Source organism: Chionomys nivalis, chromosome 13, assembly GCF_950005125.1.
Source record: "Chionomys nivalis chromosome 13, mChiNiv1.1, whole genome shotgun sequence".
Classification (NCBI taxonomy): Eukaryota; Metazoa; Chordata; class Mammalia; order Rodentia; family Cricetidae; genus Chionomys; species Chionomys nivalis.
In genome coordinates, this window is record NC_080098.1 from 67,257,663 (window position 1) to 67,401,539 (window position 143,877).

Sequence of the window (143,877 nt, forward strand, 5' to 3'; positions counted from 1 at the left end):
TCATGGTTGTTCTGGAGAGAACCGCGGGACACTCTTTTGGAAACAATGGTTCTCTTCTTCAGCCTGCTGCTCAGATTTTCATCATGGTTGTGCTTCTCAGGACCACAGGACATGCTCTGGGAAATCCTATTTCTCTTCTGCAGACTGATGCTCAGGAGCTGCTCGTAGTTTGACTGCACAGGACTACAGGACACGCTTTTGCAGCCGTGCTTCTATTCTGTAAGCTGCTGCTCACTTGCTCATCATGGTTGTTCTGTACAGGACCATGGGACACGCTCTTGGAAACAATGGTTCTCTTCTGCAGGCTGCTGCTCAGGATCTGCTCATGACCATGCCGGACAGGACCACAGGACATGTTCTTGAAAGCACTGCTTCTCTTCTGCAAGCTGATGTTTAGATTTTCATCATGATTGTGCTGCACGGGACCACAGGAAACACTCTTGGAAGCCACATTTCTCTTCTGCAAGCTCCTTTTCAATAGCTGCTCATCGTGGTCATGTTTCACAACACCTCAGGATACATTCTGGGAAGGCCTGCATGTTTCTAGCAGGATGCTACTTAGGAGCTACTCACAGTCATGCTGCAAAGGATCACAGGACATGCTTTTGGAAATCCTGTCTCTCTTATGCAGGCTGCTGTTCAGGATCTGTTCATGGCCTTGATGCACAGGACAACAGGACATGCCCTTGGAAGCCATCTTTCTCTTCTGTAAGCTTCTACTCAAGAGCTGCTGATTATGGTCATGCTGCAAAGGACCACAGGATACATTCTGGGAAGCCCAGCTTCTTTTCTGCAGCCGGCTACTCAGGAGTTGCTCATCATGGTCATTTTGCACAGGACCACAGTAAACCTTCTATGAAGCCATGCATCTCTTCTATAAGCTGCTGCTCAGGAGCCACTCATGGTTAGGCTGCACGGGACCACAGGAACACTCTTGGAAGCCCTGCTTCTCTTCTGTAGGCTGCTGATCACTTGCTCATCAGGGTTGTTCTGCACAGAACCACAGGACACTCTCTTGGAAGCCATGCTTCTCTTCTGCAAGTTGATGCTCGAGAGATTCTCATCAAGGTTGGGCTCCACAGGACCACAGGACATGCTCTTCTAAGTAATGTTTCTCTTTTGTAAGCTCCTACTCAGAACCTGTTCACCATGGTCATGCTGCACAGGACCACACTGGTGTCTGAGCGGTGAGGTAGGCTTTTCTATTGGCAAGAGAGGATTGTGGCATGCTGTGATTCTTCCTGTCTTTCATCTTTACAAGTTTGTGATCACCATGAGATTAATATTTTGCTGGCAGGATAGAGGTGGAATTCTCAGGCTCACTCCCTATACTCTTCAGGAAGTAATGGCAGGTGGGAGGATCTGCGGTTGCCACGGCAATATTGGTCTGCATGAGCTTAGCATTATGGTTAGTGTTGTCCACCCAAGGTGACTGATGTTTTAAAATTAGGTAAGTTGCCATGAGGCTGTTAATTTTTTTTCATGTAAGGAGTCTCTAATGGCCTTGGGGCTATAGGCCATGCCCCACATGGCTGCGATAATTCTGGGGTTGGGCCTGTTTAGAGAGTGTTTTTAGGGACAGGGTGGGTTTTGAAAACTCTTCACTGCCCTTGAGCCTCTGATGTTCCATAACGTCATGTATCTTGTGCCTCTGCCCACGATGAGTAGAGAACAACTGCACGAGGAGACTGGCAGTGTGTACTGGAACCTTTGCCGGAATGTAGCCACGTGGCTCTTGCATTTCCTCCGTCAATTTTCATAAGTTGTTGCTTTGAAAGTGTATTTCAAAACATTTCAGGCATGAAGGGACCACTAGCCATGGGAGCCGTAGCCAAAACTGAGGATACATGAAAAACGCATGTGAAAACATGATCACATATGCGTATTAAAAACTACAATCTAAAAAGGAAATTTGTATGACAGTGTCCTCAATGAACGGATATAGCTCCTTCTAATAGCCATTGACTAAGTAAATATCCCAGTGTCAGATATTGTCAGCCAAGGAAACCCCAAAGACCCTCAAAACAACAGACCATTGCCACTGTTCTTAACTGTTCACCAGACTTGGTGGTAAGATCCTATTCCTGGACACCACTCACATGATTGCAGAACGTACAGAAATCAAATTGAAGATGAGCTGCAAGTTTTCTCCCTATGGGCTACTCTTCATGGTGCCAAAGGTGCTGCCTTCACAGTGCCAGAAGATGCTCTGCAGACTGCTCGGGGAGAAGAGTCACCAACAGTCTGACCCAGCTGTGAACCCAGGAGCTACAATAATGACTTCCCAAGCAAGACATGCTCTCTAGGGAAACTGTGGTTTAACTGGTATGGGTTAACAACCACTTTCTGATTGGAGGGAACTCATGTCTGAATCTGAAAACAGGTTAAGAACCCTTAGTAGGGAAGGTCATATGCCCAGGGGGAACCTGCTGCTCTTATTTTGATTTCATGTTGTCAGATGGCCTTCTAAATACACACGTTGATATTCATATATTCATAGATTGATGCTGCAACCAACCATCAGTGAAGCTTCCTACTGCTGCAGCTAAAGTGACGAGATTAAGAGATAGATGTGAAGTGCTCAGCCCTAACTGAGACAGTTCTATCACCCCCTCCAAGACTCCGGGAATGCGGACAAAGAGAGGCAAAGACATGCCTCTGGATATGACATGACTTTAACACTCGTGAACTCACTTCATGCAGTCATCCACACAAGCCTGGGCTCCTCAACTCTTTATCATTGGTAGGGGAGGGGTCCAGCAGGCTTGTGTCTTAGGACATCAATTGGGACCTTCTCTTGCACCTGTAGCATACCTGTCAAAGAAGATGGACCTCACCATTCGGGGCTGGGCACCCTGCATACGTGCTTTGGCAGCTGCTGAGCTTCTTATTTGTGAGTCAAAGAAACTAACCTTTGGGGCACCCACCACAGTCTTCTCTCACCATAATCTGTCCAACCTCTTAACTTACAAAGGCTTACAAACCCTACCCCCTTCCCGAGTCCTTTCCCTCCAGGTGGCACTGGTAGAAGATGCCAGCCTTACCTTTCGATGCTGTCCACCTCTTAACATCTCAAATCTTCTACCTCAACCTAATGTTAATGATTCCCCATCCCACTCCTGCATAGAGACCTTAGATGATCTACTGCCCCACCCCTCACATATACAGGAGGACAAACTGTCCCAGGCCACTTATACCTGGTACACAGATGGCAGCTCCTTTTTATGTGATAGGACCCATAGAGCAGGCTATGCCATAGTATCAGATACAGAGGTAGTCGAGGCAGGGGCACTCCCAGCCCATACTACTAACCAGCAGGCTGAGCTGATAGCTCTCACCCGTGCCTTTCAGTTAGCTGAGGGACAATTTTTAAATGTTTACACAGACTCTAAGTATGCGTTTCATATCCTCCTGTCCCATGCAGCTATCTGGAAGGAGCGTGGGCTTCTTACTACAAAAGGAGGATCCATAACTAACTCAGGTTATATTATGAACCTGTTAAAAGCCTCCCTTCTCCCTAAAGCTATAGGAATTATTCACTGTCGGTCTCACCAGTCCGACAGTTCCATTGTTTCCAAGGGAAATAATTGGGCTGATAGAGCAGCTAAGACAGCAGCATTCCAGAGCCCAGATCTATCTCAGTCACCTCAGGGAGTTCTTACAGTACAGCCCACACTCTCACAGACACCTCCTGACACCCAACAGATCCTGTCCTACCTACAGCAGCTCTTTCATCCTAATAACAAAGCTTTACTTCATTTTGTTAGGGCTCACCTCCAACCCACCCCTGAGGATATCAGGTTCCTAAAGGCTATCACTGCCTCATGTCAGATCTGCCAGAAGTCAGATCCCAAGACCAAATACCGTAACTTCCCTTTTCCTACTCACCAGGCCAGGGGCTCCCTTCCGGGAACTGACTGGCAGCTGGATTTTACTCATATGCCCACAGTCAAAAGAATTAAATATCTCCTGGTTTTGGTGGATACAATGTCTGGGTGGGTTGAAGCCTTCCCCACCACCACCAAGAGAGCCCCAGACAGTTTCCGACGTTCTTCTCCGAGAAATCATTCCCCGGTTTGGAATTCCAACCTCTCTTCAATCAGATAACGGCCCTGAGTTCACTTCCCAGATCTCTCAAAACCTGTCCAAGGCCCTTAACATTCCCTGGCATTTCCATATCCCATACCACCCTCAGTCTTCAGGTAAGGTAGAACGGACTAACCGTTCTTTAAAAGATGCCCTTGTAAAAATGTCCCAGGAACTTCACCTCGACTGGGTAAGACTCCTACCTCTGGCCCTCCTCAGGCTTAGAGCCCTTCCAAAAAGTCCCCTTTTTATCTCACCTTTCGAACTCATGTATGGGTGGCCCATTCTAACCCCTGGCCTCCCACCTAAAACCTCCCCCCTTCCTGATCACCTGCTCATGCCACTACTAACCCATCTATGCTCACTACTGTGGGATTTTACCGACTACTCATTACCTCAACCATGTGCTAATCCATGTCCACTGCCAATTAAATAGGAGATCAGGTATTATTTTTCCCCCCAGGTCAACGTCCCTCACCCTTTTCCCCTAAATGGCAGGGTCCCCTCAGAGTAATTCTTTTGACTCCTACAGCTGCTAAGCTCAAGGGAATTCCTTACTGGATTCACCTGTCACATCTTAAACCGTTTACTCCTCCAGCTCAAGACAATCCCTCATACACGGTAACTCAGACAGGACCTTGTTCTCTTAAGTTCCAGAGGACTCCAGTCCAAGGAAAGTAGAGGTCCTATCTTTCACTCAACCCTCTTGTGCCAACATATTTTCCTTTCTCCGCTTTTTCTAAATTTCTGAATAACCACTCAGCTGTCGTTACAGGAATCATCATCAGACATGGAGCCAAAGGTTCAGGTGGTAAGCAAATTCTTAACAAAGTTCCTTGACACAACAGGTTCGTCACTGACTGCAGCAGTGTCTCCCAGATGTTAAGGTAATGCCCAAAACATCATACATGGTTAAGAATTTATTACTTTTAAGACATTTCCTTTAAGCTCCAAGAAGCCATCCCGACCCACCTGAACGAAGCAGGCCCAAACGGATCATTAATGGAATAAGTACCATTCAATTTTTTATCATTCTTAACCCCAAACCTCCTAAAGCCCCCCCCACCCAAATCTCCTCTTTAATTTCCCAAACCTCCTCTTTTCTTCTCTACTAATGCGACTTTTGTTTTCTAGCACCTTAACAACTACCCAGCTACCCAAAAGCCAGACAGATGTGATTCCTTCAATCAGCCACCTCAGAACGTCAGTGGACAGGACATGATCAACAGGACATCACCAGGACAATCAATACTCCCCAGACCCCTCGACGCCCAAAGTCAGCAGGAAGCAGTTATGAGAGACCGGGCTACACCCCTATTCCCTACCCATTAAGACTCTCACCCCCCAGATTTTTAATAAATTAAAAAGGGTGGAAATGTTATTCCCCAGAAGGCCCCTGAGCGTGGCTCGCGTGGGGAACTACATTTCCCAGGAGCCCCTAGCGTTCCACGCAAAGGCTGTGCAGGCGCAGAACATGGCACTTGACGCACGCACATGGGGGACCCTTTAAAAGGGCTGAAACGCCGTCCCTTCTCTCTCTTTTACCCCTTCTCTCCTGCACGCTACAATAAACCTCGTGCGCCGAGTTTTGTTGTGTCTTGCGTCCTCCTTTCCCTCGAGTCGCAGCGAAGAAGACAAAGAACAGAAGACAAAGACCAACAGAACAGGTGAAGAGAACAAGACGAAGAGAAGAACACTTACATGTAGCAGTATAAGAGTGTTGAGAGCAGGACGGGAGTGCCTAGAAAGGCCTCACACAAGTTGATGCTGGGCAATGCTAGGCTGAAAAGTAGACTCTGAACCTAACTGAATGTGTGCTAAGAGGTAACATGACAGAGTATCCCACGGAGCTGCACATCTCACAGTGTTGGTGGAGGTCAGTGCACAACAGTGCAATAACACTTAGTAGTATATTCTGCTTGGGAGCACCAGGAGAGGATGATGTCTTCCAGGTTCTGATGCCCAGCAGTGTGTGTGTGGAGGCAGAAACTATCCAGAGGGTCTGATACTCTATGTAAATGGAGGGGAGTCCAGGAGGGCATAACATGTTCCAGTGTGTGTAGGGAGTTGATGGGGGTTATCATCCAGGGTACGGCAACTACCAGCATATGGAGGGTGTTGTGAGGGAGGTGTCGAGCCAGGAGTGATGGCTCCCTATTTTTGAAGGGATCTGGGGTTGTATTCCAGGGTCTGATACTTCATAGAGTATATAGAGCAGTTGAGTTCAGGTCTTTCAGGACTTGATACATAGCAGTGTACCCAGGGTGCCTATGGTAGAGGGAGAGGTCTCTAACAAGGCCTGGTATCTAGAAGTAGAATTGGACGGTGGTAGGTGTCAGGTGGCATTCAGCAGGACCTAACTGTACTGGATTGAGATGGCATAAAATGGTATAATATTTTATAGAGACATTAATTCACTTGTAAAATTCATTATTTCTTACATTTCTTTGCCAATAAATAAAATTCATTTTGTTTATGAACCTTTTCATTTTTCATCCATCCACTGGACACTTAGGCTTGTCCCACCTCCCCCCTGCTGTAAGCAGAGCAGCAGTGAACATGGAAGTACAGGTAAATCTATGTAGGGACGAAGTCCTTTAGGGAGATGCCCAAAAGTGGGATACTTGAGTTGTACAGCAGTTCTTTACTTAGATTTTGAGGACTCTACAAACTGATTTCTATGGTGGCTGCATCCATTCGTATTCCCATACACCCGTTCATACTCCTATACACCCGTTCATACTCTAATACACCCGTTCATACTCCTATACACCCGTTCATACTCTAATACACTCATTCATACTCCTATACACCCGTTCATACTCTAATACACTCGTTCATACTCCTATACACCCGTTCATACTCTAATACACCCGTTCATACTCTAATACACTCATTCATACTCCTATACACCCGTTCATACTCTAATACACTCGTTAATACTCCTATACACCCGTTCATACTCTAATACACTCATTCATACTCCTATACACCCGTTCATACTCTAATACACTCATTCATACTCCTATACACCCGTTCATACTCTAATACACTCATTCATACTCCTATACACCCGTTCATACTCTAATACACTCGTTAATACTCCTATACACCCGTTCATACTCTAATACACCCGTTCATACTCCTATACACCCGTTCATACTCTAATACACTCATTCATACTCCTATACACCCGTTCATACTCCTACACGCCTGTTAGCACTCCCACACACTTGTCCTTTTAGACAACCAGCTCCTTGAAGCCATGAGTATCTGAAGTTCTGTTGATCCCCGAATAAAGCAGCTGACAGAGACCCACCCAGTAGTGAACAGTTTCTTGTCTGCCATGTCCCTCAGGAAGAAAGCTAATGGCTAGAGACAAACCTGACCTCCAACCTTCAGAAAGTCAGTGCAGGTTCTTTACAAGTGAGATGGGGACTGGGGAGGGGAGAAGTGTGCCATGAATTCTGTGGGCAGAGGCCAGAAAGGTGGGGGAGGCGGCAGGAGCAGGCACAGCCCTGGAGAGCAGTCACAATGAATACTTATGTTGTGTCACTTACCCCGCCCTCCTTAGAGCCTCCTCACCACAGACCCACACAGGTCACAGGACTTCAACCTTACCAGTCAGTTGAGCTCTCCCGGCTTGGCTGGCTTGATTGGTTAGGTTCTGAGCATGTGACCAATTAGGTCGTGAATCAGGACTCATAGTTGGAAGTTTGGGTTAGATAGCTGAGACAGTTGGCGTCCATCTTGTATTTAAAGACGCCAGTGGTGAAGACAGTGTGCAGAGTCACACATTTCGGAAAGGCGCTTCCTGTTCTCCTCATCCAAAACCCAGGTACAGTCTTGCCTGTTGGCCTTTTGTAATGAGCATGGAAACAGATCCCTCTGAAAAAGTAAAAGGAATCTGTAGTGCAGGTAAAGTAGGAAAGCTATAGTATAAGGATAAGTATAATATAGAAAATGTAGGACAAGTATAATTTAGAAAATAGAAAATAAGTAAGAAAACTGTGTGAAGAAGCAAATTATTAAGGAGGAATATTAAGAGAACATTTTGCCCACTTGGAGGCTGCCACATCCATCTGGCCGTGCCAGAGGGGAAAGTTGCAGCCAGCAACCTTGGCAATGACCGTAATCTTGCCACATGAGAAGGACCCCCACCCCTATGTGTTAAGTCGCTACTGATAGCCTAGGACATCTGGCTACTAGAAGGACCGGCCGAGAGGCAGTTTCAAGTGGGCACAAAAAGAGAGGGCAGAAGCAAGGCAGTCATCTCACTTTCACGATGGCCCTGGCATGTTGCTGAGCCTCGTGGTGGGGTCCTCCAAACGCCTGCCTCCCGAGAGCAGAGCCTTGCCTCCTGAAAGCAGAGCTAGCTTCCCGAGAGCAGAGCCTCGTAACAGCACCATGGCAGAGCAGATGGAATGCTTTGCCTCATGGGAGCAGACTTGAGAGCAGACAGAACATTTTGCCTCCCCAAGAGCAGATCCTAGAGGAGACCATCGCCAGACCATACAGACTACGTGGTCAAGAGTTGAGCTTCGTGCGGTTGGGTATCCATCCTGAAGAAACCAAAAAGTCCCTTTCAGGACTGAAGAAATCTTACAGAGGATATCAGGTCATAAAATGCTATTTAAAGATTAGGAAGTGTTGATCAGTTGTCTTAAGGTTAAGAAAGGTTTTATAATTGATAATGATTAGGAAATGTTAATTGGTAAGTTGTATTAAGGTTAAGAAATTATAGATAATTGATAAGACAAATGGAGGTAGGAACTGATTTTATGCATTACGATTAGTAGGGTTAATAATTGTGATATGGAATTCTTTTTTTTCTTTTCTTTTCTTTCTTTTCTTTCTTTCTTTCTTTCTTTCTTTCTTTCTTTCTTTCTTTCTTTCTTTCTTTCTTTCTTTCTTTCTTCTGCCTTCTCCCTGCCACCACCTCCCATTTCCCTCCCCCTCCCCCATCAAGTTCCCCTCCCTCATCATCCCTAAGAGTAATCCGGGTTCCCTGCCCTGTGGGAAATCCAAGGACCACCCACCTCCATCCAGGTCTAGTAAGGTGAGCATCCACACTGCCTAGGCTCCCACAAAGCCAGTACGTGCAGTAGGATCAAAAACCCATTGCCATTGTTCTTGAGTTCTCAGTAGTCCTCATTGTCCATTATGTTCAGCAAGTCCGGTTTTATCCCATGCTTTTTCAGACCCAGGCCAGCTGGCCTTGGTGAGTTCCTGATAGAACATCCCCATTGTCTCAGTGTGTGGGTGCACCCCTCGCAGTCCTGAGTTCCTTGCTCGTGCTCTGTCTCCTGCTCTTATGTATTGTCTATTACATGAGTGCTAAGAGTGTGAACCCCCTTAATGCATTGGCTTTAGAAGCTACTAGTAAAGAATCATAAACAATTCTCTTGCTTGGTCTGGTTACTCATTGCTCTCTGGGGAGAAGGGCACTGAGTCCTTAGAGCACTCCATGCAAAAGAACCTTGAACTGAGAAAAATCCCAGTGACTAAAGTGACTAAACGCAACAGCTTGTAACACATTTGCCATTACACTCTTGGCGTGGATCCTTCCCTCTGATTGGTGGTTTGTCAAAGCCTCATTGGTTGGGTTTTATGTTACTGGCTACTGCTCCTACTGGCTACCCAAATCACTGCCTTCTTCTCTCTCTCTCTCTCTCTCTCTCTCTCTCTCTCTCTCTCTCTCTCTCTCTCTCTCTCTCTCTCTCCACCCCTTCTCCTTCTCTCTCCACCTCTGATTATGACACTGGCTATACACATGCCAGCTCCTGAAAAATGTCGACATTTTATTCTTCTTTTTTTTTTTTTTTTTGGTTTTTTGAGACAGGGTTTCTCTGTGGTTTTGGAGCCTGTCCTGGAACTAGCTCTTGTAGACCAGGCTGGCCTCGAACTCCCAGATATCCACCTGCCTCTGCCTCCCAAGTGCTGGGATTAAAGGCGTGCGCCACCACCGCCCGGCTATGAAGCAGCTTTAGGGTGTGCAGGGGACGAGTGTCTGGAGAGCAGGCAGCAGCCAGCAGCAGAGAGCAAATGCAACAGTAGCACCGGCTGCATCTCTGCTGCATGTTATCTTCTGAGCTCTTAGGTGGTGACAGCTGCTGAGAACTGGGGAACTGCTCTTCTACTTCATGCAGGTGGACTCACCTGCAGCCCGGTGATAAGCTCTTGTGGTGGCTGCAGGGGACACAGAGGTGCAGTCCCCAGCCAGGGGCAGCTGGGATCAAGAGACTGGTGGGCAAAATAGAAGAATCGAAGACCCAGATATTAATCCACAAACTTATGAACACCCGATTTTCGACAAAGGAGCTAAAATTATACAATGGAAGAAAGAAAGCATCTTTAACAAATGGTGCTGGCATAACTGGATGTCAACCTATAGAAGAATGAAAATAAGTCCATATCTATCACCATGCACAAAACTAAAGTCCAAATGGATTAAAGACCTCAATATTAATCTGGGAGGGTGGAGATGGAGGAAGGGCGGATATGGAAGCAGGGAAGAAGATATCTTAATTAAATGAGCCATTTTAAGGTTGGCAAGAGACTTGGCTCTAGAGAAGTTCTCAGGTGTCCAAGGGGATGTCCCCAGCTAGGTCCCTGGACAGCAGAGAAGAGGGTACCTGTACTGGCCTTGTTCCATAGCCACCCTGATGAATATATTGAATATCACCATAGAACCTTCGTCTGGCGATGGATGGAAATAGAGACAGAGACCCACATCGGAGCACTGGACTGAGCTTCCAAGGTCCAGTTGAAGAGCAGAAGGAGGGAGAAGATGAGTAAGAAAGTCAGGACCGTGAGGGGTTGGCCCAGCCACTGAGACAGTGTGGCTGATCTAATGGGAGCTCACCAAGGCCAGCTGGACTGGAACTGATGGAGCATGTGATCAAACCGGACTCTCTGAATGTGGCTGACAATGGGGGCTGACTGAGAAGCCAATGATAATGGCACTGGGATTTGATTCTACTGCATGTAATGGCTTTTTGGAATCCTACTCTGTTTGGATGCACACCTTTCTAGGCCTGGATGGAGGGGGGAGGGCCTTGGACCTCCCACAGGGCAGGGTACCCTGCCCTCTCTTAGGACTGGAGGGGAGGGGGGAGCGGGAGGGAAATGGGAGGAGGGGAGGAGGTGGAAATTTTGAATGATATTATTTATAAAGCAATAATAAAAAAAAAAGATCAGTGGTCAAATGTTGCCTGGACCACAGCAGGATCCGGGGGAAAGGCGAGTCGGGAGAGGAAGTAATCGACACAAGTTCCGCATGTGGGCGGGTTTATCTAACAGTGGCGGAAGCGAGCCAGCGGCTCTGGGGCTCGGCGAGGAGGATGGCGCCGCAACTTGGCCCGCATGAGCTGCTGCACGTCTTCTCCTTCCTGGAGGCCCGCGACCTGCTGTGCGCAGCGCAGGTGAACAAGGTGAGGTCCGGCGGAGTCACCCCTCCTCCGCGCTCCGCAGGCCCGGGGCCGCCCGGAGCATCCCCCATCCAGGGATTGGCTTTGCCGTGGCTCCCTTGTCTGTCGCCTATCCTTTGCCTTCTTTTTTTTTTTTTTTTTTTTTTTTTTTTTTTTTTTGGTTTTTCGAGACAGGGTTTCTCTGTGGTTTTGGAGCCTGTCCTGGAACTAGCTCTGTAGACCAGCTCAGCCGTTAAAGGCTAGGCTCACAACCAAAAAATATCCTTTGCCTTCTTGTCCGCGCCCCTGCCCTGCTTGTCACCTGCCCCGCCCTCCATGCCTGGCTGTGTGTTTTCTCTTACCGACTCAGTACAAAGGCTACGAAATCGCTATTAATGTAGGGTACTTGTTTTTCCCTGCCAGATTCATTACTGAACTGTGACAGAAAAGATACTAAAATTTCCCTTCAATGTCTATCCCAAGTAACCAATGCATACCTTGAAATTTTAGCCTCTTCAATTAAGTAAGTCAGTGTTCGTAAGGTTAGATGCATCCTTGCTTGAACAGAGCACTTAGATTTTCAGTTTCAGACCTGCTCAGTTTTAAAACCTTTACCCACAGAAAGTTGCCAGTTCTGTTCATCCCAATCTGGACAACTTCGCCAAAATCTTCAAAGTGCATGTGTGCGACTCTCCAGACATCCTCAAAGGAACCTGAATTGACATCTGGCAGTGAAGCTGAAGGCCCCAGACCTCAGTGTGCAGATAGGCTTCGCCTAGTTTTGTTTTCTCCTTTGTAGTTCTGGGGGGTGCACCTAGGGCCTTGAGCTGGCCGTGTGCTCCACCAGCTGAGGGAGGGGCCTGTCTGTCACTGTTAGCTTTTAAAGCTGCTGTAGTTTGACAGTATCTCTGGCCATTTCTCTTTGCTACACTGTGATACTTCTGAGGGCCTGCATCTTTTTCCTCTGGATCTGTTGCCAAGACTTTGTGAGCCTGAGAACTTACCTCACATTGCCACAGTTTATAAGTCTTGTCTTCTACACTGTGTCCCTGCCACACCCTCGAGAAAAAATAGAGGCCATGACTGTCTGCCTATAGCATCTATTTAACATGTTGGTTTATCAATTGTGACAGCTGAAGTTATGTTTTAAGTTAAAATTACTGTGCTTGGGAGATCTATAAAACAAAACGCCTCTAGCCTGTGAGCCCCACTTGCCCAAAGACAGGCAACTTCCTGGAATGCTGGGGGCTGATGTTCCTGATAACACGTCAGTAGACAAGGTCGGTTGTCCCGACTGCACAGATGTGCTTGACCACAGGTACGTAAGCAGGAAGTACATCAGGATGTATGCGTGCTCCTATTTAGGCAAAGGCAGAAGTATGTCACCTTGTGGGTTTTGCCTTTTTAAACCCCCATCTAATGTAATCTGGTGCCATTCACTGGAAATTCCAGATATGGGCCTGGCCAGTGTCCATCATTCTGGCCAGTATTTGGCTCAAAAAATTGTGGTGGTGATCTTATTCTCACCCACTGGGATTAATGTAATACATAATGAAGGAATATATGATCTCTTCCTCTGAAAATGGGTTAGTTAATTTACCACATTACACATGAGGCCACTTTCACCTTTTTTTTAAGGTATTTTTTTAAAGTTTCGTCTCCCATTATTATCCCATGCCTCATTTCCCCTTCAGTCTCAGATGCCACTGAAAACAATGGGCACAGGACGTACCCTAAGGCCACAGCTGGCCAAGGACCTGGCAGTGTCTGTGAAACTCCAGGGTAAATTTGGTTTCCTATATGGAACTGATGTGGCCCAAGGCTACATTTAAAACTAAAACACAAGCAAAGGTGCCCATTTGCCAGCACAAGGTCTCTGGTGGGGAAGGAAGACGGGGTCCTCACCTCTCCCAGGCAGGTCTCAGCCAGAGAGCACCTCACAGTTCCAAGTCTCTGAGGATAACTTTAAGTAGATATGGGGAATGACTGAGTTCCACTCCCATGTATGCTCATCAGGAAACTGAGTGTCACACAGTGACTTCTCCGAGGTGATGATGGAGTCTTGTGCAGGGCTGAGGTGAGTCCCCCGCTGTTTTTGCATAGTAGGCCGAGTTTGAAAGAAAAGTTCCTTCTGCCCTTTGGTATCGCCAACTTTTCCAGGTTCTGGTCCACCCATAAGTTAAAAGAGGTCAGAAATCTCTATGAGTCTAACAGAAGGATTAAAGATGGTCAGCATTTGTTCTGTAGAGCACAGCACACATCACAGTCTCTGAGAACGGAGAACCCACCCAGCTGGCTTTGAATGGGAAGATGCGTAGATCTTTGCTTGGTTTGATTTTGCAAAATTACAACATCATTCTGAATAAAAAGATGCTTTTCTTTCTTTCTTCCTTCCTTCCTTCCTTCCTTCCTTCCTTCCTTCCTTTCTTTCTTTCTTTCTTTTTTGAGTTGGAGTCTCACAGTTCAGGCTGGCCTTGAACTAGCTGTGCAGCAGAGGATGATGACCTTAAACTTATCATCCTGTCCACCTCCCAAGTGCTGTGATTACAGTCCTGAACAGCACACTCAGGCACCCTAAGCATCTTGCATATAGCTCTGCAGAAAGAAGTGAGTACAGGGCTTGCATAGCACCCGCCCTGGAAGACTGTTCCCATCGGACCATCTTGGCAACTCTTAAGGCATCCCCATTGCTGCAGCTCCTCATAAGAAATCTGAAATCCTTTCCCGTCCTCACAGCAAGCAGAGAGATCTTGTTTACACACAGCTTGACCTTGCTCCTCCCCCAGTCAAAATGCTCAGGTAGCTGCTTCTCAGTATTTTTGCCTGGAGACTGTTGGGAGTTGGTTAAAGCTACCCAGACAGCAATTTTTCCCAGTTCTGCTACCAAACCTCATGCTCTAACTGAGGCAACCTAGGAAACTATCCTTTCATGTTTATGCATCATTTGCATATCCAGTGTGTTTCCTGACATTGATGTAGAACAACAGCCACTCTTTGATTAGTCATTGTCTCTCTGAGCCCCCGGGCTCTGACTCATCAACCCCACTGAGTCTCTTCATTTTCATCATTTGGTGGTTTTTAATTGTCTGTTGCTTTCAATGCACCAGGTTGAGCTGTGTTGAATGTGGAAACTGGGTTGGTTTTGGTTTTTGTCCCCTCCATTGGGTTTGGCAAGCCAGGTGCTTAATAGTTATTGACTGACCAGATGCTGTCTCTTCCTTTCCTTATCCTAGGTCTGGAATGAGGTTTCAGTGACCCAGGAACTGTGGAGGTAAGTGAAGGAAGAGCCAAGGGTGGTCCTGCAAGGGAGAGATGCTCACTGGACGTGGTTTCCGAGTGCTGTGTTCACTTCTGCCTGTGTTGAGGACAGAGAAAGGATTATATCCCTGGTCCTTAGCCATGAGGAACCCTCTATGGTTAATAGTATAAGAGTGTGTATTGGCAGGACTGCCAAACTCAACCAACTGGATTCATTTCCCGCAGTTTCTGTCAGTAGAATCAAAGCACTTAAAACAAACGAATGAATAAATGGATCCATTTCATAGCCAGGATGGCCTTGTGCTTACTTTGTAGCCTAGGCTAGCCTTGAGCTGGTAATCTTCCTGCATAACCCTCCTGAGTGCTGGGATTGCAAGCCTGTGCCACTGTGCCCAACTCGGATTACTTGTCACGTACAACAGCAGAAGAATCTAAGATTGCAAATATCAGAATTATTTAAAATATTACATTTGCTTCTTTGGAACCTGTTATCTTTTATACTAAGATAAAACAAACGGGGAGAGAGGAATGGCACAACGCAGGCCTGGACCTTTTCTACCTCTGGCTGAATGTGGGGCCCACAGCCTTGGAAGTCAGGTCAGAGTTAGAGTTTCCACCCTTAATGGAGAACAGCTGCTCAGATGTGACTCTTCCTCAGGACGGGGAGGGAGGCTTTGCTTTTATGTAGGATAACTAACACCTGGAATTCTTGGTCATCTCAAGGCTATCTTAGCATCTTCCGTCTTCAGCATCTTGGAACACTTCTTTTTGTTGCTTTTTCTTAGCTTTTATAACTCCTATTGATTAGCAAGACAAGCTCAGTCAGTTCTGAGGTGGACTTTCGTTGGAATCCATTCTTCTGTCTACTCTTTGAAGACCTGACTTTTAAGCAGGTGTAGTTCATTTGGGTAAAGGCAGGACTTGCCAAGTATGTGACTCAGAAATTGTCCGAATGGACTGACTGGTGCGGCTGCCGATGTATCAAAATCCAAGTTAGAATCTTTAAGGAAAGCACTAAAAAGTAACCAAAACTATGGTGCAAGAAATGAGAGAAATTGAAACAATACATTTGACCATACTTAACACAAAATATGATAGTAATGAAATAGAGGGCAGAACGCGTACAACAAGGAAGCATTAAAACAGCAAAGATATGATATAAAGCCCAATGAAAAGGCAGAGCGACAGAATTGACGAAGAAAAATAGTCCGACGTCATGCTGTATACATGAGATACACATAGCTTTCTTTTTTTCTGTTACACGATTTGGGGATCAAATACAGTGAGTACCAGTGTGCATGCTTGGCAAGCACCCTACGGCCGAGTATGCCCCCATCTCCAAGACACACTTTGAATCAAAAGACAGATATGTTGACACTAAGACCTTGGAAGGAGATATACATGCAAACAGTAATGAGGAAGCTGAATGCCTAATGACGTCAGCCAGAGTCGACTGAGATCAGGCGTAAGGATTTATGTTATTTAATGTAGAGTGGTGGTGAGCGCCTTCCCCAGCGGTCCACCGTGAAGGGCGGGTTGTCATATAAAAAGTACAGCGCAGTTGGCCTGCCACCACTCATTTCCTGTTAACTCTGCCCCTGTTTGACAGAGGAGAGTTGAGGACTCCTTAGGGACAGTGAGTTATCCAGGGTTTCAAGCCCGGACAGAGGTAAGACCAGAATTCAAAGCTACGTCTCCTGGCGTCGGAAACCAGACTGCTGTGCCCTGCCTAAGCTTTCATCTTTGTTTCAGGCAGCTGTGTCTGAGACGCTGGGCCTCCTGCAAAGCCTTCCCAGTGGTTGTGGGCACCCAGACATGGAGGCAGTACTACTTCTGCCGGTCTGAGCTGGAGTTCCGTGTGGCATCTGGGCGGCCACGGGACTTCACCAGCAAAGCTATTTCTGGGCACACAGGTACGAGCTGGCGTATCGTAGCTATGTCCACTCCCACTGCCCACCCTCTTTCTGGCCAAATCTCAGGGATCTTGGCATCTCAGCTACTGGCTTGGCTGGTGCTACTTGATAACATGTGGGTCCTGCTGGGTGCTATGTCGTCTGTGCTCTGTTATGGGAGGAAGGAATGAGCTGTTATCTCCTTTTCAGAGCAGACAAAAAAACTCAAATAGAATAAGCCAAACCTCTAGTTATAACTGGGTTCTGCTCCCTGGAATTCTCACCCATCAGCTTGCATGGGTCTGAGCTACTACTCCCTGTCTCTTTTGTGCACCCTCAGCAAGCACGCATTGTGTTCCTGGTACTGGAGAAGAGGACCAGTTGTGTATCAGGTCTGAGTTTGTCTATGCGTGTGCTCTCTTCCAGGAAAGATAGATCAGCTGGCCTACATCTCACCCCATGAGTACCGCTTTGATGAGAGGGCAAGGTCCGTGGTTTGCACTGTGTCTTCAGACTGTACCGTGCGTGCCTGGGATCTGCGTGAGGTGAACTGCTCCCTGGGGAGGGAAGGATCCCTACGGGGTTTGATTATCTTAATGCAGAGTAGGAGCCCAGTTTTGCAGATGAAAAATCTGAGCTCTGCCATCAGCTGTCACCAGTAGGAACATACTGATAATAAGCATGGGGGAGGGAGGTTTTTGAAACTTTAGAGTAACCTATCTCATGTGACACATGCTTGGCTTCCTCTTGGAACCAGACTTTGCCAGTGGTGGCCAGGGCTGTTGTGCCCTGAGCCTGGGATGACAGCTGTTTTGTCGATCCTCACATTTCCTGCAAGCCACTGAGGCCCCTGACATGAGCTGGAGCTCATGCTGCACCCCCAGACGGTTCTGCAAGCTTTTTGTCATCCCATGTGTGTACACACCAAGCTGGACAGCTTGCCTAGAATTCTAAACTTTGCTAGTGCTTATGCAGATGTAAAAAGTGAAGACTTAAGAGTTTTGGTTTGGATTTTTGAGACAGGAGCTCACTCTGTAGCCCAGGCTAGCCTAGAACTTTCAGGCTGCTCCTTCTGCTCATGCATGTGCACACACAGACACACATACGCACACACTAATGAACATGTAAGTAATTTTAAAAGAAGTTGAGGGTTGGGCTCTCCTTAGTTTGGGTTTTTCAAAAGAAAACAGAGTGCATTTGCTGCACAGGCCAGCAGTGCTTTCTTTAAACAACTAGATGGCGAGCACTTTGCTCCTCTTAGGTCAGAACCTCTGTCATAACTACGTAACTCTGCAGCTGTGACACAAAAGGAGCCACGGACAATGCGTAAACAAGTGAGAGTAGCACACTCCAGTAATACGTGGTTTCCTTAGATATTCTGTTTTTAAACCAGATACAAAAAATGTGCAGTGGCCTGTGTGGCTGCAGGCAGGTCATGGTGTACCAGACCTTAAATTAGCATTCCATTGTTTGCAGTATGGGACACCTCAGATGGCCAGCAGCCCTTCCCGCCATTTGGCCTGGCTTCCCAACCTTCGTAACGTTCACGAGCAGCTATAGTATCTTCCTTAAAGATTCAGTTTTTAACACTGGTGCCATGTTGCATTGAAACTTGCACAGTATTTACATGTGCTCTTTGAGGAGATCAAGGGTGTGGCCTACATCCAGCTTCTTTGTGTGTTTTTGTGCCTTAAAAGCTCCTGAAACACACTTGGGAGGCAGAGGCAGGTGGATCTCTCTGAGTTCGAGGCCATCCTGGTCTAGTAGAGCTAATTCCAGGACAGGAACCAAAAGCTACGGAGAAACCCTGCCCCGAAAATCCAAAAAAAAAAAAAAAAAAGCTCCTGAAACAAAAATGGCAGGCTGGAACTGTGGCTCAGTGGAACAGCGTTTGCCTGGTCATATATGTGGCTCGGGGTTCAATTCCTAGTCTTAGAGTAGAGGTTAAAGCCACTTTACTTTATATAAACAACAGAAACCTAGTTATTTAAATTACAAACAATTTCTATCCCTTTCTCAAATCCTTCAAGTTAACAGTGTTAACGATTTGGCCTTTCTTCTGCCTTTTTCTTTGGCTTTTGATACAAGGCTGGATTTTGCCCTGTAACTCGCAGGCTTTAGATACCATGCCTTTTTTTTTTTTCCGCTTGTTTTTATAATGTGCATCCTTTCACATCCAGATATAGGATTTTTTGAAGGTTTGCTCTGTGTCTGTGAGGTCATGGAGGTCAGAAGAGGGTATCAGATCCTTGAGAGCAGCCCAGGACCCCAGTTCATCAAATGGTATCAGCTCAGTTAATCTAGAAAACCCCTCACACACCACAGAGGTTTGTTTCCTAGGTGATCTTAGAGCCATTCCCAGGTCCATCACAGCCAATTCACCCGTGCTCCGTGTGTGCTGTGGAGCCTGGTGTAGTTGGCTCGGGTAAGCCTGTGCTGACTGATGAAGTAGTATGTATCTGTGAAATCGATGGGGCCCCTGTATCAGTCAGTTATGCTAACTTTGTTGACCCCAGGGCACAGAGATCTGGTCCAGCCCTGTGCAGCCTGCTCCTCTGGTGAGTTTGGTGGCCTATCCTCCGCTGCAGCTGGTTGTCACACTGGACAGACAGGGTTTGATCACCGGGTGGAAAGCAGAGACCGGATCTGAGTGGGCCTCGTTCCGCCTACCAACCTTCTGTTCTTCCATGGAGGCCTGTGGTCACCCAGAGGGCCCCTTCCTGATGGTGAGTGACCCTGCTCTCAGGAGCCCCTCAGGGCCTAACCACCTCTTGGTTAAAGCCACGATGGTGGGAGGAGTCTGGATCCCGCTTCATAGCAGACCCTGCCTTTCTGGCTCCTCCTTGCCCACCACGGAAAATGCAGGCTCCTCTGTCCTTCAGACTTCTGCACAGCCTCAGCCTGTCTCTGTAGCCTCTCCTGCGGTGGTGGGAACCTGCTGTGTGGAGTTCTTATGGTTTTGTGGCCACATGGCCTTGCTTTCTTCTATCTGCAGCTTTTCTTCACACCTTCATTCTTACTTGGCTCCTGACTCTCAGGGGTGGGGCTGACTTCACCACATACTTTAGTGCCTACACTGAGCTTCCTGACACTTCTAGCTTGACAGTGTCTGTCCTTACTGAAGCCTCTACAGCTGGCCTCAGGGGCTCTCACCTTGGGGTTGTCGCAGGTTAAATTCAGGCTCCTTGACTTGGGTTTGCACTCTGCTCTCAGGACCCCAGGGCAGCACCAAAGACCCCAGGGCAGCACCATTTTAAATGGGTTCTTTCAAACCACAGCCCCTGGGCAATGCCCTCTGCATCATATAGTGACATGGTGAGAGTCTTCTCCAGTATTGATTATCCACTGGCGAAATCACACTGTCACCCAGACCTGGAGCTGGGTGTGGACTTGTCCTGAGAATAAGATAGGTAGCCCTATCACCAGATGAGGCCTGGCTTACTTTCAACGAGGTTTCTGCTTACACGCACACAGGCATGCAGGCAGTCCGGCACACACACACACAGACACACACACACACAGCCATGGTTGGAGCTGGTTCTTTTTGGTGCCAGCTCTTCGTCTTCCTCCACACTCTCAGCTGGTGCCACCACCTTTTTGAAGTTGATGTCTTCCTATTCTGATTCTCATCCTTCAGGTCACATGCAGGTTGCCCAGTCTGGACAGGCCCCTTACCCAGAAGTCTTAAAATGTTTATTTTTCTACATGTTAGGTGGGGATGTGCTTGGAACTAGTTTCCAGAGCTTTCTGGTTACTTTCATTTTATGAAACATTTTAAATAGGCTTACCCTTTGACCTAGTAATTCTAATTTTAGCCATCCCCCTGAATGTAAGCCTGCATGCGTATATAGGGTCTAGCTGGGAGCACCCGGTGCAGAAGTCATTGTGGTGACATTTGCACTCCTGGCAGCTCTTCCCAAATTAGTAAACATTTTCTTTTGACTTTTTAAAGTGCCATCAGAGTGAGAGGAATCATTTTCAGTGTAAAACACACAGGCAAACTGCCGCTGTCACTGACAGGAAGGGCAGTTGAGGGTCACATGCCAAGCTCCTGCAGGAGACTCACATTGCTGTGGGCTGTGCCCACCCTTCAGTGGGGGGAGGCACAGCTCCTGTAGAAGATGGTGGTACTCCCCACTGTTACTTGCTTTCTGTTCCAGGTAGCCTGTGCTGAAGGGAACCTCTACACTCTGACAGTACCTCAGCTGCAAGTGTGCTCCAAAGTGGCTACATTTCCTCACACCTCCGTGAGCCTCACGTGCTCACCTGACCAACAATGGGTGTTTGTGCTGGCACAAGGACCAGACATAGGCCCGAAGGTCAGTGCCTGGTGACCCCTATTCCTGGTCAACCCAATGCAGTTGGAGGTTGTTCTGGAATCGTATTTTAAGATGCGTTACATTTGCTTATGCTGTGGAACATTTGTTTCACGATGCAAAGATGTGTTGCATTCTTTTATGTTGCATCTGTTTAACTCTGTGAAGCTGTGTTTCTTTACCTGTCTAAAACACCTGATTGGTTTAATAAAGAGCCAAATGGCAGGAGGAAAGATAGGAGGAGCTAGCAGGCAGAGAGAATGAATAGGAGGAGAAATCTGGGAAGAGAGGAGATCCAGGAGCAAGAAAAGAAGGGGTCAGACACACAGCCACATGGCCACCAGCTACACAATCACACAGCCACCCAGCCACCCAGTCATACAGCCACATAGCTACCAGCTACACAGCCACACAGCCACCCAGTCACACAACCACACAGCCACCAGCTACACAACCACCCAGCCACCAGCTACACACCCACAGCCACTCAGTCACACAGCCACCCAGCCACCAGCTATACAGCTACCCAGTCGCACAGCCACTCAGTCACACAGCAACACAGCCACACAACTACACGGCCACCCAGTCACCCAGCCACACAGCCACCAGCTACACAGCTACACAGCCACCCAGCTAGACATGGAATAAGAAGGGAAGAAAAAAATATACAGAAATAGAGAAAGGTAAAAGCCCAAGAAGCAAAAGGTAAATGGGATAATTTAAGTTAAGAAAAGCTGGCAAGAAACAAGGTAAACTAAGGCCGGGCATTCATAAGTTAGAATAAGCCTCCATGTGATTTATTTTGGGAGCTTGGTGGTGGGCCCTCCCAAAAAGTAAAAGAGGAAACAACAACAACAGGAGGTTGCTAGAGAGCCTGGACCCCAAGACTGTAAGACAAGGTTCTCAGGCCATCACTACAGGGCCGGGCCCTGTAGCCAGACAGGAGGAGTGTACCTCTCTTTTACTGGAAAGGCCAGCTCTCGCTGGGGAGGGCAAAGTCAGTTCTGAACAATCTGGGCTTGAGCATCTCCACTAGCATGCTCCTCTAAAGAGCTGTCTGGTGTGCTGAGGATGGTGTGAAGACCACGGTGAGCAGGGAGGCCCATGGGGGGGAGGGGTTTGCTCTGCCTCCAGCACTGTGGTCAGGAGGAATGCCCTGAAAGTCACAAGGTCCTGACCATGACCTGGTTCATAGGCACAGAGACGTCCAGTCATTTGCCAGAGGCGCGGCCCTTATTGAATGCCAGGACCTAAACTGAAATTTCTGTTAGGCCACAGAAATAAGAGCTAGTGGTAGCCGGGGAAGCAGGTCGTTAGAGAATAGCATTTGAGTGCAGAGGACATGGGATGCATAGAAAGGGGACCTAAAAAAGACTTTGACCGCCCTGTCAGGCCCCGTATATAGGGTGTGGGTATGCGGGCAGCCAGCTGCTGAAGACAGTCCTGCCAAAGGCTGGAGCTAGCTTGGGGCTGGAGGGCTTTGGGATCTCTCGGGCCCCTCACCCTCTGTGACCATACAGGGTTGTTTCCCCAGGTGTTCTACACTCAGTCCTTGCTCCACCCATCAGAAGACGGGCTTCCTGTCTCCACCACCCTCCCTGTCAGGCTGAGTTCCAGGGCCTGCTGGGCTCCGGATGAGGCAGCCAGGCTGATAGTGATGCACAGAGATGACAGTGGCATGCATTTGGTCATCACTACCTTCAGTTTAAAGGCCAGCAAGTCCAGGGACAGAGTGAGCATCCTGGGTAAGGCCCCTGTGCTGGCCACAGCCTGCATTTCAGTGCTTCAGGACAGGCTTCTCACAGTCCCTCGAGGGCATCTTCTCTCCCCTTTCAGGGAGGTGGAAGCAGAGTATCCTAGAAGCTTTACTGTGGGATTTCATGTCCTGAGTGGTGGGGTGCTTACCACGTGTTGGTCCCTGTGTGGTCCAGGGCTTTAGGTGTAAATTCCATGCCCATGGCCCCCTCCTGTGAGGGTGGCAGCACCCCAGCATTTTGCTGCTGCTGGACTGGGATTGGCGCCAGAGCAGGAACAGAGCTTTCCTAACTGCAGAGCCACGTTCTTCTCACTGCACTGCGCCATCAGGCGAGGCGCATACCCACGCCTGAAGAGCCACCTGTGTGTTTTTATTCTCCCCAGCACAACAGCTGGCCAGCTTCCTCCTGCCAGACACTATGACTCCGCACCTCATGCAGGCCCACGGCTCCCAAGTGATCCTGCTGGCCTCCCGGTCAGAGCTGATGCTGTTCACCATAGACGGCGTGCATCTGATAGCCTTCCAGGACCACCAGAGGCCCATCACATCCATATGGGTGGTGAGTGTACCATCTCCTGCCCGAGGCATGCTTTCCAGTCTTGGGCATCCATGAGCCGTGCCTCATTTGACTTCATCCCAAGGATGCGCACCGAGTCATCACCTCGTCCTTGGACCTGTCTTTGCGTGTCTATGTGTGGAATAAGAAGAACACATTTCCCGTCCTCAAGAGCTGTTATCATTTGCTTGGGGGATCTCACAGATGGGCCAGGTAATTGGCTGTCCTCCTGCCCTGTGTCTGTAAAGTGTAAAGCAATTGGTTTTCTTTCCTTTGGAACGAGTCTTATCATGTTGCCCAGGCTAGCCTTGAACTTCCAGAATCCAGTGACCCTCCCACCTCATTCTCCTAAATAGCTGAGACCAGATGTGCATATCACATCTGCTCAAAGGAAGGATCCTAAAGGAAAGGTTGAAGAGAGTGTGAGTAAGTCCAGCCTCAGATGAGCCACTGTGAACATCCTGCTTCTGTTTCTGCTGGCAGGCAAAAAGCCACAAGGCAGATTTCCAGCTCTTACTGTGCACTGTATGGTGTATCCTGTGCTGTATAAAACTAGCCTGTGTTGGCATCGCCCACACTTTGCAAATTTAGATTCTCTATGCATGATCCACAAAGAACATGTGGCCAGACTATGATTTAGACCTTAAAAAGGCCTTGTGAGAAACAGTCGGTCCTGGGAGCTCTTATGGGCATACCGCCTTGGCCACCTATGGGTTCCTGGTAGAGATGCGCTTAGTATAACAATGGCATGTCTGGGCCATTTCCCCTGATGTTTCTCACCACACGAGAATCACTGTGATGCCCAGCACTGCCAGGCGGGACCTGACACGGCCTTCCCACTGAAAAATGGGACAGCATTTTCCTTCTGAGCCTAGAGGAAATGGGGTACCAGTGTGCCACATAGGGTTGCAAAAATGAGGTCGGACTCCATCCCCATATAAAAGCTTTTCTGCTTAAACATTTGCCTTTATCCCAAGGTTAACTCATGGCATGTCCTTCTTCGTTGTAGTGGGTTTACCCATGTGAAAAGTGACAGCATGAGCATTGCTGGGGTTGAAGCCAGAAGCAATGGAACAAGTATCCTGAGGTCATACTGCTACAAGGTCCAGCTTAGCTAGACCCTACCAGCTGAAGATGCTCTTGCTTTGTGTGCAAACTCCTTACCAAAGATGCTGTCAACTTTGGGGAACGGACTGGTAAGGTGACTACTGTATGATCGCAACGAGCCCGTGAAGTATTTTCTTCTGTCTTGTGTTTGTCTTGCTCAGAGGAACAAAGGAGTAGCCATCTTCAGCCGGGCTTCCAGGTGCCTGAGGGTTCTGGTCCCAGACGGCGTGGACTGTGGCAATGCTGGAGAACCTGCTTGCTTACCGGGTCAGGACTGCAGCACGGTTGTTCTTGTTCACCAGAATATAATTAAAAGAGTTTTACCTGCCTGTCTTTTGTTATGTACTGTAGACACACATTCATGCATAGACTTTGCTGTCACTGAGATGCTGTAAGACCGTCTCAGAAATTCAAGGGTACAAAAAAAAAAAAAAAAAAAAAAAAAAACCAGAATGAAGATGACGGCTTTGGAGTTGGCCGGCCCGGGGGCCCTGGCTGGGTGACGGTGGAAGTCAGGAGAGCATCGCACTGTCAAAGAGAAGACTGGAGAGCTAGGATGGAGCAAGGTAAGGATGGAGAGGAGACAGGCAGGCCTGCTCAGTCCTGACTCTCGGTGTCCTTAGCATGTCCCTCAGGTCTGTCCTCTGCTGCTACGGAGCAGGTACCAGCCGCCTCCATGGAGAGCACTTCCCAGCTGCTCCTGAGGAAGGTTCAGAGGATTGTGTGTGTGCACAGATGTGTGTCCGTGCTTTTGTGAGATGCTGTCTTTGAGTCACAGATCCACACATAGATGTCTTCAGTTTCAGGAGGTTCCTCCCACTAAGACTCATGTAATGGGAATTTTTCTATCTTGAGGAATTTTTCCTTACGTTTGAAGAATAAGGACAGGAATGTCAGACTGCTTTGCCCAGTATCTGAATGCACCCTGCTTATTACACTAAACCTTTAGCAACAATGTCTAGATCCCAGAGATGACCAGGACGGATGAAGAGGTGTTGGAGAGGGGGAAAGATGGAGGAACAAAGAGGTTCTTTTGTTGTTGTAGTTGTTTTGTTTGTGCGTTTTTTCTTGTCTTTGTTTTATTTTGGTTTGGTTTGATTTTTTTTAAAATTTTTGTTTTGGGGGACCACTGCAGGTGGGAGGGGGAGGATATGGAGGTTCTGGGAGGTGAGTGGTATTGGGAAGCAAATTGTGAAATTTCCAAATATTCAATAAAGAAATTATGTTAAAGCAAAGAAAAAAAAGAGTGTCTGTCCTTGAAGCTGTCAGTGGAAAGTCCTCACTTAGCTCTACTCAGGTCTACATGATACTCTAAGGCTCATGGCCTAAGGATGAGGATAAGCAGGACTGAGCCATCCCTAGATGGCATTAGGGAATGGGATGGGGATCAAAGAGAAATAGAAACCAGCAGATACAAAAACCACAGCCCAGCAAGGAAGATAACTGTCGTGTTCCAAAGATGATGGGAGGGTTGAGGCCAGCAGAGATGCTGGCGTTCTACTGGAGACCTCCTCATGGGGCATGTTCCATGTACAGGTCCTCTTAAGGACAGCATCCCCACAGAAGCTCCGTTAAGTCCCCTCCTTGGAAAGTGTCAGCGCTGACATTAGGGTGATGCAAGGATGGGCCTGGTGGCTCTATCCAAGAACACACACGGCTCTAGGAATCCTGCTTTGGAGTTGTGAGCCAGTTTGGTAAGGGAAGCCTTAGTGGAGACAGGAAGCTCGGGTACCAAGGTTAGCAGAGTTAATCTTGCTAAAGGTATGTGAAGACTGGGTCTTGGGTGTAGTGCTCTGGGCCCCAGGAGGAGCCCTGGAAGATATGCAGCACTCTCAAGTCCTCCAGTGCCAAGTCCTGATGCTTCTGTCCATGGCCATCAGTGGGCACAGGTGCACCTGATGAACAAGAGGCCCAGAGACAGAAAAGCCTATAAAGCTGTGTGAGCTTCCTTCTGCAAACCAAGTTAGAAACAAACCAAGGAGCCCAAACTGGTAGGACACTGGCTCATGACCTCTGCCACTTTGAAAGGTCAGCCTAGTCTACCAAGTGAGTTTAAGGTCAGCCTGAGCAACTTAGACTGTCTCAAGAAGTAAAATGAGGGTTGGAGACAGATGTCACTGGGTGCTGCAGAGCACCTGGCTAATGTATGAGGCCCTGGGTTCAGGCCCTGGTACTATAAAGACAAAGAAGTATAATAAGCCTAAGTAGTACCTGGAGGTGATAACATATGCAGGGTTTTTCAAAAACTATATACAATTTCCAAAAACATTTAACTCTTCTGTGTTTTAGAAACCTAAGCAAATCACTAGAATTACTAAGACAAACTGCGATACTGTCAGAAGCAACCCACACATGAAAGCCAGTGTGCCAATGACTAGACAAGATGGAAGTCACAGAAAGAGTGGAAGCCACAGAAGAAAAACAGACTTTCTATAAGAACAGAGTCATTACTTCATGTTCCCAGGTAGAATACTGAGCTAAGACTAGACAAAGACACTCCTTTAGTAACAAGAGTTAGCGAATGGAACAGACCTGCCCCGTGAGTTATAAAGGGGAAGTAAACTTGGATAATTAAATAAAGATTGATATCAATGCACACAGCACAACAGAAGGCCCAGAAACGGCATGGGGGCCTTAGACACTGTAGGTGAGGTTTCCCGTGGTGGATGGGGAACAAAGCTGGAGATGGTTTCCCAGTGAGCGAGCTCAGACCCTCCCACATGCTAACACATTAGCATTCCTCAAATGGAAAAAGCCAAAAGGGGAATTACAAATTACAACAGGGGCTTCAAAGCGGGGCTACAGATAAGCCATGGCAGAGCCTCTAGTTAGTGCCCTTCCGCCCCATTCTTTTTACCTTATAAAGCGCACTATGACATCAGAAGACATAACTGTTCACGGTGTACTTTGTATAAGAATGTATGCTTTTAGAACTTTTATGGAATGAACAAGAAACTTACGGGGACAAAAATTTCTGATTGCTCACAGGAATAGTAAGCTGAAAAACTGAGCCAGATTAAATTGCTGGTTTTCAATGAAAAGTGACGTGACGTAGTAGGGAGCAAAGTGTGACAGCGCCCTCGACAGAGCTACTGCTCCCCTACCACATGAGCTGCAAGCTAGAAAGGCGCCCTCCATCCTGCCCCCACCATGAACAAGCAATCTTCATCCTTGCTGTTTATAGTTGTAACTCCCGCCTTTCCTGGTGAGCCACTGACTTCAAGAAAGACACTCTACCTGCCCCCCGACACACACAGGTGGTAATTACAGGTTCCATTTAAATGAGGACATTTGTTATGGGCTTCGAAAGAATTGTCACCATTCCCACATGCAGCAATTAGGACCTTTAATCTCCAACAGCACAAAGCTGCACAAATATAAATAAAAGGCCACTGCAGTGGGAAGGTCACTCCTGCACTCGCTGGACCTCAGCTTCATGGGCTGGCAGACATGGCAGTGTGAGTTGTTAGTGTACAGCACATTCTAGACTGGAGGACTGAATCCGCATCTCAGTGTCTGGAACCACCGTCTCAGTGCACCACCCAATCGCTACCACCTATTCTAAACGTCAGTGGGTCCCATTGTCCTAAAGGACTGGGTGTGTAATATCAAGCTGATGGAGAGGCCATTCAGTGAGGCTTTGGGTGGCGGGACTAGAAAACTCATGGGCAAGGTGAGCACTCTCACTCCCTCAATTGTAGGATAGTAAAGAAGGCAAGCTGAGTACAGCAAACATGCATGCATTAATTCATTGCTCTCTGTTCCTGACTCAAGACATAATATAACCAGTTCCTGTCACCCTGACTGCCCTGCAGTGACAAACTGTATTCTGACATTATAAGCCAAAAACAAAAACAAAAACAAAAAAACAAAAACCACCTTTTTTTCTGATGTGAGATTCCCCTCTGTATGCTATGAATATGTTTTATCACCATTGGTTATTAAAGAAGCTGTTTTGGTGAATGGCTTAGTAGAGTAAAGCTGGGCAGGAAATCTGAACAGATATATATAGAGAGAAAGTAAGCGGAATCAGGGAGACACCATGTAGCCTTGTGGCAATACACAAAATAATAGAAATGGGTTAATTTAAAATATAAGAGTTACCTAAAGATATGCTTAAGCTATTGACCAAACATCATTGTAATTAACATAGTTTCTGTGTTATTATTTGGTCTGGGTGGCTGGGAAACCAGCAAGCAGTCTCCGCCTATACTTTTCTCCCCTAAGTTGCTTTGGCCAGAGTTTTTTGTCACAGCAACAAGACAAAAAACAAACAAGCAAAAACTTATCGTTTACTTGGCTGAATGATTCTGATGGCAGGAAGTGAACTTGTGTAATAGGAGGAGGCCACTTTTCATTCCTGGCTGCCCAGACTCCCCAAATAACCACTCAGAAACTGTATTAATTAAATCACTGCTTGGTCAATAACTTAAGTGTATTGCTAACTAGCTAGCTCTTATATCTAGAATTAGACCATTTCCATTATTTTATATTTTACTATAAGGCTCGTGGCCTACCAGCAAGGTTCCTGCTGGCAGCCTGCATCTTTCCCCTCTGGCAGCTACATGGCATCTCACTGACTCCACCTTCTTTCTCCCAGCATTCAGTTTAGTTCCCTCCCCCCCAGCTCTATTCTGCTAAGCCACTGTCTGAAGCAGCTTCTTTATTCATTAACCAATAAAAGCAACATATATACAGAAGGACTTCCCACAACAAACTTGTGCAGAATGGCAGATGTGTTAGGGAAAGAAATAAGAGTAAGAAAGAAAGTTGAATTTGTTTGATAACTGCCTCTCTCTTAGGATGTAGTCCAGTCTCCTAAGAGCTTCCCCATTCTCTTAAGACCATTAACTCATTCAGGAGGATCAGGCCTCTAACTACAGCCCCCTCTCTTCTTCTAGGCCCCACCAAGTCACCATCACCTTAGCATTGCTACACAGGAGATCAAGATCCTAGCACATGCACCTTTGGGAGATATCCTCAAACCATATCAAAACCATGGCATAGCCCTTGGTAACTTTCAGAGTCAGATCAAGGCTCATGGTTAGCCACAAAGAAGATATAGCAGGTACTCCCCGACACTACTACAAAAATAATGGAAGAAGATCAAAGGCAAATGAAATGGGATTTTAAAAGTATTTGTAATGGATTAATTTAAATTGCTGTGGGTTCCCAAGTGGCTGCAGTGGACCATGTGGGAGTGGGGCAGGCAGTGCACAGGGGGTCCAAGAGAGCCACCAGTCCCAGGCAGGGATGGCGCACGAGACTATTCCACAGGTCTCCAAAGGCAGCTGACATGGATAGGCACGCCATGCAGAGTGAGGTTGAATATTTATTTAGTGGATTATGAAAGGGAAGGGGAGAAGAGCAGAGAGAGAGAGAGAGAGAGAGAGAGAGAGAGAGAGAGAGAGAGGGAGGGAGGGAGGGAGGGAGGGAGGGAGGGAGGGAGGGAGGGAGGGAGGGAAGGAAGGAAGGAAGGAAGGAAGGAAGGAAGGAAGGAAGGAAGGAAGGAAGGGGAGAAGTAGGGAGAATGGAGAGAGACAGAAACTGCCTCTTGGGGGAGAGATGGAAATAGAAAGTGACTCAGAATGCAAGCAGGAAGGAAGATCTGCCTGCCTCAGCAGACAAGGGAGGGAGTGGGTGTGGCTTGTCTCTTAAAGAGACAGAACAGATTATTACAGTATTGAATCAAGATACTGTCTGGATAATACTCAAGTATGTGGTACAACCACAGTTTGGCTGCTCCATATTTAAATTCACGATAAGGGAACCTCCAACATGGATGTAATTTCTAATAATAATGATGGAACCAACATATAATTTTCATTGACAGAGAGCTCTGATGTTGTTGCCTGCAGCCAAGAAGCCACCTGGCATTTCCACCTTTCCCTCCTTCCTCACAGAAAAGTTCCTGGCTCATCAGAGCCCTGATAAGAACTTGAGACTCTCAGGCCTCTGTGTCAGTTCATCATGTAGGACCAGTATCTCTCTGAGCAATGCTATGTGGAGAGGTATCCTCAGCTGCAAACCTCACCCTTGATCCACTATAGATTACAATAAACTTCAAAATTTAAGTCAAAAGATATGTTACTTTGGAGAAAAGCTTTTGCTTTTGTTTTCACAGCAAATGAGAGGCTGCGGATTCATTCTGGGTTAAGAAAAATCAGGTTTGATCAAGAAAGAACCCTGAAAAATCTCCAATAGGAGCAGATGGCCCAGATGATCCAACGTTTCAAAGGACCTCTGTTGGAGTTTCCTCTGAGTTCTACATCCAAAATGGACTAAAGACTGCTGGCTGAGATGATCAAACCTCCCAGGATACTCCAGTCAGGACTTGACCATAATTCTAAATTTTCTATAGGTCCCCATAAGATTATCAGCACCCCCAATCAGGAAAAAGAAGCCTGAAAAATACACCCACATTCCCAAAAAATAGATTATGGATACTTATCTTTGTTTACAGTGTTGGTTACAAGTTGTTATGGATATGGTCTGGGGGAAAAAAAGCTAAACAAAGGAGATTAGATTCAGAGTTCTTGTTTCGGAAAAAAAAGGCAGGGGGAGAGCTGTGGGATAATGGTCTTGTACCCTGTAAAAATTTGTCAGTTATATTGATGTAATAAAATGCTGACTGGCAAGTAGCCAGGCAGGAAGTATAAGCGGAGCAACCAGGCAGAAAGTATAGGCAGGGCAACCAGAACAGGAGAATTCTGGGGAGAGGAAAGACTGAGTCTGCAGTTGTCACCCAGACACAGAGGATTCAAAATGAGAATGCCTTGCTGATAAAGGTACCAAGCCACATGGCTAACACAGACAAGAATTATGGGCTAATATAAGATGTGAGAATTAGTTAATAAGAAAGCTTGAGCTACTAGGTCAACCAGTTTATAATTAATGTAGACCTCTGTGTGTTTCTTTGGAACTGAATGGCTGCAGGACCAGGCAGGACAGAAACCTCTGTCAACAAACCGTCTTACCCTGTCTTGGCAAGGTTTGGCAGTCTTTTTTCTTGTATCATGCTTGTCCAGTCCAGACATCATACACTTTGTCAGTGGTCGAGACATGAACAGTTCCTTGCCAAAAGGCCAATTGTGCCAAGAAGAAAACAAACTCCAAGTGGAGTGTCTTTGGTGCTCAACACCCTCTCAGGAATAGATGGGTGCCACCAGGAGCAATCATGTCTCACGTCAACAGAAACCTAATTTATTTAAATGCCATGTTCTACAGCTCTTGAAATGGTTGAAGGTTACCTATCTATGCAGAATACAATCTCTATGTATCTAAAGAATCTAATAAGTCTGATTAAAAGTATAACAAACATGAATGACTATTGACTTATAATACTTAATACCTATATAACTTAAAGATTAAGACTTCATATCAGAATATTAAATAATCTTTAAACAACTGTGCAACAAATGAGGACAATGATTTCAAAATGTATGTATAAATATCTTGATCAGAGGTAGAAATATATAATGCAATATGATAAATATATTCTAAAATTATATCAATATGTAAAATGTCTTAAACAGAGGTAGAAACATGGATGCATACAATCTGACAAAATAACTTTACATAGGTGTACAAATATTATAAACAGAAACAGGAGCATATTCAATATCATAAATATAATTTGAACTTGTATCAATATACAAAAATCTATACCAATGTAAATTGTGCAAAAATAATAGCTCACAAGTATTCATTCTATTACTCACTATTATTAGTAGTAGTGTGAGTAAACTCACACTAATTTACCTATTATCCCATTCAATTTTCCCTCTTTTCCTTTCTTTTTTTTTTTGAGATCTCTGGGCCTATGTAATTTCTACCCCAACCCCAACCTTATATGAGTAATAAACAACCCCTAAATGGTGTCCCTAACTGTGAGGACAAACTTTGTTGGGAGAGGGGACATCGTCTTCTAGAATTGCTTCCAGCTGTCATGGGGGTAATGTTCTTTCTATGGGATCCTGTCAAAGTAAAATGAGGGTTAAGTTTCAAGATTGCTGTTTTGTATAATTAAAAATTGTCTCTGAGTAGTCAATAGGGTTTTTCTGAAATTCTTATTTGGAGTTCTGACCAGAACGTTGTAAGAAGGTACACCATTTCCACAACTGGTCCCCAAAAACCAATCTCACAGTAGCACTATCAGCATCATGACGTCATATCAACCAGACGGAGTCATTGTTGTGGGACCCCATCTTCTTCCTGGAAGTTTCAAAGATTATTGTAGGAAAATCTACTGTTCATTGTTGAAAACTTAAACATTATTCATATAGACATATATTCAATGAAAGATACGATATAGACAAAGTGGACATGGAGAAAAGAAAAATATTTTCTTAAAATCTACCTTCTTTCTGTCCCATACCAGATGCCTCCTGACATGAGACAGAAATTGTGAATTTTTCTTTTAACAGCATGCTTGGATTTAGAGAAGGATAGCCATTGTCCAACTCTAAAGCTAGCTCTTATTTTTAAGTAGAGATGTATACATGTCCAGATAATCAAATTTTACCATGCAGATGATACAGCATCATAAGTCAGCTTTCTCTTTGTTTGGTGATCCTTTCTGAATAGCTATCTTTTCATCTTTAGGCATCTAGATGTCCTAGGTCTCTTGATTCTTTGAAGATGAATGTTTTCCTGTAAAGAACAGAACCCTGCCCCAACCCTTATGAGGTTTTCTTACCACCTGTATGATTGTCACCTCTGTGGATAAGCTGTCATTTCTGGTGGCACACGCTTTACAACTGCATTTATAGTATAAGAAACCACACCCAAGTGGGCTGGTATCTTAAAGGCTATTGGCTGAAGGAGATCCCACAGAAATTAATATTTTAATTGTATGTAGGTGTGTGTGTGTCTACATATGGGTATATATATACAAGTGTAGGTGCTTATATAGGTCAGAGGCATCATAGCACCTAGAGCTAGAGTTACAGAAGGTTGTGAGCTGCCTGATATGGCTGGAACTTGAGTTCTCTGGAAGATCAACAGATGCTCTTAACACTGAACTATCCCCCCAGTCCTGGCCCTAAGTTTTGCCAATACCTAGGAATGTGTTTTGAAGGGTCTCAGAATCAAATAAGAACCTTTTGCCATGTTCTCCTGGCTTTCCCCTACTAAGTAGGCCAAATAGTTACAAATGGGCTTTGAAAGACTGCCTTGTTGGGAATGGTGGCTTACATCTGTAAAATCAGAAGATGGAGGCAGGGGGAACATCATAAATGAGGGGCCAGCCTGGGCTATATATTGAGTTGAAAGCCAGCCTGATTACAAGGTGAGAGCCTATCTCAACTTCCACCCCAACAAAAAACCAATGACCACTACCATTGAATAGAGATCCTGGCTTGTGGCCTATACAATTATAAGTCTTCAAAATGTTTTAGCACTGGCTTTAAACCTGGGCATCAGAAAATAATCCACAATGTATATTATAACATATCATGGGAGTGGGTTATTACATAAGTAAGTCTGCAATGGCCCCTGAATATTGTCCCTAATAGTACGTACTCTTAAAAAGCTGAGGCTCTTAGTTTAAAATCAGTTGATACAAACCAAGCCGGGCGGTGGTGGCGCACGCCTTTAATCCCAGCACTCGGGAGGCAGAGGCAGGCGGATCTCTGTGAGTCTGAGGCCAGCCTGGTCTACAAGAGCTAGTTCCAGGACAGGCTCCAAAACCACAAAGAAACCCTGTCTCGAAAAACCAAAAACCAAAAAATAAATAAATAAAATCAGTTGATACAAACCAAAATGTTCACATAACCTATTAAATTAACTACAGCCCAAAAAACATATTTTCAGTTTATTTGGTGTATGCTAATCTGCTAGCAAAAGACAAACCCTGGGCTATAACAAGCCAAACTGCTGCTGCTCTTCTGAACTCTCTGATCTAGAGACTCATGCGCCTCGCTGAACTGTGGCTCCCTATACGAATGTCCCAATTCTCAGGATCTCAGAATATGTGTTAGCAAAAACAGTCACTAAGAAGGTAATTATATTGAAATAAGGCTTAAGTGTGGACTCTAATTCAGTATGGCCTGGGTTCCCTTAAGAGGAAATCAGGGCACACACAGACACACACACAGACACACACACACGAGTGATGACATAAGGACACTGGGAGGAGAGAAGCCTCTGGAGAAACCCACTATACTCACACCTTGACCTTGAACCTCCATCCCCCATTACTGTGAAGGGATACGTTATTAAGCTCCATGGCCTGTGACCTTGTTATAGCACCTGAACTACTGTGTGTTCCAGTCCTGCTGTTGAAAAGCATTACATAAGAACACGGCCCTCCCGGCTGCCCCTTTCCTCCAGTTCCTGGCCTATTTCTCATCTGGGGTGTGGACCCCCACTTTGAGGGAATCCTTTTCCTTGGCAATCCATCAAAGTGCCACATCCATGCTGTATTCTATCTTTTCCTTGATCTACATCAAAACCCTCACCCTCACATTACACTTATGATACATTTACATACGTCTCTATCGTACTCGACCATGTTTTGGATGACTGACACATTGTCATTGCTGGAGATTGAGATACAGAACAGTAGGCATCCTATCTGAAAACCAAAAGGAATGCTGCCAGTATGATGAGACTCTTCACAAAGCCACACATTGCTAAGAACAGACAAGCAGGGCATCTAAGTGTGTGGCAAGTGTGTAATTACACACGAGAGCCTACAGCATTATGGGCCACACTGAGAGATTTACATGTGATATCACAGGAAGACATCACAACAATCTTCTGAATTAAGAAGCTGGGCCATGCAAGCATGTGGAATTTCATCCCCAGCAGACAGCATTGGCTGTGTGAGGGAGCACACACCTGTAATCTAGAGTTGGGGAGGTGGAGGTGGGGTGTCACTGGGGCTTGCCAGAGAGGCTAACTGAAAGGGTGAACTCCAGGTTCAGTGAGAGGCCCATCTCACAGCTGACTAGAATTCCAGCACGTTTGTGTGCATCCCCATTGTCCATCGTCATTATAAGGACATTTAGGCTGTATTTCCTAGTGACTGTAAACACAGCTGAGCACCTATGGGTGGAGTAGGATATTGAGTCTTCAGGCACATGGGGAAGACTGGCAGAGCTGGGTCATATGGCAGATTTATTTTTTTAGCCTTCTGTTATTTTCAACTCCAATTTCCCTAGTGGCTGCACAGTCTGCAGTGCCACCCGCAGTACATGAGGGTTCCCCTTTCCCACATCCTCGCCAACATCAGTTGTCAACTGTTTTCTTGACATCTGCCCCATGCTGACTGGGGCAAAATGAAATCCCAAAGGAATTTTAATTTGCATTTTCCTAATTGCTAAGGATACTGAACACTCTGGGTATTTTCAGGTAAGTGAATGGAACCAGAACATACAATTCTGAGGTGACCCTGACCCAAAAAGACAATCTCTGCATGCTTACAGTGTGGACCCTAGCCTCAGACCTTTAGAGTAGAACACCTGGAGACACAGCAAAAGGACCACGGCAGGGAGCTCTCGCAAGGGGAATAGCGGGGTAAGGGTTCAATGAAGGGGAAAACAGAGGAGGGGACTTACCTGGGACAGGAGGGAGAGACACTCAGAAGGAGAGCAAGGAAGGTGGGATAGATAATACTAAGGATGTCTGAAAAGCTAGAAGAATCATATTTTAGGTCCACTTAAAATTACACACACAGGCCTTGTGCTTACTGCAGGCTTTGTTCTTACACTGTATAGAAAGAAGAGACAAAATAAACCTACCCTATATACTCCTCAGGCTAGGCCTGGTCTCTATTGTGAATGGGGGGACATGGGAAAGAAATTACATACACAGTGAGTATATGTGTATGAGAGTGTATATAAGTGTGTGTATGTGAGTATGTGAGCATGAGTCTGTGAGAGTGTGTGTATGTCTGAGTATGTGTGTGTGTGACTATGTATATAAGTATGTGTGTTTCAGTGTGTAGGTGATTGTGGGGTGTGTGTGTGTGTGTGTGTAATTTAAATGAAGTTACACCAGTTGGGATGACAATATTTTCTAAGAGCCATAGACTAAAACCAGGCACCCGGGGTTATTGGTCAGTTAGTCCGAGAGACTCCTCAAACAATACAAGTTATTTACATTGCCTTTGGTTGCCCCCCAGAAATTAAATTAAGTCCCTGTTGCTGAAGACACCACACATTTTAGACAAGGACTTGGAGGGATAAAACTGGAACCAACCTGAAAGCCTCTCCCTCCGGAGGACCTGCTCTTCCAGCACCGGAGGGAGGAGAGCAACAGCACTCCTGCCATCTGGAGCACCTATTGGCAAAACAGTTCCCAGAATGGCAAGGCATCCCCAAAGATGCAAGAGTCGTACGTACTTACATCCTGAGGTAACCAACAGCATCTCATTGGACTGGAGGCCCACTCAGTGGAGGGGATTCATGCTCACTAGCCATGCTGGTGAGGCCATAGGCCCTAAGAGAGCCAACTCCTGCCACCTCACTAAAGCAGTCTACTTTTTAGCTGCATTCTAAACATTGACCCCTGTCCCCACAGGCAAGTGGAACACTCACTCCTCACCAAACAAGTGCCTTTCTGCAGCAGGTGGGGACCACTCCAGAATGCTACAAATGGCCAGAAGGCAGAGATGGACGGAATGGGTTGCCCACTTGATACATCTACAACACAGTTGCTACACTTGAGCCACAGGGACATGCAAGGGGGTTTGTGTGTGTATCTGTTGCTGAACAATGCTTTCTAAATATGACAAGGAAGCTGCACCCAGGGAGTCTCAATAAAGTGGCTGCCTAAACAAGACCTTAGAAATGACAATATCAATATACATGCCACCATGCATGGCTCTTCACCTCTAGAAGAAAAGCTACAGAAAACTGATGGTTGCTTTGAGAGCGAAAATCAGTCTTCTCCACAGACCAGCCTACTGAGAGGCTAGTCAGTCCCAAGAGGTCAGTCCTAAACACATGAGTCCTAAACACATATGAGTAACACTAAATAATCTCAACATAATGTATTTATAAACTTTACACATACATGTATAGCATAATACATGCATGCATTATGTATAATTAAAGAAAAAGAAGCCATACTGCTGAGTGTAATGGCACAAGTCTTAAGCCTCAGCACTCAGGAGAATTCAGAGGCTGCTGGATCTTTGTGAGCTCGAGGCCAGCCTAGTCTACTTAGTGAGTTCCAGAATAGAGGCAGTGTCACAGAGAGAGACTCTATCTATCTATCTATCTATCTATCTATCTATCTATCTATCTATCTATCTATCTATATCATATACCTTTACCATGTTCCCTGAGGCTTCAGTGTAGAGACTGTGTTGTAGATTTATTAAGTGGGGCAATGAGAAGAAGTGGGTGAGTGGGTGGGACCTGGGAGGTAACTGGAGGAAGGAGCAGGAAAGGAAAATGATGATAATATAGTACTCATGCATGAAATGCTAAAGAAAAAAAAAAGAACAACAATAATCAAGGAAGACACTCAAGATGAACCTCTGCCTCTCCTCACAGGCACACACACTTACACACATACCCACAATAAACATGCCCACACATGCACATATGCATTATCATACTGTCTGCTCTCTCTAACACACACACACACACACACATACACACACACACACAAACAAACATTATTCCCAGTCCATAGTTGGAAAGTCTAAGTTACTATAGGTAAATGCGTGTTAAATAAATATTAGGCAACTTGCCTTTTATCAAATGGAAATTTTTCACACAATTTGATTGGGATTCCAGATCTGTTCAACAGCAGAAGCAAAACAAGTAAGGCACGCAGTTCAGTTTGGGCTTTTGAAAGCTGGGCAATGTTTGCTTGGCAAACCGCACAGTGAGATGCTGCCAGGGCTGCAGCACACTTTCAGGTCTCTCCAAACAAGAAGGTGGGAGATAACCATGCAACATGCAAACATATGGCCAAGCCCTCATCAATGATCTTGTATGGATTCTGACTGTTGTGTCTTTTACCTAGCATTCTGCAAATACATTTCAAAATAGAGCCATGGAAGCTTAGTGCCAAAGAACTTAAAGCTTGGAAGTTATTTGGTCCATCCTCACATTATAGCATTGGAAAAACAAGCTGGATAACGACTTGTCAAGATAATGAGATTAGCAGCAGGGGTAGGAACGGACCCTGGCTCTGCTATAGTGGCAGGAACAACGGTGAAAAAAGCAATGATTGCAGGAAGGGATGTGACCACCAGGAAAGGAATGTCTGCAGTAGGACTGACATGTGCACTCTAACTCATCAAGACAGTCTTCGCCATCTTCATCTTGAATAAAGCAGCTTCTGAGTGGACAGTGGCAACATATGTCACATCTAGATTTGAACCGATTGTTCTTACAGACCCACAGGTACATCGTTTCCCCCACTACTGTATTATTTTCATCTTAATTCTGGCATCAACTGTTACTTATTTACATTACTGGACCTGTAGAAACATCATTAAAATGATGTTGAATGAGAAAAGAACAAGAGCCAGGCAAATATAACATGTATTTTATGATAAACATCAGAAAGAACTAAAAATAGCTCAGCTTTATTTTTTGTCTCAAGGAAAGCTTGTAAAAAATAATCTGCATTGCGTGTTACCACTTTGAGCTGTGAGGAAACGGAATCAGCTGGAAAGTCAATGATTATTCTCTTTGTGGAGAGATGGTGGGTTCTTCTGAAGGCATCCCATTCGTGTCCTCAGATAAAGTCTTATTTTTGCTTCTTGTCACATTTTACTTCTTCCTTCGGTTATATGGAGACAATGGAGACTAGGTGGTTTTGGATTTAGATGAGTCCTTCACCTGCGGTGGCGACTGTCACCAGAATTCCTTTTGAGGAAACTAGTCACTTTTCTTATGAAGCTTCACCAAAAACTTCTCCAGTGCTGCTTTCTCTTTCTCAATCTCCCTCAAGCGGAGGCTTAAAGCTTTCTGTAGTTTCTGGATGTGAATCTTGGTTCTCTTTTCCTCTGCCACATTGTTCACAAGGGCCTTCCGCAGGTTCAAGGGCTCCCCTCCCAATTTGATGCTCGCCTTCTTGGTTAAGTCGCCCATTCCACCCAGCTCCTAACTGTGGCCACAGAGGCTCGAGGAGGCTCAAGGCAGGGCAGGGCAGCTGCCTGGAAATGTCTCTGGAAAATGATTCTTCTATGGTTTGGAATAAAGAATCAGAGCGGCATGGAAACAGAGGCTCATGGAATCCTGGAGCTGAGTGACATCAGAGACACACCTAGCCCCAAACTCAGATTCAGTACTCAGAAGAGGGTTGTAAGCTAGGATATTAACCATTCTTGCTCTAGGAACATAAGCATTTTCAGATGCCAGGCTGACTGACAAACACCTACACTACCTCGCTCATGCTTACGCCACAGGGTAAGTGCCACAGGCACTCAAAATCAGGACCAGATGTTTATGTTCATGGGGGGAAAATTAAAAGGCGGATTCAATAATTGGGTTTAGTGTCAAAAGTGATCCATTCTCATATGTTTATTTATACATATACATTTATATATAATACATATTATATATAATATCTATAACCACACTAAATATTTATAATTTTAATATATTATTTATATTTACATATTATATATTAGGATATTTATATGTATAATATATTTTATATATTCCATAACAAAAATATTTTTATTGTATATTTCTGTTATAGAAAGAGCTAAAATAGAGACAGTAGCAAGGGTATATGTACTGATACACTGGACTGGGATTGGAAAGATCAATACGAATCTGGGATTTTTCTGAAACAGTGTGAATTCATGGCTGTATCTGTCAGTCATCACAGAACCATAGTTGCTCGACAGCAGCAGCAGGGATGGATGCACCGCTCTAAGACTATCACCCACGGCGGCGTCACCCATGCCAGCCCAACGGGCTCTTTGAATCTCTTAGAGACTTCAATTTTGGTGGAGCCAGATTCTTCACTACGGAGCAGAATCTCAGTAGCAACCAGTGTGACCAGCTGCAGTTTATTAAAAGACATTGAAAACACAGACTTTACACGAGTGCCAAAGAGAGAACTTGGAAAGAAAAAGGTAAGATATGCTGGAGATCATGGATGTGGGCTTCTCAAAGAAGCAGCACACTAAAGCGTCTCGACAGTAAACACATACGCCGTTTGGTGGGCCTCGACCGACATCTGAAAGGATTGCTAAGAAGACTCCACACACTCTAAAAGGCGCTTAAAATAATGAGAGGCTATTTTAATACACTGGGTGCCTAGCAGCGGACAGTCGTGATGCTGGCTCTGTGAAGAAACCTGATTTGAGTCAGGGTGCAGAGGTCAGTTTGGAGTTTCTGGAGAGGACAGGGAACAGGCACCAGAGGATTGGATAAACCAGATAAGCTGTGCAAAAGAAAAGATGGGCAAGTCACCAGGGAGGAGTGGTCTGGACAGGAGATAAAACTGGAAGCCACTAGGGCTGCAGGTGGGGATGAGGACGGGCAGGATATGTTCCTGTACTGTAAAGGAGGCTTTTTGGTTGAGATTCCCAGAGGATTACAGTCTGTAAATGGGAAGATAGAAAGGGCTTAACTAAATGTCAATTTTCTCAGATTCCTGATTCTCGGCTGACAAGAGTCTTCAACCAGGTCCTGAGTGACAGATTCCTTCCCTTCCTATGCCCCCATAATTTGCCACTCCAGGTATGCGTGTGTGTGTGTGTGTGTGTGTGAGAGTGTGTGCATGTACGTGTGTGTGTCTGTATGCACGTGCACGTGTACATGCTTATGAAGACACACATGTGTGGAAGCCAGAGGAGAACCTCAGTTTTGAGGGAGGGTCGCTCCCTAGCTGGCCTGGGATTTGCCAAGTAGGCAGGCTGACAAGTCTCAGGGGCCTCCTATCTCTGCCTCCCAAGTTAGAATGATAGGCCTGTTCCACCATATCAGATTTTTCATATGGGCTCTGAGGAGCACACTCATCTCATGTCCTCATGCTTTCAAGGAAAGCCCTTTGCCAACTGATCCACATCTTCCCAGCCTCCCTGGTTTTCTATCCATCTTTAATCTCCCCTCTAAGATTTTGATCTAGAATTTATAGGGAACTTCAAAACTTAATACTAAAAAGAATCAAATCATCCAATCAATACATAAGCAAATTACCTGAACAGCATTTCAATTCAAAAAGAAAATTGTATCCAAAAATCCTGCAAGCCACAACAATGACCTGTCTGCAAACCATGCTCATTGATCTAATAGTGGTATAGATGTTAGGAGAGCAACCAACCACTTTTCTATTACACTAAAGCGTGATCCATGAGATGGACCTTGACTCTTTAATGAGGCCAAGAACTTGAGACTAGATAGGTCACAGAGGTATGGTAAAACCTACTAATATTATTCTACTAAATGAACAGATCAATAAAACGGCTCCTAACGACATATTACTATCCCCATAGATCAGAGCATCGCTTAACCCTCTCCAGAGAAGCTTCTTTTTGCAGAGATGGCCATTAATGCAGAGACCTAAAACTAGACAATGTGCAGCGAGTGCGAAATCCTGAGCAGTCACTCCTGAATGGAATGTCTGTATCACTCCTTCCCCTCCACCTCAGGGGGTGGGAAGACTGTAAGAGCCAGGGATAATGGAGCACTTCAAGGAAACTGTTTCCCACACACCACAGGGTAGGGGCACGTATGAATTCCCAGAGACTCTGACAGAATGTGAAGACCTACACAGGCTCAAGCCAGCACAGGGGCGAGAAAGTTCCACCTCTAACCAAAAGGCTTTTCTCAATTGACAGCCGCTGGAAAATTGGGTTTTTCTTCCAATGGAGTTACACTGGGTATATTAACCACACTCCAGGACAGGCCCCATCATCAGGAGCAGTTGACCAACACAAAATTAACTCCACATAATTTGTGGGTTTTGATTTTGCTTTTTAAGAAAAAGAACATGAAGTTGGATGGGTAGGGAGGTGGGGGAGGATCTAGGAGGAGTTGAAGGAGAAGAAAGAATACAACCAAAATATATTGTATAAAACTCTCAAAGAATAAATTAAAACAATAATAAAAGAATACATATGACCAAAAGCTTATTAAAACAGCAACATCTTAGCAATCAAGGAAATATAGATTAAATATGAGCTTCCATTTCATTTCATATTATCTATCATCAAAAAAACAGGATTCATGATTACAGCAGCTGTGTTACCTGCACATACTTGAACAATAAGGACCCATTAACATTTCATCAGCTTATGAGGCTCCACCCCTCTCCCAGGTACTGGCATTTAGAGATTGCTGGGGGAGTGAAAGTCATTTGCTTCAGTGATGTAGCCACTGGTAACTTGCCCATGTTCCAGTAAATAAACCAATCCACGTTCATAACATGCAACCCTAATTAAGCTTAGTGAGCCACAAAAAAAGCAAAACAACAATAAAAAGTCACAAAAGTAGGAGAGGACCTGCCTGGCAAAAGGGATTCTGGGAGAGTGGGAGGAGAAGGAGAGAGAAGAATGAGGCTGAAAGTGGCCAAAATGCATTATATACACCCATGAAAATATCAAATAGGTAAATAAAGAAGAAAACAAGTGGTAATGAGTGATGGAGAGGATGTGCATAATGATGAGATCTTATCCCATGCTAGGAGCTGCCTTGTGCACTCTCATGTACATACATACATACGCACAGACATACACACAAAGCTCTATGCATATTCAATACAGATGATTAAAAAATAACATACATCTTTCAGCCTGAGGATTCTTTAGAGGTGAATGCATGCCATATCAGACTACTGCTTTCTTGAATCTCTTTAAATCTAATATTGGGACTGAGCCAGTGACCTGGGCCTGGGATAGTAAACTCTAAGAGAGCAGGAGCAGATCAAGACCAGGGACATTTGTAGAGGCAGGACTGAGCCAGCAACCTAGGCCGGAGTAGGCCTAAGACAGAGAACTCCATGTAAGTAGGAGCAGATCCAGACCAGGAACATTTATGGAAACAGGATTGAACCAGCAAACTAGGCCGGAGCAGGCCTGAAGGAGTGAACTCCACAGGAGCAGAACTGAGCCAGCAACCTAGGCCAGAGCAGGCCTGAGGCAGTTAATTCCACAGGAGCAGGTACAGGGGAGCAACTGCTGAGGGAGTGGGCCAGAGCCAGAAAGCTCTGTGGGTCAGGACTTTAAGTCTGTTGGTTTTATCTAAATGTGAATATAACAATTAAATCTTGTCACTACTTGCTCACTGACCTTTCTTAAGCATGAACAGTCACGCTTACGGCAACACCAGTAGGATATAGGCAGAAAAGAACAGCCAATGTTTCAGCCCTTGTCCTTCTAGAGAACCAGTATAGGATGGGACACCTCCAAAGGGCTTCTAACACTAGCCACTCATCTTTCTGTTCAGAACATCAGGAACTTCAGAGGCTGGACTCTAGCCAGAGGACACTCTACAAAGAGGAGGACATTATAAAGTGCCCTTAATGCTTCCAGGTGAAGCCGTATGGTCAGCAACAGCTTGATCCATCCCAGCTCATAATGTGATTGCTAGAGCCCAGGGCCTTCTCCAAAGCCCCTAAAAACAATGCTTAAGTCTCCTCAGCCAACCCTTACAAGATGAAGTTAGTTTCTGTGCGTGCAGGTATATATGCATGAGTGAGTGAGTGTGTGTGTGTGTAGGCCAGAAATCAATCTGGAATGCTATTATTCAGGAGCTATCTACCTGATTTTTCAGACAGGATCTCTTCCTGGGGCATGCTGATTAAGCTGGATTACCTGGCCATCCAGTCCAGAGATCCTCCTGCCTCCGGCTCTCCAGAGCTGGGATTATAGGTATGCCTCACCACACCTGGCTTCTAAGTGGGTGACAGGAATGAAGCTCAGATTACCATTCTTGTGCAGCAAGCAGATAACCGACTGGGGATCTCCCCTATCTGCTCTCTTCAGTTTGCAACTCAGAGGCCTCTATATAGCACACCTGTGCAAACAGTTGGCCTTACCTACAGTAGAGCACATCACAAGGTTCCCTACTTTCCCAGCCTGGAGGCACCTAGTTCATAGACAGAAGCAGTTCTGTGGTGCAAGACACAGACACTCAGGGTATGCGGTACAGAGCCTTAGAGGTCACAGAATATGAGCTCACTAATTTCACATCAACTCAAAAATCAAAACTAATTTGTCCTAACTAGACAAAACAACTTCCCACAGCTGTTATAAAAAGAGCCTTCTTCCTCTCATGGGTGTGGTTTGCCCATTTTACTTCTGTCCATGGTATAGATTCTTCATTAAAATTTGTATGTCAATTCTAGTCCAGTAAATACTTCTACCCTGTGTCTTCGGCTTGTCATTCCTGGCAAGACATATGAGACACTCCAGCCTCCTCAGACATGGGCATAAAATCCACACAAGCTATGAATTCACACACACCCATCCAACTGGAGTTCAACATATACATCACATAGCCTTACTTCCTCCAGATACACACATGCAACTGCCCCACAACACTGAACATTCTCATGAACTACCATCACAGAACATCACAGGCATAAGCCATGCCCCACCACAATCACATAGAATAGCTTTTAAGCTCCATCATACAGTTCCTCACATCTAATTCATACATATCAATCCCAACGTTTTACAGACAACCTGAAGATAAACAACTCACACTGCAGAATTAGCTGTTTAATAAGAAACTGAGATGGCACCTTATCTATACAGCTGTGGACACAAACAGATGGCCCAGAAGGTCACACCAAGTAACTTCCTTCTGAGAACAAGACAAGACCCCCACTACCTTCTCAGCTGCATGGTCCCCTCTCTGAGGCATACCTGCAGATTTCGTGCACTGTATTTCAACCAATCCTATCTGACTGTCCATTCCCTTGGTGATTTCGTTTTATGGCCCGCATCCCTGGCTTTCCATACACGTTTTACATCTAACAGGAATCAATAGATGAAGAACATGTATACTAGGTCCATACAGGACACACACACAACTTTCAAGGTGTTTTTCGGCAACTAAGAAATATAGCCTTGACACAAGAAGGGTTACAAGAAGAAATCTGGGAGAAACTGCAGAGAGCAGAGTACACTGTCTTGAGTAAAACTGTTTCCATTGCTTTAGATTTCCCCCAAAGAGGGTTCCAAAGTGTGAGCTCATTTTCAGGTATACCAGTTATCTCCTGTAGCAATGCTGCAGACAAATGTGCAACAGGCATTTACTTCCCTCAGTGGCTGAGGGTCAGTGACCAGAGGGACCACCTCTGGAAAGTACTTCTGCCCAGCTCTGAGCTTACTCACAAGATGGGGACAGTGCTGTCCTGTGCTGCATCCTTCAGCAGGCAGCCTCGTGTGTCGTCCTGCCAAAGACAGAGGAAAAGGAGGAAGACTGTGGGCAAAGTAGGTCACAGTGGGGGGGGCTACAGTGAATCACACGGGTAGACAGGGATGTGGCAAGTGAGGAACTGAAGTCACTTCTGCCACCCCTCCAATGAGGTGTGGACCCTGGAGGGCGGGGGACTGCATTTGAACTGTGGGAAAGTCAGAAACTCGTTCTCCTGGAAATATTCTTCATCTTTGCTCCCCATACAGAGATGCCATGATGGGTGCCCTGCAGGATTTGAAAGAGAACTGGTCTGCTCCCATCCCTGAGGTCTCAAGCCTGCAGAGGACACAGGTTTCAAGCCTCTGTTGCCATAGACACTGCGGCTGGGAATTGAGGAGCCATAGCAGGGAGGCATCAGATGAGGTCAGCTGACTGCAGGCGGATGGGAAGGAGGGCTGAATCAGGAAAATGAACAGGCATACTCTGAATGGGTGAGCAGTTAAAAGCTACAGAATTTATAACTACTACATTTGCCAACCAATAAAACACTTCAGATATGTGCTCCAGGGATGAAGTTACTGTGGGACACTGAGGGATGCCCCAAGGACAGGGGGACCCCACATAGGACATTTATTATACACTGCCTACACAGGCAACTGTCTGCTTGCTGAGAAGACGCTCCACTGGCCACTTCATATTACTGAGCTGAGCCAGGGATTGTCTGGTTCCCCTTTACCTATACTTATGTCCACAGCTGAGTGGGTTCTAGGATGTTCTCATAGAGAGGCCTGAGCATCCTTGCATTCCTCAATTCTAGTCCTGGGGTACCATGGAGGTACCTGAAAAAGACAGCTGAATGATATTTTGGTTTGTGAGAAAGATGTGAACCACAAAATCCTAAACTGAGGTTTCTCCATGTCCTCTGTCTCCTGACAGTGGGATCACTTCCTGCCTTAAGATCAAGTGAATTGACAAGAGGAGATTTTGGAGGGAGAAAAGGGGAGGAACTTCCTGTGTGACGGTAGGGAACTGTCCGTCAGCCTTCCATCTCTGGCCTAAGATAAACAACCTAAGGGCAGAAAACACTGCTTTTGGCTCACACTTTGAAGGCTGCAGTCTGTGGCCACGTGGCCCTATGGCATCTGTGGCAGTAGTGTGGCAGAATATCCTGAGCAAGAGCGTACAGCAGAGGAAAAGTCCTCACCTTGTGGCAGCCAGGAAAGAGAAGGGGATGGGTTCCAATATGCCCTTCAAGGCCACGCCTCTAATAACCTAATTTCCTTCCACTAAGCTCCACCCTAAAAAGCTTCCACCAGCCCCTACCCAGGGATCAAGTCTGTTAACCAGCATTAACCCTTAGAGATACTTAATATCCAATACACAAGACTTCATCAAAGGCCCCAAAGGCTCACTTTCATTCCAAAATACAAAATGTGTTCAATCTATCGCCAGTGTCTCTCAAAATCTCAACATTTCCTGCATTGCTTACATCCAAGTCCAAAGTCTCCTTTGAGACTCAAGGCAAACTCCTAAGTTACCAACCAACCAAGACTATGAGAATGTTCCCACAAAAGATGATAAATAAATGTCCTCTTGATTATATTAGGTAGTCTTCATCTTGTGACAAACAAGTTTTCCTTAAACAAAATAAATTTTCTTCCCATCATGCCCTCTCTCAGATTACCAGTGCTTTTAGGGCTGCAGGATCTAAGCTTCCTCAGTTGCACCATCTGTGAGCCCCTTAAAAAAAGAAAGTTATGCATGCCAAGAGATAAAAAGGCATTTTGTAAAATTCCCAATTTCAGAGTTAAGAACAAGAAAAAAACAAGAAGTAATTGGGTCAGAGCAAGATAAAAAATATAGTGGTGCAAACATCAGCATCTGTGCCGTCATGTCAAGCATCTGGGACACCATATAGATCCCCTTGACCGTGAATAGCACTTCTGTGACAGACATGTCCCTGTCAACCACACATCTGTCCTTAGGGCTCACTCTGCTTACTGCAGCTCTCGTCAGGCATTCTATACTCCTGGTGCCCCCCATCTTCCTGGGAATTTGTCTGCAGCTTCACCTTCTCATGGGAATTGCTCACCACTGGCTTTAGAGAATTTCTTCTATAATTCATACAGAACCAGCACCATGGGCTCTGATACCAGCGTGAGCAGGAGCCAGACAAGCGTGATGTTCCATAACTACAGCAGCCTCCGAGTGCCTCAGGAGTGGAACGAGGAGAAACAGATTCCTGGGAAACAACACATCCCTGGGCAGCTCTGGGAAAGCAGAGTTCACTAGGGTGGGAGGGGTGGAGGCTCTCTTCTCAAAGCCAAACTTCTGAGCCTGTAATGGGAAGGCTGGTCTCCAAGAGTCCTCAAGGTATTTTCTACCCAGGGCAAAGCAAAGCATGCTTTTCCTTGCACCAACATTTTTAGCAAGCACACCACCCTTGGTTGTGTCTTTAAATACATCACTTTCTGGTTCCCATACCACCTCACCTGCATATGTAGGATGACCTCATTTCTCTCCACTATGCCCTACCTCCAGGAGGGTTTGACCAGTTTCTAGTAGTCTAAGTTTAGAAAACCTTAAACATGGGCTGCAGTGATGGTTTCATGGGTATAGCTCTTGCTATGCAAGCCTGATGAACTTAGTCTGGGCCCAAGAAAATCACATAACCCTGTATGCAGTAGGGTGCATGCCTGCAATCCTAGGTAGGAGGCAGAGATGGGAAAATGTGAAGAACCTTGTGGTCCAGTGAGCAGAAAGAGTCTGTAACTCAACGTGGAAGGTGAAGACCAGCTCCTGAAGTCATATTCTGACCGCCATCCCTGTTCACACTCAAGCCCCCCCTCTCACACACACACACACACACACACATATGCACACACAAACACACCTGTTTACAGAAACACATACATAAATTATAAATTGACTAATTTAAAAAAATAAAGCCCACAACACAAGAGTATTTGAGAGACACTTAAGAGTCAGAGATATGAGTCAGAGCTCATGACCTGACCCTTTTACTTCAAGAATTCAGTCCTGAACAAGCACAAAGTAGATCTCTGAGCCATCAATACACTCAGACACTGTAAATACACACAGCTCCCAACCCATGGACTGAAAGCCAAGCACTCAGATAAATAGAGAATGCAATATATTAATCTCCCAAGCATGAAAATTATGCCATGTGTCAAAAGCAGACATAAAGACATACACACACACCATGTGTATATTGACTAATTACTGTACAGTAACATATACATACAATTCACACACATAGACAAAAACATATGTATACAACTATAACATACTATCTAATATTCTGTATGTATAAAACATAAACTTCTGAGTTCATCCTACAAGCATACCCATGGACACTAGAAACAAACCATCATTAACCATAGTTAATGCATGTTTATACACTGTGGTTTGGATACAAACTCCATACCCGTTATTCCCTCACCAATATCAAACATTTATATAACACTACAAATGTGCAAATATATCTGCTCCCAAATGTACAGTCTCACCACTTACATAAATGATAATGAGTGGAAACTTTAAATATCCACAAAGAAATAACTTCTCCACCTGTCAAATGTAGGCTCATTTGAACCTGACACTACAGGTGTGCATATATCCTCAACCCCCCCCACACACAAATAAAAACCCTTGCCACACACCTGTCTTCATATGCTAAAAACACAGTAGACAAATCCTGTAGCCATCTATAGCATCCCAAATACACAAATAACCCTACATTTCCCAACAATATTCTCCCTTTTGTATCATCACATAAATATGCACAATTTCTTTAACATTGTCCACAGGCACTATTTCTTGCCCAAGTTTCTCCCAAACTCCATGACAAACAAAAATATAAAAGGAAAAAGAGATAAAATATTCCCCAAATCAAACTGCAAATACCTAACCCCAAGACCAAGGTTACATGCATGGTATCTCACACTGTCTAAATACAATAAGCTCCACAGACTATCAAAATCCCCAATTCCAAATATCTAAACAAACACCACCTACATGAGAACACATTAGATTCTCGCCATTCATAATACAAACTATGAATTAATACAGCATTCCCAATCTATGTCCTAAAAATTATACAGCAAATCTTACATACTCTGAGTGTCTCTCCAGAAGGTCAAAAAGCACACTGCCACATTATACATGGGAATAGTCACCTCACACTTCCCATTTCCAAAATTAAAACACACCTTTTCACCTTCTCAGTCTCAGTATCTCTCTCTCTCTCTCTCTCTCTCTCTCTCTCTCTCTCTCTCTCTCTCTCTCACACACACACACACACACACGGTTACATAATAGTCACACACAATTTAATAATAAAATAATCTTCGTTATAAATTCCATTTACTCATCTGAGTCTCACATAATGCTTTTCTTGATTATCGTCACTCTTAAGGTCCAAAAGGAGATGTGCGGCTGAATTTAAAGGGCCAGTTATCCAATTGTGTAAAGTCTCTAACATCAGTGGCAATTAGTGAAGCTACAACATGAAAGTTGTGTTTCTAGCTGGTATTTATGTTTGCACGTCAAAAGTTCGCCAATTTTTTAACAACATTAGAAATTTGTTTGCTCAGCTGAGTAATGCTTTCCGACACATTGGAAGCTTGCTGAGAGTGTAGGGGACACAGATGAGGGACACTTCCGAAATTCACACCTCATTTATTAACTCTGCCCATCCAGCCCAACACACACATCAAAAGCCAGACAGCCTACAGAACAGTGGAGAGAAGCCCTGGTCTGGGCACTAGCCAATGCCAATGGTGTAAAAACTCCCAGGCTCCGGGCAGACCTAGGGAGGGCACTCAGTCATTCGGGGCCACACTGCCTGCAAGACACAAGCAACAGGCAGCGACAGTGGCGACTGCATGCTCAGGAAGTTAGGTTGGAGTTGCCGTTACCTCTTTCTCTGTAACGGACACTGGGAACGTTAAGAGGCAGACTCGCTCCGGCGTCCTCCATGCTCGCGCCCTCGTCTAGGCTTCTGTCTGCGCAGGTGCACAACGGACGGATGCCGGGCGTCCAGGAGGCAAGGAGCTCGCGCTAGAACGCCAACAGCATGCACAAACAGGAGTGCTCAGGTGAAGCATAGAGCTTTGAGGGAGAGCAAAGAACGCGTTTGGAGCCCCCCCTCCCCGCACCCCGCATTCTCACAGAACCTGGGCGGCCATCCTGTCTTAAAACCAGGGATCGTAAGCCGGGCGGTGGTGGCGCACGCCTTTAATCCCAGCACTTGGGAGGCAGAGGTAGGTGGATCTCTGTGAGTTCGAGACCAGCCTGGTCTACAAGAGCTAGTTCCAGGACAGGCTCCAAAGCCACAGAGAAACCCTGTCTCGAAAAACCAAAAAAAAAAAAAAAAAAAAAAAACCAGGGATCGTAGACCTTCCACCTATGCACTTAGCATCCAAACCGAAAACTGTTGAAGAGGTCTGGCTCCTTCTGGACCCAGCACTTTGGATGGCATTTGTCACCTTTGCACCTTTCAAAGAACAGTATGCCCTCTCTCATACTTTCTGAAAGCTGATTAAGGAACACTTCTAGCCAAAATATAAAAAAGAAAAAGAAAAAGAAAAAAAAATCAGACCCCGGAGACACTCTGTGATATGATTTACTTAGGACTCTGCCTGTAGAGGCCTTCCTATGAAATCCATCGTATTAAAATCTACTTCACAAGAAGCGCTGGAATAAATGTTGGTTCACAAACATTTCCTGTGAAATCGGTGTCATTCTACCTTAAATTGAGACTTGATAGTCCCGGTCCCTCTAAACCTCTCTTCCTTTCCCAAATCTCTGTCACACGGGGAACACTACTGACTCCTACCGGGGAAGTGGAGCTTGCGCCCAGCAACTTTTGCAGCAGCTCTCTGGATTCTCAAGTCCACGTCCCCTGTAGACCATCCTAGCCAACCTTCCTGTCACAAGGCAGAATGAGACTACTGTCTCCCAGCATTACAGCACTGATGAAATGAGATGCAAAATACCAAATTAGGAACCAGACAAGCTTTCTTTAAAAGGGTGCTACAACCATACCCACACACAGAAAGGCACCTGCCCCTTCAGATATGATGCTGTATGACCATCAGAAAATATCGCAAGCCAAATGCATATTTTATTTACCAATACCAAACCTCCAAGCATTGTACCTAGCAAGAGCCACCTTATACTCAGACACTATCCTAGTATGAAGGAAAATCATGTAATGCAAAGGTCTTTCATGATGGAATAGCAAATATTTCATGTCACTAAAAACTTGCACTTGTTGTCTTTGCGACTGGTGTCTTAACCTCCCAACACGCAAGAGGCACAACTCACCACAGTATAGAACATTTGGGTCTTTGACCCAATATGCATCGTGATGCCATCTCCAGCCTGTGCAATGGTCAGACTACAAATGCAAACATTATTTGTTGTGAATGCCTTTTTTTAGCATCCTAACATTAACAAAATCTAAGGTGAATTCAGAGGTAGACTTTTTCTACAGCCAGGAAATGTGGCTCCAAGGACACCAGCATATAAAAAACCAAGATGGCAGCCTGCAGCTAGTGAATCCGGGGTGATTCTGGAGCTAGGAATGAGGCAGGCACAGAAATCCGTATTGGACAGTGTCAAAATGTACACAGGTTTCTATACCTGGAAAATCAGGGCCGTAAGAATGTTAAACCTCTCCATCTTGGAGTAGAAGAATGTCTTCTCTCTTCCTGTACCTCACATTTAACCCTGTTCCCTTTGAGTGGCTCAGGAGGGCCAATTGCTTTTTTTTTTTTTTTTTTTTTTTTTTTTGGCTTTTCGAGACAGGGTTTCTCTGTGGCTTTGGAGCCTGTCCTGGAACTAGCTCTTGTAGACCAGTCTGGTATCGAACTCACAGAAATTCACCTGCCTCTGCCTCCCAAGTGCTGGGATTAAAGGCGTGCGCCACCACCGCCCGGCGCCAATTGCTTTTTTAATTGTCAAATGTCTGCTTGCAATAAAAGGACTCTATACCACTTATCCAAAGAGAAGTGACTTCTTTGCTGAGTACTGTGGACTATATGGGCTGGGGCTTCTAGCAAAAGGGGAAGGTGAGAGAGATTCCCATGCCAGAGGGTGCAGACATCCCAGCACTGCACTGGCTGGACTGCTTTGTAAAGAATGGTATGGACATGGCAAGAAGATCCATGGATCTCCCGAGGTCGTGTTTTCAAATATGTCCTGCTCTGTTGCTTAGACCCTCTATTGAGTGAGTGTAAACGTGATAAAAATGTTCAAGTTTCTACCCTCTGTAGGAGGAGTGTATGACTCAGGATGAAGGAAATAAAACAAGGTCTACTGAAGAAGAAAAGAAGGAAGAGGGCATCGGTGACCCCAGTGTGCTATGAGCATAAGACACCATTTGAAACCTACCTAGAGGCAAACACCAGGTATGTGCAGTCACCTCCAACAAGGATGCATCATTTGAACTGACCCCAAGGTTCTTAGGCACCTGCCACAACCCCTCCCGGAATGTTGCACCCCCCCACCCTGTTTACTCTCTGCCCCTCCCCCACTGCGGAATGTTCAATGCCACATTCCGAAGCTGTTTCCTTTCAAACTTTGCTCAGCTGTGGCTGACTTTCTTGAGCATCTGCCACATCTTGGTGACTCGGTGTGATTTATCTGAATTTTCTCACCATGGATCCTAGCAGACAGGCATGGTTACTGTCTACACCTGTAGGAATAACTTCAGAAGGTAAGCCTAAAGGATGAGGGTATGGGACCTGCCTCCCTGCCATGGGCAATTTAAATTTGATACTAGCAGTGACTGACTAGACCAAGGGAGGGAGGGAATAGGAGACAGATCTGAACTTCTGCAAGGACATCACCTCAGAAGCTGACAAAGCTCATGGCAGATTGAATAGAGCCCTTGGTGGAACTAAATTGTCAGGAGACGCACTGCAGCAGGAGACACAGCAAGAGGTCCTATATGGGTTCTTCCTGTGTGGCAGGCAGCTCTCCTAAGCACAAGTCATAGGTGTGGTGGGATGGTTCACTGTGGTGGTCGAAGGAAGGTTCATGGGCAAGGCCTGAGCTCTGGGTCACTTCTCCCAGCTTCTGGATGGAACTGCGCTGTGAAATTATGGATCCCAGGAATTTAACTGGGCCACCCTAGACCTAAGGAGGACAGTGCAGACTAGGCAGGAAACAGCTCAGTGGGGTCCTCTCTATGGGGATGGAGGTTATTTCATCCTCTGGCAGCCCAGAATCCCTCACACCTTCCCACTGAGGGAAGGCTTCTACTCCGTCAGGCAGTTGATGTCTTTGATTCCTCCGAAGCAGTTAGGAAGTGTCAACAAAGAAATGGGTGATTACTCTCAATATTTAGATATTTTTTTAAAAAATATATCAGTTTAGAGGTGCAGCTCCGTTATCCCATCATGTAACTGTAACCAGAAGCCTCTCTTCCCTGTCACTGCTTTCACACGAAGGGATGTGGAAGGCTGTTGGCTTTGATGGGTTCTAAGGTGGCTGGATCCTTTCCTGGAGACTTTATACAGAAGCACTTGTCTTGGAATATGCTCTGTGTAACTGTTAAACAAAGCTAGAATGTGTGTCCTGGTCTCATGTGCAGGCCTTTTGGACTTGGCTCTCTTTGAGGGGACCCTCAGGAGTTCCAGTAACTGCACCCCACTTGACATCTGGCTCATGACTGTATCTTCCCACCCTCCCCTTACCCTCCCCCCCCCCTCGCCACCAAATTGTTCTTTTATATTGGTTGGAGCTCGCAAGAAAGCAACCACATGTGGTTTTCATTTCATGACCAATTGTGACGATGTCAGTGGCTGTGGGAAACCCCAGAAGCCTCCTGACAACCCCCCTAGTTACCGTTCCCTGACCCTTTTACAGCCTTCCACAGCCACTGCCGGGATAGCAAGGGCATGTGTCAGGGAATTGCACAGCTGTCTTACACGCCAGTGCTGTGGGAACAGCTCCCAACCATGGCGGGAACCAATGACTGTCAGGGCCGTGTGGGGCTGCCAGAATCTACCCCATTGCTGTTTCCTGGGGGAGACATTAGGAGAGGGAGTGGCAACATGGGTAGGACACGCTATAGCGTCACCTCCAGGATTCCAGGGTGCTGGCATGGAAGATTGTATAGAGGTGCTTTGGTTTGTTGTGCTGGACTAGAAAGAGAGGGAGGTTTGAGAGTGAAAGGAACCCTCAGACAGCGATGAGGTCAAAATAGTTGAAGCCTTCACAGAGGCCCTTCTAGAAACTGGCCCTCATTGATGGTGCCTTGTTTCCTGTGAACATCATTACTGGGATGGTGGTCCAGACCAAGTCAAACTGGTCCATCTCTGGGAAGAGAGCTAGACACTGGTGAGTTTTCTGCCAGGGATTCCTGAAGAGCCTCTCAGAGGTGGGAAAGCTGAGGGCTCCTCTCCACAGGCAGCAATCAGGGAATCTTGCTGAACGGAAGGAAGATCCCCGCTGGAACTGTGCTCGGCTCGATGAACCCAGCAGGGAATATCTGCAAACAGTGCAATCCTCTCCCCATGACCCTCCCCTGATTTCCACTGACTACCAGGACCAGGGGGTCCCCCACCTGTGCCCCTTCCCCCTTCATCCACTGTCTTCTTTATCTTTACAGCAACTTCGCTGGGACAGAACATGACTGTGAACCCCGTTGCCTCCATGCCTACATTTGCTACCCTGCCTGTTCTCCCACCTGCACCCCAACCAGCACCCCAGTTATTCTGGGAGCCCCCAGCACCTCTCATGACTGTAGGCATCTCTCCCAGGAACCCTCTAGTGCTATCTACCTTACCTGGGATGTCTTTGGTGGCAGAAGATGGAAGCACTGCCCTGGGAACAGCTGTACCTCTGAACATTGTACAAGTTGGGACACCAGACAGGCCTGTCCAGCCTGTGCACAATGCCAATATTGTCCTCACTCAGGTGCCCCTCAACTGTAATGTCCCTGGGGCCCAAGGTGGGAGTATGGGGCACCCTGCTTCACTCTTCATGTCAACACCTACTGCAAACACCTTCATAAATACTCCAATTGCTTCGGCTGTCCAGTCTCAAGACGGAACGTGGGTCCTGGGCCCTCACCCTCCCACCACTCAGCCAATTGTCCAGCTGGTTTCTGTCAGGTCCCCAGTGAACTCAGCACCACCTCCAAAAGGAGCATATGGGCAGAGTGGCCCAGCCAACGTCCAATCCAACTCCCCAGAATACTTGTCCAAACCAGACAGTGTCTATGGGAACTTCCGGCGCTGGCAGCTTCTCAAGACTCTGGTGCAAAGGCACCTGTCCCAGACTCCTGGCGTGGCGGCTTTCTCCTGCTTCCTCATGTGAGTGTCATGGTGCCTGGAAGGTCCTACCGGGGCTCCAACTCGACGAGGTAGATGAGGAAGGTGCTGGAGGAGCTAGGGCCACCCCAGAAAGCCACACCGTCCTGGAGTCAGCCCCAGGTCTAGGGTTTGGATTTAGACCTTTCACCCCATGTGGTAGCCCTTCTCCTTAACTTTTATCTTCTACCACTGACCTCAGTGTTTAGTGCCCACAGCATACCACAACTAGGATAAGGGAGAGAGCCAGACTCCAGAAAGACCTAGACATTTGTCCCCAAACCATTGTTCTGGGGAAATTCCCTTAGGCCAGGAAGGCTCTCCACCTGTCCCGGGGAAATCTTTGGTCTCCTTGCTCCATTTTGATCCTCAGCAGTTATCTACATCTTGGCCCCAGTCATTAACCCGGGGTTCCAGGTCATTCTGGGCATCTCAGCCATCAGCTCGGCAACATGACCAAGTAGACTAGATGACTCAAACCACAGACACTGTATTTTCACAGTTCTGGACCCTGTCTTCAGACAGGACCTTGAAGAGTCAGTTCTGATAAAGTGTCCATGGTTGTCTCATAGAACTAAAAGAAAATTTGGAGTGGGGGAGGTCTCTTCTCCCTTCCAAAAAGATCACTGGGAGTCCCACATCATAACCTAAACCTGGCTACTGCCACCCAAGGTCCCGTTTCTAATGATTTTCACTTTGACTTTGTCGCCTGTACTTCCATGTTGGGAGCCTAAACCCCATTTCATTCTTACACACACACAGAATGCACGGGGCAGCCAGGGGAGCGTACACAGATCTTTGTGTTGATGTTTGTCGCAGGGTTAGGTGTTCCTAGAAGCTGGCCTTATAGTGCCATTAGGCTATAGATGTATCTTGGGCTGGGGTTGATGGGGTCTGGAGTGCAAGCCAATGACTGGGTTACGTGGTTCTAATGAATTATAGTCCGGTGCTTCGGTCCCTGGCTCGGAGGAAGCCTACCATGACTGTGGAGGAGGGCCTGTGGAGGGGTCTACAGGAATGGCAGTGTACAAGCAACTATGACCGGATGATCTTCTTTGAGATGGCTGAAAAGTGAGTCAAGGGAGTCTTGAAGCAGGGTATGTGGGGAGCTGTTAAACGCGGGTGGGTCTGTTGAGTCAGAAGTTGAGGAGGGTATGTGTGTGGGGTTACCGCTGGGTCTGCTAAGTTTGTTACCCATGCTCTGACAGGAGGATTACCTAACACTTGGGCCCTTCATGAGAATCTTGCTGTCGAGAATGCCGTTCTCACGTCCTGGAGTGCTGGGCTATCTGCCTTACGGTCCCGGCAATTCTGACATCATAAGTCTATTCCCACTTTTCTTTTGAGGGTCAGAGTAGGAAAAGTGGCCCAGCCCAGCCCTGTAGGGTCTCCTCCAGCACTGTGGGTTGCACAAAGCAAACACACTCCCCAGCCTTAGGCCAAATGCCTAGCATTGACACTGCTTTTCAACAGCAGAGACCACTGTGTCTCAAGAGAGTGGCCTCGGCTGTAGCCTTATATACCTGGGGTGGATATAAATGGAAGAAGGCAGAGAGGACGGAGGCCTCTTACACACTCTGAGGACAGTCTCTGGTCTTTCTACCTCTGCTCCACATGATGCTGTTGTGCACACAAGCCAACAAACAGCTCTCAGAGGGAGGCAGCCACACCTCTCAACTTTCCTTCTACTTTCTCCTGACATCTCCTGGGCGCCTGCCTCCCAGGTCACTCCAGCTCTCCCAGTCTCAGTGTCAGCATCTCTGGATCTGGTCTAGGATCCCTGATGTACCCCATCAGTCATATCCACGGCCCACTTCCCAGTCAACTCTCCTGTGTGGCTCTAGGCAAGGTCAGGACAGGCCTTAAGGAAGAGTCACCCGAAAGCCCTGCTTGGGCTATCTTGGACTGACTTGATCCCCACAAACACCAAGGGCTACAGTGTGCCCCAGAGCTGTGGTTATGTTCCAAGACCAGCAACTTCATGGAAGTGTACCAGACCATCCCAAGACCTTGCGTAAATGACCACCTTTAGTAATCTCCTGTGCTGGGCCCTGGCCTCCTTCATCCCTAGGTTCTCAGAATTCGAGAGTGCAGAAGAGATGGAGAATGCAAGGCTGGAGATGGAGGCCTCAAGGCTAGAAATAATGAGAAATGTCCAGTGTCAATTTCTTACAACCACAGCAAGGCAAGATCCACCAAGGCCATCAGCTCTCGAGGTGGTTGAGGAACCAGGTAGGGCTCACGTAGCTTTAGGTCTCTATGCTGAGGTCAGATCAGTCAAAATAGACTTTTGCTCCACATGTAGGATGCTTCCTTCAGAGTGGGACATTTGCTATGTAGCCTGGGGTCCCTTGCAGCCCTTAGTCTTGAACTGGGTAATCATTGAATTGATCATGATCATTGCTCCTCTCTGTCCTCGTCTCCCTAAGGACCCAAACCCCGTGTGACCAGGCCCTGGACACTGAGTATGAAGAGTACCTGAAACATTGGGGGCTCCAAATACTCTCCCATATGACAGTCCTAGACATATCACCCTTTGCACCGTCCCTTCTCAGAGATCTTTAAGGAACACTGTGCTGGCTTCCCCTAGGCCATTGCAGTTCCACTGAGCTCTGCTCTGCATGGCTTGGGTGGAAATAAACCCCACCCATGGATCATCATGCTCTCCTATCTCCTAGTGTGCAGCTCCATGAAGACTGTCCCCAGAGCTGACCCGGCCCACCTCCTAGGACCCAGAGACAGGCAGTTACACAAGACCAAGGCACCCGTAGAAATTCCACCTGAGGCAGTGCAGGAGTACATGGACATCATGGACTGGCTGGAGAGGCTCCCACAGCCGCTCACGAGAGAGCCCATGGAAAAGGAGGAGGAGGAGAGCAGTGGGCTGGAGCAGGAGGATGACTTGCACTCAGACGCAGGACTCCTGAACTACATTGACGAGCTATGCTCCCAGAAACACTTCGTTGAGCAAGTGAGTTGCATCTGGAGCCCTAGTATGGGTTTCCCAGTCCCTGTAACTGAGCCTGCTTCCCTGCCTTCAGAGCTCTCTGTCTGTCTGTCTGTCTGTGTGCCTGTCTCTGTGTGTGTCTCTCTCTGCCTCTGTCTCTCTCTGTCCCTCTGTCTCTCTCTCTCTCTCTCTCTCTTGTGTGTGTGTGTGTGTGTAAATGTTGGTTGTCATCACGACTTGGTAGCAACACAGGACAAGACAGAGGTCCCTTTGGCTTGCAGATACCCTGCCTCCAGGCACTCAAGTCCTTTCCCTTCCGTTTATAGGTGGAGGCCATAATAAACCCCCAATTTGTGGCAGAAATCCTATCTTCCAAACCAGAGATGGACATACTGGCTCTCATGAAGGCGCTGGAGTACGAGGAAGAGGTCACTGTTAAGCAGGTGGACAGGGAAGGGGTGAGCACTAGGGACAAAGGGGAAGCAGCAGGAAGTAGGCAAGAGGCAAGCAGATACCAGGCAGGCAGGATACAGAGAGACACTAGGCAAACATGGACAGGGAAAGGAGGACCCCAAATAGAGTGGGATGCTGAGGGACACCAAGTGGACAGGGAAAGAGAGGACCCTGTTCATAAGAATCATGTGACCTTGACTCACCCTGACATACAGGAAGTCAGAGCATCCTGCCTGGGGCTTCATCCAGAAGGGGATGAAGGTATGAACATGAGGGTGGGGTGGGGTGAAGTGCACAGCTGCAAGAAACGTGGCATGACAACCAGCAGACCCGCAGTCCCCGACTCTCCCCTTGGCCACCTCCGCCCAAATGTGCCACCCTCTAATCCTTCCAGTCTGGCCTGGGTCTCATGTGCCCATCTCCTCCCGCAGCTGCCGGAGACTTTGAAGAACAAAGGCTGTAAGGCGACACCTCTGACACTTGCCAATGCTTCTGTACTGACTGTCAGCCAAGCTGCAGAGAAAGATGGCCGTGGTCCCCAAAGAGAGGCCAGTGCACAAAAAGATTCCTCACAAATGGCTTTCTTAGACCAACAGTGTCCCGAAGACACCAATGCAAAAATATGGGGGCCTAGGCCTTCCGTCCTCCCAGGTAGCCAATGTTTACCCTCACTGGTAGACATCAGATCCACCATCACTACCTGTGATAAAGAAGCCTACCCCCAAAGCCCAGGGTCCAGATGTGGAGTGAACCTCAGAGAAGTTCCTGCCACTGAGGAGCTCCATGAGTCCCTGGGCAGAACCACTGATGACAAGGAAGAGCTCCATAGTCTGTCCTTCCTCCTCTGCTCCCAGTACAACCTGGTGCCATGGAAACTGGCTAGCCACTTGTTCCCCTATGCAGATTTCTCTGACTCGAATAGTATCCCCGAACCCTCATCTCCAAAGATAAGGGGCTTCAGTCCTGATCCATCTCTAATTGCCAAGTCAAAGAAGCGAGCTCTCATTGGAGGCTTGACTCCCATGGCTAAGAGATCCGACCCAGGGCCTGGTCATGGAGTGTTTGAAGGGCCACTCTCAGCCCTGGAGCTAGCTCAACCATTGCAGGCTCAGAAGAGGAAGCACGAGTCACTAGGCACCCGGAAGAGGAAGAGGAAGAAGCGGCACTGAGCCACCTGTGTGGTGTCCCCTCAAAGCCGGCAGAGGTTTCACTCTGCCTCTACCCTGCAGCCCCAGACCTCCCCCCACCAAAAGGAAGCAATAGAAAAGAATCCAGGTCCTGCTCACTCAGGACTGATCCAGCTGGTGCAAAGGGTAGCGCTGGAAGGTTAGAGGCGCTGGGCAGTAAAGGCAGGACTGAGGGGTGGGGCAAGGAGTGGGAGGGAATTATCACTTTAGAAGTTTGTAAGCTACGGTGAATAAAGGTAGTTTTGTTGAAAATGGTGTTAGGGCTGTGTCTGTGTCTTGGGGTTTCTACTGCTGTGAAGAGATACCACAACTCTTCTACAGGAAAAGAATTAATTGGCTCGCTTGCAGTTCAGAGGTCCAATCCATTATCATCATGGCGGAACATGGTGGCATGCAGGCAGACATGGTGCTGGAGAAGGAGTTGAGAGTTTTATATCTTGATCTGCAGGCAACAGGAAGTGAACTGTCTCACTGGGTGTGGCCTGTGTGTGTGTGTGTGTGTGTATGAGACCTCAAAGCCCACCTCCACAGTGACACACTTCCTCCAACAAGGCCACACCTCCTAAAATGCCACTCCTTTTGGAGGCCATTTTCTTTCAAATCTCCACAGGCTGCTACTTTCATTCTGACATCTGTGTTGCTCTGTGGAGGGAGGAGATCATGGGGGAAAACCTGGAGATGCCATACTCGGGGTGTGCACAGGGGCAGGCCCAGGTCTTCCAGATTTATCCACTGATCCTAGGAGAATGCAGACTAACAGCCCCTGGGGTTCTCACTCCTCATAAAATCTCTCTGCTTGTAAGGACTACGTAGAACATATATCTGCGTGCTCAAAAGCCTTCCCAGCCTTCAGCCCTGTGGACCATTACCCAGTTTCTAGAATTAGCCTGTGATTGCATTTTTCTTTGGCAGTACTTTCTGCTCCCCTAAGGACATGGCTGGCAAGATCAATCTAGCCCTCAGCTAGCCAGGGCCTTCTTGAGTGGGTGGTTTGGGGGGAAGGCCTGACATTTGGAGGGGCCATTAGCCAGCTTACACGTCTGCAAATGCCATGCTGTCTGACGGGGCATTCCCTGAACAGGAGAAGCCTGTTCCTGTGGACTCTCTTTTGTAGATGCATTCATTTGTTTTCTTTATTGGGAATTGAACAGAAAGGCCTCTGTATGCTAGGCCAGCAGTACTTCCAAACTATATCCCCAGATTCTTTTGCTTTTTGAGGCAAGGTCTTCCTAAGTTGTGCTAGCAGGCCTTGAATTCACTGCATTGAAATACCACCACTACCTTGTGGCTGAGATTACAGGCCTATGCCTCTAAGCCAAGACTGTAGCTTCATGTTCTAATCCACAGATGAAGGAAGTTATTCAGGCCTAGGTGCACTGGGAGGGATGCAAGAGGCCCTTGTTCATGGACTCCTGGCCAGGCTGCCCCATCAGCTAGCCTGGCTGTGTTCACACATAAGTCAACCCTTGGCTAGATCAGAAATGGGGCTCAGAGGAGGCTCATGTAGGAGAGGACTTGGTGTAGGCCCTGGGCTAGTTCACGGGGTTTTCTTAAGCTCCCTCAACTTGTATTGGCTCTGTGCCAAGACTCTGAGTCATTTTCTGAATCCTCAGCTGTGACATCACAGAAGATGCTTTCTGCACAAACCTGTGACCTTTGACATCATTTAATCATTAAATTAACTATTTACAGTGGTTAAGACAGCACTCATCAGTGGTTCATTTCTGATTCTCATCCACCCTTCATGCCATAGTCCTTCCTTGGTGTGACTTTGGTCTTTATTTACCCCAACAGTCATGTTCTCACACACACGTGTGTTTTAAAAGCACATGAGGATGAAATCTGTCACTTAACAACAGTGACATCTCCCTCATGAGGACAAGAATAAAATCCCAATAAGTACAAGAAGAGGAATGAACCAAGAAGAGTTAGTCTCTCCTTTTAGCCCATTGGTCCAACCCTGCATGCCAGCTCTTCATCATGTGCTGAAGGGGAACCCCAGAGTCAGAAAACACACAAGTCAAGAGTCTTAGTCACCTTTCTATTCCCGTGATAAACACCGTGAACAAAGGCATCTTGGGGAGGAAAGGGTTTATTCCATCTTATGGATTATATTTCATTATGCAGGGAAGTCAGGGCAGGAGCTCAAGACAGGAAACTGGAGGCAGAAATCGAAGCACGGGCTTGAGAGGAATGCTGCTGACTGCCTTGTCCTTCATTGCTAGCTCGGCCTTCCTTTCATGCAAACCACCTTCCCAGAGATGGCCCAGCCCACAGTGGTCTGAGCCCTCCTACATCTATCATTAATTAGGAAAATGTCCCCAGACTTGCCTACAGGGCAATCGGATGGAGGCATCTTCTCAGCTGAGGTTCCTCTTCCCAGATGCCTTGCATCAGTCTGACAAAACACTAACCAGCACAGCACGTTACACTGGGTGTGGTGCTGTCATTCCAAGAACGTACTGGAACATCCCACTTGTTTTCGTTCTACTGTTCTGGCTGGGTACAGATGCTAGTTTTCTTGGATCCCTGGGTGCTGTCTCAGAATTCACTGTACACTGAGCATCCACAAACTTCCTCCTTCAGTCTCTGTGAGTGCCTCCAGAAAGCAGGCGTCTGGCATATGGAGTCATGGATATAAGACTTTCTCTTCTGGTTGCTCTAAAAGTGCAAAGCAGGGAGAAACAGTACCTGTTGCTCTAGTGGTATTCAGAGAACGTACAGAGTATCAGAAAGCATTTATATTCTGCTGCACAGCGCAACATGTAAGCTTCAATATGTAAAGTCATGAATGGGAAGAACATTCCAAGACTTTATAATTTGCAAAATGTGGGAATTAAAATGTATGCTTCTAAATAGTGCACGAATTAAAAGGTAAACTCAAGGAAAATGAAGAATTAGAACTGAATGACTGTGAGCCAGATAAATCATTGGTAACAGGGAAATAAGTGGTGGTTAATGTCTGCCTTAGAAAGAAAAAAATTAAAGTGTTCATGCAGTGAAATTAGAAAAATACAACATGATAAACCAGAAGCAGAACAAAGAAAATAGGAGTAGAAGCAACAAATTTAAAGTTAAAAGATTAAATCAAGCTGGGCGGTGGTGGCGCAAGCCTTTAATCCCAGCACTCGGGAGGCAGAGGCAGGCGGATCTCTGGGAGTTCAAGGCCAGCCTGGTCTACAAGAGCTAGTTCCAGGACAGGAACCAAAAAGCTACGGAGAAACCCTGTCTCAAAAATTAAAAAAAAAAAAAAAAAAAAAAGATTAAATCAATAAAAAAAATTGGTTTTAAGACAATCAGTAAAATGTATAATCTGAAAGAGCCAGTCAGCAACACCTCTACGCCATCAGCCGGGCATCTGTAAGCAGTAAGAAGTCTCTGTGTGGGTACTGGGGGCTGGCAGTCCCAGCAAAAAACCTGGCCTACAAGTAGAGCACGGATTTCCACATTAGACCAGAGAAAGCTTAAAAAAAGGTTCCAAGCACACAAAAATAGAGCCAAGTGTGGCTTTCTAGTCTCACAGTGTCAAGGCGGCGCAGTACAGAGACGAGTTTCTCAGCAGCTGCCTGTGGGATGGAGTCAGCCACGGCCCCTACACTGGCACCATGCACTAAGCCTAGTCCCACCGGTGGCTGACACAGCAGTTCAAGATTCATCTCATGATGAGAAAACAATACAGATGCTCAAAAAAGACAGATCCAGACAAAAGAAACCTCTAAACGGTCACAGTGTGTTTAAAAAGGTACAGAGGCTTTGCAGAGAAAAAAGACATAGACAGTCATAGAAAAAAACAATTTAAAAATAATAAAGTCCTTAAGAAAGGAGTAAAGTAATTACAGAGAAAAAAAAGCCAGATAAAAATGGAAACTACACAGAAGTCTAGACACCATATGTTGTTGTGTTGTCTTTGGATTTTTGATTGCTGATGAACAAACAACAGCTGCTGAGAGACAACGATTGTGAATGGTTCTGGTTTAAACCAGAAATTTAAAAATGTCTTGACTTCAAAACGGAAGTCAAAAGATGTGTTGCTTTGAGAAAGAGGTAGTGCTTCTGTTCCCACAGAAAACAAAAGACTGTGGATTCATTCAAGGTTAAAGATGATCAGGTTTGATAGAGAAAGACCCCCCCTGAAAAACCCTGGCTACAGACATAAAGAAATAAATCTAGAAAAACTACAAGACATGTAACCTACTCGGGCATAAAACAACAACAACAACAAATCATCTTTGGCTAACTTGTGTACAATACACAGTCATACTTGTATTAATGCAGATATGTATGCTACCTTTAAAAGTTTATGTATTTTCAGAGCAAGGGCAGCAGACATCAATAAAATCAGAAGGCGCAGGTAATCCAACATCTCAAAATCACCTTCGCTGCAGTTTCCTCAATGTTCTATATCCAGAACAGCCTCAAGACTGCTAGGCGATATGATCCAGCCTCACAGACTACTCTAGCCAAGACTTGATCATAATCCTATTTTTTTCTCAGGGTTCCCCAAAAACTCAAGCACCACCAAACAAGAGGAAGCAGTCTAGAGAAAAACAATGCCCACATTCCCAAAAGATGGGTTATGGCTGTTTGTTGTCATGGGGTGGGAGGGTGTTTAAAAATTGTTTTGATCATGGACCAAAAAAACCACAAAACACCTAAACAGAAAAGTTAGATACAAGGATCACTTAATGAAAGAAAAAAGGGGATATGGTATAGAAATGATGGGATAAAAGGGTAGATTATTGAATCTACTTTAATTCAAAAAATAAATATTAATCTCAAAATCTTTTACATTGGTATGAATTTTGGTTTATTGGCATAAATTTAAAGTTATTTTGCTTACTGTATGTATATTTCTACTCTTTTTTGAGGCAAGCTGCTTCTGTAGCTCACTTAAAAATGTATAATTAAGAAATACAGGTTAGTAGTTAGCTACCTATAATAATCAAACTTATATTAGGTATGTTTTAAAGGTTAAAGAGATATACTTAGGCAGATGGTCTTCAAACACGACAAAGACTTATAGAATATGGCTTTAAAATGTTTTAATACCAAGGTTTTTTTTGACAGTGAGACACATCTGCTCCTTGGAGCACAAATTTACTTCAGAAAAGATGAAGGGCACTGAAGAAACTGCATATGGAGTTTGCCTTCTTTATGGCAAAAGTTAGCCATTTAGGCAACAAAACTGCTCTAGCCTCAAGTGCTAAGAGTATACTGTCCAAACTGGACCAGAAGGACGCAAAAGAAAGTGACTGCTAACATTGCCAAGACAAGGTAGAAAGTCCTTCAAAATTCCCTGCTTCTCAGAAATGTCTGTCAAATACATTAGGCCTGTAGGTCAAAGTTGGTTAAGCCAATATTACAGATGAACTTTAGGTGACCATCCAGTCGCCAGATGTACTTGTTATTAAGTAACATTACAGCCTTCTGGGGCCTTTGATAGAGTTAAAAACCAAATAAAGTTTTCCTTAATTATGGTAAAAGATAAATTAGGTATAAAACTTTAGACTCTAAGATAAGATAGATAATTTTGCCAAATACAAAAAGGACTGGATATTGTAACTGTAATTCTCACTTGGTAACTGTTTTCGTTGTACATAATTTGACTATGTTAAAGTTAAAACCTTCCTTTTTAATTAGACAACAGGGGGAAATGTTACGGGATAATCATTTTATATACTGAGAAGACGTGTCTTTGCCAAGGTGCTTTCTGATTGGTTTAATGAAAGAGGTGACAGGGCAATACCTAGGCAGGTACAGGTTAGGTGGGATTCGGCAACCAAATGAGAGCACAGGAAGAAAAAGAGTGGAGTCATGAGGAGTCACCAGCCAGAGACACAGAGGAAGCAGGAAATGAACATGTCACGGTGAAAAAAGGTACCACTGCATGGCGGAGCATAGATAAGAAATATGGGTTAATTTAAGTTGAAAGAGCTAGTTGGTAACAATCCTAAGCTATAGACTGAGCATTTATAATTAATAATCACTTTCTGTGTAGCTACTTTGGAGTGGGTTGATGGGACAGAAGATTCTGCCCACAGTAATTTGTTCATTATCTACAAGTTAAGAGATGATCTACAAGGCAGAGATCGTTGAAAACAGATGCCCAAATGATCACCAAGGAGGGGAAAGTATCAAATTAAGAGCAACCTTTGTGGGCATAGGGAAAGTATAGAGAAGAGGAGGCTCCCCACATCTGCAATAGGGCTCAGTGCAAAGGGTGGCAGCCATGTGCTTGCACCCTCAGGGTGATTCAACTGCAGGGCTATTGCAGAGGTCTGAAATTCAGTCTGAGATGACCCAAGTAGTTTCCTCTGATTTTACTAAATGCTAAAATTCTAAAGCAGGTCACTATAATTATTCATATAATTCGTTCAGAATAAGGGAAGAAATCACTCGTCTGCCATGTGGCAGCACGGGTGGGAAAGAGTCGCCCTTCCCTACACATAAAACCTGAGGTAGGTGGAAGAGCTGGCCCTGAGGTCACAAGAGCAGAAGAGCTGGTCCTACCTCTCACCAGCTGGAGCACTGGAGAGGGTGTCCCCTAGGCACACCTGGACTACACAGTAGAGCTGGCCTTGAAGGTACAGGTGTGAGAGAACTGACCTTGAGGATGTGAAAGCAAGAGAACTGGCCACGCCCCTTTCTCTTTGCTCTAAGAGGTTAACTAGCCAGGAGGGCTCATCCTGGTGGGGAGTACGAGGAGAGCTGGCTGGCTGACCCAACTCTGCAACTACCAAGGCCCAGAACCAGGGTTACGAGCTGGCCCATCTCAACATCCACCCCATCTGTGATCTGCTGGAGCATGTGAAGGGACCAGTCCTGCAGACCCAAAGCTGCAGGATTCCACAGCACAGGGCAACAACAGGATCACCAAGAGGAGTTCCAGTGAGGGCAACACTGATAGTATAACAGAAATCAGGGGCCTCGAACCAGACCAATGACTCTGCAGCAAATACATGCAAGTAAAGATGTATGGACAAAAGTGTTTACTGTGTGACCCACTGTGTCACACTGCAGCTTCCATGATGAGGCTGTTTTCTTTCTTTTTTTCGTTTTTTTCCTCTTAAATTTTATTTTGGGGGTGGGGGAAGGTTTCAAGGCTAGAGGGCAGAGACAAAGGAACTGGGAAATGAATGAGATGGAGACGCATGATGAGAAAGACACAAAAAATAATTCAAAAAGAAAGTTTTAAAAAAAACAAACAGAATGAGGTGAGAGAAACCAACCAACAAACCAGGAAAAAAAAGTTGCTAGAAAACAGAAAAAGAAAGAACAAAGACTGCATGTGCACGCACAGAGGAAACAACTGAACAAGGAATGAACCAACCAGGGCCATTACATAGCTGCCCTGAGTCAAGGGAGCCTGCAGCCCTGGTCAACTGAGCCTTCAGTTGTGGTTTTAGGACAGATGGGAGTTGCTTGCTTGCAAGTATTTATAAACTGTATTTTCACTATCTGCTGTGGGTGGCCATTCAGAAACCCAAACAATCAAATCCAATTTAAATCTAAAATACACTCATTTGGGGGATGGAGTACAGCTGAGGGGAGAAGTGTGTGCTCAGAGCACAAGGCTGTAGTTTGTTCCAAGCATCACAAAAACCCAAACACATTCACATCCACATGAAAGCACAGCCCACACCAACTACAAAGCTATTGGCGACCGACACCTGCTTGGCAAAGGGAAAGTGCATTGGACAGTCACTGAGTCTGTAGAACACACTCCGGGACAGGTCCGACACTCAGGCATAACTGGCGCGCAAAAACAAACTCTGGGTTTTTTTTTTTTTTTTTTTTTGGAGGGGGGCAGGAGAGCGGTGGGCTTTGTTATTTTGTTTTGCTTTGTTTGGACATTTCTTTTTGTCTTTCCTTTCCCCCCTTTTGAGAGAGAAAATAAACATAAACTTCGGTAGGATCTGGGAGGAGTTGGGGGACGGAACATAATCAAATATAAATATGCTGCATAAAAATTTTTAACTAAAAAAATTGAAAAAGCAAACAAAAATTAGAGCACAGAACAATGTGTAAAACAGTTCTATTTTTACAAAAATGGGTGAAACATGCACATACAGAAATCATCCATATATGCTTAAGAGGAGCCTGTGCATGGCAAACAAGTGACTGACAGTTGCTGACTGTGGGGCAGATGGCAGCTGGAGGCCTGGCCTGAAATCTGCATCTGAACCAGATTACTGGGTGAGGAGCGCTAACTCAACAGTCTTTGGTCGACGCCTGACAAGCGACAGAGAGGGAGAACTGGGCCGTTTAAACTACGTTTTCACAGCTCTGGGAAAATTAGGCTTAAAGATTTGACCCCTCCTCTGAGAGCAATATATCTCAATTCCTTCCCAGGTTAACTCCTAAGGAGCAGTGAGGGTTCACAAATGAAAGCTACCACAGACTCTGAAGAAAGCAGTTTTTGTACTCAGACAAACTCACAGAGAGCAAGCCTCGTGAATCAGGTGACAGCCACCAAGTCCCTAAAAAAGCAGCTTTTCCTGTTTTCTAGTCCTATGAAAGTAAACACGTCCCTACCAGTGAAGAGCAGCAAGCTGCCCTGCTTGCCGTAGACTAGACTCTAGGGAGTGGGAGTCTCGGGGCTGAGCTCAGTCCTCTGATCCTGCCACTCGAGTCTGAGCTGGAAGCTGGGACACCAGGCCCAGGCTTAGGGTAGAAATCCGCGAACTGTGTGACTGCAGAGAAAATGTAACTGCCTGGGCATCCTTTCTCTTCTAAACAGTCGGATGATGGGGGGGAAGAATCTCTGAGTTCTAGCTCTCGGATTCAGGACACCAGCTGTCCTCATCTGTTCCAGCATGAAAAAGGCAACCATCAAACAAAGAAACAAAGGAAGGGTCTCTTTCATAAAAACATGTTACCCACTGGGATTAAGACACAGAAACTCCATAAGTGGAAATGAGACGGCCTGGCCTCCTAAACCAGAAGGCTAGTTCCAGGGTTTAGCCAGCAGAACACTGACTGGCATTCCAGAAGCAGAGGGCAATGTACATAGTGAAGTCTCTGAAGGCTGAGTTGGGAAGCTTCTGGTACTTGCTATCTTGTACCACCTAAGGACTCAGGGAGCCTGTGCCAGGGTCTCACACACAAAGACACGAGTGACTCTTCACCTCCATCGCAGAAAGAAAAAAAAAAGCTACAACCTCAACCCAGTAAATGTGTTCTCGCCTTTCTCTGTGGTCCTGACTGCCCAGGGCTTTTCATCAGCCCTGCCTATAGACCAGGTACAGCCTGCTGTTAGTGCTTGCCAGTAGACAGTGGGAAAGTCAGGCACAAGGCCACCTGTCCTGTGGGAACGGCACTGTTGCCTGCCCTTTCATTCCACAACATGGTGACACTAGACACGGATCACCACAGGACTACAAAGAGCAGGCCCCAGAAGCTGGACCTTTCACCCAACAACTGGAACGCACAACTCAGTCTCCCCTAGCCCCAGGTATCAGGACTCCGGCAGCACGCCCTCTCAGGGCACATCCTCAGGCCCGACAGCTCTTCCCCTATAGCTTCTACCACATTCCCAAATACAACTAACTGAAAAACAAGAAAACTCACGCACTCAGCTTGAGGGTTAAGAATGCTTCCTAAGGGGCTGGAGAGATGGCTCAGTGGTTAAGAGCATTGCCTGCTCTTCCAAAGGTCCTGAGTTCAATTACCGGCAACCACATGGTGGCTCACAACCATCTGTAATGAGGTCTGGTGCCCTCTTCTGGCCTGCAGACATACACGCAGACAGAATATTGTATACATAATAAATAAATAAATATTTTTTTAAAAAAAAGAATGCTTCCTAAGGAGCTGCGAATGCAAACTGATCTTTCAATGGGGTCTGAAAAAGAATGTGACTTACCAAACGTGCCATAAAATCCTCGTGGTCCACAGGTACCCACGCCGTACTTCTTTAAAGATGCTAAAGCTGCGGCCTTTATGGAAGCAAATGTGATAATGATTTCTTCTGTGTGGTCCTGACGACCCTCCCCCGCCGCCAACTTTCCTTTCTTCCCTTTATCATAATTCTAACAAGCCCAGGCAACACTTCCCTCCTCTTTCCCTCTCCTACCTTCCCCCCTTTCTTGTAACTACAGCAGTTCTAATGGGGTTTAGGAAACAGACTAGGGAGACACAGGACTGAAGCACAGAGAGGTGACATCGCCTACCTCTAAAAGCCCAAAGACCACTAGTTTCTCCTGAGGATCTGCAAGTCCCAGTCCTAACAGGAGCTAGGAAACTTGTGGATGCTCTCTCACTACTGCCCGGGTCAGGCTTCCTAGGTTCTCTGGGTGTCACCCACACTGAGCCCACCCGACACATCTGCCCTGAATGGTTCAAGTCCAGATTTTGATTCTATCAGACCCCGTAGTGTGAAACTGTCCCTCTCAGATGACCCCACCTGACTTTTATGTCATTTCTGCAGCTAGCAAGGTCCTGATCCACTTCAGTATCAAGCACTACTCACCTTAACCCGAGGGTTGGCCAGCAACCCAAGAAAATTAAAGGACGCAAAGTTTACACATTCTTTTCCATTGACCACGATGTTGTGGGTTGGAGGGCTGGGGAAAGAGACAGAGAGGGGTTTACTTCAGCACCCATCTGAGCACAGGAGGGCAGGCACAGCACAGTTATGCAGTCAGACCACTCTATCTGCCCTCCATCCCTTTCCTTTGTACTTTTTCATAAATTAGAATGGTAAATTTAAAGTCAAACATCTTCCTATTAGCTCTGTTCTTTAATAAGCTCCCTGTACTTAAAAAAGAGTAAGATGGTGGGGAGTTGTGGGAAAGCCAGCTCTTTGTTGATGTAAGGAGACAGCACAACATGACAGAACAGACAGAGGCCATCAAAGCATGGGCCAAGCGAGGAGAGGGATTGTGCCCAGAACTGTGGCTTCAGTGACACTGCTGACGCCTGTCTGTGGTGAGCCAGAAAGGACTGCGCACTGCTCTCAGACACTACTTATTTATTTATTTTTATTTATTTTTATTTTTTTTTTATTTTTAAGATTTTTTTTTAATTTATTTTTTATGTATACAACATTCTGCCTCCATGTATGCCCACATGCCAGAAGAGGGCGCCAGATCTCAGTACAGAGGGTTGTGAGCCACAATGTGGTTGCTGGGAATTGAACTCAGGACCTCTGGAAGAGCAGCCAGTGCTCTTAACCTCTGAGCCATCTCTCCAGCCCCTACTTATTTATTTTTAACAGAACTGATAACTCATGAGAAAAGAGGTACAGAATTCTAGAAAGCCAGAGAAGAGACTACCTGAAATCAACTCACAGCACTAACATACAAAATGAGAGAAGACTCAGGGAGGCCAGAGGCAGGAGGAGCTTCATGAATCCGAGGTTAGCCTGGTCTACAAAGTGATTTCCAGGTCTTTCAGCACTACACAGAGAGACCCTGTCTAAAGAAAACAAAGCAAAGCAAAAAAGAGCCTACAGAAATATGAAAGAGCACATAAGGACGAGGAGAGTAGCGGAAAAGTTACAAGTCCCGTGAGCAGACAGTCCAGAAAAAAAGAGTGGAGAAAAAACCAAAACAAAATAAGACACACGTAGCAGGTGGCAGGGAGGTAGTCATCTTTGCTCTCTGTCACTCATCCGGCAGTCAAGCAGACAGAAAAATGTCTGAGATGCAATGTCTCAGCAACAATAAAATGCACGATGCAATGGATGTAAGACACCCTGAAATAAATAAAACGTTTGCTTTATTAAAAAATACTAAAAATACATGTCATGATATTTAGTATTATAAAACACTGGTATTTTCACTGGGCCTCACTTTCTCATGATGGCCTCAAACTTACTATGTGGCCCAGGCTGCCCTTCAGTTTCTGAACTCCTCCTGTCTCTGCCTTCCAAGTGGTATGACTGTCTACAGTGTGAGCCACCACACCCAGCAACACTGTGTACTCTAATATATAATATGGGCAAAACCTAAAAGACACAAAGCAAATCTCAGCAAGGACACAGGAATTGTTCAGAAAGGAACACACTTTCCAACAAGAAAGCAATCAATCACAAAGCACTAAAGACAGACAGTCCAAAGAAAGCGATGTTCTTGGTTTAAAAGGGAAGAGAAAGCTTTTTAAAAATCAAAATAAAAAATTGAGAGCATTCAGGTATCAAAGGCAAGTGCTAAGAGCTGGTGACTGCTCAGTGGTCGAGGTGCTCACCACAAAGCCCAACGGCCTGAGTCGATCCCCGAGACCGACTTCTGAAAACTGTCCTCTCAGCTCCGCAGGCATGCTGTGGCATGCATGTGGATGCATGTACACTTCAAATGGAAATATCGTTTAAAGTGTCAAACTCTTTTAACAGCACATAGTAAAAGTAGGGGCTATAGCTGGACAGATCTTAAGAAGAACTTACACCCCTCTGCAGAGATCATTACCCCTTGTCTACACTTTCTAAAGCTTTAAAGCAACAAAACACTTCAGGTGCAAACCCATCCCAAGCAGAGAGGAGGTGGCAGTGCTTGCGCTTTTCCCAGGCCACAGGACAATGCTCATTTATGTGAGAAGGAGATACAGTATTTTTCAAAATCTACAAATCTGCATGTCTGCTCCTAAGGTATAAGAAAAAGACGGAATCCTCACTAGAAAAAGTAAACGCTTAGAACTGAGTTCAAATAAATTGGTCAATCTTAAAAATGCAAAAAGAAGGCAAATCCCTCGTAGAACTCAATTTAAAAAACACTGTTGAAGAAATGACCCTGGATAAAGTTCAGTGTGGGTATTTAAACTCGTAAGATAAGAAGGATATACAAATTGTTAAGACTATCTAAATTATGTAGACAATGACGGCATTGTCTTTGAGAACAGAAACCAAAGTTGCATCATACTTTCTTACTGCCAAGCTTATCACAAAAGACAACAGTGTGTGCAATGACTTCACTTACATTAACAAAAGTCACACTATCACCTACGAGGCCCTGGATCACATCACGTGTAGACTCCCTACTCACGAAACTACTGGAACTGTTGGTGAAAATGACATACAATGCGCAATAAAATACAGGCAGGCAGACACTGGTGAGAACCTGACATGCTGACAACCTCAAAGTAGAATATGTGACCCATAGTAATTAGGGCATGTACTAGTATTTCCTAGTGACAAAGCTGATACATAATATGTAAAGGTGAATTCCAGATTCTTTTTCTTTTATTTTTTGGTTTTTCGAGACAGCGTTTCTCTGTGTAGTCCTAGCTGCGCTGGAATTCGTTCTATAGACCAAGTTGTCCTCAAACTCACAGAGATCCACCTGTCTCTGCCTCCTGAATGCTGGAATTAAAGGCATGCGCCACAGAATTCCAGATGCCAGGGAACTTAAAAGACACTCTAAAACAGACAGAAGCAAATAAAGAAGAGTCTCAGTCATCTAAGGGAAGGAGAAGCATACTACCAGCTGCTATAGCATGGATGTAAGTCACTGAAGTCACTAAGCTCAGCAGATGAGCTACACACAAAGCATCACACTTTGCACACTTTCATTCTTATGAAATGCCTACAAAGTCCAGTCTGCTCATAGGGCAGATAAATACTGTCAGGGCCTGGGCAGGAAGTGGGGCAGGAAGGAAAAGCTTGGGTTTACTTGAGGAGGAAAGAAAATGTTCTAGAACTAGAAAGTGGTGATAGTGGCACACCTCTGTAAATACAATAACACTTACTTATTTTAGCTGAATAGTTTAAAAGAATGAATTTTGTGCTATGTGGATGTTCAGTAAAGCTTGATTTTAAAGAATAAAACTAAACACTTTCATGCCAAATTAGTATGTAAGCAAACAGGCATTACATCAACAGCAGTAAGACATAGTTTCTCAACATCATGAGAAACAGCCTCATGACAAGATCCAAGTTCCATACCTACCACCACAAAAACTTGTAAAATCACCAGCGTGTTTGGTTGGGAAGATGGCTCAGTGGTGAAGAGCCTGCTGCTCCATTGTGTAGACCAGAGTCCAGATCCCAGCATCCAAATTGGGCAGCTTACAAATGCCTGCCACTTTAGCTCCAAGGGACCAACAACCTTTTCTGGCCACCACAGGCCCCCACACATACAAACACTTCTGTATAGTCTCTCTCTCTTTCTCTCTCTTTATCACACACATAGACACACACACATGTACACACACACAGAGAGAACTAATCAAACTGAAAAAATTAAAAACTAACTACTGTGTTGCCTCTTCCTAGTTCTCTACCACTGAGCTACAATCTCAGTTTATTTGTTATTATTATTTTTTAAAAAAGTAATTTATGGAGACAGGCTTTGAAGTCACTCTGTAGCCCAGGCAGGGCTTGAATCTGAGATGCACCCGACTCAAGTCTCTTGTATTGCTGGAATTCCTATGCCAACAGGCCTGGTCTCTTGTAGCTTTTATAAGCAATGTACATAATGCACTTGATTTTGTTAAAAACTGTTGGAAAAAAAACAATGATGGATAGTGAGGATCAGTAGAGTACATGAATGTAAAATAAACACAAACTGAAGATAAGCACAAGACATAGTCCAGACTCTTAGGAGTCTGTCTGTACTCCAATGACATAAAGGAGAATGAAGGCGCAAGTCATAAACAATCCCACACCAGTTTGGAATTGTGATTAATAGGGTGGTATTTATTTAAAGGGGAATAAACTTACAGATCACCGTCCCAGACAACAGCCCTCTGCGCACGCAATTAGGAAGAAGTCTAGTCGCCGGAACCGGAGCAGGAAGTAAAGAGAGAGAGGAGGGAAGTGGCCGCTTTTTTTAAAGGGAAAGATACCACGCCCCAATGGGCTGGTATCTTGGCGGCTATTGGCTGGAGGAGCGGAAGGACCTCCCGCAACAGGAGAAAATTAAAGAAAGACCTGGAACAGTCAAGTGCCTATAATCCCAGTGCAGTGCTGGGCTGTTCAGACAGGAAGATCTCTGGGTCAGGCAGCCTAGCCAAACATCAGTGACAGCTTTTCAGGCAGGAGACTTGTCTCAAGGGAGTAAGGCAAGAGCAGCAGGAAAAGACACTCGACCGCTGACCTCCAAATATCCACATATGTTAGCACTGGATATGTGTACCTTACCTGCTTACCCACTCTGGGAGAGAGACAGACAGAGGGAGAGGAATGGGTGGAGGAAGGGGAAAAGAAGGGGCCAATGTTTTCAAGCCAACAGACAAAATTATAAGGCTTCTCTGAGCAGCAAGAGCAGGACAGGGAGTTCTAGAAGAAAAAAGAAAAGAAACCTAACGGATGGCATGACTGAACAATGGAGATGTACAGTTCTGGAGGAAGACACAGATGGAATGCAGACTGTCGAGCCCAAAAGTAAACCAAGGATGACGTCAATGCTAAGAAAACAAAGAGAAGTGTATGATAAAGTAGTCACTCAGCACGGGCTTCTTTAGTGGCAATATGGCCAGAGACAGAAAACTGAAGCAGAGCACAATCTACAGACACGCCATGCTGCAGCTAACAGGGAATGGAGGAACAGGACAGTGCACACAGTTGAGACGTGTACGGCTAAGCTTCAGGCTCTTCCTGCAGGTACCCCAGGTGCTGAGACAGTAGAGGACCACAGCAGGCCACTGTACTTGCTCTAGACCACCTTTTCCTAATCTATGCAGAGACCAGATAGTGAATGCTGGAGTCCTGGGGACATTGAGATCTGCTGTGTTTATAGTCAGTCTTTAGTTCCACCACCAATCAAAATAAAAAAACAAAACAAAACAACAACAAAAAAATCTCAGAAGAACAAGGGGGAATCAAGAAACAACAGAGGGGGCTGGAGAGATGGCTCAGTGGTTAAGAGCACTGACTGTTCTTCCAGAGGACCCTGGTTCAATTCCCAGCACCCACACAGCAGCTCACAACTTTCTGAAGATCTTGTTCCAGGGGATCTGACACCTTCATACCAATGCACATAAAAAGTAAAGTTAAATAAACCATAAAAATATTTAAAAAAAAAAAAAAGAAAAAGAAAAAGAAACAACAGAGTATGAGTTAGGGGAGAAAGAGAATGTGTTTTAAGGAAAACAAAAAGATAATCTTCAATTCCCAAATTAGAGTTCAAAAGACTCCCAGGCCACCCCTTGAAGAAAATTGTCTTCATCTAATAAGGGAATACCACCCTTCACACGCTTGGCAACAGAACTAAAGCCAGGCCAATCACTCCAAGCAGCAAGGCCAAGCAAGTCACCCGGAAACGATGTTGTAGTTGAGAGCAGGATGATTTTTTGAGACAGGAGGGACGAGAAGTTCTGGCTGCCACTCTTCAATCAGTTCTTCCTTTTCCTACAGAAAAAGAGGTGTTAGAGAGTGAGTGGCTCAGCACGAGTCACCTCACACTGGCTCTGGTGATGCCAAACTGCAACATTGCAACAATGAACGGCGTGCCACAAAAACACCCCTGCCAGCTGTTGTGGAGAGCGAAGGCCATCCTTCTTGTGTTCTGGGTACTTCCCACTCTTACTTCTTTCCTTATTACAGCTCATCCCCTTTCTTATGCAGTTTTTGGGTAACTTGACAACTTAAAAATCTCATTTCTATGTTTAGGATTTCTTCCATCTTAGCACACATAACACAAAAAAGTTCTAATTGGGATGTGGGTATTTCCAACTCTGAATCCCCTTTCTGAAGACCACATGGAGGACTCTCCTCTCGGCCTCAAGGACAGCTCACATAACCTGTGTGCAGACACTGGAGTCCAGGAGCTGCACATGCGCCTCTCAAGCCATCTCCCAGCAGGCTGCAGTCTCCTCCAGTGAGGCTTTATGCCTCTTTCCTCAAACTTCATCTACTCCGATGTTCCTTACTGCCTGCTCTTCTTATAGTCAACGTTTTAACATCCACTACAGAGTCAAGTTTCATTCTGCTTTAGAAAGATGATGTAGCTGCCACATACCTTGAATAAAACAAGCTTCATTTCTTACCTTAGCTGTAAGGTCAGAACGCTCCTGCAACTTGTAGGTTTTAGAGAAAACCAGTCTGATTATCCAAAGTATTAGAATTCCTTCCAGAATGAGATGGTATGCTGGAGCCTACGAGGGAGAAAAGCAAAGAAGGAAAGCAGTCACTTCAAAGGCTGCAGGGAAATTGAGTCCACCACAGTGCTGCCTCTCTGGAGGGTTGTACTATGACTGCACACACCTCACTGCCAGGGCTTCCGTAAGGGCCCTTCATGCCTTTCCCACCTTAACAACCGGCAGTTACTCCATCACATGAAACCCCCTAGTACTTCAGCTTTAAAACCTTTCCAGTAGCTGGATGGTGGTGGCGCACGCCTTTAATCCCAGCACTCGGGAGGCAGAGACAGGCGGATCTCTGTGAGTTCGAGACCAGCCTGGTCTACAAGAGCTAGTTCCAGGACAGGCTCCAAAACCACAGAGAAACCCTGTTTCGAAAAACCAAAAAAAAAAAAAAAAAAAAAAAACCTTTCCAGTAGTGAAAAAGAGAAAGAGGTAAGACCTGACAACCCCAACAGTTAAAACAACTCTCATGTCTTTCAGATAATTTACACTTTTACTGGCAAGAAATGTGTATAAGGAAACTGCACACACCTAAACACACCTGTACCCACCATGGAAAAGCTAATAAAACTACGTGCAAACCAGCTTCCATAACTCTTAAAGTTTTGCACATCTTATTGTATTTTCCCTAACCTGCTGCTAAATCTCCTTAGACCTTAGACAATGCAGCGTGGATGGGTGGGGGTGGCAGCAATAAATGCTTAAAGGAAATTGGCTCTCTTTTCTATCATGGGACCCAAAGGATGGCAACCTGTTTCATGATGATAGACACAAAGATATCTTTATTTTTATTAAAATATTTTATTATTTTATGTGTATAGGTATTCTGTCTGCACATGTTTGTCTACCTGGCACCTGCAGAGATCAGAAGATTCCCCTAGAACTTGTTACAAATAGCTGTGAGCCACCATGTAGACGCTGGGAAATGAATCCAGAGCCTCTCCCAGAGTGTGGAGCCAGCACTGTAGGATGGAATCTTGGCTAGTCTACTATCTTGTCCTCTACAGAGTTTCAGAATAAAGGCATGGATGAGTTTATGTAGAAGAATCTAGAGTCTAGACACCTATAACCCTCCAGTTACTGGCTGGGTTCTCTATTCCAGTGGGTTACCACCAGAAAAATCATTTAAAACAGGCATGTTAATCTGGGTGTGATGGTGCACACCTGTAATCCCAGTACACGGGAAGCACAAGCAGGCAGATCTTTTGACTTTAAGGCCAGGATGGTCTACATAGCTGCACCCTATTTCAAATAAACCACCACACAAAAAGAAACAAAACAGGCCTTTTGTTTTGTTTTGGAGAGAGGTCTCACTACAGAGCCATAGCTGGCCTGGAACTCGTTATGTAGACCAGGAATGCAGGGAGTAAAAGCATAAACCACCATACCTGGTAAACCCAGGCCTTTAAAAGTTAGGCATGATGGTGTGTGTTTGAAATACTAGGAGCATCTGAAGTTCAAGGAGAACCCAGGCTACAGAGTGAGACATTATCTCAAAATACAGCCATGTACTTACAAACTTAAATACAGAATAAATTAGCAATGAGGCAGAAATAAGGGATGACATTTCACCACAGCTAAAAACAAACGAGCAAACAAAAGCCACACCAGACCACAGACTGGAAAGCTGCTGACAGTTCTCATGTGAACTTTCCTGTCAATGTGAAAGTACCTTTAAAACTACATAGATGACATGCACATACACATGTGCACATGGATCTTTATTTTTCAGATATACTTTACAAGCCTCAAATTCTACAAAATACACAGAAACTGAGAACAAGAATAGAAATCTCTACTTAAGATGACCTAAAACTTTTACTGACCCTTCTTAAACATAATTAACTTAAGAGTAAGTCCAGATAACCTTGATTTTCTCAATAATTGGATGATAGCAGGCAAACATCTCTTCAACTCAACAAACCCCATAGAGAAATTACCCTAAGATGAAAAACTAATAGTCTAAAAAATTATTCAAAAATCATAAATACCAGTTTTATTTTTTCCTCTCTACCTAGGAAATGTGACACACAAAGAATTTTCCGAAGTCTGTGTTGGTCCCTTTTGGGGAGTAGGAAGTCACATTGTACAACAAAAAATTACTAATTTCTTTTAAAAAAATAACAATTATAGTGACTCAGTAGCTATAACTAGCCTAATATTGGACCTCGGTATAGATTAGGAAAATCAAGTACCCTCTGTCTCAAATAATTTTCATGAACAAATTCCCGTTAATCTGAGTTTGGTGCCGTATACTCAATCTCAGCGCTTGGGAGGCCAGGGCAACCTAGTCTACAAAGTGAGTTCCAGGGCAGCCAGGGCTATACAGAAAAACCCTGTCTAGAAATAGCAAAAGAAACAAAGAAATGAAAGGAAGAAGGGAGGGAAGGTGGCATAGAGAGATGGGAGTGGAGGACGGGAAGAAAGGAAGAGAAATTCCAGATAGTTCTTGCAATGCAGCATTGTCATTCCTCATAAGAAGCAACTTTGAATAACATTATCAAATAAAGTGAAATTTACTTCCAACTAATGTGAGTTCTCTATGCACCGGGATTTATCTGCTCGCTCAAACAGCTTGGTCTCCGGGCTTCAGATTCGTCTGGTCTAATACATACATAGTCACTAGTCATATATGGTCACCGACATTCACATTAAAGTGGTATTACAAACGCATTGCCAGTGCCTATTATCACGTGAAGTTAGAGACGGCCGTGTTGAAGAGGCCCTGAGATAGAAGACACACAAGTTCTATAGGACATAGCAGGGAAGCTCAGTTGTTCAAGAAACCAGCGTCCTCCCAAGACGGGCATTTGTATTATCCTTTTTTTTTTTTTACATAGCTGAATGAAACCACCATAACCCTTTAACTATTCTTTTAAATATCCTTCAAAACGTTATATATTCATAATATAGAAAACTGTGGGCAAAAGAATGTCTACTCCATGCTCATAAATTCCCAATTATTCCGCCTTCTAAACCACTCTCCCCCGCTCTGGGCAAAGTTTGTAATTTATGATGGGGCATTCCTCACACCTAGATCGCCCACTACCACAAACCCCGTTTGGCCATCAGTTCCAACTGTGGTTCTGAGGACTCGTGTGTCCTCGGCACCCCTCCCAAGAGCTGCTTTCCTGCGTGACTCCAGGAGCGAGGGCAGCCGAGGCTCTCTCCCCTGCGCTCCCGGGGAGCAGGAAGCACCGTGGAACCGGGCCGCGGGTCGCTAGACCCGGGCCGCGGGTTCACGCGTAGTTCTGGCTACCGACGCACCTCGTACAGCGCCTGCACCATCTCCACCAGCACCCACTGCTCCGCCACCGTCGCCATGGTCAGTCACCCGGCTTCCGGCAGGCGGGTCACAGTCGCATCAAATAGTGCGGCGGCGCGGACTAGTGACGTAACGCCACCGCAGGGCGGGGCCACGGGAAGTTGTGCGTCGCCTCCTCCAGGGTGTGCGTTGTTCCTGAACCAGGACGTGAAGTCGGAGGCTCAGAGCCCTGAGACTCGAATACCTTAGCTCAGTAGACTTTGTGTTGAGAGAATTAGTTCGTGGCCTTTGTTCTTGATGGTCGGCTGTGCACAGGGTTATTGAGATGAACGAAATAAGGCCGGGGGAGATGGGTGACACCTATTTTAATACCATCTGAGAGGCAGAGGAGCTCATCTCCTGAGTTTTAGGCTAGCCTGCTCTACATGGCCAGTTCCAAGCCAGACTAGGATACACAGTGAGGCCCTGTCTCAAAATAAAAACACACAAAAAAGAAAAAATTAAAACAACATGAGGGAAATACACCCTTCCCCTTTAGAAACAAGGAACCCAGTCATTCAGCATTATTAAAATTAACCCATAGAAATCTACGTAGTTTGTTCCTCAGGGCAAGATGGGGGTCGTCATTTCATAGTGTGGGTATGTCTGGTTGTTGTCATGGTGAAATACGCTCAAAATGCTGCGTGAACCTTTAGATGCCAAGTACACCGATTTACACTTCGTGAGACTTGTCCATACGTGCCATGGGTACAGAAGTTTTATTTATTTATTTTTTAAAGTGGGGAGAGAACTAGATTGGGCCTGGAGAGATAGCTCAGTCAGTAAAGAGGACCAGAGTTCAATCCCCAGCACCCTTATAAGGAGAAAAAAAAAAAAGAGCGATTCTAGTACGGGGAGGTGGAGCAAACAATTATCTGGGGCTCTCTGAAGGAGACTCCAGATAGGAGCTTCCTCCCAACACCAGATTAGGTACAAACCACACCCAAACACCTGTTTTCACGGGGAGATCCTTTATTTAGCAGGGAAGAAAAGTTAAAGTGGTTGCTTTCTGACTTGAGCAGAAAACAGCAGCTACTGACCTCACAGGTGTAATTTTTAAGAGGAGGAAAAGGGGAGGATTGTGTTAAATTGGGCTGGGATGTGGTAGTAAGAAAATAGGGAAAAGGGGGAAGGGACATTTGTTCCAGAGGGACAAAGGACTGCCTCAGGATAGAGAGGAGTCAAACGTGGCACCTGGCGAAGGCGGTTTACAAAGGTCAAGAGGGAAACTCCGTGTTAGGATGAGGTGTTTTTAATTGGGCATGTTAATTAGGTGTACCAAAAGGGACTTTTGATTGCTGGAGTTTGACAGCCTCAGGAGGAGATGGTAGTCAAATAAGGTAATAGACCTTGGTGACTAGCTTTAGGAATGTAATTTAACAATTTTCAGCAAGGCAGAGGGAATGGGGGAGAAGGGCAAGGCCTGCCAGAGCCACGTGCTCCAGTGGGCCAGTATCCCTTTGACTTTGGGTCAGCTACCCTAGCACATTTGGTGAGGTCCAGGCCAGAGACAGCCCCTGTCTCAAAAACAAGGTGCATGGTTCCTGAGGAAGAACACACACACACATCCACACACACACATCCACCCTCAACTACACAATTATCCACACAGCTTTCCACAACTGTAGCAGGTTTGCCTTTCTGCTAGTAACACTGTTCAGTTTCGCTCCCCCTTCAGTAAGATATGTCTCTCCTAAAACTCTGACCGTTCTTACAAGGCTGTGCTTATGTCTCATTTTAGTTTAATTTGTTAGTTTTTAACTAAACCGTGATGCTGAAACTTCTTTATATGTTTATTTGACATCAAATGACATTGCTTCTTCTTTTTTTATTTTGATTTATGCGTATGGTTTGCCTGCATGTCTGTATGAGCCCCTCATGTGCCTGGTACCTGTAGACCAGAGGAGGGTACTGAATTCCTCGGAACTGAGTCCCATGTGGTTCTGCTATGTGGGTGCTGGGAGCTGAACCTGTCCTCTGCAGGAACAAGTGCTCTTAACAGCTTGAGCTGTCACTCCATCCCCCAACTAAATTTGTTCTTCGCTGAAATGACTGTTCATGTCCTTTCTCTATTTTACAGTTGGATTATTTTCATTTTGAGAGTTCCTTGTATAATTCTAGGCACTACGCTGTTGACTGGGTATGTACTAAAATGAGTATTTGTATTTCCAAACCAGATTTTAATGCAGTGATGTTACAGTTTAAATCTCCTCCAAAACTCATGCTGACATTGAATTGACATTTAAGTCATTAAGAGGTAGGGCCTTTAGGGCAGGATCATGCATGAAGGTTCCATCCTCACAAACGGGTTTATATTATTACCATGAAAGCAGGTTAGTTTCACAGTAGCGACTTTGTTATGTAAACCACTTCTATGTTCTCACTTTTCATGTGATGGCTTCTGGCAGGTTGTGTTGCAGTAGGAAGGCTCTCATCAGATTCTAGCACCTACATACTGGACTTCTAGTTTCTTGAACTATGGAAGTTCAATTTCCTACCTTTATAAATTAGTCTGTGGGGAGAGGACAGAGGAAGACAGGTAATACTAGGAGCAGTCTCAGGGCAGCATAAAGGCTGAAGAAGCTGCACCCAGTACTTTCTGCACGTGCTGAGTTTGCTGCAGGTCACCCACTTGTCAATATCTGTGCTCCAGCCAGAGGAAGGCGGTGACATTCCCGTGAGTGAGACATATGGTGGTGCCAGTGTCAACTGTGCACATCCTCGCGGGACTTCAGCTTCACATTGCCCAACTGTGGGTCTCTGTATTTGTTCCCATTGGTTGCAGGGGGAAGCTTCTCTGATGACGGCTGAGGAAGGCATTGCTCTGCGTACGAGTATAGCAGAATGTCACTGGGAAGCATTTTATTGCTACGTTCCTTTTGCAGAACCAGTATTTGGTTTCCCCCAGGTTCCCAGCTTATCTAAACTCAGATTCTTGGCCACCTAAGCTGTGGCAGGTATGGGTTACATCCAGTAACCCAGTTAATCCAGTCAGGTATTGGGTGGTTTCTCCCATGAGCTTTGCGTCACAATTGCGCCAGTGTACCTCATAATTGTAGATCGAAGGATTTGCAGCTGGGTTGGTTAACCTTTCTCCTTTGGTGATGGGCAGAGTATCTTCCAGAACCATTAGCTCTAGTCGGTATGGCTTAAGGCTCTAGGTAGGCAACAGCTTGACATCTCGGTGTTCATTGGGTTGTGTAGGTATTGTCCTCAGCAACAGGACCTTCTCATCAGTTTGTGGAGAACATCCATTAACCTTGACATAGCCTAGTTTATTTGGGGGTTCCCACGGGGCCACTTTGGCCAGTACTTCAATTAGATTTCACCCATTTCCAGTACTGGAAGCTTCATTTGGTGACTATAGCTGTCCACTTGTGACTCCATCTCTCCTGTTATTTGGCGATTCAAATAGATTGCCTTCGTATATGCAAATGTTTTAGGAAGCGTCTACTGTATTAGGTTTCCATATAACCCCTCATGACCTCTAGTTTTAGCTGTCCCTTCCTATAGTCCCTCCTGACCCTCTCTTTTCCCCACCCCATTTGATCCTCTCATTCCTGCTTCTCCATCCATCCATCCATCCATCCATCCATCCACCCATCCATCCACCTATCCATCCATCCATATCTGTCTATTCTTTCCTAGAGAGATTCATCCCTCCACTCTAGACCTTTACTCCGTCTCTAACCTCTGTGGTTTTATGGATCATAGCTTGCTTATCAATGATTTAATATTGAATATCCCTCAAAAAATGTACTATATTTGTTTTTCTGAGTCTGTGTTATCTCATTCAGGATGATTTTTTAGCTCCATCCATTTACCTGCAAATTTCATGACTAGAAATTTTAATGGCTGAATAATAGTCCACTATTTAATTGTATCACATTTTCATTGCCATTATCTGGTTGACAAACATCTAGGCTGTTTCTAATCTGGCCTTTATGACTGGAACAGCAATGAACATGGATGTTGAAGTATCTCTGTGGTAGGATGTAGAGTCTTTTGGGTTTATGCCCAAGAGTGATATTGCTGGATCACGAGAGAGATCTATTACTAACTTCCTGAGGAACCACCACACTGATTTACATAGTAGTTGTACAAGTTTGTACTCTCACCAACAATGGATCAGTGTTTCTCTTATTCCACATCCTCAGTGACATGAGCTGTCTTGTTTTATTGATCTTAGCTATTATGACTGGTATAAGATTGAATCTCAAAGCAATTTTGATTTGCATTTCTCCGATGACTAGAGATGTTGAGCTTTAAGTAATTCTGAGCTATTTGTTTCCTTGTTCGTGTTCTGTACCCTGTTTTTTAATTGGGCCATTAGTTTTCTTGATGTCTCTTTTTGGTTATTTATATAGTTTGGATATAGACCCTCTATTGGGTGTGTATCGGTAAAAAATCTTTTCCCATTCTGTAGCATGCTTCTCTGTTCGAATAACAGTGTCCTTTGAAATATACATTTTCAGTTTTATAAGGTCCCCTTTGTTAATTGTTGTTCTTAGAGCCTGTGCTAACAGTGTTCCGTTCAAAATGTCTTTTCCTGTGCCAATGAGTTCAAGACTATCCCCCACATTTTCTTCTGTCAGATTCAGTGTACCGGGCCTTAGGTTGCTGTCTTTGATCCCTTTTGAGTTGAGTTTTGTGAAGGGTGATTGTTGTGAATCTGTTTGCATTCTTCTACCTGCAGTCACCCACTTTAAGCACTTCCATTTATTGAAGATGCTGTCATTTTCCTGGTGTGTATTTCTGACTTTTTTAAATATAAAAATGAGGTGTCCACAAGTGCTGGGACTATAGTGCAGGAGGGAACGTGGGAACCTTCAAGTTCAGTCATATTTCAGAGCAAAGTCATGGCTGGCAGAGTAGGAGCAAAGTGACTGATGGAAGACATCTAACTGGTTGGAGACGGACAAGCAGAGCCCAGGCTGAAAAAGAAAGCTGTCACAGGGTCTGTGTTTTACATCATTTGCCCAGGCTCTCTGTGCATTCTGGGGTACCACACCAGTGCCTTCAAAGAGCCACAAGATGAAGCTATTCAAAAGCATGGCCAGAGAGATGACTCCGTCAATAAAGTGCCTGCTGTGGAAAAATGAAGACCTGAGTTTGGATTCCTGGTGACCCATGAAAGCCTGTCATAACAGCGTATGACTCTAATCTCCTTGCTACTGAGGGCAAAGATAAGATGATCTGAGGGGTTTATTGCTCAATTAGTCTAGCGGAATAGGTGATCTCTAGGTTCAAAAAGCAAAGTAAAGAACAACAGAGGATGGCCAACATTGCCTCCACACAAATGTACCTACACGTGAACATATACACAGGCATACACCACACACGTGAATGCACATACATAGAGAGACTGTAAAAAATAGTCAGAAAAAAAGATGTTTCTGTATTCAGTGTGTGTAAATGTTTCCTGTGCTTATGCAACAGAATGGGACAGCCGTCCACACAATGTGAACCGGCCTTAGGAGTTGAAATGATCTAGAGAGAGTTTAAGACTTATGTGAGATGTAGGTGGTGGATTCTGTCCATCATCCAGCTGCCAAATAACCACATGGAGACTTCTTGATTATAAAAGCTTGGCTGATAGCTTAGGCTTGTTACTGACTAGCTATTGCAATTCAAATGAACCCATTTTTTTTATCAATATTCATGTTGCCACGTGACTTATGACATTTACCTGTGCTCTTGCATGTCTTGTTCCATTTCCACATGACTGATGGCCCCACTCTTCTTTTTCCCAGAGTTCTCTCTGTCTGGCTCTCCTGTCTAGCTCCTGCCCATTTAGGTCTTTGTTAAACCAATGAGAACAACAAAAGGGTTACCATAGGGCAGGGAAAGAACGTCCTGGGCATTGCATGTCCTTCATTTTCTTCCCGGGACTTGAGCATCTACAGGAATGAGTTCTGTCCTATGCAGACTCAAATCTAAGCATTGTAAGTAAATCCTTCATAAAGAATGACAGAGGATTTCTAGATAACCTATGCACACACGCCCTACATGTTAAACCACTTCAGATTGCTTCTAAGACAGAGTAAGTGCCATGTGCACAAATGCTAGACTGTATTATTTAAGGGTTATTTATCAGGAAAGAAGTTTGTATGTATTCAATACAGAGGCAAATTGTTTTACTAATATTTTTGTTCTGAGGTTGGTTGGATTCACAGATGTGAAACTTATAGGAATCCAGGCCAGACTGTTTGTGTTAAATATTTATGTGTATTTCTACATAAACGCACACAGCATTGTGTCCCCTCTCTCCGTATTCTACTGCTAGTCTGAGTGTCTCCAGGTAGTGAAGAATCTTGATGTAGATTTGTCTTAACCTTCTCCCTTTATCTCTCTTTATGTCTTTTTTCTCTACTTCGGTGCTTGTCTAGAGTAGACACAGAAAATAACCAAGTCAACCCTCGCTCAGGCTGACAAAGCCGCTGGGCCCTGGATGAAGCCTGGGATGAGTTGTGGTGAGTGCATTGGTGTGCTCTTTGTCAGGGTCCTGGACTGGGAAGATGGCCACAGGACAGGGGACAATTAAACTAGGTAGCGCCAGCTCCATGGTTCTGGCTTCAATCCTTACTTTAAATCCCTTTGCACATTCAAACAGAGAGCCTGGTGGGTTTTATTTTTCTCTTTTGTGCAACACAGTTGGAGAACTGTGAAATAAAACTCTTTAACCTCTAGGAAGCAGCCAGCAGCAGGCAGTAGTAACCAACAGCAGCTGTTATCAGTAGAAAATCTCAGCATGAATGGAGAGAGGGCTGGGAACATTTGAAGCACATCAGAGGATGAGCCCAGACCTGGTTCTGGGGAGACTCCCTCCTGGTGACACAATAGGATCCCCAGCAGGGATGGCTCATGGCTTGCCTTCGATGACTTCATTTGGGTCATTCAAGATGAGGAAGCATTCACACTTGAGCAGACCTGAGCACCACTGATAAGACAAAAGGCGTCCAAAATAAGCTGCCGATTTCAGCTCCCTTCTTCCTCCACAACAACAGCGCCTGTTCAGTGTCAAGCCTGGCAAACATTGGTGCAGTTCTCTTTGACTCAATGAGTGTCCCAAGGGTGAACTCTGTGGACCCGACCTCCTTATCTGCTTTCCTGCCCTTGGTGTTCCCAGGTGAGTCAGGTGACCTCTCTTGGCCTGAATTCCCTGGAGTGTGCTCCTAGGGACTCTGCCAGGTGTTTCGTAAGACAGGTTATTTCTGGCTCACCTTTCAGGTAATACCATCTCTTGCCACTGGTGAGGCTTAGGATTGGTTAAACAGAAATGAACCTGCTGGGTAGTGGTGGTGCATGCCTTTAATCCCACCACTTGGGACACAGAGGCACATAGATCTCTGTGAGTTCGAGGTGAGCCTGTTCTACAGAGTGAGTTCCAGGACACCCAGGGCTACACACAGAAACCCTGTCCTCCCAAAAACATACAAAACAACAACAACAACAACAACAACACCAAAACCAACCAAACAAAAAATGAACCTGCATGGAGAAACACAATACAGGCAGTCAGACACCAAAGGAAGAGGACAAATAGGAGTGGATCATAAGCTGCCATACTGCTGGCTCAGTGGGCAGAGACCAGAAGGTTCAAAGAGGAGGGGCCAGGTCTGAGCTAGAGACGGTCCACTGAGCTAAAGTCCTTACCCCACCTCCAGTCCTCACCCGGTGCAGTGTGCACATGTTCTAACCTTTTCCAGATGGAGTCTAGACTGAGCTGTGGTACACTGAAGTTTATATGTTTGGCATATGCATGAGTATGTGTGTAAGAGCACTCCCCCTGGTGGGGACGTGTGGTGATCACAGACTAACTTCAGAATGTCTTTCTCAATTGCTTCCCACCATATGTTTTGACGGAGTCTCTCACTGAACCTGGAGCTTGCCAGTTTGGCTAGACTGGCTGGCCAGTGAGCTCCCAGGATCTGCCCATCTCTGCCCTTCAGCACTGGGGTTATGGACCCTGCTCCACCACATCTAGGTTTTTACGTGGTTGCTAGTGATGTAAACCCAGACATTCATGTTTTTTCAGCAAACACTTTACCCAGTGAGCCATCTTCATGGCCCCTAGTTAGATTTTTATCCTAAAATGCTGGTCAATCTCTGTGTTTGGAAACCCAGGCTCTCAGACTGACTTGTTTCTAATGTCACAGTTAGTGGGTTGTAAGTAATCACCACTCTTTCTTTATTACAAGTGTTCAGGTGTGTGGGAAGGATAGTCTTTAAAGCATCAGCCTTAGGGAAGGAAATGAAGGAAGCAGAAAACCAGGATCAGACCTTCTCAAGTGTCTCCTCCAGAATCCAGTGCGTGACCCAGAATCCAGTGGGGGCTTCGGTAAGATCATGTGGGGTCCAGAGGAGCAGCTTGTGTTTGGCAACATCTTGTTCTCCTTTGTTGCAGTTGTTCAGCTTGGATTTCCTGAGAGCAGGCTTGCACAACAACATCAGAGGTTAATGTCTATATGTATTCCCTTTGTTCTTGGAATTAAATGAGGATTTAAATCCTGGAACAGAATTTATGTGGGAATAAGGGTTTTCTCAATCTAAGCCATTGCTAAGGTGACAGGAATTCTAAGCCTTCTGGGACTGACAAGAGAATGAGCAGGGGACTAGGACTATTCTAATCCACCTCCCTCCATGGAGAGGAAAATGACCCTGTAACCATGGTAAAGCAGTGACGGCAAAGGCTCCGTCTTTGTTTCTGGGCTCTGCCTCCACGTGGGGTCTTGTGTGTCACATGCATCCTTGATGGGAAAGAAAGGCTATAGAACAAGGGACAGAAGAATCTAGTGCGTCCTAACCCACACGTTCTCCTCACTCCCTCTCCAAGCAGAGACTTCACACACTCTAGTGTGCACATTCTGAGATCTTTTTCAGAACGTACCTGTTCATATTCATGAGTACATTCCTTATGTCTTTTACAGAGACATTAATGTTACATTCCACAGCTTTAAAGTTGTATTTATTCACTTAGAACTATTTGACTAGGACTGTGAGAATGCTCAAAAGACACAAATGTCAGATTCAGGAAAGACAGACCTGAATCATGATTTACTCAGATGTTTGTAAGAATTTAGCTCTGGCAGGTGGCAGGGAGGAGGAGAGAAAAGGGCAGTCCAGACAGGAAGTAGCATGTGCACAGGCCTGTCAAGTGGAGCAGAAATCATGGGGCCAGAAGAGGCCAAAAAATATGAACCATCATTTCCTTCCTAAGGCTCTGAATGTCTTGGAGAAATTTTTCAGTGTCTGTATGACAGATAAACCAAAGTCACATGAGGAGGTCATTTAGGAAATGGTCAGGTTTAATAAAAGGTTGATGGCACCTGCACTGGAGGTGGAGGTGTATGTGTGTGTGTGTGTGTGTGTGTGTCAGAGAAGAGAGAGAGAAAGAGAAAGGGGGAGGGAGAGAGAAAGAGAGAGCATGTGTGTGCACTTCCATGTAAAAGAGAGAACAGAGACAAAACTGTTAGGTGAATGTGGCCACTCATATATCTGACAATGGTTCCCAAGAACCTTCCACGTGCCAGGCTCTGTCTTAGACCCTGAGAATTCAGCAGTGAAGAAAGGAGTACAGACCCCTGCCTCGTGGAACTCACATTTTGGGAACAAGAGACAGGCAGTAGAGGACATGTGGTGCTCAGCCTTCCCCGCCATCCATCCACCAACTGCTGAGCTGCCTCTGAGACCTGACCCTCCTGTGGATTTGCTGGAACTGCCTCAAGGTGGCTTCTGTGAAAAACCTGTTCCTTCTACACTGTATCGTCTACTCGTTCTTATCATCTACTCGTTCGTCACTTCAAAGATTAAATATATATTCACTAGCAATTGATTTTAGAATGGCACTTTTGTTCAAGTTCCTTTCCAATTTAAACAGCTGTACCCCGCTGTCCCTGTCTGGTGAAGGGCCTCTGAACAACGAAAGGGTAAAATCCAGGAATGTTTGGCTAAGCTGACACTGTGGGATCACGAAGTCTGTCTGGAAGGCAGCAGATCATTGTTTCCTGGCAGAAAAGGGGTCACTGCCCACACCCACATCCACGTTTTCTGTCAGGCCCTCAAGACTGGAAAGATGATCAGCCTGAGGCTAATAAATTCTAACTTGTTTGGCCTGTACCTTTATCCACTTTTTGGCTAATAAAATTTGTATTCACGTGACCACCACACAGAGTCAACTGTAACCCGACTCACTGTGTAACCTGTAGTTTAATATTACAGGATAATCTTGTAGCCATCGATTCAGCCAATCACAGCAATGATGCTTCAGCCAATCACAAGCTACCAGTGGATCAACATGGTGGACCTGCTGCCTGCAGCCAATCAGGCTGTTGCTAAACTGCTGCTCTTGTGGTGGTTTAACTGCCAGGTCTGTCATTGCTGCTGGATGAAGAAGAGGTCAGACCTTGTTCATCTAACTGCTGCCAGCTTTCCTGTAAGGATCCCTACCCAGACACCAGCACAGAACCTGTGTCCTCCATGGCGTCTGCTGGGACTTCAGAGGTGCTGGGTGCTGCTGGGACTGAATGAGAAGCTGAGTTTCCTGGCAATGTAGAAGCTACAGCATCTGGCCCTCTGACCTCCCGCTCGGTGTCACACTGTTAAAGGTGACCCAGCCTGAGAGCCTTGCAGCATCTGGTATGGGAGAAGATGGAGACAGCAGAGTTCAGCACCTGGGAGACACGGAGGAGGCTACAGGGACCAGAAAGGGGAGGGAATTGTAGGGGAGTGTGGGAGCAGTACCCAGAAAGGGCAGCCCTGGAATTCAGGCTCCATGTAGCACCCTGTGGGCTCCGGGAAAGGTACAGGCCTCAATTGCTTCTCCCCCTTTTCATCCCAAGGTGGTGGGAGGCCCAGGGACCTGTCTGGAGGAAGAACCATCTACACCAATACAGAGAATGGAGTGGAGCAGTGTGCAGCTGCTGCCAGCCAGGCTGAGGCTTCGGGGTTCATATCTTGACAGCGAAGACATCTTCCTTTCCGTGCCTCCATGCCCTTCAGTGACGATAGAAGCGGGAGAGGCGCTGTCACTGCGTTCAGATCCTGGACATGGCTGCTGACTGTCTGTTCCTTACTTGGACATCAGCAGGTAAGTCAAGGGAGCCTGAACCCCACCCAAGGGGCAGATGTGCACAGGCTGGGTGGAGAAAGATGGTTTTGAGGGACCGAACCCCGTGAAACCCATGTTTTCAGGGTCAAAACTGCAATGGCTATGGCAAGTAAAAATCACATTAGTGACAACACATAAAAAATAAAAGTATCCATGGGAAAACGATCCACATATGCCATGCTGCTAGATACAGACCAGGTTGGGACCGTGTTATTTTAACTGCTGTCGGCTTTCCTGTAAGGATCCCCACCCAGACACCAGCAGAGAACCTGTCTGTGCCCTCCATGGCGTTTGCCCGGAATTCAGAGGTGCTGGTGCTGTGGGACTTGAAAGAGAAGCTGAGTTGCCTGGCAATGTAAAAGTCACAGTATCTGGGCCCTCTGGCCTCCCACTCAGTGTCACGTTGTTAACTGTGACCCAGCCTGAGAGCCTTGCAGCATCAGGCATTGGGAGGAGGTGGAGACAGCAGAGTTCAAGGCAAGGGAGGGATGGAGGGGGCTGTGGGGACCAGAAAGGGGAGGAGGTTGCTAGGGGAATGCAGACTGGGAAAGCTGAAGGGGTCCTTGGAATTCAGGCTCCACACCACCTGCTGGGGCCTCCCAGGAAGGTGAAGGTCTCCACATTGCAGGTTAAATGGACACCACATCCAGGTTTCTGACTCACTGTTTCCAGTAACGGTTGAGTTTCTTCCTGATTTCACTGTCCACGTCACCTGCGCTGTTCCAGACACTTGTTCTCACTTGAGAGGAATACGGAAGAGGTTGACGTACATGGTCCTGTGCACGTATTTTCAGGTGAGTCCACAACTATCACCACTTGTATTTCTTTCAGTGCCATTTTCAATAATTTCCTCCATTGAGCACATAATTTTAAATTGGGCTGTGAGTGGCATGGCTTTGCATAACTGCAATTAGTTTAAGCAAGTGTTCTGGACACAAGCTTGTCAGGGTTGAGCTGTGATGTTGATAGGTGTGTTCAATCCATTTCAAAATCAGGAAATTTATACCTAGAGGGGTTTTAGCATGTGACCACATCTTGAGTTGAGAAGCATCTGTATACGGTTTCAATATTTCAATTAAAAAAAATGTAGGTGGGAAGGCAACTGTATAGCCTGGTCTTCTCCCATTCCCTACCTTCCCCTCCCCCTCTCACCACACATATATCAAAGGAGTCTTTGCAGTGGGTCTTCCGGTTCAGTAACACTTTTCCCACTTTGTTGTTGACAGTCTGGCTACCTAAAACTTACCTTCGTGTCTTAATTTAGAAAACACTTAAAGTAAAATGAGAATGTATTCTAATTTAGTAATTAACCAAAACTTAAACAATGGGTGGATCTTGAATCCCATCACATACTTAAGAAGGATAGACTCTTACCTCAGTAAGCAGAAAGTGCACAACAAGTGACTTCCAAAACTAAGAGAAATGATAGAAATGGTTGACTGCCTGGACAGTCACCCAAAAGTTTCCTGGTAGTGTTGGGGTATCCATCTTTGGCCTACAGGACTGGAATATCTGACAGGTTTTTTTCTGAAGCAGGAAAACTTGAAGGAGTGTCCTGTCCTGTCTTTCAAAGCTTGACAGTCCCATTATTGTGTGTCCTTCTTGTCCAGTGTGGACAGTAGACAGTCGGCAGTAAAGGCAAGGGCAATTTCTTACACAAAAGGCTTTTTTCACAAAGGAAGCAAACTCCATATGGAGTTTTTGATACCCATCATCCCTTTTTGGAAGCAGATTGATGCCGCCAGGAGCAGATGTGTCTCATGTCAAGAAAAGCCTACGTTATTAAAACATTTTAAATGCCAATTTCTATAGGTCTTTGAAGTGTTTGAAGATCACTTATCTGAATTATCCTCCATGTAACCTTGAAAACATAACTAATATGACTATGAGTTTGATAGTTATGGGTGACCTATTAACCTGTACTCATTATCTTAAATAGCTTTCAAGGACTAAAATTTGTCATTGCATAATTAAACAAGTGGTATAGGTATGAGCTACATAAGTAATACCTTAAACAAAAAATAGAAACAAATGTACAGTATAAGAAAAATAAACTTATAATCATTTCCATCCAAAGAGAATGGGTCCCCCTGCCATACAACTGTCACCCACATTCCAAGGGTCTAGTTTGGTCCTATGCTGGTTCCTTCCCTGTCTAACTGGAGTTGATGAGTTCCCATCAGCTCAGGTAAACCTTTCCAGTCGGTGTCCCATCATGGCCTTGACCTCTTCATTTATATTCTCACTTCTCTTTTATTTTTTTCTTAAGATTTATTTATTTAAAATGTATACAGTGTTCTGTCTGTATGTTTGCTGGCCAGAAGAGGGCCCCAGATCTCATTACAGATGGCTGTGAGCCACCATGTAGTTGCTGGGAATTGAACTCAGGACCTCTGGAAGAGCAGTCAGGGCCTCTGAGCCATCTCTCCAGCCCATATTATCACTTCTCTCAATTTCAACCTGTGCTCTGCTGCATGTCTCTGCCTCTGTTTCCATCCACTGCTGGATGAAGGTTCTATGGTGACATTTAAGATATTCACCAATCTGACAGCAGGGCAAGGCCAGTTTGGGCACCCTCTCCTCCACTGCTTAGGGTCTTATCTGAGGTCATCCTTGTGGATTCCTGGGATTTTCTCTAATGTCAGGTTTCTTGCTAGCCCTATAATGCTTCCTCAATCAAAGTATCTATTTCCTTGCTCTCATCTCTGTCCTTCCACCATCTCAACTAGCCCATTCTCTCAAGTTCTCCTCCAAACTCCCCTTCTACCCTCCCTCCTCCCCCCACCCCATGCTCCCAATTTTGTCATGCTCACTATCCCAGTTCCAGGGACATAGTGGCTCTATGTTGCCATTAAGCAATTTGTAGCATACTGCTCACAGACCCCATTTAAGTGTGGGACCTCCCAAAAGAGCCAGAGTTTCATGCTATAAGTCAACCAGGAAGCCTATTCTTAAAGAAGATGCCCAGGTTTTGCTACTAATGCTGAGTCAGGAAGCTTTCTCTTAAAGGAGATATGCCTGTGCTTGCTCCCAGCAAACAGAGCTTACTTGAGAAAATGCTGCTACATATAACCGTCCTAAACACTGCTCTTCCCTTTCTGAACTCTGTTCTTTTGTGTCTTGAATTCCTTCCCAAGCTCTCTCAGGATTGTGTGGGTGTAGTTGGCCCACATTTACACCATTATCTAACTGGAGACTGCTTGTTCCTGGGCCCCAGACCTGAAGTAATCACATAGAAACTCTTTCTCTCTATATATATCTCTGTTCTGATTTCCTACCTGTTTTTATTTTGCTCAGACATTGGCTGAAACAGCTTATTAGCCAATGATAATAAATCATAATTGCAGCATACATAGGGGATCCCACACCAGTGGTTGTCTGTGAATGTCTGTGGAGATGTGTGTGGATTAGTGAGTGGGTCTGTGAAGGTGTCCACAACTGTAGAATGTTCTGTAGATTACAGTGGGGAAGTCCGAGAAAGTGTCTGGTTAGATCTCTGAAAAGGATTTTGGGGGTCTCTATCTGTGAATTTCTGCCAAGGACTCCAGCACCTTCTAAGGTGTTCTCTGTGGAAGTCTCTGGAGAAGTTGGGGGATCTTGTGTTTTCATCCATGAAGTCACTAGTGGTTGTTTAAGGAATTCTGGGATGTTTTTCAGTGTGGATCTATATGGGCAACCCTGTAGAGATCTCTTCTGTGGCCGATCAGTGAGAATATTTCAGAGGTCTCTGAGATTCTCCAGGCCCAGAGCATATCCATTATAGTTAACAGGGCTGATAATGGCAGAAGCCATTCATGATACTGCCTGGTCTTTTGGAACCCCATCTCAAGCACTCGTACCCTGAGGACTCACATCCAGGTCTGCTGGACCCAGATGTGCCTCCTGGGTTCTAGAAAGGGCACAGAAGTGCCAGCCTCAGGGTTTTGGCTTCATGGACTACTGGAGAGGTTCTATCATTGATATGAAGCCGGCTGAGAAGAGGCCTGTTTTTCCCATTCCACTCATAAAGAGCTGCTGAGTATCACATGTAGAGTCTCGGGAAATGTGCTGAAACAGGCCCCATGCCCATGTCCTCTACCTGGTTGGGGCCTTCTGGAACCAAGTTTTCTACCAGGGAACAAGTGACACTGCTGGAACGGTTTACTGGCTGCCTGCTGTGAGGAACAGTGCAGGCCTCCCTGGGGATTGGCTGCTCTTGTGTGCAGTTACCTCCACGTGTTTCCTAAGAAACAGAGTCTGGGGCAAAGAAACCTGGAAAAGTAACAGAGAGATGCCCAGGAAGGGACCCTTTTTGGCTGGCCCGGAGATCCAAAGAGCACCTGCATGTTGTTGGACAAGTTCCCTCAGCTTTGTGAACCAGCACTATGAGGGGGCCTGTTCTGCTGGTCTCATGGGAAGGCAAGGGCTGGAGGCCTAGAATGACTTGCTGTGTGACCACAGTGCATCCCCTCAACCTTTTTCAGGTATCCTCCTTCCCTTCAGAGTAAATGCAGGCACAACGTGTGCGTGTAAAACCACGGGGCTGTGAGGACATCCAGAATTCCTAACTCTGGCCTTTCCACCAGCTCGTCTCTAGAGCTGAGGAGGTAAGAACATGCAGATACTGGACGCGTGCTGTGGGGAAGCCAACCTTCCATCATTGCAGCATTTGTCTCAAGTCCTTTAAAGCTAACGGGCTCCTCCAGTCCATGGTGGAGAGCCTGGACTGAGGCTAAGGTGCGTGGCTCAGACCCCGATGTCAGCGGTCTGGACTGGAAGGGCAGGGGATTCACACGCATAGAAACTTTCAGGGTATCCTCACGTTATGTGGCCTCCTGCCTAGGCTCTAACCTTTGTATTTCTACCTCCACCTTAGGCTCATCACACCTACAGTCAGACGGGTACCGTACATTCCGTGGAACAGAAGAAATGACAAATGACGAGAGGTCTCTGCAGCTGCCACCTCATGAAAAGTTGTCAGTGCCACGCTGGCCACCATTCTGGCAGACATAGGACAGGGTGTCACTGCTTTGTCTTCCAGGCTGAGCTGGGTAGGCCTGGAAAACTCAGCTGGTTGTCAGTCTCCAGTGCGTTGACTAGGGAGTCCCTAGGGTCCGTAGGTCCTTTATACTCTGGCATGATTTGCAGAGATCGCCATGCTCCTGCTCTGAATTTAAGGATGCCACGTTACCGTCCTGATGACTGTGCCTACTTTGTGACTTAGGGAAACACTGGGCTGGCTCTCTGGTGCCTCTGTAATCAGCTACACAAAGGACAGCTTACAGCAAATCAGGGGAAAGACATGGTGAGCTGACGCTTAGGGTGGGATCTCACACGGTTGACTTAGCAATCTTCCCAGTCCTAATAATTTCTTGCTTTTTGGGTCCAGTAGGCTGACTTAGCTCTCCGTGGCCCCAGTAAAAAAAAAATTCTAAAAGCCTTTCTTTCCATAATTAAACTATAATTGGCACTACCTACAATGATGCAACTAGGAGACGGTGAGACCTCAAACGCCACTGTCCCCTCTTTTTGGAGCTATATTTTCTCCTGAAGCAGTACTCCATGGTGAACCAGATGCAGACCTTTCCCTATGGCCTAGCACCACAGACAGGAACTCCAGATAAAACATACAGAGAGGAAATAATGCCTAAAAGTTTCCTTGCTCTTAATTGGGGAGAGCATTTGCTTTCCCAGATAGTACACGTCTGCAGCGGCAGTGTCTTAGAGAGTGGACAGGGGTCCCTGGGACGCCTAGTGCCTGTTCCCTGTGCTAAAAGTGTCTGGCTCAGAACAAAGATTTTCTGCACATCGGATGACCATAGGACACCATTGTCTGTGAAAAGTTGGATGTGTACTTTAGGGTTGGATTTGCGAACACTACTAGTGTTCGTTTGTTTTGTCTCTGATCCTGCCGTGGGAATCCTGTGGTGGCAGACATGCCTACTCTCTGGAGTTTGGGGTGGTTCGTTGTATAAACTTTTTTGAGGGAGCACAACTTGATGAACCCCCAATTTCTCCTCTGGAATCCATTCAACAGAGGTCGTCAAGTCCTGTGCTTCAGTGACCTGTCGGGGCATGAAGAGTCTGCTCAGGGCTGATCCTTGATTTGTGTCACGGCCGATAAGCCCTTGAGTTTTTGTGGAGAGTTCTCCTGTACTTTGACTTTGGGGGTCGAAATTGAAAATATAAGGCTTTTTATCTTGTGCCAAAACTTCTTTTCATCGTTATTTGACCTGTCGACTTGGACAGGACTCATCCCTGTAAGCTGTTCTTCCTGCCTTCGACATCTTTGCTCATCTTACTCAAAATCTGGATAAAACACATGGCTCTGCCGTGTTTCCTGTGGTTTGAAATATGGTGAACATTCTGTGCTCTTGACAGAAAAGGAAATCTGTCCTGGAAGGGTGACTTGGTTGTAGCAGGCACAGTCTTGAAGGTGGACTGAAAGGCCCTGTGGGCCAGGATATGTACAGCAAGCAGAACCTCGGGGTACAGTCTTGGCAGAACTTTCCAGTGGCCCAGTCCTGTAGGACCACGCCAGTGGCTGAGCAGTGAGATGTGCTCAGGCCCGAGTCTTCTGGATCCTAAGAAATGGTTCTAGAATTGGGTAGACTTTACTAGTCTCCAGTGATTCATTGATTTAAGAGTTACCACAGGGAGTTCCCACTCACAGGACTCTCCCTCCTCTGTCTCCTCCAGCTCCCTGGATTCCTAGCTACTTGGTGATTGGGATGCCACACTGACCTCCCAAACTGACAGCTTTGGTACATTTCCCTTAAGTCACACCTCTCGGTATCCACCACACCCTCACTCTCCTGTGACTCATAGGCCTCCTTGATTAGGCCTGGATTTGGCCCTGGGTGCCTGTCCAAGACTCCAGAACCATTTCACTCTCCCAGTCTCTGCCCGCGAGGCTCTGCGGGATGGACAGCAATGTCATATTGTCTTCCTGGCTAGGTGTAGGTGCTTCAGAGGGTCCAGAGTTGTCACTAGGTGGAGTCTCTCCCAGGAATTTGGGCTGGTGGCCAGAAGGACAGTCCTGTGTGAACAGACTCCACGGCGGATATTAATTTCTTCACTCTTTTCCGAGGCTTTCTTAAAAGGTTCTCCCAGGACACTGGACGTTTTATACAATGGATTCAGCTCTAGACTCCCAGTAGGACAAAGAGGTATTGGAGGGCTGCCGCAAGGGCAATTCCGTAATCTTGTTCACGTTGGATACAGCCAGGATCTTGAGACCTCTGAGGGGCAGGCTCCATCTGTGCCTCACCAGGCATCTTATAAGGTGTGTTCCCTGCAAGCTTTGAGTGCAGGATCCTGGAAGGAAGGCCCATTAGAAGTTTCCTTGAAGATAATTGCGTCATTCCAATGTCTATATGTTGCCTTATTACTCTTGAGTTATCCAGGGTTAAGAACGCACAGTCCATATATTTTCCACGACAGCTGCCCACGGGCAGCTTACTGCCTTTGGAATCCCTACGCCTGCTGCCTGAGTGATTGTTCAGGATGCCTTGTAGCTGCTGCTTTCCTGGTACACCAGGGAAACATTCCCTAAGTCACCTCTTAGATGTCTCCTGTGGCAAGTTTCCACCTCTCATTCAGAGACACCCTGAGACCTTTGCCTAGGGAACCTTCTGGGTTCCTATACAGATCTTTCATAGCTCTTCCCAGCAGTTTCTCAGATCCTTGCATGAGTCCTTCCAGAGTTGGAATAACTCTAAATCTCAATTGGGATTATGGGGCTGCATGCCCTTGATAATGCTTCAAGATCCCAATTTGTTGTTCTGCCTGCTGTTTGACACCTAGAATGCAACCTCTTGTAGAAGCTCTTAGAGAGTAGGAGCCATTTAGTGGCCGTGGTTAAAAAGTCCCAGGAATCAACTCACATGCAAAAGTTGGGCCTCACAGGGCCAGCGGTCTGTTGTGTATCTCCTGGGGGAATTCATTCACCCTAAGCTCCAGGGGAACAACCCTAAAAAATGTGCTACACACAACACACAATAGCCCCACAAGGTCCAGCTGCTGTTGGGTGTGATAAATTCTCAGGATAGACTCCCAGGGAAGGTCAGATGGAAGTTAATCAAGGAACTTCATGTCCATCAGTATAGGCAGATGGAAAATCAGCCAGCATTCACAGAGTGTCTCATGAAAGGTTTTAGATTTGGTGGTTTGGATTCCAGCCACTGGTGGAGATGGGGAGCAGGACCGATTCTGAGTCAAAGGCTGGGATTCGACAATTGATGAAGCAAGGAATTCTGAGAAAAGAGCTGTGGAGGTATGATAGTCTAAACTTGTTTTGGGATTTAATAGAGCATCCATTGAATAAGATGGAGTGGGCATCTAGTGGGGACCCTGCCATGTTGACAGTAGCCACAAGGGACTCACTTTGGAGAAAGGGGAGGACCCAGAAAAGCTGATGTCATTTTTGGTCGTCAATCTTGTCTCAAAAAACTTGTGCCATGACTCGTACTTAACTCTTGTCTGAAAAGACTTGTGACTTTACTCCTACTCAGTCTTGTCTGAAAAGACTTCTGATGGCCTGAATATGGCTCTCATTTAGTTTCTGCTCCAGAAGGGGCATGAGGTGGTGCTGACGTGCTTCCTGCTCCAGGACTGCGGTATATTGTCCATACAGCTCAGGTATGGATGGACAGATCGTTCTTTCCCTTGCCCCTTCTGAACTTTTTGTTCAACCATTTTTAAAATCTGAACATTCAGCCTCTCCTGGATATCAGGGTTGATAAAAGGGCTCTATCTGCCTGTATGTGAGGTCTGTCCAGAAAGAGGATCTTGGAAGTTGAGAGAAAGATCCTCTCTTTCTCATCACAACCATGTGATGAGGTGGAACGGCACAATTTTTTGCAGGTACCCGGTACCTGGAAGTGCCTAAAGTAGGCCTGCTTGAGTAGTCCAGTCCTGGGGTGGTTGAGGTAGGCCTGTTTGAGTAGTCCAGTCCTGGGGTGGTTGGGATGGGAGAAGGCAAACCTAGCAGAGGTGTGCTCTTTAAGGTCCACGGTGCTTTCCTGTCAAACCGAGGAGCCACCGTGCTGATATCTGGCTTGGATGGAGGGCAAGCCATAGGATCAGCAGGATGAGAAGGTAGGGAAGGTGCCCGTGGCAGTGAGTGGCATCGTCCAGAAGTCACGGTCTCTCTGACGGCTGAGAGGCACTCACTCAGCTGAGAGACAACTTTGACTCAGTCGAAGCTTTGGGCTTCTGCAGGACAGGTGACAAGATGGAATTTTGCACAGCAGGTGTTTCTCAAAAGGAGCTGAGGAGGCCACTGGTTAGAAATTGGTGGCCACAGACTTCTCTGTGAGCTCCCTAGGTGGAAGGTGGGCTTTGGTAGCTTCTGGTTTGGCTGATTGACCTCAGACATCTTGTTTTAAGTGCTGGCAAAAGCTGATGATACTGACAAGCCTTCCGATGATGCTGTGGGATACAGGAGATATGATTGCAGCCAGGAGCTCATGAGGCCAGTAGCAGTGTAAGTTGAGTAGGGAAGGACCCTTGCCACCCAGCACAACCACTGTTCCACACTTTGCCCTACAAGACCTTGTCATCTTAACCTCCACATTTATAATCATATCCCCTACCATCTCATGCCCTGGTCAGGGGTGAAAACATAACAGAAAACAGAAATGAGGAGCCAGAGAGAACTGGAGATGGCTCACCTATGCAGAAGGAAAACCAGTATCGTATCCTCCTTTGGTTTCTTCCTGCTGACTCTGTAAGCTGGAAATGGAGACTGGGTTATGGTGAATAAAGGAGGGACTGGGTATCTTACCAGAGACTGAGCAAAATGTCCTTTCAGTAGAAATGAGCAGTTAAACAGGAGCTCAGTCATCCGTGAGCAAGGCCGCATGCCCAAATTCGTAGAGAACAAGGTATATGTTGGGCAGGACTATGCCATGCACCAGATGTGTGCACTTCTAATGCCCTTCATGGGCTTCATAATCTCTCTGTGGAGGAGATGGAAGTACATTTTTTTATAGCTCAGACTAGAGCTGAAGTCTGGAGCCTCCTGCCTCTGTCTCCTAGGTGTTGGGATTATAGGCATGTGCAAAATGACAGTCTTAACTCATACACTTTGGCAGATTTTTACAAATATTTATATTATTTTTAAGTGTGTGTGTATAGTGAAGATGTCTTGGAGGCCCACGGAATCAAACCTTCTAGTCAGGCAGCTGTGAGCCCCTCATCAGAAGGTACAGGGAACTGTACCAGGTCCTCTGGAAGAGCAGCCACTGCTCCTAACCATCGAGTCATCTTTCAGCCCACTTCTGTAGCCTTGCAAGTGTAGATTAAAGCGAGATTAGTTCAAAAGGGTGAGAAATATTTTCCCCTTTGTCTTAGGCTCATTGGTTATGGTCCTGTAATTAAGCAGACAGCAAAGCTGACAACAAGAGAAAACCAGGACTTAGTGTAAATGTTGCATATACACGGACGGGCTGGGGGAGGCACCGAGCAAGGGAATCTAACAGACGGTTTAGAACTGGGGCATCTTTATCATCTCAGCCCAAACCAGTAAATTGTAGAGTAAGCAAAAGACAGGAAAAGAGCCGAGCCTGAAGAGGCAGCAGCAGGTTGTTGGGAGGTTGATGGAGGGGAGAGTGGAAGATGACGTGACTGGCTGGCTGTCAACATAGGGCTCTGGTGCCTCCCCAGGTCTTTTGTTGAGTTGATGATTAGTACCAGCTCTGTCTTTCCTACTCAGAGGAAAGAGGCACTTAGAATGTTTTAATATGTCTTACTCATTTTATGGGGGTATGGGTGGGCGTGTGTACCTTTCCCCATCCAAGTCCTGCCTTGGGAAGCAGAATGCAGACAAAGCCTTGTCCTGTATCTGTTCCTTCATATTCACCTATGACTCTGAATGATCCGCATGCAAACATGGCAGAGGCTGGCACGTGTGTTCCAGCCTTTACCCAGAGTGGGAAGTTCTCTGCCCTCACTCCAGCTATGAAAGGGAAGGGAAGCATTTCCCATACATTTTGGGAGAAGCCAATGGCATCCCACCCCTGTACATGCTTTGGAAGCAATGGGTTCTCTTGGAAATAACTGCATATTCCTCCGCCATCCTCAGATGTGCTTGGGTGGACAGGGTAGAGCTAGGGAGAGGAAGGAAAAAAAAATAAACCTCAAAGTGGAGGCCTAGGGATGTAGCTCACATTGTAGAGTGGTTGTCACAAATCCCCCTAGGTCCTGAATTCTGTCCCAACACCACACAAACTAGGTCTCAAGTATCCCAGGCTATCCTTAAATCACTCTGTAACCAAGGATGTCTTTGAACTTCTGATCCTCCTGCCTCCATTTCCTGAGTGCTGATTGCAGGTTGGGGGACCATGCCCAAATTACTCTGTCTTACTGGTCAGTGTGTTCAGTGTTTGGGAAAGGAGAATACTGCATTCTGCCCCTGGCCAGTCCAACAAGGAGCTTGTGAACATAGGGACTCCACGTATTTTACACATGAAACTGCTGGAGTCAGAAGAGTGTCTTCCTCACTATGATGGTTCCTGTTGGAGACTATTATTTTCAGATGTTACTTTTGTTTATGCTGTATTTGTTTAACTCTGTGAAGCTGTGTTACTGTGCCTGTCTAAAACACCTGATGATCCTAATAAAGAGATGAACGGCCAATAGCGAGGCAGGAACAAGGATAGGCGGGGCTGGCAAGCAGAGAGGATAAATAGGAGGAGAAATCTGGGCATAGAAGCACAAGAGAACAAGGAGAGCAGGACATGAGAGCCAGCCACCCAGTTACACATGAAGCCATGGAGAAAAAGCAAAGATAGGTATAAAGAAATAAAGATAAAAGCCAAGAGGTAAAAAGTAGTCAGATTAATTTAAGAAAAGTTGGCAAGAAACAAGCCAAACTAAGGCTGGGCATTCATAAGTAAGCATAAGCCCTCTGTGTTTTTATTTGGGAGTTGTGTGGTGGGCCCCCTCAAAAAAGTGAAAAGCGCAAAAACATGACATACCAAGTTGAGCCTCGAATATCCATCTAAAAAATGAGAAAGCTGAAAAAAAAGTGTTTCCTTTGAGAGTTTGTGCCTGCCGGCAAGTGGTTGAATAACCCGTACATTGAGTAGTAACAAGAAATGATGTAAAAATGCCTGCGACAGAAATAGAATGATATAGAAATGAATACTTTTATTGGTATGGACATTGATTTATTGATACAAATTTAAGGCAATTTTGTTATATGCATGTTTCTACACTTGTTTAAGGTATGTTCAGACAGCTTATTTAAAAATGTTAGTTAAGAAATACAGATTAGTAGATAGACTTCTACAGTAATCAACCTTTTAATTATGTTCTTTACATTTTCCAGACATACAGAGATGTGTTAGATAATCAACACTTCAAAGACCTACAGAATATGACATTTAAAATGTTTTAAGAACTTAGAATTTTCTCAACAGTGGGACATGTCTGCTTCTGGCAGCACTGATTATTCCAGAGAGGTTCATGGGCACTGAAAAAATTTGTTATGGAATTTGCCTTCAATGTGACAAAGCTAGTTGTTTGGGCAAGAAACTATTCTTGTCTGGACTGCTTGACGGTATGCTGTATAAATTGAACGTGCAGGATCCAAAGAAAAATGACTGCTGAACTTGCCGAAAGAAGGTGAGACAGTCCTTCAGGGTTCCTGCTCCACCAAAGAAACTGCCAGACATTTGACAGGACATAGAAGAAAGTGACTGACAAACTGCCAATGTAGGCAGAACAGATTTTCAAATGTCCTGCTTCACCGAATAGTCTGCCAGATATTATGGGCCTATAGGCTAAATATGGATACCCCAACATTACAAAAGAACTTTGGGTGATTGTCCAGACAGATGTTTCTGTCATTTATAGAACTTTAGAAGTTGCTTACAATGCACTTCCTGTTTACTTAGATAATATTACAACCTTCTGGGGTCTTCGATGGAGTTGAAGACAGATAAAAAAGATAAATTAGATATAAAAGTTTAGACTCACATATATAGGATAGATGATAAAGTATTTATACCTTAATTTTCCAAATATAAATAGACTAAATATTGTAACTATAATTCTGGCTTGATAACTGTTTTGTATATGTAATTTCACTATGTTAATGTTAAAACCTTCCTTTTTATTTAGACAGAAAAGGGAAGCTAATGTGGGATTCCCCTCTGTATGCTGTGAATATGTTTTATTACCATTGGTTAATAAAGAAGCTGCATTGGCTAATGGCAGGGCAGAATAGACATAGGTAGGAAAACTAAACTGAATGCTGGGAGAAAGAATGCTGAGCCAGGCATATGCCATGTAGTTCCAGAAGGAGAATGATGCAAGAACCTTACCAGTAAGCCACAGTCTCATGGTGATAACAGACTAATAGGAATTGGTTAATTTAAGATGTAAGAGCTAGCCTAGGAATATGCCTTAGCCATTGGCCAAACAGTGTTGAAATTAATATAGTTTTTGTGTGATTATTTGGGTCTAGATGGCCAGGAAATGAAAGCGGTCTCGATTTACAAGTAGCCTCCATGGGAACTCCAGAGTGACGAAATGTATGGTGGCATTTCTTCAATTGCTTTAAAGACAACTCAGAAAGATTGCCAGACATGTTCAAGCTTCTTCTTGGTCAAGGGCAGCATTTGGCCAGCATGAGGCAGCTCTCTTGTTATCTGCAGCCCACACTCCTTGTGCTTACAGAACAAATCTACTCCTGCACCCACTATCTTTTTTTTTTTTTTTTTGGTTTTTCGAGACAGGGTTTCTCTGTAGCTTTGGTGCCCATCCCTGAACTAGCTCTTGTAGACCAGGCTGGCCTCGAACTCCCAGAGATCCGCCTGCCTCTGCTGCCCGAGTGTTGGGATTAAAGGCGTGTGCCACCACCGCCCGGCCTGCACCCGTTATCTTTAGGTGCTGTGGTTTCCCCAGGAGAAGTGGCCACATCTCAGAGAGTGCTGACACACGGGTAGCAGCTGCTTGGAGTTTAGACCTGAAGCTCCAGGGGGAGAACCCATCTGTCATGAAGTCATTGCTTCATCCCCATATGTACCTGTAGGGTGCTGGGCATCAAACCTCCTGTATACTTGGGGATCAGGTCTCATGTATACAAAATTTTCCTGGCATAATGGACCAACAAGAAGGCTGTACACACAGAACAGAGTGGCAGTGCCCCTGCTTCCTCACTGCTGGCATCCTGTATAACAGAGCCCTAAGCACAAGCCCAGGAAATTGGCATCAATGCAGTGCTGCTACTGAGCCACAGCCCTAATCAGAGCTTTGCAACATTCCCTGTAGTGTGTCCAGAGTCACCTTGTGTCCTTTCAGCTCCTTAGTCTGCTGTAGTCTGAGACAGGTCATCTGTCCTTCCTCACCTGCCTCCCCCACATTGGCCTTGGTGCACATTCAAAGTCCGTTGGTTCTTCCTGTAGGATGTCCTGAACTGTGCTCCTCTGCCGTTTTCTTCAGTTACACTGGGGTTCAGCAAGAACATTAAGCACAACCATGCCCATTAGCCTTACCATTCCATAGACAGCTCTGCTTCTTGGTTCTGTCTAGGGGCCCGTGGCACCTGCAGAGTTTCCCACTGTATGGCATCAACATTAGGGAGACATTTGTTCTGAAATAGAATCATCCTGTTTCTGGCAGTGTTTCCTGTAGACGTTAGTCTCCATGCTGGAGTCATCACTGTCCTGGGTGCCTGATGGTACCTTTTTTCTCCCCACCCTGCTTCTTCTTTTGTTAATCGAGTTGGTTTGTAAGAAAGCAATTTTCCATCTTTTTCCTTTTTGTTTATTCATTTTAACATTGGCACAGGAGTCTAGTTAGCAGTAATAGAGCCTCTGCCTAGTGCAGGGGCCAGCACTCTATGAGCGTTGTGACCAGTGCTCTTGCTGAAGTGTTCAGCTAAAGGACAGAGCAGCTCAGCATGGCCCAACATTATGCATGGCTCCTATGTCCCCTAAGGTGACACAGGACACAGATATCGACACAGATCCCAGATGCAGCCAGACTGTGGATCCAGACATGTCCCTGGGAAGAGGTCTGGGCCAGGATGACACCATGATCCCACGTGACAGCACAGGCCTCTTAGATCTGTGTGGCCCTGGCTGCATCATGGGCCACAGACTCAAACAAGGCAACAGATTGTGGCCCTGACCCCAGGCCTCCATGTGAGCCCTGCTGTCTGCGTGTGCTATGGAGTCTGGTAGCTACAGACCCTGTGTGATATGCTAGGCTATGGAGTCTGGAAGCTACAGACCTTGTGTGATGTCTGGGTTACAGAGTCTGGTAGCTACAGACCCTGTGTGATGTCTGACCACTCGGGGGAAAAGACTAGGCTCCCTAGAACTGCAAATCTGATTCTACAGACTTTGACCCATTTTTCAGGTACACAGACAGAGAGTCAAACCACACAGGACCAGTATTATTAACATTCGAGCACAATAGTTCCAGGCTACATCTTCATTCAATCCATTCCTCACCAACTAGGTTTCCTCACCTCTTCCCTCCTCTCTGTTTTTTTGCTTTTCCCTTCCATGCTGCCTGCTGGCAGTGCCTGTCAAGTTCCCGCAGGGTCTTCCTAGTGGAGCTAATGAGTGCACAGCTTGACGTGGAATACAGAGGAGACACAGACATCTGTGAGTTGTTCACACACCAGATGTAGGAACTAATTTGAGACTACACCCTAAAGAGCAGGGTGTTGAAGAAGGCCTTCAAAGGAGACTAAGATAAAGAAATTTAGAGTCTTGAAGGTAGTCCACAAGTTCATTGCAGCATAATGCAAAGAAGATAGAATGAATGGTCTTTGAGCTGAAAACCGTGAGACACGGATGGTCACATGATTTCTGAAGTGGGTCCTGTCGATTCTGCACCACTGACGTCACTGGTAACCCACAGTCTGATCCAGGGTAGCAGGAACAATCAGCTCTCAGTTGCTAGAGGAAGGTCAACATGGCCGTGTGGAGAGAGCTTGCACAACTCTTGATAAGATCAGCAACAGAGAGCAGGAAGAAATGGAGTCTTGACAGAAGGGAGGGAGTCACATGGACAGGATTATGAAGACCAAGGGTGGAGCTAAGGAAACCCAGCAATGGGGAGGTCTGCGTGTGGGTTTCTGTGTGCATGCCTGTGGAGGGCTGGGTGGGATTCTGGGGATCTGTATGTAGATGCCAATGACAATCTCCCTGGAGGGAACTTGATGTGTCTCTGTGGACTTCTCCCAGGGCTGGCACAGATCTTATTAGTCACTGCGTCTCCCACTCTACGGTGTCTGTGAACATCTCCTGAAATCTGTGTGGATTGCGGGTGGGTTTGTCAAGGTAACCGGCACTGTAGACTGTCAGTGTGGGATACTCTCAGGGACTTGAAGGATGTGTGTGGTTTCTTTGCTGGGGAAGTCTGTGAAAGTGTCTGTTTGCAGCTTTGGGGGTCTCAATATGTGGATCTCTGCCAGGGACTCTAGCAACCTTCTTCTGTAGGGTTCTCTGTGGAAGTCCCTAAGGAGTGCTGTGGGATAACACTCATGAACTGTGTAAACATTTACCACTTGTATACTGGTTTAATAAAATGTTGATTGGCCAGTAGCCAGGCAGGAAGTATAGGTGTAGTAGCCAGAGTAAGAATTCTGGGAAGATGAAGGTAGAGACATAGTCATCCTTTAGAATCAGAGGAAGCAAGATGAGAATGCCTTACTGAGAAAAGGTACCAAGCCACATGGCTAAATTCAGAAAAGAATTATGGGTTAATTTAAATTGTAAGACCTGGTATGTAATAAGCCTGAGGTAATAGGCCATACAGTTTATAATATCAGCCTCTGTTTTTCTTTGGGACTGAACAGCTGCAGAACTGGGCAGGCCAGAAACTTCCATCTACAATTGAGATGTTTGGGGATCTCTGTTTTGAATCATGAAGGTCTCTGGGAGTAGCTTTCTGGAGCCCTGGGATGTTTCTCGGTGTGGGCCTATATCTGGGACTCTGTAGAGATCTCTTTGGGATCTGTCAGAATTCCTGTTGAGGTCTCTGTGAGATTCTCCAAGCCCAGAGCATATCCATTAGAGTTGACAGGACTGACAGTGGCAGCCCCATTCTTGCTGCCTGGTCTCTCGGCATCATCATGTCTGGTACTTGTACGGACTCCTGGGACTCACTTCCAAGACTTTGCTGAACCCAAATGTGCCTCCTGGGTTCCTGAGAGGACCCAGTAATGCCAGTCTCAGGGTCCTGGCTTCACTCTGTCCTCTGTGACAATTGTAGGCTGCTATCATAGATACAGGGTTGCCTCAGGAGAGGCCTGGGCTTCTCATATCCACTCCTAAAAACCTTCTGAGTATCACATGTAGAGTCTTGGGAAATGTGCTAAACAGGCCCCATGTCCATGTCCTCTAACTTGGTGGGACCTTCTAGGACAAGGCTTTCTACCAGGGAACAAGTGACGCTGCTGGAACGGTTTACTGGCTGCCTGCTGTGAGGAACAATGCAGGCCTCCCTAGGGATTGGCTGCTCTTGTGTGCAGTTACCTCCACATGTTTCCTAAGAAACAGAGCCTGGGGAAACAAAACCTGGAAAGGAAGAAGAGAGATGCCTAGGAATCCAAAGATTCCAGCCCGGAGATCCAAAGAGCACCTGCATGTTGGACAAGTTCCCTCAGCTGTGTGAATCAGCACTATGAGGGGGCCTGTTCTGCTGGTCTCATGGGAAGGCAAGGGCTGGAGGCCTAGAATGACTTGCTGTGTGACCACAGTGCATCCCCTCAGCCCTTTACAGGTGTCCTCCTTCCCTTCAGAGTAAATGCAGGCACAACGTGTGCGTGCAAAACCACGGGGCTGTGAGGACATCCAGAATTCCTAACTCTGGCCTTTCCACCAGCTCGTCTCTAGAGCTGAGGAGGTAAGAACATGCAGATACTGGACGCGTGCTGTGGGGAAGCCAACCTTCCATCATTGCAGCATTTGTCTCAAGTCCTTTAAAGCTAAAGGGCTCCTCCAGTCCATGGTGGAGATCCTGGAGTGAGGCTAAGGTGCGTGGCTCAGACCCCGATGTCAGCGGTCTGGACTGGAAGGGCAGGGGATTCATGGGAACTTTCAGGGCATCCTCATGTTGTGTGGCCTCCTGCCTTGGCTCTAACCTTTTTTATTTTCTACCACCTCCTTAGGCTCATCATGCCCACAGTCAGATGGGAACTGTATATACAGTGGATTAGAAGGAAAGACAAATGTCCCAGGGTCATGAGACCCTCAGCAACTACTCTGCAGCTACCACCCGAATGAAAAGTTGTCTGTTCCATGATGGCCACCATTCTGGCATTGGAGGCAGACAGAGGACAGGTTGACACTGCTTTGCCATCCAGGATGAGCTGGGAGGGCTTGGAGAACTCAGCTGGTTGGCAGTCTCCAGTGAGGTGAGTAGGGAGTTTTTAAGATCCCTACATCCTATGTATCCTGGCAGGATATCCAGAGGTCATGATTCTCCTGCTTTGAACTCAAGGAAGGCACATTACCATCCTAATGACTGTGCCTACTTTGCGACTTGGCTAGACACTGGGCTGGCTCTCTGGTGCTGTCATAGCTACACAAAGATCAGGTTAGAGCCAATCAGGAGAAAGACATGGTGAGCTGACCTTAGGGTGGGGTCTTACGTGGTTGATTTAGCACTCGCCCCAGTCCTAAAGAATACTTGTTTGGGTTTTGTAGTGTTGATTTAGACTCCTCCCCTACACACACACACACACACACACACACACGCACGCATGCACACGCGCACACTCACACACACAAACTCTAAAACTTTTATTTCCATAATTACAGTGTAACTCTGACTACAGTGGTGGAGCTAGGAGGTGGTTCAGGTCCCTCCTTGTGGAGCCACATCCTCTCCTGAAGCAGTACTCTAAGGTGGACCAGATGCAGACCTTTCTCTGTGGCCTAGCCTGCAGATACAACCGCGAGATAAAACATAGAGGCAGTAATGTTTAAAAGTTTGTTTTCATTTTGGGGAAAGCACTTGCTTTCTAGATAATACATTTTCTGTAGAGGCAGTGCCTTGGACAGTGAACAGGGATCCCTGGGACATGTGGAACCTGGCCTCGGTGCTGATGGGGGCTGGCTTGGGAGACAGGGTCTCTGGATGCCTGGGCCTGGTTCTTTCCATAGGGCATCCCTTTGTCTTGGCCAGGTAGGTTGTGTACCTTGAGGTTTGCACGGTGAACTGTGCTAATGTTTTTGTGGTTTTTCTTCGATTCTATTGTAGGAATTCTGTTGTGGGAGACAGGCCTACTCACTGGATTTGAGGGAACACAACTGTGGTTAACTCGCAATTTCCCCTTTAGAATTTGTCCAGCAGACATCGTAAGGTCTTGACCCTCAGCAACTTGTCGGGGCATGAACACTTTACCCATGATGGACCCTTGGCCTTGGGTCATTGATGGTAAACCCTTGCATTTTTGTTTGGAGATCTGTTTCACTTTGCATTCTGGGATTAAAATCGACAGTATAAATCTTTTTATTCTGTCACAAAAATTTTCATTATTTGACCTGTGCTCTAGGACAGGCTTCGTCCCTTTAATTTGTATGTCCTGCCTGGAGGCCAGGATATCTTCAGCAAGCAGACCCTCAGGGGCCCTGTCTCGGCATGACTTTCTAGTGCCACAGTCCCGCAGGACGACACCAGAAGCCAGGCAGCGAGGTGTGCCCAGGCCCGAGTCTTCTGCATGCTGGGAAAGGGTGATAGAAGGGGACGAAAGACTTCCACCCGTCTTCAGCAGTGGATTAATCTGAATGTTACCCGTCTTTGCAGCTTCCACGGGGCGTGTCAACTCACAGGGTTCTCCCTCCTCTGTCTCCTCCAGCTCCCTGGTATCCCTGCTCCTTGAGAACTGAGAAACCACACTGATTACACGTACTGACACCCCTTGGTAATTATGTCTTGAGGCCACCCCCTCAAGCTCCTCTGACTCACAGATGCCCTTCACTTGGCCTGAATTCAGCTCTGGGTTGTCTGTCTCAGATCTAATAACTGTGTCGCTATCCCAGGCTCTGCCCACGAGGGTCTGTGGGGTGAACACAGAAGTCACATTGTCCCCCTGGACAGTTGTAGGGGCCTCAAAGGGCCCAGAGTTGTTACTAGGTGGAGCCTCTCTCAGCAATCCTAGGTGGAGGGCAGGAGGACAGATCTGTGTGGGCTGAGATTCCACAGTGGAAGCTGTTTTTATCACATCCTTTTCTGGGTCCCCCTGGCTCCATCTGTGCCTCACCAGGCGCCGTGTAATACGTGCTTCTAGTACCTTCTGAGTGCCCGGATCTAGGAAGGAAGGCACATTAGTAGTTTCCGTGCTAGTGGTTGAATCATTGAAAGATTTTTTCCAAGTTTCCATATTTGGCTTTGAGATTTCAGGAGGGACCAACACATGGTCTGGACGTCTCACACGGCAGACTCCCCCGGGCACCTTACTGTCGCTGGTTTGCCTCCACTTACTATTTGAGTGGTTTCTCAGGGAGCGTTCTAGCTGTTTCTTTCCTGGTCCCACCGGGGAGATACTTTGCACATCACTTCTTGGGTGTCTCCTATGGCAATTTTCTACCTCTGTCTCAGGAACAGCCTCGAGAACTTTGCCTGGGGAACCTTCTGGGCTCCTGTAGAGATGTTTTTTCAGAGCTCTTCCCAGACATTTTGTCAGATCCTCGGGTGGGTTCCTCCATGGTTGGAATTTCTCTGGACCCTTTGATGAGACACTCTGTGTATGCTGACTGCTTTCATTTGCCTGTGCTGAGGGACATGAAGTCCTGTGATTAACTTGTGCCTGACCCAGGTCCAGAGATAGCTGGACTTTGTGGGGCCGTTGTCCTTGGTGTTGTGTGAATCTCTTTTTTAAGTGTTCTTCCGTCTGCTCCCGGTATGCAGGGCTAAAGAACTCCCCCTGGAGATGGACAGCAGACCCCTGGCCCTGCGAGACCCATCTGTTGGAAGTGTGTTGATTAAATGCTTCCTGTGATTTTTTAACCATGACTGGTAAATAGCTCATACTTTCTAGATGTTTCTTCAAAAGGTGGCGCTCTAGGAGTCCAACAGTAGGTGGGGCAATAACTTGGGTTCTTGAGGGTGTAGGGCAAGAAGCCCCATTATCCCTAATTGAAGCTGAATCACATGGTAGATTTGAGAGAGAGGATGGGTCACAGGCCTGGGTTTGGATTCTAGTCTTTGGTGGAGATCGGAACCAGGAAAACTTTGGAGATGAAGGTTGAGATTTGACCGAGTGATGAAGCAAGGGCTGTGGAGGGTCCTTTGTCTGAACGTGTAATGGGCTATAAGCAGAGAGCCCATTGAACAAGATAAAGGGCTGAACTAGTGGAGACCCTGCTATGCTCCTCGTAGCCACAAGGGACTCACTGTGGAGAAACGGGAGACCCCAGTAAAGCTGGTTATATGTCTCCTTTAAGTCGTTGCCTAAGACCTTCTGCTGACCCAGAAACTGCTCAGATATGCAGTTTTTGTTCCAGAGAGAGCGTGAGGTGATGGTGGCTGGTTTGCTGCTCCAGGAGTGCAGCAAGCAAAGATCAGATCTTTCTTTTTCTTTCTCCTTCCAAACTTTTAGTTTGACTCTTTTGTTAATTTGAGCTTCCAGCATCTTCTGCATGTCAGGGTTGATGAAAGAGGGCTCCTCAGCCTCTATCTGCCAGTATGTGGGGCCTGTCCTGAACAAGGCCTTGTGGATGGTGAGTGAAAGATCCTCTTGCAAGGACACATCATGTGTTAAGTTTGGGTGGCACAAGGTTTTGGCAGCTAGCTGGTTCTTGAAAGGGCCTGAGATAGGCATACTTAACTGGTCAAGGCCTGGAGTGGTTGAGATAGGTCTGCTTAAACGGTCAAAGCCTGGGGTGGTTGAGTTAGGCCTGCTTAAATGGTCAAGGCCTGGAGTGGTTGAGGTAGGCCTGCTTAAGTGGTCAAGGCCTGGAGTGGTTGAGGTAGGCCTGCTTAAGTGGTCAAGGCCTGGAGTGGTTGAGGTAGGCCTGCTTAAGTGGTCAAGGCCTGGAGTGGTTGAGGTAGGCCTTCTTGAGAGGTTAAGGCCTGGGGTGGTTGACATGGGAGAAGACAAACCTGGCCGATGTGTGCTCTGCGAGGTTCCCAGTATTTTCCAGTTAAACTGAGGAACTGCCATGCTGGGATCTGTCATGGGTGGAGGACAAACCACAAGATCCAGAGGAAGAGATGGGTAGGAAGGTGCCCGTTGTTGTGGTGGTGAATGGCGTCTTCCACTTGTCAAAGTCTCTGGTGGCCAAGAAGGACTCACAGACGACTGTGACTCAGTCGGTGAGGAATTCAGCAGGACAGGTGACGAGGGTTTAGAATCCTTGAGCAACAGGTGTTCATTGTGAGGAGCAGAGGAAGTATCTAGGGACGAATTGGTGGTCACAGACTCCTCCCTGGGCTGCCTAGGTGGCAGGTGGGCTTTGTCAGCATCTGGTTTGAAGGCTTCACCTGAGGCATCTTGTTTTAATTGCTGACAAACACTGATGGTGTTGACAAGCCTCTCCTGCATGCTGTAAGAGACAGGAGATATGATTGCAGCCAGCAGCTCCTGCAGCCAGGAGGTGGGGCTAGATGAATAGGGAGGGACCCTCGCAGCCCATCACAACCACCGTTCCACACTCTGCTCTTTACAAGACCTTGTTATCCTAACCTCCAGGGCTGTACTCATATCCCACCCATCCCAGAGGGTTCCTATTCCAGGATAACCTTATGCCCTGGTCATGGGTGATCACATAGCAGGCAATAGGAGCGAGCCAGACAGAACTGGATATGGCTCACCTGTGCGGAAGTGAACCCAGTACCTTGTCCTCCTTTGGTTTCTTCCTGCTGCCTCTGTAAGCTGGAAATGGAGACTGGGTTATTGGTGGGTATAGGAGGGACTGGGTATCTTACCCGAGATTGAATGAACTGTCCTTCCATAAAAATGAAAAGTTAAACAGGAGCTCAGTCATCCGTAAGCAAGGCCGGGTGCCCTAATGCATGGAGAGCACGGCACACGTTGGGCAGGACAATGCCATGAACCAGGAGCCTCCACTTCTAATGACCTCCATAGGTGTCATTATCTCCCTGTGGAGGGCATGGAAGGACCAGGGCTCTTAGAGAGGAAAGTGTCTCAGAGAAGAGGCAAAAAACCAATTTACCTCCGTGGCCCCACGTCATCGCATGGCCCCACGTCATCTCATGGCCCCACGTCATCGCATGGCCGCACGTCATCTCATGGCCCCACGTAATCCCATGGCCCCACGTAATCCCATGGCCCTACATCATCCTATGGCCCCACATCACATGGCGCCACCCCCTCCCACACCATCCCTCCCCAGGCAGTACCCAGTTCTGGCAGTCCATAGCTTCATTCCGAGCACAGGACCTGGGAAATATCTTCAGTTCTGGGTTCCTTCCCAGGAGCTGCCTCCTCTAGGGTCCTGTAACTCATTAGTGTTATCATGAAGGGGGGTGTGAAGTCACCTCGCCAGGGGAAGGAAGTAGCCTACCTTTCACAGTCCTGGTTTTCTTCCTGACTTTGCTGTGCTCCCTCCTCGCCGCCTGAGAGAGAGAGAGACACCTGCTGCACCATTCACGTCTCTATAATGTGGGCAAACGTGTTCTTTTTCTCTTGGAAAACTCAAATGGGGGCTGTCTCTGTGAGATCCACCATGAATGTAATTGATCAAAGTTCTGCTGAGGAACCAGAGGCTCAGCTCTGAACTACCAGCAGTCGCTTCCTGATGTCCTGGAGGTCATTGCCCCCTTCATCTCAGCTGGATCAACCCTATAAGCATGTATTTTAGAGGGGAACACAGAAACCATTGCTCAGAACCTTTCGTTTCTCAGAGGTCCCTAACCAACCCAGGAACACTGCCCCTGACCACTGAGTCACAAGGCCTCTCCCAGGTATGGATGGTCTGAGAGCAGACATCTTGGAGCCCACTCTCCCCTCTGCCCTACCTGCCAGTTCCAGGTTGAGATCCTGTGAGCCACCTCCCTATTTGATTTGGAAAGTGAAGCCTGGAGAGAGGGGAACTATTCTTGGTTGGTTTGGGCCTAAGGCATACTTACATTTTTGGTGGTGGTGTTTTCTGCTGGTGGAGATGAGGGTGAGTCAAGGGGGAGGAGGGGTAATAATAGACGGAAGAGCCCCAGCCCACACAAAAAGGCAAAGATCATGTCCATTGCCCAAGTGGTGGAGCTGGGGGTCAGCCATGAAGGATCCACGCTTTCCAGAAGAGAGAGAAAATTCTCCATCTGAATCGCAGTGCTGCTCTCGGGCAACTGAACTCTGAGAGTTCTTTCTGGGAGTTGGCAGCTGGGTCCAGGCAGCATCACAGAGCTCCTGTCTCCTTGTCACAAAGGGCTCCTGGGTGTGGGGGAGGGGCGCTAGGAAGAGCTGACCAAACAATGACTGCCTGTCCTCCAGCCTGGATGGGCTCCATCCTCCACAGCCTTTTGTGTCTGTTTCCAATTCTCCATCAGAAATAGAGTCTTGTCTACTTTCTCTTCCTCTCCTACTCCCAGAGAGAGGCTTGTCTTGTTCTGTGGGCTTTAGAGACCTCCTAGCCACCTCCAGTGACAATACCTCCTCCAAAAGGCCCCGCCTCCTAATCCCTTCCAAAAGTTCTACCAACTGGAGACCAAGCACTCAAATGTATGAGCCTATGGGGGTTATTCCAAGCACCACCACCTTCCTTTTTCTGGCCCTCCATACCCTTGTAGCGATATCATAAAGCAGATTTCACTTCGTCAAAGTTCAAAAGTCCCCATATGTAAGGCCTGCATTATTCTCGGTTCAGTTCGCATGCCACTGTACCACTCGCCAGCTAGGCTATGGCCTGGAGATTGAAAGAACACACAAGAGACCTGGGTCATTCGAAAGATTATCTGAATGACATTTATTCAAGCTCAGGAAAAACTTAAATATCTAGCTGCTGCACCCTGGAATCCCCCCAAGCAGGTGGGAAATTACCATGCCCAAGGTGGAGTAAACAATGCCCTATATATAGCTAACCACCAGGCGGAGCAGAGGGAGCACACGAACAAACAGGATGTTTAGCTGGCTGGCCAGAAACTGTCCTCAAGATGAAACCCAGGAGCAGGGGTAGAACCGTGGGCCCTACACCCACAGGCTCTCACAGTCTCTACACTACTTAAGTCCAAAATCTCTTCCAAGACTCAAGGCAATTGTAAGCTCAAGTAAAAGCAAAACTCAAATTTCGTGTTCCCACAGTCAATGTCACAGAATACACATTCTCATTCCAAAAAGGGAGGAAGGAGGGTGTTGTGAGGAAATACTGAACCAAAGCAAGACCAGATCCCAGCAGGGCAAACTCTAGACTCTGCACCTCCATGTCTGGTATCAAAGGGCTCTTCAGCTCTCCAGTCCTCTCAGCCTTGCTCTTGGGCTGTGTCTACTCCTGTCAGCAGCTTTCCTTGGCGGGTACCCATGGCTCTGGCATCCCCAACATCCCGGGGTATCCAAGGATTCCAGGCTTCACCTTCATAGCTTCACGTATTGGCCTCTCTAGGCCTCCATGCAGTAACACCCCTGCCTTATGCCTGGTTTCAGCAGCTTTCCTTAAGCACAGAGGATGATCCCACAGCCCCTTACTCATGTTCCCTTCGTGACTCTATCACCAGAACCACATGACCAAAGCAACCAAGCTCTGCTGCCTGCTTGGCATGAAACCTGGAACCTGGACTCTTCCTGAACTGTACTGGTATAAGCTTTGATTTGTCCTGGCTCACTGTACACTTGTATTTCCTTTTGCCCTGCTTGATTGTTTTTTATTGTAGATGTGCATAGCAATGACTGATCTCTAATAACCACACAGCAGAGACAGTAGTAAACTGTCTTGAAATCTTCTCTGCCTATTGCCACTAAATCTAAACTAACTTATAAAACTAACAAATGCTTTTCATTTGGTCAGATATAACTTGCCAAAAGGGAACTTCCCCAATGCTAGGGTTGAGACAGGGTTTTGGCTTCATCTTTTCAGGAGAATGAAGACATCTAGCTAAGGAATTTGAAGACCACTGAACAAATGGAATGAATCATCCAGAGAAAATGTCCCAAGAAAAAGACCAAATTGGTCTATTGGTATATCACATTTCATAATGTTTCATAAATATGAATATTTCATAATATTCCCAAATGTTTGTTTCTGCCAATCTCTATAGACATATAATGCAAATAGCCTTTTTGTAGTTTCAGTTTAATTAAAAATTAAAGCTGGCTTCAGAGTTGGAGTATGACTGTCCTCTAAACCCAAGCATGCTTGTATAGGAAAATCCAAGATCTCTGTCTCATGGCAGAAGAGCCACCTGATATGGGATAGAAGAAAAGCCAAAATTAACTGGCTATTTTATTGCCACTAATCTCATAATTATTAGGTTTTATTTTGACCCTTTAAACCTTTTCTTAAAGTATAAATATTAACCCAAAATTTATAAGATTAATATACATATTACATATATTTTAAACTTTTTTTCATATTACTGGTATATAGAGTACTCTAGGAAAGGGCTTCATCTAGTAAAGCCCCAGTCAACACCAGGGAATGTGAGAAAATCCACAAACGCAGTGATAGCTTAGCAAAAGTTCTTATCTACCTAATAATTAGACCTTTTTATCTGGAGGGGGGATAAAAACAGATGCTTTCTGATGGTAGCTTCTCTGTTATTTCATCTAAAATAATTCTCTCTGAGACTCTCTTTCCACATTGCTGCATAGATTTCTCAGCTTCCTAATCAGCCCTGTATAGTTCCTACAGCTTCTGCCCAGTTCTTCCTCTCTGCCTTCTGCCTAGTTTTTCTCTCCTCTTCTTTTTCTCTATCCCTCATGTGTGTCCATCTTTCTCTGCTACATTGTTGCTGCTGCTCCTGATGTTTCTGCTGCTCTTCTTTCTCTGCTCCCTCCTAGCCAAATTCTGGCCAATTATATGTTAACACAAGATAAGTTACATAGATTCTCTTAGGCTAGGAATGTCACAACGACTGGCCAGTGAGCAACCATGGCCGTGCATATTGGTGAGGGTTCCCAGACAGTAAACAATTGGCTGAACATTGAGTACATGCAGACTAAAGTTGCTCCATAATATGATCTTGAATCAGTAAAACAACACCTGGGAGAATGACCTCACGTATTTGTCTCTAGAGGCAACCAGATATTGGTCTCCGGGAGCAACCAGTCTGCTTTGAATCTGCTCTGAAGTCCAAATTAAGCTGTCTGTATGTCTTTATGGCTGAGAATCCTATGTCTTTCTGAGCAATGTAAAATATCCTAGTATTATTTCAAGTCATCAAAATTACATAATAAGATCCACCTGCCTCTGCCTCCAGAGAGCTTGGGCCACCTGAGTGCACCACCACACCAGGCCCTCAATAATTTTTTGTTCTCAACACTTTGATCAATTATGAATCTTAGCATTAACTGCTTCCCACTGCAAAAAGAAGCTTCTCAGATCAAGATTGAAAACAGAATTAATCTGTGGGTACACGTGTAAACATTTAGAAGACAGTTCAGCAATGTGTACAATAATCAAAACAACAGCAGTAAGTTCCCTAGGTCCTCTGACTTCCCCAGTCATGAGCTTTTGATGAGGTTTACAGTACCAGGCACAAATTCCTTCTTGTGGAATAGTCTCGAATCTAATCAGAGACCAGTTGATGGCCTTTCCTCCGGTAACAATCAAGCAGCTGTTGCCCTGGTAGGCGCATCTTGATGGGCAAGTCTGTTGATGACTTTTCTCCTCCAGTAGCCTGCATAGCATCTCTGGCACTATGGAAGCTGGCCAGCAGTGAGAAAGTTCCATTGTGATTTCTCTAGGTCCCATAACCAGAGTGTGTTATGTCTTCAGCAATAGGATCTTACACTTCTGTTTTGAATCTTTTATTTATTTTGGACAGTTGTGGTAACACACACACATCATAGCCACCCTAATTCCACCTCTCACTCTCACAGACAGATAATCCCCAAATCAGTTCTTAAAGGTCCACCTCCCAACACTTCCACTATGACACTCAAGATCTCAATATGAGCGTCAATATTCAAATTATAATACTATGACTCGTTCAGCTACAAACTTTAAAAAGCTTTTTAAAGCTTTAGGGCTCTATTTTAGGAGAGAGTCATTCACAGTTTTAGTTAGTCAACAAATTTATACTGAGATCATACAGCCTTCTAGAACCTTCTTTATGCTTAAGACAGAAAAATAAACAAGAGGATAAAGTCCCTGCTCTGGGGGAAGGTTAGCTTGAAAGAACAAAACATAGGTAAATTAGTGGTAGGTGAATTAATGTTGTCTCAGGTGTCAGTGATCCCTAGAATCAAAGGGAAGTGTCTACAGACAGGTGCCACTGGCAGCCAGCTAACTGTGGAGCGGTCACTAAGCTAGCCCACAGGGGACAAGAGAGGGCTGGTATGTTTATCACTGGACTGCAGCCTTCCCAAAGTGGAACACCGAGACCTGTAGAGCACCTTAACTCAACAGTCCCTTTTGTGTATATCCATGTCGTGGCGTTTCAATCTCTTATAACTGACCACAGAGGGGTCAGGAAATGTCTGTGACTCGATTCTATTTTTCAATTATTTCTTTTGTTTTTCGAGATTGTAATTCCATCATTCCCCTCCTTCCCTTTCCTCCCTCCAAACCCCACCATTCTCAGTCTGTATAATGCTCTGTGAACATAAATTTGCAGTGCTGACCATTTGGTATTAGATAAGCAATCGGTGTGCTCTTCCCTGGGGAAGACTCTTTCTCTTGCACTCAGCATTCCTTGATGGCTCGCAATACTTTGTGTAGGGCTGAAGCCACCGGCCCCATGCCCCATCCATTTTGGCATGCCTATTGTCATTGTCCTTGCTCAGCTCATGTTTCAGCACTCATGTTGGTGACTGGCTCTTCACGGGTGTAGCTCCTGACATTGTGGAAGGTCCTCTGGCTCTTACCGTTTTTCTGCACCCCCTTCCTCAATGGTCCCTGAGTCTGAGATGCAGGAGTTGTTTGTAGATGTGACCTGATTCTTGACCTGTGCTTAGCCCATTTCACCACGGCCGTGAGTAAAAGTGCAGCACCTCTTTAGGTGATTAGATTAACATCCGGTGTCAAGCATTGGCTTGTGTTGTGGGAATCTTTCTGGAATAAGCTCTCTGATATCAACGAGAGTGGATGAGAGGAGATGTCACCAGCGGACCAAAGTTGGCATAGATCCTGAAAGACGTCAATGTCCAGTCCAGTTTGCATTCTTATATTTTACTCCAAATCCAGAAGGTGGAGTGAAGAAGCAAGTGGGATTTCACAGAAGCATATGCGGCAGTCCTCCGGTTATTAAAGGCAACCCATTGTCTCAGCTGTTTCTCCTGGTCATTCTCTTCCAGGCAGCAAGCGAAGTCGAGTTTGGCAAATAGGCAGTACGGACAGTGCCGTGAATACGTACTAAACAAATGAACACGTTAGTAGCTAATAATTGGTTTTTCTTCCTCATTCTAGTTTACTGGTTCTCAGGCCATCAGTCACCAAGGGCATGAGGTCAGTTGTGTGTTTGCTTCTCTCTTGAGATTCCAGGCTTTCTCCAAACAGGGCTTGGATTCATTTCTCCATGGTGCTCTCAGTAGGTCTTCCCCAGATACACAGGGAGATTAGTGCAGTCTTGCCCACACAATGACCCTTCAGTTAACAGCAGCCTACATATGGGGCTGTGGTTCCATAAGATTGAACTGAAAGTCCCATGCCAGGTGACATTTTCTGTCCCCTTGTGTCTGGGTGCATGAAAACTCGCTATTGTGCTTCTGTTGCCTGCAGCGTTCAGCAGTCACATGCTTCAAGGTTTGTGTCTCAGGAATGATGCGCTGTGGTTTGTAGCCTGGGCATGCAGTAGAGTATGCCAGCTAGGTTTGTAGACGCACGCTGATATTTTCACACAGCTATGAAATCCCCTAAGGATGTTCCTCTCAGGAAGAGGTGTTCCAGTGTCATGAGCTACATTGTGTAGAAACTTTGGAAACTGTACAATACCCATGTGTCTGTCATGAACACTTTGTAGACAGTCCAGCAGAAATACAAGTTCACAGCTGTGTCTCTGAACTCTCAGAGGCTGACCCACTGGCCCACAGAAAGCACCTTTCTTAAAAACCTATGAAGGACATGCAAGAATTTAGATGTTTAGGTGGTCTCTAAAATGTACACAAATCCAAACATTATATTTAATCCATAAATATTATAACAACTGTGAGATTTTCAATAAAAGATTTAGGTACATATGAGTCTTCTTATCGGGGAGGGCCATTTCGACAACAAGAATTCAGAATTCCCCAACCCAGAACATTTGTGTTCAAGAAAGAACAGGGGTCGCTTGCTCTTGCTGAACCCTAGCTTTGGCTATGAGTCTGGTGCCAGGGACATTAAAGCCCCAAGTGAAGATAGCCTCTAGGACATGAAAGAGATAAGTGAATTCTGCCACCTGCAGGCAGGCGGCACTCAGCCCACTAGAATACCTTCTGTCCTTATTATCCTCTGAGTTTCCAATCACAGGCCCCAACTCTGCTCTCCTAAGGCTTACCCCTTGGATGAGATGTAATGTCAGCTGTCAAGTAGATATTACAAATGAGGGTGCTGGAGAACCCCGGCACCACATTGCCCTCAGGCAGGCTTGCTAAACCCCAAATGGGGATTCACTCAGGTCAGACTGATTCTCAGGGTCGCCACGACAGAGTTTGCCTAACCTCATTGGCCTGTCTCAAGACGTCACCTGCCCTGGTTGTTGGTCTTCTGTGCTGTCCCTGACTCTCTCCTTCAGGGGTTCCCCAAGTACCGGTGACATGTCTCTCACGAAAGGCATGGGGGACAGACATCACTACACCACATTCATGATCAGCCAGTTCTAGAGCAAATAAAGTAATTCTGTCTTCAGTTCAGTTTCCGGGAGATCACTGAGATACATGAAGCATAAAAAGCTGTTTGAAGCTGCAACATGAGTTATTGGCCTAAGAGTCTGTCTCTGTGTCCAGAGGCTACACTTCTCCAGTAAAAGATGACCAAAGCCATGATTGAAAACTATCGCTCTAACTGACAGAGCATAGTTATGTAATTTACAGGGGCTTGATGATGCTTGATACAGTATTCAATGAGGAATGAGAAAAACAATGGCATTAATTACCATTACATAATCACATAATCAATATAATTAGTTTGACATTTACTTTGTATGTAGCCGCACACACACACATAAACACACATTCTTGATTTTCTAATATTCTAACATAACGAAATGGCGGTCACAAAATTTAACTAATGCATAAGGGCAGATATATGAATAGGAAAATTGTAAATATTACTGGACTTCTTTGGGGACTCTTGTAGGAGTTTGGGTATAGAAACTGAGCATTTCGCGGGACTCTCTAGCATAAGTGGCAATTGACTTTAGGAAATGTCAACAGAACCCAGGCCTACTGGGGCAGTTTTTTAAATCCACAAATTGACTCCTGAAGCTGTTTTGGATTTATCTGTAGTCGTGGCGGGTCTCTGCTAAGGAACTCTAAGTAACTGAGATCTTTCTAAATCAGCCATTAGGGCAGGGTCAGTACAAACATCGGTTGTCAGACCACAGCCTTTTCCCACGGCCCAAGCACTGGCCTACCAGGTAGAGCGCCAGCGACTTGCAGTCGCCTCTTCTTGCTGCCGACTCAGGTGTGGTGGGGCTCAGAGGAAATCACACTAAGAAATCTGTTTTGGGAATGCAGGCAGAGGCTGCCCGTTTTTAAAGATGTGTGGGTGCTTCATGCTGTGGCCCACAGCTTTCTTTATACGTCGGGGACCCTGGTTGGTGGAAGGTCAGGAAGTCTTAGCAAGGCCTGCATCAGGCCAACCTCAGAGTCTCAGGTGCTGCTGGGTGGGTTCACTGCTCAGAACTCGTCGTGACTCTCTCCTGGGGCAGCAAAGCCGGGAGCTGTCAGTTTGTGGATTCCAAAGCTGCCTGCGAGGGGTGGAGCTTTTCCAGCGAGCCAGGCTGTGGTCTCAGTCGCCTCCTTCTCTTCCTTCCTTGGACAGTTAGGGTCATGTAACTCTCCTGGATGAAACATAACTCAGATATGAGGTTGGCGAGACCTCATGTTCCAGGCAATGCGACAGAAGGCAGGGATAGAAGGATAAATACCAGTTCTTTTTTTTTTTTCTTTTTTTTTTCTTTTTTGGTTTTTCGAGACAGGGTTTCTCAGAGAGGTCAAACCGGTACAATGTACATAATTTTATGTACATTGGTGTTCTGACTCCTTACATGTCTGTGTAACAACATGTCAGGTCCCTTGAAACTGACGTTACAGGCAGTTGTGAGCTCCCATGTGGGTGCTGAGAATTAAACCCAGGTCCTCTTGGAAGAGCAGCCATTGCTCATAACTGCTGAGCCACCTCACAGATTTTGTGAATTTATTTCAGGCTTTCAGAAAGTTCCAACACAGATGTTACACAGGCGACCTTTGATTTTAAAAGGGCCTGTCTATCTCAGTGTTTTGTGCTGGTTGGATCTGGGGATCTGGAAGACACCTTTACAGCTTGGAAGTCTCCTCTTGCACTGTGGATGACTGAATATAAACCTCTGAATGTGTGAGATGAATAAATCTGCCAAGAGTTAGGAATAGCACACCTGTCTAGCTGTGTTCTGGCAAGCATACAGTCATGTTCGGTGCGCAGGATGAATAATTCGTTGAAATAGACAAGCTATCAGAAATAACTCTTGGCAGCTGGAGAAACGGCTCCGGGTGCTTACTGTTGTTACAGAGAACCAAGTTTAGTTCCCAGTACCCGCCCGCATCAGGCTGTTCATAACCACTTAAAGTTTAGCTCCAGAGAAGCTGATGGTCTCTTCTGACCTCCATAGGCACGTACTTCTACACAGACACATGCACACACAGACACAATTTTTAAAATAAAATAAATCTCTTTTAAAAATAGAGTTTAGTCTTCGCATGTCCTCCTATCATCTTGGGGAGTTGATTTGGTCCCTGGGACCAGAACGATGCTGCTGGTCTGCATATGAGTCCCACTGTGTGCCTAGATCTCAGTGATCATCACATTGACTGTCTTGGTCAGGTGGCCACTCTAATATCACCACCTCCAACTCCCGCTAGTTTAGAAATGATGGTACCAGCTAAGTAAATGTGGGATCTAACTAGTTTAAGACTCTCAGAGGCTTCTGTACCGCGTCTCTCATCCGCAGGGACCCATGAGTCTTGTGAGTCAGACCGTGGTTGCTGAGAAAGTTAGAAAAAGTAGGAGGGAAAACTCTCACAGTAAATATGGACGATGCAAATGTGGCTGATGACAGTGATGGCTATAACTTTTACAGCATTTTTAGATTTTCGAACCATTCATCATTGCTGCGGTCCGCAGGAATCATGCGACGCGATTGCAGCTGATAAGGCAGAAGGCTGACCCACCAGAATGCACACGCGCAATACTGATGGAGGCGAACCCAGTACGGAAGGCGCTGGGCCCGCCACCTTTTGTGTATGGACTGATTCCTGATTCTCACAAATGGCTCTCTTGTGAAGCCATGAGAACTCTCCATTGCTGTAAGATTCTGCAGAGTATGGACAAGTGGGTACAACTTTTTCCCATGTACTGGTGTATGGGGTCACCCACCACCACTCTGTGGGACCTCCAGTGGGAAACTCGGCCGCGCAGTCAATAACCTTGGCTCCCATAGTCTGATCTCCGCTTCGTTCCCTGAGACGAACTCAGTAGCCAACTCCCTGCAAATATCTTCTTCTTGGCAGGACTTTTGGTCAGGAGAGGAGTCCTTCCTATGGCTCAGTTTCCGGACCTCCTAGATAGGGGTGGCACGTCCCAGCTTGCTTGAGTCTTAGTCCTTCCCAATAAAGAGACTGGTGCCCTAAATTCTCCTACTGCTGATTTAGGAAAAGTGCTAACCTCAGTTAACTTCCACGACCCCCGTTTCCCCTCCCCCCACTGCCCACTGCCCCACCCACCCACCCCCACCCCCCGCCGCCCACCATTAAACCCCTTTCATATGGACTACGTGGAGGTTAAGCACCGGTTGGCTTAGGTGGCTGGATTTTGTTAAATCATGAATTTTGTAATATATTACCATAAATCCCCCTTGTCCTAACCACATGGAGTGATAGATATAATTTTCAGATCTGAAAAGTCCCCTTTAGCTAGCTGCGCTGACGAAAATGCTAATGTAAATCAAACACCACAGCAGCTTCCGCAGCTTCCATCGGTCGCCATGGCCACCATAAGCACCGTTCCCAGTTTCTGCAGGTGCTAGAGGGAGTGGCCAGAGAGCTCAGAGCTGCTCTGTTCCCTCCCCTTTCCTACATTCTTTGATTACAAACTTCTCTTTCAACTAACCACACTGAAGAATGCAGTTTACCATACGAATTCCCCTTCTCCCCCTTTTTAAAATTTAGAAGCCTACTGGGTGCTGGTGGGCACACCTCCCCAGGGCCATAAAGATGCTGACAGTGTACCTCCAGGTGGGGTCTTATCTGCCTTTTGACCTTGAGAAGATTCAAGCTCCGAGAATTGCCTCTGTGTGTGTGTGTGTGTGTGTGTGTGTGTGTGTGTGTGTGTGTGTGTGGAAAGCTTAGCAGGAGGGTGGAATAAAGAAACTGATGCAGAAAAGTATGTAGTGGAGAATTCATTTCGCCCTCAGATCAAGGTCCTGCACTTGTTGTGAGTCTTCTTCTGGACCCCGAGGGGACACTGAAGCTGGCACTCAGAGGTCCCCGCTACATCCTACTCTGGTGGTGGACACTGTATTGGAACGTCTGACAGATGCCCAGGCGTCCCCGACTGCCTGGATCTTTTTGCAGAATTGTATTGATCTGCATGGAAAGGCTCCTGTGAATGGCTTCCTGTGAGAAACTGTGTCCTGAAGATGGGTGATGACAGGTTTAAAGGGTCTCAGAAGGAGGTGATGTTTCTTCACTATGTGCTTCCTGTTTGATGGTATATCGGGACTTAGCGGCAGAGTTCGAGAATGCCAGTCAGGGCCCTTTAGTCCTAACAACTGTGTAAATGCAGACTCTGCCTGTGTGGCTGCGGACACCCAGCCAGTTCCAACAGAACCATTTCAATCATGAGTCCAAACAGTGCACTCGACTCTTAAGCTGGGACAAATCCATCATTTTTCTAAAAAGTAAAAAGAAACAAAGACTGAAGGAGCCAGAAGTAGTGATACTTTCTGTAGTCCCAGTTCAGCAGGTTGAGACAGGAGGTTTACGAATTGGGGCTAACCCAGGGTACATACCTTTGGAGTAACTTTTCCTGTGGAGAGATGAAGAAATATCTGCTCTGCCCAGACAGGGCATTAACAGAGCAAAGAAATTACCCTACCTAATCCTGTCTTGGTGGCCCTGTGAGTTTTGGGACGCGGGGGGGGGCAGTTACAGAAGTACAGGTGAGAGGTGACTCACCCATCGATCATTGGACATTCCCACCCCAGCACTGGTGAGGACACACACGTGCTACCTGACTGGACTGCCATCCTCAGTAACTTTCCACTTTCCCTAAATTCTGTAACCCCCAAGACTACATGCAGCTGAGAGGTAGGAGCCAGTAATGGCCAGAATTCCAGACAAGGGTCCTGTGGCCGTCCCCACCCCTCCTGGAGAACGTCTTCGTCCTTAGCTCCATAGGCCTGGCTACTGCTGTGCTGCTTTGCTTCTTCCGTTTCCGTGGCTGTGAATTGGTCACCAAGGCAACCGCTGCTGCATAGGTCACGAAGTAGCTACACAACATGGGAAGACCTTGGCTCAGACAACAAAACCGGAACCAAAACCCTACAATGACACCTTCAGCAAGCAAAAGCAACATGGAAGTGAAAACACCCAGATCTGAAGCTAAATAGCAGGTCTTGTTACTTACCCTGGTGCCCAGAAGAGGGCGCTCTGGGACCATTCTACTTGGTGTCTGGTTCTCTGCAGGTGAATGGATTCCCTTTTGGTCTTCCCTGCCCTGTGCTGAGAGAAGCGAGTGGAAATCCCACCCAAAGACCTCAAAGTCAGGCTGTGGTGCTGTCAAGAACAGCACAGAACCCACTAGCCACCTTGCCTTGTCGTGAATCGTGTCGGGGGACAGTAAGACATGAAGTCAACCACATGTGCCTGAGGGCGAGGGCCTTAGCAGGTGTCTGAAGGTCTGAGCTCCACGCTTGAAACCCACACGAGGGTGAAAGGAAAGGGCTCCACAAAGCTGCCTTCTGACCCTTACTTCACCCCGTAAACACAGCATGCACGCACATACTAATGAATTTTTTTTTAAACTACAAAAGCACATCATAGTTTGGAGATGAAAGGACAAAGAGAAATTAACACAAAACATTTAACTCATGGGTTTTGTAAAATCCTCATAAAATTTTGTTTGATTTTGAAAGTCAAATAGTCATAAAATAATATAAAGAAAGTCGATAAAACTATATAAATTTTAAATGATTGAAAATCACAGGGGCAAAAAATAGAAAAAAGTTTTTCTGTAAATCATATAAATAAAGCAACTTTATAAAACAAGATATAAAGTAATAGTGTCTGTTATTTTGTCTTTGTTTCCCATTACTTTGCATTTTGCATAATCCTTATGTCTTCGGAATAAAAGCAATATCATTTTAAAGTGCTCTAACATTTTTTTGTTTCTATATGAACATTAAATACTCCACGTAAGAAATGCCTTGTAATTTTTATTCTGCATCTATGTAGCAAGCCGACCTCCCACTAGGTGGCGTAGTGGGGATAACTATGGGAGGTGACCCAGCTGTGATGGCCAGCGTTACCGGGAGAGGAAGCCTTGCCAGGAACGTCTAAGCCCAGCATAAGAGGTCCAGACATTGCGTCCTGCTATTATTACATCATTGCACGTTGGCTGTCCCCTAAGAAGACCGGTCCTGAGAGATAGTCAGCTCCTTTCAACCAACCAGGGCAACTGCTTAGGAGGCCTGGCTCAGTCCCGGAAAGGGGCTAGCAGAGATTCTATTTAGAATCACTCACCCTAGTTGCTTTATGCAAATGTATCTTACAGATATTGAGGGTTCCCCCAGTCTTTCCTTTCCCTCCTCACTGCTCATCTTGCAGGAAACTATGGCTGTTTGGAGAGCTCAGTCGAGGGAAGCGAGCAGGCAGGTTTGCCTACTGCATTGATTGGCATTCACAATGCCCGTCCTTGCTCCTGATTGCTTTCAGAGAGCCCTGTTTTATCAGTTGGTATCAAACAAAACCCTGCCATGGACCCAGTGGTTTTTAATGAGTAGTGGCCAAGGCAGCAAGACTTGTCAAGTTTACTTAACTCTTAGTACTGAGAAGGAGCAAATGCCTTTAAAATTAAAAATATAAACATTTAAATCCCAAGCTGGCCAGAAACTTACTAAGCAGACTACACTGGCTTTGAACTCTCAGGAATGCTCCTGCTTCAGTCTCCTAAGTGCTGGAATTACAGGTGGGAACTTTTGTGCCTGGCTCCAAGTATCTTATCTAATGTGTTATTTTCACAGTGCTTTTCTCTGTTATTCAGGACTTGCAAAAGCCGTTCATTTCCGTTGTGTTAGTGTTGAAAGAGAGTGGACTGAAATGCCAACTCAAAAGCATTGACAGAGCTAGATATAAATGCTGTGAGATTTACTCAAATGATATTTATCAAACATGATATTAAATACTTTCACTATATGCATGCACACATGTCAGATAGACAGTTCATATATTCAGATGAATTCCAGGTGTCTATTTTATACAGAAGTATTAGATATTTAGATAAACAGAGTATTAATGTTCATTTTTAGTTTATATTTAAGCATTTTTAACTTAGTAAATCCTAATAGGTGCATGATTTTCTGATTCCAATATTGCACACCTTTCAGTTATTTCTTCTAGAAGCATGCATGCTAAAACAAATGATTTCTTACATTGCTTTGCTTAAATGGAATGCAGGCCTGCTTCTAGCGGAGGCTCTAAAGCCCCATCCCCATATCTTATGCCCCATGTGTTTGGGTTTGGCTTTATTGAGGCACGGTCTCACTACAAAGCCCTGACTGGCCTGGAACTTATTGTGTAGAACAGGCTGGCTTCAAGTGCATAGAGAACTTTCTGCCTCTGCCTCCCGAGTGCTGAGATTAAAGGAGAGTAACCGACACCAATGGCTTAAAAATTTTTTAAATGTGTCTTAGCTGTAGGTATGTGCATTTGACTGCATGAGTTTATGTATACCATAGGCATGCAGGAGCATAGGAAGGTCACTAAAGGATGCTGGATACTACAGGGCTGAACACAACATCAGTTCACTGAAGGTTACAGTGTATTCATGTTTTAAACACAGTGTTGCTATCTTGTTAACCAAACTAATTTATTTTGACTGAAAGGAATGGCTTAGCCAAAATAGTAAATATGTTTTGTTTTGTTTCTGGGCTTGATGTAGTCAGAGTTCTGTAGAGAAACATAAATGATAAAAAGGAAATGTGTGTGTGTGTGTGTGCGTGCGTGATTTATTAGAATGGCTTACAAGTTGTGTGATGGGGAATCTTTGTCAACCAATTATCTTTAAGAGGTGGGACCAAGTTAGGGTGTGGCCTTTTGGGACCCGGATAAAAATGGCATGCGACCTAGGTGTGCTCTCTCTGTGTGTTTCCCTTGCAGCACAGCCGAGCTTGGACTTCTCGTTTCTGTTTCGTGAGTTTGCCCCTTATAATAAATAAAAATATAATTGCTTTATCTTTTTAGCTAGCCTGGTTATTTCACAAATCGAGCTAACATCAACAGTTGTGGTCACGGTAGCCCAATAGAAGGTACAAGAATTCAATAGTTGTTCAATCCCTGAGGCTGGATGCCTCAGCTGATCTTCAATATTCACTGGAATTTTGAAGAAGTAGGTTCTAATGCCAGTGAAGGAATGGATTTATCAGTGAGCGCAAAAGCAAGCAGGCAAAGAGAGCAAGTTTCCTTCTTCCATGTCCTTTATACAGGCTAGAAGGTGTAGCCTGGTTTAAAGGTAGATCTTCCCACCTCGATAAATCTGAATTAAAGGTATATCTCCCCACTTCAAAAGATCTGGAGTATAAGTGGATCTTTCCATTTTGAATGATTTAATTAAGAAAAAATTCTCACAGGTCTATCCAGCTGTTTGGGTTTAAGTTAATTTCAGATATAGTCAACTTGACAACTGAGAATAGTCAACACATGTTAATGCCTCCTTTGAAAAGCTTTTAATTGAACAAATGAACATATTATGCAAGTTCACATCCCTGCTTGTGAACCTCTTAGGAGGTCACCTGACAGGATACTTTGTGAGATAAATCTAAAAATTCAGAACAGATTGAAATCCATATCATGATCCATAAACTTTGTTACAAAATGCAGTCTATCCAAGTATGAACACATGTTTTCTTTATTGACTTGGGTGAGTTGAGTATTTTTGACAACATGGTTTCTCTACATATCCCAGACTGGCCTCAAATTCATGATCCTCCTGTCTCAGCCTCCATACCCAGCTTAGTAACCTGAGTGTTTCAACAGGAGTTCATGGTTCATTTGCAGGGAGAAGGATTCTTGCTGAACTTAGTCAGAAGCCAGCATTTTGACAACAAAACATGGTTTCACTCAAGAAAATCAAAGTTGGCATTGGAGGCAAAGCAGTGGGCCCAAGGCAAGCTGTGCAGAGAGCTGATAAGAGGTTTGGGGCTATAGGTGGAGTTTTCCTGTCCCACCAGCCAGCTACCAAATAGCCACTTATTATTAATTATAAATATTTGGTCAATAGCTCAGACTTATTACTAACTAGCTTTTATATTTTAAATTAACACACATTTCTTATTTACCCTCTGCCATGTGGTGATAACTTCTTTCAACACAACAAGTTCATCTTGCTCCCAAACTCAGAAAAATGAAATTTGTAGGTAAATGGACAGAGTTGGAAATCAGACTGAGATAAACCAGAACCAGAAAGACAGATGTCGCCTGTTCTCACTCAAGGAACACAGGATCCTCTGCTTTCCCCATTGGGTTCACATGCACACGGGATTCACCTGCACAAGCGTTCAAGCTCGCCTGTTGTGTTGCAGGACACCAGGGCAGGTCCCAGGGGCCACTCCCATCCACATCAACATGGTGTGCCCCTAGGCTGCCTGCCGGATGTGCTTGTAAGCTTATTAGGACCCTTCATACTGAGCTGAGGGAGACACAGATGGTCACCAGGGGGCCACCCTGAGGCAGATCTCTCTCCCCAGCAAGGTTCATCCCAGTCATTCTTAGTCACTGCTCCCCTGGGAAGCTCAAGTTCCCCAGAACAGAATGAAGTTTTAATCACCTTAGAGCCCAGGACTCTGAACTCTGTGCTCTGAAAGCGGGGTGGGGGGTAGGGTAGTTTGGGGGAGGTGAGGAGTGCACTGGACTGGCTCCTGCCTAGCACTGGATCTTCCCCGTGATGGCTGTACAAGTGAAGTGTGTGGCCTTCACCTCTTTAGACAGTCCCTATTATCTAGTGCTTGCTGATTTTCACAAACAAATTCCGTAACTAGACCGTTGGTTCACTAAGAACAATCTAGATGTGCACAGTGTATTTTTTTTCTCAGCAGTTGAAACTCACAGACCAATAGCTCCTTTTTGCACATTAAAATTTTGTTTTTAAAAGGACGTAAATGCTTGAAAATGGTGATTCAAGAAAATAAAAATTCAAAAAAAAATACATGCATAGAGGATGTGTGTATGATCTGAATATCTCCTGATTCCTGATTCAGTGTGACTTGTTTCCACACTGACTATTCGGCTGCTTAAGGCACATGATTAGAACCTTCAGACAGCGAGTCTCATGAATATTCAGCTCGAGTCCTTTTGTGCAATTAATGTTTTTTAGGTGTTTTTCTATCCAAGGCAGGTCTTGAACTTGCAGCCTTGCCTCCTCTGTTGGGGTGCAAGGACCCTACAGGCATATACCGCCTCATCCAGCTGTCTCAGAATTTGTTACATTTCCCACGGGGTACATACACATCACTTTGACAGGAAAAAAACAGTACAACCCATGGCTGACAGGAGTAAATTGCAGGTTTGGTTCTGCAGGATTAGACTGGGATGGGATCTGAGAACCAGACCCAAGGGGAGGAGAAGATCTGGTCCTCTCTAGCAGAGTTAGGTAGTGGTTGGGTAAGACTCCCCAAGTCTACTGACTCTACTAGAGCATCATTCTCCTTTTCTTCCTCCTCGTCCTCTTCTTCCTCCTCCTCCTCTTCCTCCTTCTCCTCCTCTTCCCCCCCCACACTACTATTTCAATATCCAAATAGTTAATAACCCTGGAAATTGATATATAGGATTCTTTTTCTGCCTTTACAGATGAACAAGGATAAAGGAATGTGACCAAGCATCACATAAAAGTTAGATGCCCTTGAGTTAGAAGAACAGCTGTTGCCCTGGGCAACCGGTGGACACAGAAACATTGTGAAAATTTCCCTGTGATGTGCACATATGGGCACCTCCTGTTTACATAAGAGTTTATGGTCACAGGAGTCATTTTGATTGACAGTATCTGGCTCTTTTGGTTTACCCTTAAGAGAGTCACATAAAATCCATCCAGTTGGCAAACTCTCACCGACAGACCTGAGATGGCAAAGACACAGTGAGGTGTACAATGTCATCTACTCTGCCCCAGGGTGGCAGGGGACAGCGTGATCATCCCGGAGGCCCACACTATGCTCAAGTCCCATACCTTCTCCTTCCTGATTTTCTTTTTATTCCTTTCAGATTTGTTACTAAGAGCTCTTCTGGTAAAGAAGTTACACATACACACACACATGGGCACACACACAGCACACACATGGGCACACACACATGGACACACATACACACACGGGCACACACACACGGGCACACACATACATGGGCACACACACACGGGCACACACACACAGTTACATGCACACACACATGGACACACACACAGTTACATGCACACACACATGGGCATACCCACAGTTACATGCACACACACATGGACACACCCACAGTTACATGCACACACACGGGCACACACACAGTTACATGCACACACACGGGCACACACACAGTTACATGCACACGTGTATGTACTCACATTTCTAATTACATAACTTTTCCAAGACACATTGTCTATCAATTTTAAATACACAAAGGACTCACAGTCTTCATTTTGTACTTCATAAAGAACAAAAGAAACAATCTTTGTGAATATTACTTGAAAAAATACTTTAGAATATTCACTATGTTCAACATTAAAAGTGCCGGGTTCTCTGGCAGAAAGGGGGGGGGGGCAGAGCAGGACCTGCTGGACTTCCCCTGGGGCCGAGCAGGATGGTGAGGTCCACAACCCAGACCTCCCCCTAGCCAACGGGGAGAAACACATACACTGAGTCGGGAGTCTGTCGAAGCAGGATCTCATTTTATTGCACTAGGCAGGAGCTTATATAGGCTGAGATGGGAGGTGAGAATCTTGGGATGGGTTGAGGTGGAGTAAAGAAAAAAGGGACAATAATATTCTGTCACGTTAGCGGTGGCAGAGATGGGTTTAGGTCAGGCTGTTCTAAGTCACTCATATACGGAAGTCATGGCCAAAGACAGGTCTCCAAACTTGAGCTAGGCTCAGGAAGTTATGCTGGGCCTCATGCCCGGGCCTTATGAAGCCCAACAAAAAGTATTTCTGCTAATGGTTTGTTTATTTCTTCATTTGAGACAGGATCTGACTTTGTAGTCCAGCATGACTGGGACTCACAATCTTCCTACCTCGGACTTGAGTCGTTAGGTAACAGGTGTGGTTCACCACCTGTTTAATAATTTTTAAAAATACATTAAAATAATAAAGGTGCCGGGGAACTGGTGGTTCATGTCTTTAATTACAGCATTCAAAAGGCAGAGGCAGGTGGATCTCTGTGAGTTCAAGGCCAGCCTAGTCTACAGAGTGAGTTCCAGGATAGACCAGGGCTAAACAGAGAAAACCCGTCTCAAAAAACCAAAAAAAAAAAAAAAAAAGGAATTGAATGAATGCTTGGTGTGTGTGTGTCTGACAAAGGCTCACAGCAGCCCTGCTATCACTGGGTAAGGAAGTGAGGGCACAGAGTTAGCCAGTGTCAGCATGCTCTGATGGCTTGAGGTGTCACAGTTGACATCAGCTGTCCACTTAACACACTAGAGAAAAGGGAGCCTCGTGGAGGAGAAGCCTTAAAGTTCACTGTCATCGGAGCGTCTTTGAAAAGAAGATTTGCTTTCATTTCATGTATGAGTTTTTGCCTACAGTGTGTGCACGGTGCCTACAGTGTGTGCACGGTGCCTACAGTGTAAACACAGAGCCTACAGAGGCCAGAAGAGAGTGATGGATCCCCTGGAACTGGGGTTACAGCTGGTTGTGAGCTGTCATGTGGGTGCAAGGAATTGAACCCGGGTCCTCCACAAGAACAGCAAGTGTTCTTAACTGCTGAGCCATCTCTCCAGCCCTCAATGTTTTTATCTTCATTGTAAAAGCTCTAGGCGTTTCTTCATTGTAATACTCCACGAGAGCATGAGCTTAGCTGAGGGGCACTACCGTGTCCTAAGGAACAGTGGCCTCCTGAGCCAGCTAAACTTTGATAAAGATTCAGTGGTCAAGGAACCTGCTCAAAAGTAGCCGTGAGCATGGAAGGATTAAGAAAAGAAAAGCCTCAGAAAGCAAATGCCAGGAACACTGGTTTCTAGAAGGGCCCCAGGGATGGGTCTTAAGAGTGTGAGGTGTGGGGCTTCATCTGGTCTGAATTGTGGGAATGAAGCTTTTCTTTGAATTTGAACTCTTCGGAATCATTCCACTTCATGTTCATCTTCCTTCAGCACCTTCAAACTCAATTTCCTACTTTTAAAGAGTGAGACCAAGAACGGCCTGAGCCCAGTGAGGAGGCCCAGAAAGCTGGTCCCTACTCAGAACAACTTCAGACACAAAAACACTCAAATTTATCATGAGGACACGAGACAGACCACTGACACCCAGGAAGCAGCCTGAGACTCCTGAGGTGGTTAGTGTTTTGTACAGAAAGGAGACAACAGAAATGCCATGGTAGGGCTCGGGGACCGGGTGTCCAGGGGGCTGAATGTCCAGTGTCAGGAGCCATGTCCCCCCAAATTGTTATAGAAATCACCGCCGTGAGGAGTTTTGCAGAGAGCCCCCACTTCCCAATTGTATTGAGAATAGTTTTATTGACAAAGCCTATCCCACACCCAAATTAACTGTTAATAGAGAGCTATCTGTTAATGGAACCGGCCTCACATTCCAAACTATCTAGAGAACTAGGTGTGTCAACTTGTGACTTCCTGACCAAGGAATCGTGACCTGACCGATTGTAACCTCTTGGCCTACTTGACGGGCATGGACCACGTGGCAAGATCCCATGCCCCAGCCCCCCAAGCTCCTCATCCAGGGGCTATATAAGCTGTAACCATGACTCTAATAAACGGAGGCTTCAACAAATATGCTTAGCCTCCTTCCTCTTATCAGCCTATGTCTTTCAGGTGGTGCCTCTCCGTGACCCTGGAATAACTGACCAGCCAGGCGGGTTACAGACCCTAGACAGAGTAACCCGTCAAGGTGGTCTACAGTCCAGGGGCTGGCCGTGTTTGGGATTTCAACCAACATTTTGTCTTTGACACTGAGAAAAACTGAAAATTGAATACTGAAACTATCCATTTGTCCATGAAGAACCTTCCATTTTGTTCCAGTTTTTAAATTCTATTGCAGAAACAGAATCTTAAAAAATTAAAATTTAGGCTCTTACTGCTAAGAATGATGACCCAAGTTCCATCCCCAGGATTCAAACAATGCAGGAAAAACAATATTTTCTTGGCATATAAAGATGATCATGATCATGAAAGAGATTTCAGAGCCCTAGAAGTAGGTAGGGCCAGCGGTCCTGGGAATAACTGTAAGAAACCTGAGAACCCAAGGAGCCAGTGCAGGAACAATGACCACAGCCGCAGCTGGGGGAGACCTTTTTCCTTCAGTCTCTACAGTCTGAGGTGAACATGGGAGTTGTCTGGCTGAGGTGGCAACACTCTTCTCAGAAAACACAAGTACATGTTCCCTGTGACTCTCAGTTTTGCCCTTTATAGAAACAAAGGTAGGATGGGACAGAGCCCATCGGTCAACAGACATGCCCATGAGCCAATATTTTACCGTTTGTCTGTGGGTGACATTCATTTCTTCCCCTACAAAACTATAAATATTTTAATTGTGAAAGATTGTCCCAAGTAACCGCAGCATTGTAGTTCCTGAGTTATACACTGCTGAGTGCATGACCTTCCACGAGCAGCGAACCTCTTCCCCCAAGCAGTCCTCAGGGTTTCTCACCCTCATGAAGTGTGTGAGCAGATGCAACATTTTCCTGTATCTGCTCTGTGTTAACAGAAACTGTAGCCTTCATGGTTCCTTGCCTCTTCTTCCTCACTCTTGCCCTATGTAACTCTAATATTACACTCACTTCTTTTGTGAACTGTGTTGTTTCCCACAGAAAACTGCCAACTCCCGTCTTTTGGGGGAAGCGGCTCGTTTGCTGTGCTGAAAGTTTATGCTTGGGTTTTGGTGAGTGAGATCTGCCCAGGAGGCATGGCAGAGGGTGGAGACTTTGGTCCGACGCCCCATCTCAGATCAACTCCCTGCAAACCATGGACACTGGTAGCAAAGGGCCTCCATGCCATTCCCCTGGGAACGGTGCTTGCTTCACCAGCCAGTGTCCTCATCACCGGGAAGGCGTTTCCTGCACACACTCTGCTTTTAGATGCAAAGATGATAAACTGTGTGTTTTCCTCCCCATTTCCTCTTGGCTTCAATTCCTTTTTCTCATTATTCACATGGCTGGGGGGAGAGTTTTTTTGACAAAAAAAAAAGTGTGGGATATTTCTAGGTAGCTGAGAGAAAGGGAATTCTGCCCTCATTTTGCTGGTGAGGAAGTTTCCAAACTGCCAGTGACAGTTCCTGTGACAGCATGGGTTTCCTTGGCTGGGTTTGTTTTTACATCACAATGGCTCTGAACTTCATTGTTTGGTGTCTTTGAGTGTGGAGAGTCCAACCTGGTACAGAAAGCTACGAGGAAAAGTACAGGTTCTGGCATGTATATGCACAGCACTTTCTGGTTTTTCTCAAACAGAAAATATAAGACAGTGCCCATGTCGTGGGGACCGAAATGGCATCAAGAGAGCCTTATCAAGTTAAGTCTCCCAGGGCTTGCAAAGGCCCTGTGACAGCCTCCAGTACACCAGGAGATCAAGACACATCAAAGACACACATTTGGATCTCAGAGCTCAACTCCTCCATCCCTCTGTTAGACTCTGAACTGATCACACCATGGCACTTAAGTGGCGGATTCAGTGCGACAGGTGGAACATCCCCCTGACAGTACTGCAGAGTCCAGGTGCCCATAGACATTTCCTCATCCTCACACAGAGAAATCCTGCACTTAAAGCTTTATATAGTCACAGCCTCCAGATATCGGTGTAAGCAGATTCCTTCTCCTATCTGGGCCTCAGTTTCTCTATTAAAGCCGGGAGAGTTGAACTAAACAGATTTTCCCAAAGGATGCCACATGCTCTGACATCCCCCATTCAGCGCTGACATTCTGTCATTCCCCCCAAGCAGTTGGAGGCTTATTTTTAACTGCACATAGATGTCTCTTACAAATTATCCAGGGTCATGGATTAGCTCAAAATACAAAAGCTTAATTTCCTCTGCTTGGCTACTGTTATAAGCAATGATCAAAAGAGTCAAAGAACAAACAGAGCTGGCTGCAGACAGAATGCCAAGGATGGGCTGGGGGGCGAGGGGGTTGATCTCACCCGGGACCCCTCGGGTTTGGAACTCTGGAGTCTGTAATTCACTGCTGTGCTGTGCAGGACTGAAATGATTCATAACGTTTTGAGGCTTCAATGGAAGAGAGAAGAAAAGGAGCCGAGGCCAGGGAGAGTGAGGGCCAGTGTTTCCCCAGCTAAATACATGTTTTCATTGCGGTGTGATGGCTTCAGAGGGATGAATGGCCACGATTTAGTTATCTTTTGGATGGATGATTTTAAATGCTTGTTGGAAGCGGCTTTCATGAGACCGATTCTTGAAGCCACGGCACAGAGTGGAAGTCTTTGGGACGGGAGCACTCGTTGTCTCTCAGAGCTTGTAAAGGCTTTGGGCTCCGAGATTCCTAACGCAAGCATTTCTGTTTCTATGATTCCCGCTGGCACACGCTCACTTCCACCCTTTCAGACTGTCATCAGACACCATGTCATAGGCCAAAAGAAGGGATTGAAGACAGACAGTGAGGGACGAGAGGGAGAGACTGGAGACTCTTAACTCATGCCATGTTTATTTGGGGCTGGCTACGGTTTGAATGTCTGTGTCTTCTCCAAGATTCGTGTTGAAACTTAATCCCCGTACAACAGGATTAGAAGGTGGAGCCTTTTGACAGTGATGAGGCCTTAAGGCTCTACCATCATGGATGAGATTAGCACCTTAGTAAAGGGACTTGAGAGAGGGAGTCCAGCCCCTTTGCCTTCCCATCCCTTCTGCCATGCGAGGACACACACTGCCCTAGTAGATGCAGCAACAAGGAACCTCTTGGAAGCAGGCAGTGACCTCTCTCCCAAAACAAACCAGAGCCTGGATCCTACACTTCCAGAAATGTGAGAAATAAACATCCATTTAAAAAATATATTACGATATTTTGTTCTATAAATGCAACATATGCCCAGATCTGTGCTAGATTGAAGGGAAGACAATGTAAAATGTTGACCTTTACTAGAGAAATTGCTAGAACTACTACCCCTTTCCTCAGCTGGTCTGGGCAAAATGAGGCGACTGGTGGTGTGGCCCAGTCACGCGCCTTCACCCTGACACTCCTCAGTTTGTCTCCCATGCTATCCCAACAGGAAGCAGGGAAGAGACCAAGCTTAGTTCCTGGTCTTCAGCACAGTCCCGGGTGGTAATCATGCTCCATCAGGCCCTAATCCTGCCCACTTGAGAGCTTTGCAAGTCTGTTCCCAAGATACAGGCAGAAAACTCCCCATGTGGCAGGGGCTTTCCCTGCAAGCCAGGCAGGCATCATGAAGCATTTGCGGATCTCATTTGACTGTAGTCTCAGAGCAGCCATGGAAGCTAAGTGCCATTGTGTGGACATAGTATATCATTTAGAAAGGAGCACGAGAAAGGGCAGAGTAAAGCGAAATGATGACGTACTTACTAGAGAGCGCACATATGTAGCATACTTGCTAACAGTGCACATATGTAGTTCAGTTTGCGTAAGTATGTAGACTGCTCTCTGAGAATAGTTCATCTTCAATGCAGAGTAAGTCAGTCCTCAAGTGGGCTGTTTCCACAGGTGACTCCGTGAGAGGCTGTCACCCCCCTGGGAGATCTGGACCTGAAGTAGACGGTTTACCGGCTATTCTTGTTGGCCTTAGCTCTTTGTGAGTACTACCACACTTAGTGCATTGTAGCTGTCAACCAAGAATCTTAGCTGTTCAGATTCTACAGCATGCAAGCTGCTAAGCAAATGTTGAAAATACTGGAAAGTCCCTCCTGGGAATGCTGATCTACTGAGTTTCAAAGAGTAAGATGCAAGAAATTGAAAAATACTGAGAAACTTGGATTTTTTTCCTACTGCATTAAAATTTCAAGCTGTATCATTTTGTGAATAGTGTATCATTACACACAAACACACACATACACACACATGTTCATGTACACTTGATTTCTTCATCCACCTATGTGGATGATAGCAGCATTTATCTCTGGGGGCTGTTTTGAGAGTACAATAAGGTAATATTTGGTAAATAATATTCATGATGCTTGATCGGGAGAAGGCTCTCATTGTATGATGAGTATTAAACCTCATGTTCAGGACCCTAGGATATAACTTTGAACATGGAATAGACTTTAATGTCTCTGTATATGCAATGAAATATCGTGCAGCCATGAATAGGAAGGAAATTTAGACAATATCTATCACATGGATGAGCTGTGGATACATGATGTTAATTAAAATAAGCCAGACACTGAAGGTCAGATGTTGCATGACTCTGTTTATGTGATGTCTCTAAAATAATCAATTCACTGAAACAGCAAACAATGAATACCAGAGCCTGCAGTGAAGTAATAGCTTTTGTCTACTGGATACAGAGTTTGGAAGATTAAAAACAAAAACAAAAAGCTTGTGGGCTGGAGATACCCCTCAGAGGTAGAGCACTTGCATGCTTGGCCAGGCATGCATGAGGCCCTAGCCCCAAATAAAGAAATAAATTGGTTCTAGAGATGACAGTGGTGAAGGCATACAACAATGTAAACACACCTACTGCTGTGGAAGTGTACATTTAGAACAGGGACAAATGCTAAGTTTTCTAATACCTATATTTTATGACAGTTGAAAGAGATGAAGAAGGAAGGGAGAAAGGAAGGGAAGGGGAGGAAGGGAGGGGAAAAAGGAAGAAAGGGGGAGGAAGGAAGGGAGGGGGAGGAAGGGAAGGGATGATGGAAGGGAGGGGAGAAAAGAAGGGAGGGAAGGGGGAGAAAGGAAGGAAGGGAGTCAAAGGAAAGGGGAAGGTGGGAGAAAGGAAAGGAAGTGGGGAGAAAGAAATGCTAGAGGCTCATAAGGAGAGGAACGGGATCTACAGTTGTAGGCCGTGACTGCCACATTTCTCTAGGACTCCCCTAAGTCCTACGGAACATAGTAGAACGGACACACCTCTCTGATCTTGTCTAGTCAGCCTGAGTTGTCTGGGGAGTATGTGAGTCAATGGGTGTGTGTGCACAAATAGCAACCACTTACTACCTACCATCTACCGAACTAAGTGCAAACAGCTAAAAGAATATTATTACATCAACTCATCTTCCACCAGCTATGGTGGCTGGGCTCCAAACTTCTTTTAAAAATAAGCTTGTTGTTAATATTTTATTTGAGACTCGTTCTATAGCCCTGGCTGGCCTGGAACTCACTGTGTGGCCCAGGCTAGTCTCAAACTCACAGCAATCCCGTTGTCTCAGCTTCCCAGATGCTGAACCCCCAACACGCTGCATGCTAGAATCCTCTGAGCAGCTTACAGTGTGCACTCTTCTGGATGCCCTGGGCCCCCTCCCTTCTATGAAGTCCTGTCGTGGCATGAATAACACAGGTGACAGAACTCTGCAAGCTGTAAGGGGGGACCTGAGTGGTACTTCTTGCCATCAGCTCTGAGACAGCTCTTGGACAAAGCTTTGCAGGAACAGAGCATGCACTTGCCTTCGATTTACAGCCCGTGGAGTTAGCTGGCTTCTGAAAACTCTTACGGACCCAAATAAATGAGCGAAGGCATTCAAACCAGAGCCCTCGGCCTGACAGAGTGCTCTTTGTCCACTTATTTTATGTGAGTTACTTAGTTTTAATTTATGATCATGTTTCATAACCTCCCAGCAAATGGCCTGTTATATAGTTTTGAAAGTGATGAAGGCTTAGAAACAGGAGACCTCATTCTGCCCCAGGGGTTTGAAATCTGGGCTCTGATAAGGGCTGGGAGACTGCTGGTCTTTGGAGGCGACCTGCAGAATCCATGAGTTACTAACATGGATGTGAAGTTGGAAACCTGAGGTTTTTACCATGACCTAGAGGGGAAGTAACAATCACAAGGTTTACTGTCCTCGAGATCTTTACCCTGTGACCTGTGTCATCATGTCCTCAAAAGACACAGTCCTATGGCTCCCTAGTTAAACATAGTTTAGTATATAGGAATTGTGCCTTTGACTTCTAATTTCTGCAAGAGTAGAAATTTACTTCTGAGCCCCATGACCAGTCTCACAAAGGCCAAGTGGGAAGAAAGCCTGCTTCATACCTTCGAACCTTCCACTGAGAGCTAGCGAAGCAGACGGTCAGTCCCACACGACAGTGAGAAAACACTAAGGGGTACTTACAAGCTCAATATATTCAATAGGTAGACATTCAGGAAGATGGCTCGAACCCAGAGATTTAAGGCCAGCCTGTATAGTATGCTGAGAATCTAGGGGGGAAAAAACCAAAACAAAACAAAACACAAGGAGAAGGAGGAGGAAGTGAAAGGAAGGGGCAAAAAGGAATGATTTCTGTAGATACTCTTTTCTTCCCAAGCTTGCTCAGGTTGGTCGGCAGCATAGGAACTCCACTCTTGTGTCCTGAAGGTGAGCATGCACTGGCTGGCTCACACTCTTAAAACACCTCTAGCAAGGCTCTCTGCATCTGCCTAGACAACTTTCTACTTTAGGAGGTCTTCATTTAGTTCTGTATTTTAAACTCACGATCACCTGTAACTCCAGGAGATCCAACACCCTCTTCTGGCCTCCTCAGATACCTGCATACACATACACACACAGATACACACACACACAGAGAGAGAGAGAGAGAGAGAGAGAGAGAGAGAGAGAGAGAGAGAGAGAGAGCATGACATCAGTTATCTAAAGAGCTTCTTCCTCTGGACTCTGTTCTTCATCTGCCACTCAGATGTGAGATCATGGCCAAACACCACAGCCTTCTTGGGGGGGGGGGGGCTCACTTTCCATATCTATGAAATGGGGCTGATAATGGTTATGTGGGTGAAAATGAAGTTTTGCTGATTTAGGCCAGCTAAGTACTTTAAGTCAGTTACTATCAGAAAGGATGAACAATGCACATTTTCATTCTTAGTTGTAGTGAATTCAATTCTTTTCATTAGAGAATCTCAGGACAGTCTTAGGGCACTGGAGGGTCAGGACCACTGGTGTATGCTAAGATCCAGAACAAAGGATTCTTGACTTGGAGCTGACTTATGAGAAGCAACACTCATATACTGTCACCGTCACTGTGACTGGTCTGCAGGGCAGTAGCACCCGTAGCAGGCAGAGGCTAGCAAGAGCATGGTGGTCCT

The 143,877-nt window shown here is 45.9% G+C and overlaps 3 protein-coding genes and 1 non-coding gene across 8 annotated transcripts; 3 read left to right on the plus strand and 1 right to left on the minus strand.

Annotated features, from left to right (window-relative positions):
- Nucleotides 1–11,363: 11,363 nt before the first annotated feature.
- On the plus strand, nt 11,364–24,709 carry LOC130886085 (F-box/WD repeat-containing protein 12-like). Its single transcript, XM_057787989.1, has 10 exons — nt 11,364–11,519; nt 14,729–14,766; nt 16,506–16,666; nt 17,072–17,190; nt 19,162–19,371; nt 20,806–20,964; nt 22,496–22,706; nt 23,101–23,276; nt 23,359–23,486; nt 24,283–24,709. The coding sequence occupies exons 1-10, from the start codon at nt 11,430–11,432 to the stop codon at nt 24,389–24,391; spliced, it is 1,401 nt and encodes a 466-aa protein (XP_057643972.1). The 5' UTR covers nt 11,364–11,429; the 3' UTR covers nt 24,392–24,709.
- Nucleotides 14,737–80,996, minus strand: LOC130886086 (serine palmitoyltransferase 1-like). Of its 5 annotated transcripts, none has more exons than XM_057787990.1 (7): nt 80,890–80,996; nt 77,527–77,634; nt 76,794–76,888; nt 71,075–71,168; nt 70,469–70,541; nt 45,646–45,704; nt 40,121–40,361 (listed from the first exon to the last, which is right to left on the minus strand). In XM_057787990.1, the coding sequence occupies exons 1-7, from the start codon at nt 80,944–80,946 to the stop codon at nt 40,179–40,181; spliced, it is 669 nt and encodes a 222-aa protein (XP_057643973.1). In that variant the 5' UTR covers nt 80,947–80,996; the 3' UTR covers nt 40,121–40,178. The 5 variants fall into 5 exon arrangements, 4 of the variants coding, with proteins under 4 accessions (XP_057643976.1, XP_057643973.1, XP_057643975.1 ...); XM_057787992.1 differs by lacking the exon at nt 40,121–40,361 and adding an exon at nt 50,611–50,752 and having other exon boundaries at nt 45,569–45,704; XR_009058212.1 differs by lacking the exons at nt 40,121–40,361; nt 45,646–45,704 and adding exons at nt 62,633–63,264; nt 70,178–70,332.
- Nucleotides 36,060–36,177, plus strand: LOC130886249 (small nucleolar RNA SNORA51). Its single transcript, XR_009058234.1, has one exon. It is a non-coding gene; the product is annotated as a small nucleolar RNA SNORA51 (small nucleolar RNA).
- On the plus strand, nt 53,357–60,585 carry LOC130886084 (NUT family member 2-like). The gene is made up of 7 exons (XM_057787988.1): nt 53,357–53,414; nt 55,314–56,019; nt 56,959–57,087; nt 58,088–58,248; nt 58,695–58,987; nt 59,290–59,455; nt 59,873–60,585. The coding sequence occupies exons 1-7, from the start codon at nt 53,357–53,359 to the stop codon at nt 60,583–60,585; spliced, it is 2,226 nt and encodes a 741-aa protein (XP_057643971.1).
- Nucleotides 80,997–143,877: the final 62,881 nt, after the last annotated feature.

What these genes read in the sequence shown, in the direction of transcription:
- LOC130886086 (XM_057787990.1), bottom strand. Translation starts at nt 80,946, where the DNA reads ATGGCGACGGTGGCGGAGCAGTGGGTGCTGGTGGAGATGGTGCAGGCG. An exon ending in TGGCCAACCCTCGGGTTAAG is followed by an intron (nt 70,542 to 71,074) that starts GTGAGTAGTGCT and finishes GCTTCCATAAAG; the next exon opens with GCCGCAGCTTTAGCATCTTT. An exon ending in GACAGCACTGTCCCCATCTT is followed by an intron (nt 40,362 to 45,645) that starts GTGAGTAAGCTC and finishes AATAAACTGCAG; the next exon opens with CTGGTCACACTGGTTGCTAC.
- LOC130886085 (XM_057787989.1), top strand. Translation starts at nt 11,430, where the DNA reads ATGGCGCCGCAACTTGGCCCGCATGAGCTGCTGCACGTCTTCTCCTTC. An exon ending in AGCTATTTCTGGGCACACAG is followed by an intron (nt 16,667 to 17,071) that starts GTACGAGCTGGC and finishes GCTCTCTTCCAG; the next exon opens with GAAAGATAGATCAGCTGGCC. An exon ending in GACCAGACATAGGCCCGAAG is followed by an intron (nt 20,965 to 22,495) that starts GTCAGTGCCTGG and finishes TTGTTTCCCCAG; the next exon opens with GTGTTCTACACTCAGTCCTT.
- LOC130886084 (XM_057787988.1), top strand. Translation starts at nt 53,357, where the DNA reads ATGGATCCTAGCAGACAGGCATGGTTACTGTCTACACCTGTAGGAATA. An exon ending in TTCTTTGAGATGGCTGAAAA is followed by an intron (nt 57,088 to 58,087) that starts GTGAGTCAAGGG and finishes CTTCATCCCTAG; the next exon opens with GTTCTCAGAATTCGAGAGTG. An exon ending in AGAAACACTTCGTTGAGCAA is followed by an intron (nt 58,988 to 59,289) that starts GTGAGTTGCATC and finishes TTCCGTTTATAG; the next exon opens with GTGGAGGCCATAATAAACCC.